The sequence below is a fragment of the Chanos chanos genome, chromosome 6 (genome assembly GCF_902362185.1).
Source record: "Chanos chanos chromosome 6, fChaCha1.1, whole genome shotgun sequence".
Classification (NCBI taxonomy): Eukaryota; Metazoa; Chordata; class Actinopteri; order Gonorynchiformes; family Chanidae; genus Chanos; species Chanos chanos.
Genome location: NC_044500.1, coordinates 43972997 through 44117175, shown reverse-complemented (window position 1 = coordinate 44117175; position 144179 = coordinate 43972997). Strand labels below are relative to the sequence as shown.

General features: G+C 43.3%; 5 protein-coding genes across 7 annotated transcripts in view; 3 read left to right on the top strand and 2 right to left on the bottom strand.

Annotated features, from left to right (window-relative positions):
* Positions 1-19604, top strand: part of pdzrn3b (PDZ domain containing RING finger 3b) — an 84850-nt gene extending 65246 nt beyond the window's left edge. The window contains exons 2-9 of one of the 2 annotated variants that reach the window (XM_030777440.1): positions 13074-13318; positions 13517-13537; positions 14327-14414; positions 16197-16295; positions 16902-16964; positions 17108-17209; positions 17465-17581; positions 18102-19604. In XM_030777440.1, the coding sequence (XP_030633300.1) occupies positions 13074-13318; positions 13517-13537; positions 14327-14414; positions 16197-16295; positions 16902-16964; positions 17108-17209; positions 17465-17581; positions 18102-19604 (2238 nt within the window). Of the gene's footprint in view, positions 1-13073; positions 13328-13516; positions 13538-14326; positions 14415-16196; positions 16296-16901; positions 16965-17107; positions 17210-17464; positions 17582-18101 lie in introns of both variants that reach the window. The other variant, XM_030777439.1, reaches the window with a different exon arrangement.
* Positions 19605-37519: 17915 nt separating this feature from the next.
* Positions 37520-45068, bottom strand: ppp4r2b (protein phosphatase 4, regulatory subunit 2b). The gene is made up of 9 exons (XM_030777249.1): positions 44954-45068; positions 43977-44058; positions 43455-43625; positions 42220-42313; positions 41279-41316; positions 40778-40852; positions 40429-40569; positions 39789-40114; positions 37520-39513 (listed from the first exon to the last, which is right to left on the bottom strand). The coding sequence occupies exons 1-9, from the start codon at positions 44985-44987 to the stop codon at positions 39182-39184; spliced, it is 1293 nt and encodes a 430-aa protein (XP_030633109.1). The 5' UTR covers positions 44988-45068; the 3' UTR covers positions 37520-39181.
* A 2475-nt stretch (positions 45069-47543) lies between these two features.
* On the bottom strand, positions 47544-57215 carry gxylt2 (glucoside xylosyltransferase 2). The gene is made up of 7 exons (XM_030777752.1): positions 56847-57215; positions 51987-52182; positions 50389-50520; positions 50003-50254; positions 49266-49389; positions 48309-48481; positions 47544-47723 (listed from the first exon to the last, which is right to left on the bottom strand). The coding sequence occupies exons 1-7, from the start codon at positions 57119-57121 to the stop codon at positions 47544-47546; spliced, it is 1332 nt and encodes a 443-aa protein (XP_030633612.1). The 5' UTR covers positions 57122-57215.
* A 1518-nt stretch (positions 57216-58733) lies between these two features.
* shq1 (SHQ1, H/ACA ribonucleoprotein assembly factor) lies at positions 58734-84313 on the top strand. Its single transcript, XM_030777353.1, has 11 exons — positions 58734-58876; positions 60091-60155; positions 62235-62357; positions 62521-62690; positions 63107-63219; positions 63739-63842; positions 69051-69208; positions 70263-70316; positions 72120-72243; positions 75571-75691; positions 83193-84313. Exons 1-11 carry the CDS (start codon positions 58734-58736, stop codon positions 83926-83928), a joined length of 1911 nt encoding a protein of 636 aa, XP_030633213.1. The 3' UTR covers positions 83929-84313.
* Positions 84314-100161: 15848 nt separating this feature from the next.
* rybpb (RING1 and YY1 binding protein b) lies at positions 100162-113637 on the top strand. Of its 2 annotated transcripts, XM_030777325.1 has the most exons (6): positions 100162-100189; positions 100871-100996; positions 111425-111525; positions 111601-111691; positions 111790-111885; positions 113153-113637. In XM_030777325.1, the coding sequence occupies exons 1-6, from the start codon at positions 100164-100166 to the stop codon at positions 113400-113402; spliced, it is 690 nt and encodes a 229-aa protein (XP_030633185.1). In that variant the 5' UTR covers positions 100162-100163; the 3' UTR covers positions 113403-113637. The 2 variants fall into 2 exon arrangements, with proteins under 2 accessions (XP_030633185.1, XP_030633184.1); XM_030777324.1 differs by having other exon boundaries at positions 111425-111691.
* Positions 113638-144179: the final 30542 nt, after the last annotated feature.

The window sequence follows — 144179 nt, the reverse complement described above, 5'->3', positions numbered from 1 at the left end:
TGGGTGCGTGTGAACTCTTGAGTAAAGGGGTCGTGGCAGAATCGTCATGGTGACGGCTGACTGACAGGTCACCGATTGTCTGCGTTGATGTGGGCAGATCTCTGTCTGTCAGGTCATTGTTCCCTTAATGCTGACTCAGGTCTCTGTGGTTTTAACCCCAGCTTGACTCTGTCTTAAGTTTATGTTTAACATCCTTAACTCCTTAAAAAAAAAAAAAAAATGACACGTTTGTGTTTAATGTTAGACTTATCACACATTTATTACACATTTTCTCACATATCATAAACCCCCCCCCCCCCCCCCACCAAAAAAAACAACGAACCACATTTCCCCTCAAAGCGATATCAGCGTCGGTTATCCTTATCTCACTTGGCATTTTAATTTTATAGTAATAGTCATTGTTTAGAGGCTAAATTGGCTGAGAAGACCTTAATGTGACAGTCCTTCTTTGAGCAAGAGTCACAAAAGACTGTGGGTATGCAAAGTTCCTGAGGCTAAATCATGTTTTCTCGTCTTGTTGCAACTAATTCACTGCACTTTTGTACCATCAAAACGCTGTTGTATTTTACCTTAAAAACAAAGAGAGTTTGTCAAATTTCAGCTTTTTTGGAAACTCTGAATGTAAGTCAGATGTGGCCCACCCCCCGGTTTGGAGACTAATGTATTTAATGTGTCCTCTGACAAACGGGGATGCTTGCGGAGTCATTACGATGTGGGTTTTATGCTTAGCTGCTGTGTGTGTTTGTACTGGCTTTCAGTGGTAGTAAACAGTAGTGTGTGGCATCGCATGCTGTTGTCAAACACTGTTTAGTCTTTAATCGTGTTCATTTCCTCTGGTTTTTTTTTTTGGAATGGTGATGTGGATGGTTGTTTCCTTAATTAAACCCTGTGTATTTAACCGGAATGAGGTCCCTAGGGGCAGACACAATTATTTTATCATTCTTACCATGGTTTTAGACGCACACATGCAAAACCACACGAAGACACAAAAGCATACGCACACACACACATGCGCACGTGCACACGCACGCACGCACACACACACACCGCTGACACACACACACACACACACACACGCACTCTCACAAAACCACAACATGCGCGTGCACATACACACACACACACACACACACACACACACACACACACACGAAACCATACACGTGTACACAAAACACGAAAACACACACCCACACACGTGTGCCTGCATGCACGCACTCACACACACACACACACACACACACACACACACACACACACACACACACTCTTCCTCCCCGTTTGAAACACTTCTAGCGGCACGAGAGCCGATCTGGATGGATTTACAGACTCTCTGACTCCTGTTTGAGCCCTAATGAGCCACAACACTGCTAATCTCATTGTGTCTGACAAAAGCCGCACTTAAAGAGCATGAATTTGGCCGATCGAGTTTTATTACGCAAAAACCTGACAAACAAAAAAAGAAAGAAAGAAAGAAAGAACCTCCAGAGCAGTGTCGTAATGTTTCCGTTCCGTTTTACTCACAAATTAAACCAGCCGAACGGTTCTCTTTTAATTAATTATTTTATTGAATCATTTCTTTTCCTCCCCCGTCCCTGTCCTACCACACAGTTCTGTAATTTCCCCGCTCATTACTGGCCAGAGAGGGAAAGGATTGCGGGAGGTTGATGGTCTCTCATTAATGGCTCGAGAGAGAGACTCGCCACATTAGTCTCTGATGACAGGGATCTTCCCCATTGTGTCTGCGTGACGCTTGTCCATTGATCATACATCCTGTCTTCAAGATCTGCTAAAACATTCGCATGCTTTTGTTGCCACAGAGACATGTGTGTCTGTTTGAATGTTTTCTTCTGGTTTGCTTTGTTTTTTTTTTGGGGGGGGGGGGGGGGGTTGTTTGGGGGTTTTTTTGAGATGAGAAATGGTGTTTGGCTTACACCAGACAGCCATCACTTACTTTCCATCTTTGCCATTTTCGTATTTGATCCCGGTAAACAGACCGAACCAAGTGGGAAGGAACAACTAAAACCTGGGGTGGTGGGGGGGGGGGGGGCAGTTTGGGGTTGGGGGGGTTCTTGGGCCCTGTTGTCATTGTTAGGTCCTGAGCCTTAGCTGGACTGTCACAGCTCCCGTCAATTAATCTGACTGACGTGCCGTTTACTGAAGGCACCGTGCTGCTTGTTTTATGGCACTCTGTCCTCTGCCAATTACTCCAACTGGCAGCACCACCTGAGCGGGCTGGGAGCCAGCAGACGAAGGCGCTCCGCCGTGTTCAACATCAAACTTCATTCATCACTCCGGGCGGAGCTCGGGCGAACCGTCCGGCGAGATGCCGGCGGCGGAGATAAAGAGGGGCCCCTGCGACTGGGGGCCCCCGTACGGTGGTTTTTATATTGTTCCTCTTGTCTGGAGCGACGGAGACAGAGACGTGGTACTCTATTTGGAGACCTGAGAGAGAGAGAGAGAGAGTGCTGGCTGAAGGATTAAATGTGATCTCGGTATGACATTGCCGAAGTGAGAGATGAGGAATGCGATTAACCTTCCCCACAATAAAACAGCTCCTCTGTCATCAGAGCCAGGACTTGAGGCATGTTCGTAGACTCTGCGTGTGTGTGTGTGTGTGTGTGTGTGTGTGTGTGTGTGTGTGTGTGTGTGGGTGTAATGCTATTCTGAGTGTCGGTCAGTCAAGGAGTTTCTCGTTAGGCTAAAATGCCAGTGATGCGCCCCCCCCCCCCCCCCCCCCCATCCATCCCATAGCTTAAAAACTGGAGGTCAGAGTGGATAACAAAGCCATTGTGACGTCTGGACGTTTGCCTTGGCGAAGATGCCCTGTGAACCATGTTATTGGGCTGTTTGGAACAAGGGGGATTTATTTTGGCCGCTGGCTTAGCGGACTTGCCTTTGGTCAGCGCTGAGGTCAGTTCCAATTAAGACCGTGTCCTACGGCAGCGCGGCGCCGGGATTTTAATGAACAGATCACGGGGCTTATTTGAAGTGTGAAAGCGATCTGCCAGCTCATCCCCGCATGGGTGACCCATTCCCATGTGTCCCAACAGCCCTGCGTGCCCTTGGAGTGTGAATGTGGAGCACGCGTGTGTTTAAGTGCATGAACATATGCACAGAGAAGCACGCGTGTGTGTGTGTCTGTCTGTGTGTGTGTGTGTGTGTGTGTTGCCTGGTGGTCATATATGGCTGCTTAGTTTGCCATGCAGAAAGAATCAGAGTTGGTCTATGATTTATTTACTGGCCATTTGCAGATACAATGCGTCCTGCAGATTGAGCTGTGGTTTTTGTTGTTGTTGTTGATTTTTCTTTTTTTCTCTCCTCTTTTTATTTATTTATTTTTACAGTCAGAGATAGGTTACTGTGACATGAAACATGTCACTCTGTGTGTGTGTGTGTGTGTGTGTGTGTGTGCGCGTGCGTGCATGTGTGTGTGTGTGTGTGTGTGTGTAGGTTGCAGATTGACTGATGAGATACTCTGGGGGATCAGGCTCCAGTCCAGCCTCATACACAGATAATACACACAGATCCTCTTCATTAGAGCGTCTGGCACGATGCCCACCCCCCAACCGCCCCCCCATCTCTGCCCCTCCCTCCCACCCAGAGCCCTGTCCCGGCCTCTAGAGACTTACTGATCCAAAATGATGCCTCTGTTAAAACGCACACAAAACCGACACTCAACACACATACACACAACTGCATTTGCTCCGTTTCACAAATGCTTTCTCTCCCCCTTTCTATTTCTCTATTTCTCTCTGTCTGTCTCTCTCTCTCTCAGTCATGCTCACACATACACGCACACACACACACACACGCACCCATGAGGTCTATCTTTCACTCACAAACATAAATCCATAGACACACCAGTGTGAATTCAGTTGCGCATGCGCGTGTGCGTAGGCATGCACCGTCACACAAGCTCGCACATTTTAGCACACTCTTGTCTACGATCGACACAATGAAACGTGGACAGTCTAGCCATCAGTCTGAAACAGAGCAGCTTTTAGTATGACTGGAATTCTATTTTATCACTTAATTACACTTTCCAGTTCAGTTCATGCACCAAAAAAATGCTCAGGGAGGCTGAGGGACGTTTTATGGAGTTCAGAGCTGTAATCCATGCATTCATCATCAGAAAACAGCTTAACCCACACAATTGCCTCTGCAATACGCTTAGGCCGTCCAAAAGAAAGAAAAAGAAAGATCTCTGAAAATGCTCGGAAATAGCGCTCCGGTCAGACCATTGACTTCGGTAATGGGGAGCTGTGTGGTAGCCACTGATCGGGAAAAGCTTATTAGCGCCGCCCGGGGCACCGGAGGAGGCCACTTTTCCTTTTCAAGGGTAGAAAATTCAAAGCTAAGAGAAGTCGCGCAGAGAGATGTACCCAGCATCTTCATGTTAGCTTGACCTCACTGTGCGAGAGTGAACCCAGAGCTCCCTGTTCAAAGCCGGGGTGGAGGGCTTTGTGGTGGGGTGGGGGGGGGGGGGGGGGACTACATAGACGCAGCAGGGTGTGTGGACGCAGGGCAGTGGAAACTCTGTTTGACAGTCTAGAGTTTCCTAATCTTTGCAGAAGTGGCTGTTAATGGTGATGGGGCTTATGTGTAACTGGCTTAAGACCCTGGCCTTAATGAGAGACCAGCCATGAGCAGGACTCTGGGGCTCTTTGGTCCAGACTGTCTGTTATACAGGCGCTGTTCCCTCAGGTTAAAGAGGTTTCTGCTGAGGGACTGTCGGAGCCTGGATGCTGGCGTACTTAAAAGGGATGGAATAAACGTATGGATTGTTTGTGACCAATTGTGCGAATGAGACTTGCAAGAAGTATTCATATCGAAATATAAGGCAACAGTGACATGAGCTGGGGCCAGTCAGCGAGCAGTAATATCTCTTTTTCACTCAACATTTTTTAGAGATGTTCTAACCCAGTGGATACAGTTCCTTAACTGACTGGTACCCTCTCTCTCTCCCTCTCTCTCTCTCTCTCTCTCTCTCTCTCTCTCTCTCGCTCTCTCCCTCTCTTTCTTTCTCTCTCTCTCTCTCTTCCTCTCATTCTTTCTCTCTCTTAGTCCCTCTTTCTTTTTCACTCTCTCTCTCTCTCTCTCTCTCTCTTTCACTCTGTCCCTCTCTCTTTTTCCCCTCATAATGTAGCTTGACAGAGGGATGGTATAAAAACAAAAGCTCCTGGCTGGGGTCTGGGGGCTGTGGGGAGGGGGGTTAATAAGAGGGAGGTCTGCCCTGGTGCGCTCACACATCTGTTTCGTGGTAAAACAGGTGGTAAGCAGCCACGGGGGACTGATCACTGGCCCCTGCTTCCACATCTCACGTCACCGTTACCACGGCAGCCCCCCTGCTGCTCACAGACATAACATAACAAAGCCCCATAGACACAACACAACACACACACATCAAATACACGCACACACATACACACATCAAACACACACAATCAAACACACAGAGCAAGGCAGTGGAGCATCTGGACATAGCAAATATCCAATTAAAGAATTTCTATAGGAGAAGGACAAATGTTTTTATCCTTGTTATTGTCATGAGTTGGATTCCACCAAAGTCCAAATCAATGACTGATACTATTGTCATGTATGAAACTGTTGGCTGACTATAGCCCTAATGATGTGTTTTATGTCATTCTTAAATTACACAGAGATGTGGTGGTGCGTGTTGACAGACAGACAGAGCCGTTTTATGGGGACACATTAAAAATGAACACCATTACAAGACTGGAGTGTCGTCCCCCCCCCCCCATGAAATTCTCAGTCTAAACATAGTAAGATGACTTTTTCTGTGGAGAGGTTTGTTTTCCTTTCTCCATCGAGAAAGGTTGTTAAAATACCAGGTTCAAGATGAGAACAGCATGTTTCAGTCTAGGTCACGCATTAACTCTTACCTCACATCTTTTCTCATTACATACATGCATCTGTTTTGTCCATGGGAGGGAAAAAAAAGAAAAAGAAAAAAAAAAAAAACTAGCTCCATTGTGACGTCTTTTGCATTTACATCTGCAGCGATAAACAAAGACCAAATTACTGCTTTTAACACTTTGATTGAAGGATGTTGCTCCACACCGGGTGGAGAGGCTGCGATTATTCACGGGGAAACAGACAGGACACGATTAACGGCGCCAAACAATGTGCGTTTTACACGTTTTTCGCGAATACGTCGACGTGTCCCTTATGTTTACGCGGTGTTATGAATAAATCATTTGAATGTTGGTTTGGGGCGGGGGGGGGGGGGGGGGCCTTAAGGTCTTATCAAAGCGCTCCTCGCACACACACACACACACAGGTCCAATCTGAATGCTGATGAGGGGAGAACCATTACTCCTCATTATCCCCAGATAGACAGACCCGTCCCCTCTGAGACCAATCATCCGCAGTGCCCCTGCCTGTCAATTAAGCTACTATACGCAGAGTGAGTTGTAGAGACATGACTGGATGTGTCTGTGGAGATTGACGGTCCCCGAGTACATTGTGTGACCAGGGTCAGCGAGTGTCACCCTGTTTGTGTATAGAGAGAGAACATGTGCAATGTAGCCCTCCTTAGAATCCATGCTCCATTGTCGATTCTCTCCTGTTAGCTGCGGTATTGTGAGTGACCGTGTTTGTGAATCTGATGAAACCCCCAAGACAGTTTTTTTTTGTGACAAGACAGCAGATACCGCTTTTTTTTGTCGACTCGCCGTGAGGAAGATTCGTTATCTACGCTTGGTCTGAAAAGATCAGCGGCAGCAGGATTGGTGCTGAGAAGGTAGATTCTTGTCTGCTTTCGCTTGGTCAGTGTGAAGACATTAGGCTGGGTCCCCAGCAGATATTTTGGGATCGACTGGGCAAATTTTGGCACTCTGTACTTGGAGGCAGTAAAGCTCGAGACTGGATTTGGTGGTCTGCTGGTCTTTACTGCCCCATTGGGACCCTGTCATGTTTTAGTGAGATTGAATGGAGAAAGATGAGGTTGGAAAGAGGAGACCAGGATATGTGTGTTGAAGCATGGGCAGACAAACCCTTTGGTTCAGCCATCTGGTTCATTAGAAACATCCCCGTGGGTCGAATCCCCCCTCTACCCCCCCCACCTCGAAAAGAAAAATACCAGGAGTGTTTCAGCGTAAATCTAAAGCAGGAGCCTGGGAGAGATACTGACTGGTGTAATCTTTTCTGCCGCTAAGTATTTAGGCCTAATGATACACATCACTAAGCACTGGCCGGTATCCACAAGAGAGCAAGACACTGACCAATTCATTTCAAAGGTGTAATAAGACACAGGGTGTAATAACAGGTGTAATAATAAGTGAAGAGTGAGTTTTTTTTTTTTTTAATAGAGCATGTAAACACCCTACATCCTATTGTCGTCATCATCATCCTCCTCCTCATCATCATCATCATTACTCAAAACATACAGCTACCCTGATCATCTTTCTCAACCAGTTATATCACATTTGTCAAACAGATAAAACATACCAAAAAAAACCCCTGAAAGTGAGGCATCGTGGAGTTAGGTCTTGCATCAGATCTAGTTAATATGTGAATGAGAGGCAGAGTTTGACTCATTAGACTGTGGGAAAGTTGAAACATTTTCATTGATGAAGCCCTTAAGGAAGGTTCATTAACAGGGTGGGAAAGAGAGAGAGAGGAAAAAGAACACAGTTTAATCCTGAGGGAACTGATGGGGGTGTATATTCTTTTTTTTTCCAGGACAGAGGAGCATCCTAGGCTTAAACATAATCCAGAATAGGTAAACAGTGGTGCCGTTTTCCAGGTTGTCCCCCTCTCTCTCTCTCTCTCTCTCAACCACAGCATTAGTGTCTCTCCGTTTCCTTGGTAATCCTCGGTAAAAAGCGGTATGTACCGTGCTACATAAAGCTCTCTGTGTTTCGGTTCGAGCGAGGAAGTTTTCAGCGTAACGTCTGAAAGGACTGACATGCGCAAGACCGAGAAAGAGCATTAGCAAGCCCTGCCAGATTCCTTAGCTTCTTGTTAAAACTAGTAAAATGTGAGAGAAAAGACGGATTAACCACGGTTTTGGAACTGAGCTGACCCATATTCAGGTTGTCCGCTCTGCCACTCAGACAATCAGGCCCCCCCCCCCCCCAACCCCCCAAGAATAAACCTTAAAGCCACTCAAGTTCTGCCATCAAATAAACCCTTCTTTTTTCTCTTCCTCCTTTTCCTTTCATTCTCTCCGTACAAAAAAAAAAAAAGCGCAAACTTTGAAGAGTTTGCGTAAGAAGCGTATTGAACCATAGAGAGAGAAACGGGGGTTGAAAACGGAACAGAAAAAGAAGAAGGAACAGAAGAGTAGAGCGTGGCATTTGGGAGGCTGTTGAAAGGACATTAATAGACTGAGTTCCTACAGATTTTCCAACCTCTTCACAAATGAGAGGAGGTTTGGCTTTTCCCTGGCAGAAGTTCACCTCAGACCCAAGAGTTCCCTCAGTCTGTAACACAATGCAGCGGAAGCGCTTTTAAATTCTACAAAACGCCCATTAGAGGTTTCAAGCTAGTCCAGAGGAACAGTGTAGATCTAATGTAAGAATTCATTTTGAAACCAAACAGCCCATAATAGCCAACTTGTCTGTTTGTAGTATATTTTGGTCATGCCCCAGAGGTAGCTTCAGTTGTTGTCTTAAGGGAAGGTGTCCTGCGTTCTCAGTCTCGTGACTAAATTTGTTTGGCGACATGTCGACATTCATATAGTCAGGGAGAGACTGAACAGACACACACACACACACACACACACACACACACACACACACACACATACACACACACACACACACACACACACAGAGTGACATGCTTCATGTCACAGTAACCCTGTCTTTGACCGTGACTTAGTACTGCTTTTCTATCAGACCCCGTTTTTTTTTAAGGGAGCATCTGGAGGAGCAGAATTGATGCTGCTCTTAATTGCCTCCAGGACAAGACCACTCTGTTCTCCACAAACACACTTCACAGTATCACACAGGGGAGGCATAGTCGGTGTGTTCGGACGCAGGAAAAGAACAACTTTTAGATGAAAGGAAATAATAGTTACAAAAGAGAGCTTTTCCATTAGTGCCTCAGTAGTGGACGTTTCTAGACCAAAGAGCACATGCGTGAGTTCCCAGTATAATTCACTTGGATGGGAGAGCCGTGAGAGAATTTAATGGAAGCTTTTACCTTTACACCACAAAACTTTCACAGCAGCGCTGTACACCATTATGCACAAAAACTTTTCCTTTCTTCTTTTCTCAGTTTTTTGTTTGGAGCAGTTGACATATTTGGAACTGAATCTATATAAACAGAACATCACACGGTTCTTTTAGTCCGCTGTATTGTGAGGTTAAAGCCCATGTTTGCTGGGTCAGATGACTGTATATTAGGCACAGTGGAACATCAGTGTTAAATAGGGTCAGGCCATTGGTTTAGGTTATCCATTCATCCATGCATCCAGCCCTAGCTCTGTGGGGTTGCTACATTCGGCCTGTTCTTTACCAAGGGGAAACTGTAGAAATGGGAAATCCCAGAAGTGAACTCGTTGAATGGTAAACGCAGAGACCAGCAGAGGTGAGTTTTACAAATGGTAACCACGTGAACCACCTGAGGCGGACGTGTTGAATGGTAACCACGTGAACCACCTGAGGTGGACTTGTTGAATGGTAACCACGTGAACCACCTGAGGTGGACTTGTTGAATGGTAACCACGTGAACCAGCCGAGGTGAGTCTGCCGAGCGGTGACCACATGAACCAGCTGAGGCGGACTTGTTGAATGGTAACCAGGGGAACCGAGTGGGAAGCCTGTATGGAGTGCAGTGAGGCGGAACAGCCCTGCCTCTCTCAGAGGGCCAGCGCTTTGTGTGAGGGTCGCTGGAATCAGGGGGCAGTGGGATTCCTGCGCACTGAAGCCTGACTGAGAGCTGAGCAACACATAGACACGTCTGTTCCTCTCAGATGATCTACAGATTAAGAGAGAGAAAGAAAAAGACAGAGACAGAGAGAGAGAGAGAGAGAGAGAGAAAGAGCACACGCTTGAGAGATTGAAGTAGAGAACGAACCAAAGCAGAACCAGCCCTGGCAATCAGGGAAAGGAAGGTTACGCCTGCGTCTCATTGTTTACAGATAGGAAGAATCTTCACAAAACTTTCAGCCTACGCCTATTTGGTATTTTTTGTTTTGGTTTTTTTTTTGTTTTTTAGATTTCCCATTCCAATTGCTCCATGTTCAATTATTCAATGCAAATTGTGAATTTGGGAAGCTATTACTTCTGTGCAGAGTTTTGATGTTTCATAAGTAGAAGTTGAGCTCTTTCTGGATGATCCAATTATCCTCAAGGCCAAGATTAGTATTAATCCCTTTTTGGTTATTACTAAGCACATAGCCTCTTCAAACCTAAAGTGAACATTTCCCCATCCTTTCCTGTGCATACACACACACACACACACACACACACACATATATCTGTCTGTGTTGATGAGTAAGAATGGAACATTCTACTGAATGAATTGAAAATCCATAAAAGTCTCATTATCAATGCTAATGTTCATTTTAGAAGCTGGAAGCACAAACTCAGCTCAGACAGTCTCCAGTGGGTGTCAGTCATAAATGATTCCCCCGTGGGGTTATTTTGATTTTCTGACCAGAGCTTGGAGAGCTCCGATATCCCCGCAAATGAGATATGACCGGAGAAAATCATTCGAGGCAAGAGCGTTCTTATCAGAAAATTAATCCCCATATTTGGGTGTTTATGTTGTTTGTTTGTTTGCTGAGTGCTCGAGCATATTTATTTGTGCACATGCACATGTGTAGATGTGTGTGTGTGTGTGTGTGTGTGTGTGTGGACATGGACGTGGACGTGCGTACATGTGTGTTTGTGTGCATGCGTGTGTGTGCACTCTGCTAAATGGATGATGAAATGCACATAAACATGTGCCAATCCAACATGATGAAATGCTACACTATGAGCTCTTGACAGTGGCTATTTCTGGGCTGTAGATTCACACACACACACACACACACACACACTCCACTCTCTTGGCCCATGCGCAGCTGGAGATCAGCGAGTTAGCGGTTAGTGTTTGAAATGAAGACAGCCCCAGGCTCAGATCCTATCAAAGGCCTCATTCGTCCAGGAATCACAAATGAACAAATTCGGAAAGCTGTTATGATTGAAAGCACCACTCAGGGTGGAGGTTGTGTTAGCAGACTGATAAGACTAGCAGTGCGATACACAGCTAGCAGCTGTGCTAACAGTCCCCCTGGTCCCTCAGCATCTAAATAAGACTTTCACTGCCTTTAACTTATGCACGTTCCAAACCTTTTATGAGAGAGCTTGTGTCCTCTTTCTGTAAGTGTGGATTCCTGACGAGGCTGGAAATGTGCAGCAACAAAAAGGAAAAAAAAGCCCTACTGAGTATAGAATAGCATGTTCTATTCTTTTTTAGAAATTTTTCAAAGCTCCCTTGTTTGTGCCTTAGTTTTACAGAAGTTATGTGGGTGAGGATATCTCACCCCCCCCCCCCCCCCCCCCCTCAAAAAAGTATAAAATGAAAATATATATGCCATTATTCATATCTGTCCATTATATACAATATCCTCCAGTAGAATATATAACTATAACTATAATGATGTATATATAATATACAGTTATATTTTTTTCCCATATGTATCGCAGATCTTTCCCAGCTGAATTTGGTGGCGTTCCCAATCAATCTGTTTGTTTTCCGCAAGAAAAGCGTGTACAGATCCCCTACATTTTTTTGTATTTCACCATCGCAGATCCAAACGTAATTAGTTTGCCATGTGACGTAGTGTGGCCCTTTCGCACACATATTCATCTTCCCACGTTACCATATGCCCTCACATAATCTCTATGGGCATCTCCATATTTCACTAGCCTTAAATTACTTACAGCAAATCAAGGCTCCTACATTCGGTTTGGCTAACGACCCTGATTAATTAAAGAGGGGTTCGTTCTAATTAACTGTCCTTTCTGCTTAGGCAAGCACAAACCCAGTAAAACACTCTGTGGCCCTGTAGAACAATCATACTAGAGCTTGTGTGTGCGTGCGTGCGTATGTGCATGCATGTGTGTTCACTTGTGCATTCGTGTGTGTGTGTGTGCACGCACGTGTGCGTGTCCACATTCGTATGTATGCATACACTGGGAAACAGTGCGAAACAGCCCAGTTTGAATTGTCACAGTGTTTGGTTTTCTCACTATGGGAATCAATGCTTTCATTCAGAGCTAAATCCACACGGGGTGGAGTTTGTGTTCAGAGTCAGTTGAGCTGTTCTTGGAGAGTCATTGTCTGAAAAGGACTCACTGAGAGGGAAAATGCTCCCCGGAGGGAGAACAAACTTCAGCAGCTTCTCTCCCTGTGAATAGAAGGAAACAGTCGAGAAAGAAAGAGAGAGAATCACACTATTCACAGTTACAAAAGTCTCTAGTGAATTAGAACCTTTTTTTTTTTTTCTTTCCCCCCTCTGTCTGTTAGGGAACAGTATGTATGATTGTTAGGTAGAATGAGGACAAGGATGAATGGAACTTCAGAGATAAAAAAAAAAAAAAGAAAAAAAGAAATGGTGGTTTTACAGGCCTCTCCTGAAAATGTCTATGAGCAATCTCTTCTAACATTAATAACTGAACACAGAGTGTGCAGCTGGATCAGCTGGTCTTCATCGGTAGAGATTATGAAATATACAAATCTCAACGTGCTCGCGTGTTACTATGGAGAGAGATAGAGAGGTGATATCTGGGCTTTTGAGAACGTTAAATGTTTAAATGTCTGCGTTCAGACCTTCAGTAGTCATACGGGTCATGTGTGGATAGGCTCTGAAACATCGGTGAGAGTGATGAGTCACTGGAATACTCATGACTGTCACTGACGTGGTGGCAGCTAGGGTCTAAAGGTTAGGGAACCGGGCTTGTGACTGGAGAGTTGCTGGTTCAATTCCCAGGCCCAACATCCACTTAACCCCAATGCTCCCCGGGCGCCAAGGAAGGCTGCCCGCTGCTCCTTGAAGTGACGGTGAAAAGAAGCTAAAATGACCTTTGTTTCTCTGTTTGTGTTTTTTTTAGGTAAATGGGAAGGATCTGTCCAAAGCCACGCATGAGCAGGCGGTGGAGGCCTTCCGCATGGCCAAGGAACCCATCATGGTGCAGGTTCTGCGTAGGGCTCCGCGACCCAAACCCGCCGGACCCTCCGGCGACGCCCAGGTGGTGGACACCAGCACCCAGACCGACATCACCTTCCAACACATCATGGCCCTCAGCAAACTTCCCGCCCCCGCTACACCGGTGGCTGTGCTAGACCAATACCTGCTGCCAGAGGAGTGAGTGATACCTCCCGCGACCAATCAAATCACCCGTACACACTTTATGCATTGGTCGGAACCATTTTGTACAAGAGTGTGTGAGAAGTACGCTTAGAACTTGAATGTAATACTTGTGTATTCACACAGGTGTAGTTACACGGTATTTGCATAGCAGTTACTTTATAAAAACGAAACAGTTCAGTTGAGCTCAAAAGTATGCAGCAGTTTGTACCACAATATAAAGCATGTTCCTCCTACCTAAATATACGTTCAGATTGAAATTTACACCACAGTGTCCTGTGGAGCCCAAAAATATTAGCTGTTTGTTTGCACTGAGCTCTATAGTTGATCTCAGATAGTCACAGTTGTGTGTGCTTTCGCCCAGGGATTGGTATGTGTCCTACGTAGAGTGAGCGTGTGGTAGTGCACCTGTTAGACTGTGTCTGGATATGCCCTGGGTGTGTAGCATTGTTTAAACACTCTGGTTCATTTGGATTTGCATGTCTACACTGACCTGCTGTCACTCCTCATATCTCTCTGTACGTGGCCTGAAGCGTCAACATATTTCATTCAGAATAGACAGACTTGTTCCCTCCTTAATTGGCCGAGTCTGATCGTTTTAATTAATTTTGCTGTCACGTTAAAACCAGCGTTGACATTTCTGATTGATTGTGCACTTTGATATGTACTTTTACCCAACTTACTGAGTGAATCATTCATCAAGTGGTTCGTTTGTTCATTCGTTCGTTCATTTGTTCATGAATTGATTCATTCATTCCTTTAACTCATAACCAGAATTTTCATTTCATGTCTTTTATATTGCTGATTAGTTTCTTTTAATTAAAATGTTCCAGAATGCACCATGAAATTGATAGTACAACCAAATGAAATTTTCTTATTGTGCTGTCAATGAAATGGACTGATTAGAAGAACGCCTTTTTGAAGAGAATGTTATTGGTTTCTGAAAGACAGTTCTTCAGTGATGTGCACTTTTATAATATGATGTTGGTTTTATAGACACTCTCCTGGACATGGTTATTTCGACCCCAATGAATTCTTAGAGGGCATGCAGCAGGAAATGGAACGGGAAGAGCTGGAGTATGAGGTAAGACACACACACACACACACACACACACATATTCTCACATACACACTCACACACAAATACACTCACATACACACACTATTTCTCCCAAGCTCTAGCTCTCTCTCTCTCTCTCTGTCTCTCTCTCCTCTTTTCTCCCATCATTTTCCATCCCTTTCTCTCTCCCCTCTAAATGAAGATGTACATTCAGACATCTGACGCCGCTTCCCTTTAACCGTCCCATCTCGAGACCTCACTGTCTCCATGCCGATGGCTCTGTGTGTCAGCACTTCGGTAAAAATGCTAATCCATCAGCTGTATCGATGATACCGGTTCGCTCCGACCCAGCGAGGAGACTTAAACCTTCAGAAGAGACAGGAGCAGATTGGCCTTGTCTGTAGTATCCCGCAGAACAGATGCCAGACGATGGCATCATTATTTAACGTGACACGGCCTAATACGTCAGACTCGGAGACATGGCGGAGGAGGGAGAAGGGATAATTAGAGGAGAGGAATGGCTGAGTGGAGTGATGGATCTGATAAAAGGCATTAACGATGGATAGATTAAGCCCTAATGAGAGTGCAGGAAGGAGATAGAGAGCGCGAGGTCAGTGGATGTCTCGGTACATTAATAAAATGACAAAGAGCAGAGAGGTGAAGTTCAGAGAGCTCATCAAGGCCAGATGCCCAGCACAAAGTCTCTCCATCTCTCTCTCTCCGTCTCTCTCCCTCTCCCTCTCTCTCTCTCTCTCTCTCTCTCTGTCTCTCTCTCTCTGACCCCTCACTGGACCTCAGGCACAGCCTAGAGTTGCCACATTGGCCCCCACGGACACAGAAGATCAATGACTAGAAGCATAACAAAGACACCCAAACTCTGGGGCCTCTGCTTTTTTTAGACTGTTAAATGCCCGCTACCAAACTGATGTCGGATCAGCTTCTCGTGCACTGTAAGGACAAAAGGGGCGGATGTCAGTAATGTTTAGTTGTGCAGTTGTGGAGTCCTAATCCTCTAAGTTATCGGGTCTTAACGTATTCACTTCATTGCTCTCGCTCATGTGTTTAATGATGTTACGCAACACGTTAAACAGAAGTGTAGTTCCACCCAACAGGGGCGTGAAATACCGCCAACAGAGGCTCAGGGGGAAAGCTCTTTGTCTTTAAGGTAAATCAAACCTATGAATGAAATCCACTGTGGTCAATTGCAGATTACAGCGACTTACAGATGCGGGCCACATTGGAGCGCAGGGCTATACGGCGCTTAGTCTTTCCATGTTTTGTAACCACCCTTACAATACGTCACTGAAACTCTTTTGAGCGTCTGGTGAGTTTGGAGAGAGATTAGCGGAGATTTCAAAAGTCAGCTGCTGACGGGGAGAACAAAGAGAGAGTGGGGGGGGGGGGGGGGGGGGGGGTCAACCCTCTCGCCTCCTTTCTCCTCCTCTCTTCTCTCCTCATCCACTTTCTCTGGCAGATCCCCGGAGAGCGTCTATCTGTGTCTGTATCTCACTGATTACACATGCTGATGAGTGATGGACGGGGTTGGGCCGGTAAAAACAGACCAGAGGTTCTCTGTCATTGTGTCACGTCCTCCCCTATGAAAAATGCATGGCTTTCACAAGCAGCCAGGGTTAAGGGCAGAGTCAATGATGTTTGCACATGTGTCGTGTAACGTACAGACATCTTTTTTACCCTAATTTTGCTGAGGGATCCCGAAGGATTTATGAAGGATGGCTGTCGGGAGGCGTGGAATCGAGCTGTAGTTCGGTCAGAAAACGTGACGCGTGTTTCTTTCTGTTCCCATAGGAAGTGGATTTGTACAGATCCAATGTCCAAGATAAGCTGGGACTCACCGTGTGCTACCGGACTGACGATGAAGATGAGACAGGAATTTACGTGAGCGAGGTATGTTCAGGACGCTGCGTCATAAGTAAACAAAACCATTTTTTTTTTGGACGCGCTGGCAGGTAGCTGCACCTCCAAGATAGTTGGTGTAATGCGTTCATTTACAGACAGGAAGCCCGCCAGTTCCCGTCTTTGGGAAATTAATCTGATGGCGTGGTTGGAGATGGATATTATGGAAATAGAGGATGTCCATTTTGTAGCGCTTCATTCGTCATTTTATTATCACCAGGCCACCGACATGATTTTGAATTAAGCCCTGATAATCCACAGATAAGAATGTAATTTATCCCATAATAGAAACCGATTTTGATACTCTTGCCATATGTTTCACATTTGTGTCACAGCAAGGGATAATTACGTTTGGAAAATCATATTCCCTACGTTTTGTTAATGGCTTAGCTCTGACATTGAATAGTTACCAAAACTAATTTTTATAACAAAAAAAAATGGTTACACCCTTTAATATTGAAAAATGAATACGTGGTTATTGTACCACACAGAGGACAAAATGACTCAGCAATACGTCTCATCATAAAATCAGGGTCTATTTTATTTGTGGTTTGGAATATTTAGTATTGAAATTGATCCATTCATCCTCTCTACTAGATTGATCCGAACAGCATTGCAGCAAAGGACGGACGAATCAGAGAGGGCGACAGGATCATTCAGGTCAGTTTTGTTTTAAAAAAGTGGCTAAATGTGGAATCGTCTAAAACATAAAAAAAAAAAAAAAAAAACAAGCTGTGTTTTGTTTTGCAGGTGTTCAAGTATTCAAAATGTGTTAAATCTGTCTGTTTTTCTTCCTCTGTTAGATCAATGGTGTTGAGATTCAGAATAGGGAAGATGCAGTGGCTCTGTTGACAAGTGAGGAAAATCAGAACGTGTGTCTGCTAGTGGCACGGCCAGAGATACAGGTAAGAATGCTGACACACACACACACACATGCACGCACACACACACACATACACACTAGCCCAGAACTCAGATCCTTTGCGGTCTCCCTACTGAACAGTTGTTCTCAAATTCCTGAAATTCTGCAACATTCCAGACATGAACATATATTATATTACTGAGAGTTATTATGATGTATCAGTCCAGAGAGAAATGACTTAAATGGTTTGATATTAAGAGTTTGATAGAATGCATCTCTTTTCTGTTACCTTCTGTAGTTGGATGAGGGTTGGATGGACGATGACAGGAATGACTTTTTGGATGACTTACACATGGACATGTTGGAGCAGCAGCATCACCAGGCCATGCAGTTCACTGCCAGCATGCTCCAACAGGTAAAACAGTCAATCACAGAGTTATTCATCAGCCACAATCAATCGCCGTGTCACCTGTCAGTATCAGTCTACATTTACATCAGTCAATCCTGACTGACCTGTCAGAACCCATCAACTGACAGATCAGTCAGTCACATCACTACTGTCAATCATCCAGTCACCAACAACAGATAACATAGCATGATTTGATCCTGTGCTAAGCTTCTGAAACAACACAGGACTATGTCAGCTCATACTGTTAAAATAAAGTCTTTTGAATATGCCTTTCTGAAAATGCCTTTATGATATTTTTATACACTCTAGTCCAAGGATTACCATTGGACAGCTGATCTTTATTCATACCTACCACAGACAAACAAAACTGAATAAGTCAAAGACTGTATTAGGTAAAGTAGAACGAGGTGTGTGCAAGGATGCAAAAAAATGCAGCCCTGTAGGTCAAATGGAGCTGGAAGTCTGAGAAACCTTGTGAGTGTTGTGTGCATTGAGGAGCTTTTCCCCTTTGTTTGCGTTTTGACAGAAGAAACTGGAAGAAGACGGGGGCACGACGGACACGGCCACCCTTCTGTCCAACCAGCTGGAGAAGGACAGCGGGGTGGGCCGCACGGACGAAAGCACCCGGAACGACGAGAGCTCCGAGCAAGAGAACCTAGGGGACGACCAGACCACCGCCTCCAACACGCTGGGCAGCTGCCGCAAACTGACCTACAGCCAGGACACTCTGGGAAGCGGAGACCTTCCCTTCAGCAGCGAGTCCTTCATCTCCGCCGACTACGCCGACGCCGATTTCCTGGGCATCCCGGCGGACGAGTGCGAGCGCTTCCGCGAGCTCCTGGAGCTGAAGTGTCAGGTGCGGAGCGGTCAGCAGCAGGGCCTGTACTGTTCCAGCGCAGGTGTTGGCGCAGGAGAAGAGGGAGTAGACAAGGAGCTGGAGCTCCTCAACGAGGAGCTGCGCACCATCGAGTTGGAATGCCTGAGCATCGTTCGGGCGCATAAGATGCAGCAGTTGCGCGAACAGTGCCGCGAGTCTTGGATGCTGCACAACAGCGGCTTCCGCAACTACAACACCAGCATAGACGCACGCCGGCACGAGCTCTCTGACATCACCGAGCTCCCGGAGAAATCGGACAAGGACAGCTCCAGCGCCTACAACACCGGGGAGAGTTGCCGGAGCACCCCGCTCACTCTGGAACTTTCCCCGGACAACTCCCTGCGCAGAGGGGCTGAAAACCAGGCCGAAGCTGGTCCCAGCACCTCTGCCGGCCCCAGCGGGCGCATCCTGAAACCCCTTCTGTCTCCCGTCCAGGAAGCCTGTGGGGCCAGCCGCGGCCGCCCAACCTCCTCTAAGGAGTCCGAGTCTAGCGTCCAAGCGGAGGGCAAGGAACGTAAACCCAGCCGCCTGACTCAGGGCCACTCCCCTTACAAGCATGCCCATATTCCTGCCCATGCCCAGCACTACCAGAGCTACATGCAGCTGATCCAACAGAAATCTGCGGTGGAGTACGCCCAGAGCCAGATGAGCCTGGCCAGCATGTGTCGCGACCCCGTGACCTCCGGTGACCTCGAGCCCAAGATGGAGTGGAAGGTGAAGATCCGGAGCGACGGGACCCGTTACATCACCAAGCGGCCCGTCCGGGACAAGCTCCTGAAGGAACGGGCCCTGAGGATCCGGGAGGAGCGCAGCGGCATGACCACGGACGACGACGCGGTCAGCGAGCTGAAAATGGGCCGGTACTGGAGCAAGGAGGAACGCAAGCAGCACGTGGTGCGTGCCAAGGAGCAACGCCAGCGCAGGGAGTTTATGAAGCAAAGTCGCATGGACTGTCTGAAGGAACAAGGATGTGGCGTGGAAGACAAAAAGGAGCTCAACATTATCGAACTGAGCCACAAAAAGATGATGAAAAAGAGGAACAAGAAAATCTTTGACAACTGGATGACTATCCAGGAACTGCTAACCCATGGTACAAAGTCTCCCGACGGCACTCGAGTGTACAACTCCCTACTCTCAGTGACCACGGTGTAGACGTGTCTCTTTATTTGTGTGAGTTGTACATAGACACTACCGATTGGGGTAGAGAATCCTGCCTCGTTCAATGTGGCAACATTTGTAAATAGGAGAAGAAGAATCCCCTAGCCTGAAGGAACTTTACAGTGAGCAGTCTGTAGATGGTCTCAGTCAATTTCTTGTTGATGGACTTGGACGATGGATGAATTCTTTAGAAATGGACATAAAAACTTTTTTTTTTTTTTGGTGGTCCCTGTAAGTTTCTACCTTGTGCTTGCTGTTTTAAATAATATGTTTATATGCAATATTAATGAACTGTCTCGTGATATTTGGGTCTTTTTAAAGGTTTTTTTGAAACAGACTATGTGCCATAAGTAAACACTTGCCAACATTTATTACAATTTTTTTAACCAGTAACTTTTATCAGTATTTTACTTTGTTGCATATGTTTTGCCTATTAAAGAAATGCAAAATATTTAGCTTCATGGTCATCACAAAATATCCTTTTTAGGAAGACATATTTGTACAATATACAAGAGTTAAATAGCATCGCAGTTTTCAAAGTTTAGAGGAGGAGCTGTTTTTATAACACAAATAGTAAAAACAGCTACTGTGTGTACCTTCTGTTACATAAGCAGAAGTGAATAGTTTGTGCATCTTTTCCAGATCTTTGAATTGAAAATGCATCAGACACGTCAAAAACTAAATCTGCTTGTTTTTTTTAATCATTGAAGTCCATTGTAGTCAGCAAGCCTTCGTAGGACTCGATGTATCATTGCAAAGTAACACAGCATAACAAATCCTTAGTTAGCCACAATTTGATGTCTGGTGAAATGAGAGAAATAATAAATTATTGTTTTATATTTGATGAGCTTTGAAAATACTTGCCAGCCTTTTTTTTTTTTTTTTTTTTTATGCATGAAAGACATGACTGCATCGCTTGTCCAAAATGACAGGAAGTGTCCGAAACACTGACTGAACAAACATGAGGTCATCATCTTCCTCTGTCTTAATCTATATCAGATCCTTGATATCTCAGCTCTGTGTAACACTCTCCACGGCTTTACATTGCTAGACCGTTCTCTGGGTAATGTAACAAACACTGCCTCAGAGCATGAATATTCTCAGTCATGTTAGAGCAATCATAACACAGCAGTCAGTAATAATAATTTTTCAATTCTTCCCTTGAGAATTCAATACAAACACAAAAAAAAAAATCCTTGCACATTCACAGAACACAAACATTCCAACTTAATAATGAACGATTTGCATTATAGATATAAATAATTACGCTGCTGAGGGTATCAATTTACAATTCCCAGAAGAAACATAAAAATTGTCCACTTGTAACATCACTGTTTAGTTATGCTGAAACACACAGCGACTGGGCTCCATTGGGTTCCATAAGTGAACAGACAGGCAGAGGAGTTGCATGTGAATGTTGTTCACACTTGAATGACCACTCGACCTCAAGGCCGTTGACCCGAGCCATCCACTGTTTCTCCTCATCTGTTTCAAGCAGAGCGAAACCCTGAGACCGGTCAACGGGGTCACAACACTGGAGAACATCTCATTACAGAAACACAGTGTGAGCGCCATGGCACCGCTGGACGCGTACACACGAGCCGCCCCGTCCAAGCTTAGCCGTTCACCATGCCTCAACACTGCCTAATCTAAAGCAGAGCCAGTTCTTCACCATGAAAAACATTCAGTCAAACTAATTCGTTCAATTAGTGATTAGAGATGCTAATGCGACAATGAAACGTTTGTCATTTTGACTTCACGTGAAAAATTGATGAGCACTTCTGTCCAAGAATTAAATTTTAACCTGTTTTTTTTTTTTCCCCCCCTGCAGTATTTACCAGGGACAGTTAGCGGTTTCGGTTAAGACTTGCGTTTGAGTAAGAACTTTAGTACAATCCGAAGACTGAGTAAGGGCCTCTGTCGTATAGCTAGATCATATAGCCTTTATGCTTAGCCTCTCGTCGGTGGTTTTGTCAATCGGTGCATTGCCACAGAGGTTTATGAACAAGTTTCTTTGGATGAAGTGTTTTAATCTGCATGACTTTAAGGGAACAATTATGGAAATGAGAAGGGTGAGGGACGCTGGTTTGGCCTCTTCCTCTCTGTCTGCAGGAATGTAATTGATTGTTCCACCGCAGGCTTGGCGGAGGGAGGCCCGTGTGATTTATGTCCGTGGAGAAAGCTCCGTATACACTCGTTTTAATGCGAGATAACGATACGGGCATGCAAGGCAAACAAAAGCTCCTGCAATCAATTCTGAAACGTCTTTCTCCTGATGTTTGGAGATTAAAGTGATCACACGTTTGGATTTGTTGACCTCTATTTTTTTTTTTTTGTTTTTTTTAATCTTGGGAATGAGTGAAGCTGCTCTTAGCTGATTCTTTTGTTATTCACTGTTTCTATTTTGAGATTCAATAAAATGCCAAAGTAGAGCAGAAAGCTATGGTGTCTAGCCAGAGTAATCAGCCTTTGAGCGATAAGGTTCTTCAGCCGTTGGTATTCTCACTGTGTGTGTGTGTGTGTGTGTGTGTGTGTGTGTGTGTGTGTAGGTCAAGCTTTAGTGAGTTATTTAGACTTCTCAGACTTGAGAGTACTCTTCAGTGGAGAGTGTCTGGCTGTTTAGACAGGCTCTGCTGTCTGCAGTGGCTCTCTCTGTGGAACAATAGACAGGTAGACTGTTAGGTTATCTGACGCTAGAGCTGGTGTCAGGCCTTGTTTTCATACCACAGTCAAGTGCCCAGTATTAGATCAGACACACCATCCGTGAGGAGAAGTTTTTCCCATTTTTCCAACAGAATGACGATACAAACATATGCTGGTACTATATGGCTGGTATTTACATAGTGTGTTTAAATGTTTCTACTCTCAGTAGATCTGTGAAAATGTATTAGCGTTAATCATAAAACAGGAAGAAACTTTTGGTTTTATTGATTATTTTAATATGGTTTTAATTAGTCTTGCAAAGCAGTATTATTGTGTTTGTATTATTAAGGGAAACAGATTATAAAATCAATCCATGTAATTAACTTTCCCCAGGGTGAACGCATTGTGCAGACAAAAATGAAGATGGGGTTGGTCTCCACCCCTGACTCACTCCGTCTCTCTCTCTCTCTCTCTCTCTCAGATGTTTCTGAGGATGACAAATAGAAAATGCCCTGCTCTTTTTATCGGCATTCTGGAACATACATTTTTCTTCCATTTTTTTTTTTTCCTATTTCGAGCTATGTATTTTTGGAGCTGTCGCGTTGCAGAATGTCACACTGCCCTAAAATATTAAGTGGAGGTGAGAGAACAGATTTTGATGCATTCCAGACTTCAGGCTTCGATAGAAAAGACTTTTTCTAAGGTTGCAAGCCAATCTGTCTTCAGAAAGTTCGCATGAGAAAATGATGGATATTTCCATGAAAAAAAATCCTCTACATTTACTGCTAGCTCTGAAAGACATCTGAAGCCTTAATCAGCAAAACGTTTGTTGTTTCTGTTGACAGTGTCAGTACATGTACAAATTTGTCACAGTTTGAGTTTTCACTTCCAAAGTTATGTGTTACATGAGAGTATACATTAGGTAAGTACACCTACTTATCATAAGCTAATATATTTTTCAAAGACTACATCTTGCGTTTCCTGAGCCTAGAACTGACTGAGTCATTGTGGTTTGGATTCATTTAAATGTTTGGGGTTTTTTTTTCGTGTAAATGGAATTATGGTAATCAGGAGCTGCAGGGCTGACTAGTTACTGAATACTTTTGCAGAAACAAAGTGGTTGAAACTAAATTAATTGCTTTGGACATCCTGCCCCAGCCTTCAGGGCAGAAGTATCAGTGCGCTATCATTTGTCTTGTTGAAGGTGAAATTGCTTGGTCTTAGGTGAGCAAAACGCTGCATACACAAGATCATTTTCCTTCAGGAAATTAACATCAAGGTTAGGAACAATTTAGTCAAAGATTATTGGGGTGCTGCATTGTGGTTTACCACAACACACACACACACACACACACACACATATAACATCGAAGAAAGAGAAGTTTTAATATATTAAATATCTGTCCACATACAGTATGTGCACAATGATAATCAAAGAAAGTTTATTTTATGCGTAAGAAAAAGGTTCTGGCTTCCCTGTCTTCGTTTCAGCTCTGATGCTGTCATTTTTACTTACATGATTACTGCAATTTCTTCCTGCAAGATTGCAACTTGATAGAAAGCAGTAATCAAAAACTAAGGCTTTTTTTTTTTCAGACAGCAGCATTCCAGAGAAAAATGTAAGCATCCCCCCCCCCTCCCATTTCTTCATTCATTCAAAGTTATTTTATTTGCAAACTAACATGATCAGCAAAGCACTGATCAGCAATGCACAAAGTAGACTGCTACTCTCTAAGATGCTTTAAAAACTCAAGCTCAGAGCCACTGAATTTATTTTTTTTATTTTATTTTATTTATTTTTTTTCACATATGTTTACTTGAAACCCAGTCAGACTTTTTTCGCTGACTATACTCTAAACATCCTCCTTTCTAGCTAGACTGATGGATGTCAACACATTCTGTCGGTCGTCTCTAATTTCCATTTCCATTACAGGCACTGATAAAGGAAAGAAAGAGAAAAAGAGGAGCCGTCCTTTTCTCTCTCTCTTTATGACGGTCTGTCATTACATGCCATGTCACTTCTAATCAATGCAAACATGTTAACCTGCAAAGCTGAATCTTCTGGATTAGACATCATAAATTTGACATATGGTGTTATATCAAATTAGGTTAGAATGAGTTATTGGCATGTTAAACACTGCCGACAAGCAAAACAGACGGGATTTGCTTGTGTAAATACGTGACTTGATACTGGGGGGGGTTTGTGTTTTTGCCTCCGTTCGTACGTCTGCATTCTCAGTTCAGCCAGCAAAATGTTAAACAGAGACATGATTGCATTTTAATATCATGTCAGTTTTGATTATCCGTGAAAGGAAATCACAGAGTATCGGATCATTATCTACCAAAGACACAAAATATTGAATGAAACGAAATGAAATACTTTGAATTCTCAAAAAAAAGAACAGAAAAATCACAAGGATACACACACATTAGCATATAGACAACAGGAACAAATAAATAGACTCAGTGAATCTGAATCACTCGCTGATATCCAATCAACAGCGCTTCTTCTATTAGTGCACAACATTAAAATGAAAAAAAAAAGAAGCATGTCTCAATCATGTAAAATAGCGTGAATCAAAACACACAATCAGGAAGGAGAACGAGAAAGTGAATCTATTAGGTATTTTGTGACTGAAGTCTTAATTTCCAATTACATCATCATAGTTTACCTCACAGACATCAGAGAGAGATTGACAACAGAAATAACATATTGTAGACCAAGGGCAGAATATTCTTAACCCCAAAAAAGCATCTGTGTTTGATTAGCAGCAATAAGTGTTTGAACCTTGCTACTCTGTAGAAGCAACTGACTCAGTGAGATATGTCTTCCGTACACCTGAAACCTCAACCTCCTAACTGTCCATCAAGCCAAGCCAGTAAATTATGAATGTTGACATTTCAATATACTTAATACAGTTTATGATGCTGACTGCGTGTTCACCTCAATCATGTCAGAGACCAAACAGCAGTATTCCACGACTCATCTCCTGTTATGTCTCCTGTATGTTGAGACAATGCTGATATTTTTAAACGTACGCTTAAATTCAGTAAGCGAAGCCCCTTTCATCATGTAAATTACAGACTCCATTGTCTCTTATCAAACTTGCCTTCAACATCAGTCATTATTTTTGTGTGCAGAGCAAAACTGTAAGTTGTTCACGAAAAAGGCGGTTTATTTAGAAAGCATATCTTTCTTTCATCTACGTGAACTTTTATGCTTGGTATTCCAAACCAAGGCCAGGGATTGTGTGATTCCCTTTATTTCATGTGGCCATTATGTAGGGAGCTGATTGGATTTGCCAATGAAAAGTTATTTTGCACTGTTGAAATTCTTTCCAAAGTAACATTCACTTCTATCTTTGTGTCTTGATTCATATTTGATTATATGCTTCTGTTGTATTAAAGGTTACTTTTCTAGTTAAGTTCCATCCCCAGATTTTGAATTCTTTGAGTTTCAAAAATAAGTGGCATCTAATTAAAACTCCATGCTAATTAGCACTTACACCTGTGGCAAATTGGAATCAAAGTGTCTTAAAAAGCACATCATCACTTGCCTTTGCAACACAGGAAGGTGGGGCTGATGTGTTCTACAGCTCTCGTTTCATCCAAAGTAACAATATATTGTGTGGAAAGCAATTAATTACCCATAAATAATGAGAGATTGCTCTTTTATAGCTCTTTCACAGTGATCTAGTGGAACCAGTTTGAAATAGAATAAGGAGCACAGATAGATTTCTAAATTGTAGTTCCAAACGTGTTTAAAAAACTTAACAGTTTAATCAAAATATATAAGACAGCTCTCAAAGACGATGTCCTCCATTTTGTTGGCCTTTTGTCTCTTGCTCTTCCCTGTGTTGCTTGCCGGGCAAATTCCTAACTTAATTAGCGTTTAATTTTCACTGACCTTTTTTCATGCTTGGTTAGATTCTTCACACCACTTTGTCTGACCTGTTGGATGCATGATGTAGCTGTTTTGGACAGGAACACCTGCAGTTTGGTGTTACAAAAAAAAGAAAAAAAAAAAAGGAAAACAGCCAATATCAAACAGGCACTAGTGCTGCGGTATCCCAACATGATGAAGCTGCTAAATCAAGCTGAGGTGAAGCACAGCTCTGTTACTATGCAACCGTCAGGGATTTGACAGAGCTGCTGGATGGGTGGGTATAAAGGCTCTGGTTTAGGAGGAAAGCCTTCCCACATATTAAATTTATCCATTTCATGTGCTCTTGCAACAGCATGGCAAACAGCAGCAGTCGAGATGAAGAATGGTTCATACACAGGATAAAATGATTGAATTGTGTCTAATGGTATTAGAGTTAGATGTATAGCTTTATGTGTGTGTGTGTGTGTGTGTGTGTGTGTGTGTATATATATATATATATATATATATATATATATATATATATTCAGTTTTTGTGGTCTTGGATGGTCCTAATGGGTGATTGTGAAATTATATCCAGTAACTTTGTATGTAAGGTTATTTGTTGTCGGAAATTTGAAAAATTATGAATTGTCAAGGAGCGAAATGAAAAATTCTCTTATTTTTAACAAAGTTCCATTGGCTCTCAAATGATGTCTGAATGTAAACATTGACAACAGGCACAGATATTTGCTAGGTTTAACCTTGGCCTTCAGAAAGCGCATATTTATTCATCAAAGAAAATCAATATTCACTAATGCATTCATAGCATAAATGAATAGATGCCATCAATTTTGTCTCACCCAATATCTGTTCTAATCTATCAGTTTGTCACTGAGTGCACTTCCCCATATGAATATGGTAGAATGATTTCTTCCTCAACGCTAAAAGCCAAGCCAATAGATTCCCGAATACATAATCCCAACTCAAAGCATCCTGACGTCAGGCACAAATTAGCCTTTAAATCAATAAACAATGAACCAAACTGATAAATGCTCCCGTTGTTTTACAGCCAATCCTTTATCTGTGGGCAAGATTTAATCAATGACATCTGCTGATACACAGTCTCTGAGCTGCGGTGCCGTTTTCAGGGAGCTGAAGAGAGAGAAGAATCTAGAAGAGGATAGGACGCAGTCTCTCTCTCAGCAGTGTGCTCTTTTTATAGAAGCCTGAGAAGCGGCCAGACTGAAACAAGTTTTACCACCGAATTGCAGAAGTAAAGTGATGTAAAGATTACATTCCTTTCACAGAATGATTGTGTCTTTTATGTATCAAGTGCCATCGTTACCTACCTAAAGTCTACCTTTATTACCACAGAGTCACGTACTCGGAGAACAGTAAACAACAGTAATAGTCCTTGTTTTAAAGAGAGGTAAACAAACAAACAACCATGACTAAATGCTAGAGGACACCATTGACTCTGAAGGAGCCCCACTGACATAAATTGACCTCACTAACTATTTGACCCCTGAACTTAGCGTGGTCTCGTTAAGTTCAAAGGTCTGATCAGACAGCGTAGTTTATGGTTGAGCAGGACACTAACTCACACTGGCCTGTCCTGCCCCAGTTCCCACCATTAAACCCCCACATTGCCCCAAAAACTCATGTGAAAGACACAGGTTTAGTCTTTGTGGACCAGACATAGATTTATTTGGACAAAATGGTCCATCACAGTCTGATACTGTGTAACTAATACTTTAGGATACGGAAAGGATGCATTGAGGCATCTGTTCAACAGTGACTCAAATGTTTGTGTGTACGTGTGTGTGTGTGTGGCCTGGGTATGGCACCATTTAATATGTAGAGTCGTATGCATCGGCGTGACGATATGTAAAATAGCCGTGCGCGTCTTGCCTTCTTTCGCAGTTACGGTATATAGGGCTGCCAAGAGATGCTTTTAAAGTCGATAAAATGATTACATTAGGAGTAAAGCTGCAGTTTTAATTTTGTGGTAGCGCAGGAATGAGGGTTCTAGAAACGACTGTACTTCTGCCAGTGCGACAGCCAGAGGCTGTGTGGTGAAAGATTTCTCAAAGAGGCAACAGAGTCTTTTATTTCCTTTGGCAGGGGCAAGCAGGCTTGTCTGTACTGCCCACCTCTGTCTTATTTACCCAGAGTCTTTTCAGGCAACCATCCCAAACACACACACACACACACATCTCTCTCTCTTTCTCTCTCTCTCTCTCTCTCTGTGCATGTGTGTGTGTGTGTGTGTGTGTGTGTGTGTGTTTTTCTCACGTTTGGTGCCCTGAATGTGGAGACTACCCATCTCTCTCTTTCTTGCCTCATTTCTTTTCATTCTGAAAAGAGAGGTCAAACTTCATCATACAAGCAAAAACTTTTTTTTTCTCATAAAAAGCCACAGTAAAGACATTTCAGATTTTAACTTTCTCACGGTCAAGTTCACATACAAACAAACTACAGCTCTTCTCCAATGAGCTTTGCATGACTTCACGAGAGAATCTTCACATACAACATTATGCTGTTGACAAGGCCTTTTGCGAGGTCTGCAAACACATTCTCTATGGCTGAGCCTAGAAACATGTGGATTTGTATTTAGTATAGTGACCTACTGACATTGGCTGGCATTGGTGTCACATAGAAACGGCTAGTGTTCAACATACAAATTCTCAGTCGTAGGCTAGCAAAACTATGGAACAGGCCCTTGTAGCATTCTTACAGTTCATCTTGGATGTCACTTTTCATACCACACATTCGTGGAATTCTGATCATTTAAAAAGGAACAAAAGGTGTTCTGCATTAAAACAAAGTTATGTTTCTTGGTGACAGACACGTGAATGGTCTTTTAAATGCGTAACAATGCTCGACTTGGCGTTAAGCTGAATTTATAGACATGCCTCTGCTTAGCTGATGTCAGACTTGGGGAAGACATACAGCCATCCATTGAATATATTGGCAAAGGCAAGAATTCAAATGTTAATCTGAGAGTTCAACCAAGGGGTGTGATACAATTGCACAGAGCTGGGCTCAGAGTCATTGTGCTTGATCATTTCACGCCTGTGCCAGAGGACACGCTACACAGAGCCGATTTGTCCAGATACAAGAGTTTCAATGCAGCATGTCAATAACAACTGATCTCGGTGGGAAATGGAATCCCCATAAAAATGGATGGACGTGCGCTCCTGAATCCCCTACCTCTGGAAAAAAAAAAAAAAAAAGCAAACAAAATATTGTTACGGAGAATTTTTTCACCGATTAACCTGACGGATTTGTGAGAAGCTCCATGCACGCAATGTGAATCTAGACGGGTGTGTATGTGTGTACGTATGTATACATATATAACATATTAACATCTATCCACATCTCTCTCTCTCTTTCTCTCTCCCCGTGTTTGCCTATATTTATATGTGCGCTTGTGTATGTGCGTGTGTGTGCGCAGTGTATTATAAAACTAAGCCAAAGAGGTCCTAAACATGCACAAAAGCAGCTTGATAGAGTATTTTTCAGTCAGTAACTCCACAGAGTTAACTCTCCTTTTGCTTTGGTCTGGTGCTGTGAAAGCGCTGTGGGCTGAGATTTGTGTGTCTGAGTAGGGACTCGTTTTATTGACCATTAGGACTCCTGATGGCTCCCATGAGAGATGATGCAATAGTTTTGTGAGAAAAACAGCCTGGGGGGGTGGGGGGGTAGGGGGGGGGGGGTGAGGTCAGGAGTCCTGCCGAACGGCCATCCCAGCCCTAAATCCACCAACTTTGTCAGGTTCAATCTCCTCGCCATGTTTAGACGTCATTGATTTGGTTTTCATCTGTTGGTCTCTTAAACGCCTCAGCATGCGTTTGTCGTTTCACACAGTTATAACGGTGACAGTTTGACTGTGTGTTGAACTCCTTCATACGGCGGGGAGATATGGTTAGCATGTAGCCATGAGAAACAGGAGACCCACTGTCAGAGGGGGACTGAGAGAACTGGGCTTTCACCCTATAGCTCAGTGTTGTGGCATATTGCTTCCTCTGGCTGGATACAGTCATCTGAAGAGATCTGCGCTCGCTGAAAATAATCAATGCTCGGACGCTCGCTGTGTTTTCCTCCAGAATGAGAATTGAGTGCAGTCGATAGCTCCGAGTCGCAAGCTTCAGTTCACTTTGATTTCATTCTCAAACAAAGCTCGATCGCTCAACTCGACCAGCTGTTGTTCACTTGCTATGTCTCGGATTGCCTTGAGGAAAAAAGGCTTTGTCTTAAAAAGGTTGGTTGTAAACACCTGTTCTAACTCACTATCTGAGACCTTCAGTTCATTCTGTGCATTGTCAAAAAGGCCTGAGGCAGGAACACAATATCCAATAATGGATTTTACTGAAAACAAAACGTTTATAACTGTGCTCAGATTAACAAATGTACACATCCTAAGCTGTAACCAAATGGTTACGTCTAAAATCCTATTTCAAACTTTATTCTTATAGAGCTTGCACTGGTTCGTCTGGTGTGGAGAGCACAATTTATTCCTATGCAGTTTTGTGCTAGGCTTTTAAACTTCCAACTCTGCTGCACACAGTTGTCAGATGTTTCCAAGTTTGGTTCTTGTTGACGAACTACATTTAACAGAACCTCTCGCCGTTCTTAAAAGGTGAGTTCTAGCCCCCAAAACAACCCCTTGTTTCCAAACACAACACACATTTCCAGAACAAGCTACAAATGAGCAGACATGTTCAGAACCACTCGCACACTCCTCTGCCTGAGTGGAGGACAGAAATAGACAAAAAATTTGCCACTTATTAGTCTTCCACTCACACTTTTTACAGCCCATTGCAAAGAGAGGCAACACCATTCACAAAATGTCTAAAAGTGCCTAAAAGCCTTAGCGGTGTAATAAACCCTCCACAGCTATTAGCCTGAGTGGCAACAGACAGAGAGATGCATTAAGTCCCAGGATGGAGGAACCAACAGAAGGGTCAATTATTGCACTTCATTAGACGGTAATATTTCCTATAGAGGCCACAACCTGTAAGATCTCTGTGAGGAAAGCAATCAATATCTGTGTTATTTTTCATTAGGACTGCAACCTTCCTTTATTGAATAGGTTATTTTGCTTCATCTTAAACGTATAAGGAAATCTATACTGAGGAAGTAAAGATAGAAATCTCTGCAAAATTGGGCAGGAAACGCAATTATTTTTTTGTTCATCCATTGAAATGAGAACAACACATCAAGGTAATAGCACTGAGGAAAACCAGCACTGCGGAGAGGATTTACAACAAAGGAAACTACTTCAACAAACTCTACAACTGCACACACACACACACACACACACACACATTACAGATGATGCAACATTAGCCGAGTAATGTTTATGATGCACCGCTGTACTTGAACACATTTGCAAACAGCTGTTCACTGTACACTGTTCCATTTCTCTGCAAATTACATTAAGTCTCTCATGAAGAGACATCATAGCCTTTTAAACGACAAGGATTATAAAACCATTGAGACACAAATGCTGGCAACCAGTCTACAGGGCCTCTTTGTGGCCCCTCAGTAAAATTAATATTGCAAAGTATTTTGACTCAAGCAATTAAATCACTTTTCTCTCAGCGGACCCAGACGCTCACATCCGTCATTAGCGGCGACAGCGAGAGACTTAAACGGCAATGCTTTCTTTATGAACTCTTCAAGCGGATACAATAGATATTCAGCAGATGAGTCTTTGTCTGGCAACATGCTCTTGTACAGTTGCTGTATTCAAGCTTCTGTGATATCACAGAGCGCTGCTCCCAGTAGTTTCATAACTTACATATTGTGTAGTTACAGCATAAACCAGGCACACACTTGAAATGACAAAGGCATTGTTTGCGTATGAATGTGAACTGGGTAAATATGGATGTAGCTATAGTGGAAATGTTCCTCTATCAGTATGGAGAATCATTCTCAGAGCTGAACTGTGATAGCATAGCATACAATTATTCATTTAGGCCTTCCAATGGCATGCTGACAATGCACTGATAAAAACCACTGCATTCATTAATTTACCATCTCAATACCAGAGAGTTCAATGAAGGGACGTGAGGAGTTTGGGTGAGGGCGCAGACGACTGAAAGGCATTCATTCAGAGCGTACACAAGAGCATGAAGGACCGACTGGAAATCGTTTTTATCACTTTTATTTCTCTGCCATGCAAAACTTTGTTATTCATTTGAGATGCCAATTTAATGTTTTGCTTTTTTTTTTATTATTATTTTATTGGCTGGGACTGTTTTGAGCTTTTAAAGAGGAGCAAAAGGAAACTATAACCACAGACACAGGGGCAAGTATTTACATAAAAAAAAAAAAAAAACCGCTACAATTGCATCCACCTTGAAGATATCGTAAGTGCTCAAAATGCTGGTATAAAGGTCAGAGAGCAGGGCCTCACAACACACACAGAACATATTGACTCACCTGTTCATCTAGACTGTACAAAGCAGGATTCAAGCAGAAACATAACAAAGATGGATTTCACTCAACAGCCTCTCTTCTCTACCCTTTATATGTATATATGTATATAGATATACACATACTGACAACACACAAACACTTGACATGCATGCCACTGATTTACATGACAGTGATTTCCCACTCTGGGTCGGAAGATCATGGGCAATGTGGAGAAACAGCTCTTTTCTATCTTTCTTTCTTTCTTTCTTTCTTTCTTTCTTTCTTTCTTATTTCCCCTCTCAGGCACCTATTATCCTATGCCAGTCTGTCAAGTTAGTGAGAGATCAAACAACAAGTAGTTGTGAATGACACCTGTTTTGAATCACACACTCATACTGTTCTCTCTGTCCAAAATGTGCGTGTGAAAACCCCTCACTCTGCCATGAGCGCTCCCTGTAGCCTCACCATCTCTCAGAATCTTTAGTGATGTCATAAACAGCTGCAGTTTTGATTGGTGTGTATCTGTGGTGTGGCCAGAGATACAGGTAAGAATGCTGGCACACACACACACACACACACACATGCACAGACACACACACACACACACAGAGGCACACACGCACGCATGCTCTTGCACACATACACACACACGCACAGACACTCACACACAGTCTAATGATTCTGTCTGTAGTCTTTGTCAGTGGCTGTTCTAACAAAAATCAGCAGCAGATTGCTGCTTCAAATTAGGGCTTTGCACTCTCAGAGCATCCAGTGTTGTAAAGTAGGTTTTTGTGGGCAGAAGAGGCACTGGGAGGGGCGGGGGGAGGAGAGACAGGGAGAACAGACAATCACTCTACAAGCAAATTTATACCTGTAGGAGGATTGTTGTAAGCTCCAAGCCAAGGGGAAAAAAACTCCCCGTCTTAGTGTGTTCTCTCTGCTGCACATAGCTCCACAACATTCACCCACAAGCAGCAGCTTGCCATTTCACAGGTATGTTCAGAATGTTTGACTCTGCCATTTCTTGGACAATGAAACTTGACATTGAACTACACAAACAACTTCATTCTCTACGACAGAGTTAGTTTGACCCATATCCAAAACTGGGATTCCTAATATAGTCCTGACATGTCATATTTACGCATAGGCTGATTGGACATCTGTTTTGGACATGATAAAAGTCCTCATATTGATCCTCAAATATTTTCATAAATTGACAACAAGCGAGCATTATTGGTATTAAGTTCATTTTCAAGTTCCTTTTCTCAAACTCAGTCATCTTGCTAAAACACATCTACCGAACCTCAAAGCACTTTATGTTAATGCCTGGATTCATGAGAACCGAAGATCAACTTCGTGCTCAGAAGTTGGAACTTCAGCCCGCCGTCGGTCCAGCCAGCTTCTGGCCCCACTTAAACGGAGCTCCTTTAAACCGGCGCCCACACGGGAGTTCACAGAGAGGGTTGCATTGGATACGCAAACCACGGAGAGCGGAAAAGCAGTCCTTACACAGAGAGAGGGATGAGGAGGAGAAAAGCAGGAGAGGAGGAGGGTCTGGGGAAGGCTCATATCAGTAGCCTCAGGCAGTCAGACTGCGTCTCCCTCTGAGGGGAGGGTAATCGCGTTAGCTCCGAGTGGGGAAAATGAAATACCCCCCTCTAATGGATGCCACAGAGATTGCGCGCCAGAACGCGTGACCCTGTCTGCGTAGGAGCCGGCCCATGACTGCTGCACTTCAGATGAACTTACCATCCTATTTGGGAGATCAAATACTGTTTACTGGGGTAGCCGTAAAAACTGCGAGCTTCCTCTCCCCCCTTAAAAAATACGATCATCTAGATGCTTGTTTAGGAGCTGTTCTCTTTGAATTTTGACCTCAAATAACCAAGAATATCAAAAGAAACTGGGTATTTATTTATTTATTTATTTATTTTTACATTGCTTTACGAAATCAAAACTCTCTCAGTGTCGAGTTTATCCTCATGAAACAACCAATGAGAACACATATGCACTTCCCCAAACGAATCACAACCGTTCGTCGTTAATGTATTCGTGCACCTGCAGCACAGAAGTCCATTTTCAATCACTTTCAAAAGAGCAAATCACTGCAGTCAATGTTTGAAGAGGCAGACTTCTGAACTAGTTCCCACTGAAACTCAGTGCATGGCTGACAAGTTTCTCCCTCCCTAAGCCTCACTCACTCTCCTGTATAATACCTAATCAGTAAAAAAGTAATATGAAAATTAGACATGGGCCACGTTCACAAGGCTTGTTATAATTGAAGCGAACGAAAAGTAAAAACTCAATTAGCTTGATTGGTTATGCACTAGCATAGGAAAAAAGTCCTATTTTGGTCTGTGCTGTCTAGGGACTGACAGCCATGAAGCACTAACAGTTTTTAGGAGATGACATTGAGGGATAAAAGGCCTGTTCTAATGTATTTTTAATAGAAACATTTTCATCCTAAATGGTCACAGATTTTTCACCTTTTAGATATGAGTTAAAATATCCGGAATCTTAATTTTATCTTCAGTTTGACTGAGAGTTTTAGTGATCTTGTAATTCTTGTAGTGATATAATTTGTGACCCAAGCAAGTATCTTTAAGATTATATGGACTGCCTTTTCATCATTTAAATAGGTAGTGTCTCAAAAATTTGAGAAGTTCTCATATCCTACCATAAGAGGGTTACATACGGAGCCAACCACACAGAATATTAACAAGGTCAAACTGTCCTTTCACGGTGGTGGAGCAAATTATAGAATTATAATGCTATTATTTTTCAAAAGATTTCCCCATAAAAACGGATTTATTTAAAAAGCAAAGAATTCTCTGCGGTTTAGCTGGATTTTGGTGACAAGAAGCACATTTTGGCATAGGCTACGTTGTCTGGCTTTTGATTTCTAATTAGTGTAGAGGACCTCAGGTTTGGTTTAAGCTGCGTTTGCTTTGTGGCGGAGGTCGGAGGTTTGTTAGAGAGTGGGTCAACAATGATTTTGAATTCATTTATTCTGCATAAAGAGAGAGGCACGAGAGAGTTGATTCGTCAACAAAGTCTGTCCTTCAAACTGAAAATTCTGAAAACTCTCAACCCTTTCAACTTGAGATTTACCGAAATTTACAAGAAAAACGCAACTCTCTCCCCTTCACTATTCTTCACCCCATGTTGAGCAGAAAGGGCAGAGGATAATGAATGTGCTTTACATGCAAATCTGACAGTCGGTTAGATATTTGCCTTCTTTAGCTTTTTATCCTAAAGTAATGAGTCTTGGGTTTACCAGGGCTCATCTAATAAGGGCTCTCTTTCTTAAACGGCACACGGCACTGCCATGGAATATTGAACAATTTCTGCTCACCGACGTGCATAGCAAACTAATCAGCATCACGTTAATCAGAACATTAAACGCTATTGACACAAGAACTGCTAACCTGTAGATTTTGATCTTAAAATAAGTGGGCTTCGACTTTTACTAAAAACGTACCCTTTTGGCAGCCCGCAGAGTTCATTTGATGTAATAACCTCTAGCATTCGCGGCACAGCGATCAAATTACAGCTGGTGTGATTTAAAAGCTTTACTGCGTTCCCATGGTAGCGTCGTTTTTATTTCCCCGCGGGATGGTCGTTCAACGACTACAGTTAAACACTGCCCCCCACTCTAGAGGACTGCAGGATTCAAGCAACGCACCATCTTATTTCCTAAGGGATCCTAGGTAAATTTCACCCTGGATGAGTCAGACTGGGTGGCATACTGTAAACCGATCCTGGAGCGCAGAGGGAAGGATCGTGGCAGATAACGTCAGTTTGGAGGAAAAAAAAAGGCAGAGCAGATTGAAGCAGCAGAGCCCGACTGTATCAGTTTGTTAAGCTCATTTTGTTTGAGAGTTGAATGTTAGAAGAGCACAAGGGCTGTCACGTTGGCTCATGTTTAATCAAGGACGTGCCTGAAACCTTCACCACCCTGACAAATGAAGCGCGAGTGGTATAAAATAGGTCAGAATTTATCTGCTTCTTTGTCAGATGATGTTCGCAGCAAGAAAATAGTAATGATGTACCCCCCCCCACCTCTCTCTCTCTCTCTACATATATACATATACATATATATATATATATATATATATATATATATATATATATACAGAGGCAAAGCAACAAATGTCAGTACAATAGCTGTCTGCCTGAAGAGCGGTTCAAGTGTGAGAGAACTATTACACAATCTTCCTTCTTTGCCTTCTTGAACACACAAGAGAAGCCTAACTTCAATCAAACCACTACCAGTTCAAACATTACTGTCCATCACACTTTTGTTTTTTATAAACTCTATTACAATAACTGTACTTTGCGGGGGGGGGGGGGGGGGGGGGGGTCTTTCCCTCTGCTTTGATAAGAGCAACATGGGAACTGCTGAATCATGTTTTTTCTCTTTCAAAACATAACACATCAAAACATATGGATCTAAAGCTCCAGCAAACAGCCTGTGCAGGTACAAGTGATTTTCCTGCGTTGAGTTTCTAGAAACTTCTGGTAAAGGTCCACGACTCAGCCCAGATGCGAAGAGCCAATGATATCCAAGCATTACACCAAAGATGAGGATTTGAGTCCCAGCACCCAATGAATTAAAAGGTTTTGCACGGGGTTGTGTGAACAACAGAACATTTGTGACAATCATAATCTCCTCTGCATTACATAACCAAAATGAGGACAAGGGGGGAAAAAAACCCTGAAAATGTGAGCAAACACTTGGAAAACATTTCAAATGTTTCAGGACACCTGTGTAATAACATACAATTATTATGATTACATACACTCACACTTAAAACCAGAACATTTATTGCTTCATCTGGATACAGTATTGAAAGCACAAGCATTCAGTACATATACACAGATATTTTGTACAATTAGATATGGATTCACAAAAAGGTAGTGAACACATTATGACCTACAAAAAAAAAAAGAAGAAAAAACAAAAACAAAAGAAAACAAACAAACAAAAAACCTCTACAGAAATTTAAAAATTCTAAATATCAAAAAAGTACAGCTGCAGAAACAGTTTGCAGAGTTAGCAGCCAGAAATCAACCCAGACGTCAGTGAAATAACTTGGTATTTGTCTCCGCTGTCAGGCTTCCGTCTGCACCGGGTCAGCTGTGATGTCCAAGTTATCAATAATCAATCACTGGCTGCCAACCAAAAAAAAAAGTTTTCAAAAATAGGTTACGTTGAAATGCTCATATAAATTATTGGTGAATCAGTGAACTCGAAATGATCTTTTTCATATTTGACTCTTCCATCAAGTAAAAGGTACCTTATATTTTAAAACCAAAAAAAAAAAAAGAAAAAAAACCTCCTTCAAAGCAGTCAACAGTGTTTAATAGTAGTGATGTCTGACACATACGAAGAAAAGAACGAGAGACCAGAAGAGAGGAGGAATAAAGGTGGGTGGGTGGATGGGTTGGGGGGGGGGGGTGTTTATAACGTTGCTCAAGATGGTCCAAAAGAAAAGAAAGGAAAAAAAAAAAAGATTCACACATCATGACCGAAAAAGGACATTTCCAAACCCCCCACCCCCCACCCCCCCCCCTCTCTTTGTCCTGACCAGTCAAACTGCCACTTCAGAGGGAGACTGATACTGAGCTGGTACCTATGGCTTTTCTGTGCCTGTGGGAACTTTTTCCGATCGACGATACGGTCTTTGGACTGACAGCATTAGCAGAGTGAACGCTGGCTTCGCTGCTCTAAGCTCTAAGCTATGTGTTTGAGAAACCCCGAAAAAAAAAGAAGAGGAAGAAGAAGAAGAAGAAGAAAGAAAGAAAGAAAGAAAAACCTCACAAAACTGCAGACAGAGGTCAAATCCAAAAGCCCTTTGAACTAAAACTGAAGTGAACCTCAGTGTTTCCACCATGCCAGTTTTAGAATGAACTAGGGGGGATGCTTCCAGTCTGGACTACAAGACGAGATGTGGTTCATGGGAACTTCTGAAGGCCACCCAGTGACTGATGGAACACACTCAGCTTCACAGACTTAGACGCAGATGAAGAGTCATTCTGAGGAAGACCTCTATGACATCACAATGTCAATATTTTCCATTAAATGGATGTGCACCAAGTTGGTGTGCTCTGTCAACCACTGGGTGGCTCTTCTGCCAATCCCAGCATCTCTGTGCACTCTTTAGACTAGCTTTTGAAAACTGAAAACATCTCAAAGGAACAAGACGTAGAAACACCATCCGTTCCCTCCGAGAACACCATCGAAACGGCCAAAGAAACGTGAGAAAGGCCAAAAGAACGAAGAATTTGAGACCAACACCAATGGGAACTCAGAAAAACCAAGAGTAAAAAAAAAAAACAAAAACAAAAAAAACTAACCTTCCAGTTTAAAAACCTCCAATTCGAAATAGGAAAACACACCACTGCCAGCTGGCCATTAAAGGGGTCGGGTGGGGTGGAGAGTGACTCGACCAAGGCGCAAAGGTGGTGGATGGTGTTATTTGGAGAGCCTGTTCTAAGGCCCTGTGTGTGTGTGTGTGTGTGTGTGTGTGCGCGTGTGTGAGTGTGTGTGTGTGTGCGTGTTCCTCTCTGGCAGGACATGAGGACACAGATGTCTGGATAGGAGTCTGCTGTTGGGCTGTGCTGTGTTCACTGTTCAGTCTTGTTCCATGGGCTCTTCTGTGTTTTCAGAGTCCTGAGAGCTCTGCTCTACAGCACCCTCTGTGGGAGCCTCCGCGCTACTGCCGGAAGGGGCTGGGGCTGCTTCATCGCTAGCTGTACTTTCTTCACTGCTACTGCTGACCTGGTCACTGTTCTCCTCACCATCCCTTAGCTCTGGACTGGTGGGCACTCCAGATGGCGCCCTCTGCTCTGACTGGTCCATGTCACTGGCGTCCTCAGAGGGGTCAGAAGCACAGGGGACCTCCCTTTCTGCCCTCTCTTCTCGACCGTCCGCCGATGGGGATTCTGACTGAGTGCTGGAGGGTTCTGAGGGAAGGTATATAGAAAAAAAACTAGTAAACAGCTAGTGTAAAGGCTCCATGCATTTAACAAATACAAGTACAAAACCCTGGTTTTATAGATATTGTATGGCAACTTAAAACAGTTGAGTGCTGAGAAATTACAAGTAAGATTTACTGACATATCTGTAGTTCACAGATCATTGTGTTGCTACAACAGAAATGTTCAATAGCAGACATATAAAATGCACTCCGACATTGTTCTAGCTTCAGCATGTAAAAGGAAAAACCAAGAGGCAGTACCTTGATCTTCACAGACAGCGCCTGTGCTGGCCGGTTCACCATCTTCCTCTTCCTCATGGCCTTCCTCCTTATTCTGACCCATGGATGACGGTGACTCCACTTCCTTGGGCGCGTCCGACGAACTCTCGGCCTGTGCCGGTCTGTGTGCCTCCGCTCCCTGGTCATCGTCCTCCTCTTCATCGTCCTCCTCTTCCTCATCTCCCTCTTTATTAAATTTGAGTCTCTTCACTTCATGCTCCTCCGACTCCATACTCTCCTCTTCATCTTGATGTTTGTTTTTCACCGAACCGCTCGACGGACTCGCCGCACCCGATAGCGACACACCACTACAAACAAAAACACACACACACACACACAATCGTAAGAGCGCACGTGCACACGCACGCGCGCACACACACACACACATATTTTCAGTAGACTTTCTCATTTTCTGTCTTGTACTTCATGCTCTCTGAGATTAACCAATGTGAAGACAAGACTAAAAAATGACAGCTCTTTCAGCCAATCCAGCGCGTGTTCACTGCACTACTCATGACAGAAAAGGAGGTGAGAACAAAAAACCCTAACTGAGTAAGCTCACGGTTCATATAAAACACAAATGGGAGTGTTGGTTAAGTTCTGAGTGGTGAGAGGAGATTACCTGAGAGGTTTGCTGTGTCCCGCTGCTGTGTTTGGGTCTTTGTTCTCTGTGCTGTCAGGGAGACCGTTTGTGGCTAGCGAGCTGGACATTGAGGTCTTTGGTCTGTTCAGAGGTCTAGGAGTTCCAGGACCATTCACTTTCCTTGTGAGAAGAAACAGGAGTGCGTCTCATCATGTATGTCTGACAGAGGGCAGTATCAGCGCGTATATTATGAATTCAAAACATGAACAAAGCCCTGCCTTTCATCCCCCCCGCAGTGAGGAACCCCTGGCTTTAAACACAGACTTATCCATGTTAAGATACGGTGATTAAAGATAGGGTCAAAGTGAAACATCTGAAACATCTTCACCTCTCTGTGAAGACTGATGTATTTCCAGGCAACATTACACCATTCATCCTGTTCACACCACTGCAACCGTTTTTCCTGTGGAGAGAGAGAGAGAGCGAGACAGACGAATGGACTTTGTGAGAAGAATCTGCAGGGAAATTGATAAAACCCTTACAGTGTCCCTCCTGGAACAAAACCCTTTTGGAACAATAACCAGCAGTGTGAGCTCTGTAATATTCCCTAGGTCCTCTGAGTATAAAAATATGATGTGCTTTTCTTCTGAACATCGAACGGCACGGCAGAAACAATAGCTTTTCAAACAGACCTAAAGCTCACGGCATTGTGTTGGACGAGAGCAGCTATTTCATCAGTTTGGCCCTGGTACAGGATAATGATGATGGACAGAGATTAATATAGACAGTAATGCCCGTTCAACAGTGTCGTTCGATAAATGAGAGATTAATACAGACAGTCATGCACATTTAACAGTGGTGTTCGTTCAATGTGGGATAAGATACTTACTCAGAGGTAGGGTACACACAGCTGACCACCATCACATTCTGCAGAGAAAGAAAAAAAAAAGAAAACAAACAAACAAATAAACAAACATCATTTTATACACAGCACAGATATGACTAGAGCCTAGATCTCCTTGTTTCATTTTAAACCGTTTAAGCCACCTGACCTTGGCAAACACAGGTAAATGCCAAAAGAAAGGAAACACTTCAGTATTTGAAGGATGGAATGGAATGTATACTGAAAGCAGATGCTTCCAAAGCTGTGAGGATTACAGTGAAGTATAAAAACGTTGTAAGGCCTGGTCTACCGCTATATCAGCCACAACGGCTAAAGGAGAAGATCTCAGTGACTGCAAAAGAAAGGTGATTTTTTTTTTTTTTTAGGGGGGTACATTTGGCATGTGACAAAGACAACAAAACTAACTTATGTTTCAGTGAGTAAAGTGGGAAAGTCTTAGGGGGGGGAAAACAACAGACATCCAGGGTCAGATGTTGTCAAAAGCACAAACTCCTCCTCTGTCATGTCTATGCTTTGGTTTTTAGATTCAAAAGAAAAGGAGATAAGTAGCTGTGAACCAGCTGACTGCGAATATTCATCTGGGCTGTGCGCGCAGGCGGGCTGAACGGAGACCGTTGAGAACTGTGGAGAGGAACATTATCGTTGGGTTGCAGAGCTCCAGTTTGTTATCACACCTTAAAACGCAGGCATGTACAACAGTGCCAAGTACACAGGCAGGGGTCCAAGGAAAACTCTTCGCCCAACACCCTACTGAGATGCTTTATGTTGGTGTTTCCTTTATTTTGAACGTTACCTGGATATCAGACCGTCAGATCTTGCACAATCAGAAGGGAACATTTATGCTCATTAACATGACATGTTTGTTACAGAGCGTCCATGTTTTTTTACTCTTCCAACAGGTTTAGCTGTATGAGGCTGAGAGTCACCTTCTCCACCCCTCTGAGAAATTTCTCCGTTCCGGTGTAATTTCTCTTTGGCTCTGTGAGAAGCTCGCACAAGCGCTGGATGGTGAAAGGGATTCTGGGAGAGAGCGAAAGAAAACAAACAAACAAAAAAAAAAGCATTTTTTTTTCTTTATATGGAAAAAAAAAAAGTGAAATAGTTTAATTTAACAAACTTTATTATCCACTCAAAGATGACGTCACAAAATGTTTCTGCCTATTAGAACGTCAGACAAAAATCTTCCATCTCTGTAAATCCAGGTATACACCATATGACCTTCAATAGATGGCGCTATTGTCCTGGGGCAAAACCCACTAGCTCCACAAGACACTTAACTCTTACAGCTCCAATGAGTATCGCTCTGACTGTCAACAGCACGGTGGCCTTGGTCAGGGAAGGGCATTCCTGCAGTTATATATTTATACAAACGCTCGCAAGAGCAGGCTCAATCAATAAGTCATTCGAGGACAGCCGAACTCGGTCGTCATACAGGACACTGCAAATATGTCAAATGTTTCACATGCCTCACATACTGATAAATATATAGTTTAATGGTAGATGAGAGTTAGGTCTCCCTCGTTCAGGCAGGCACTGCTGTTTTGCAAGCTTCTGTTCCAACCTTACTTATAACAAAGATTATTTAGCCAATTATGAACCTGACAAGCCTCTGAGTGGCACTCACGTGAGGTGAATCAAGGCCACACCGGATCCATGCTCCACAGTGTGCGCCACCATAGGAGAGGAGGTGGAACACTCCAGATGGCTAGATCTATAATGACAACTAATTCTAAGTGTACTGTCACTCTACAGCTGACCAAGATGTGTTCACTGTCTTGGGTTCCACATCCCAGAGTCCATCTTCAACGTGTTCTCACACTAAACGGAGCCAAGCATTTATCAATTGCTAGGCTACGCTGGGAATACACTTTACAGCTCTCACTCAGTTGTGGTGTTTGATGTCTCATTTGAGTCATGGAACAACAGCACAACTGAGCTTTCAGGGACAGCTGCAGCAGACCCATGGCAGTGGGAACGGACACCGTTCCTCCTCAGACAATGTTTATGCCGCTGGCATGGACACGTAAGTCATGGTTTTACGACCTTGTCACGGATAAGTCATTCCGTTCTGTATATATATATATAAAAAAAAAAATACTGAGAGAACTCCTATGACACTGCCAAACTGCATGTGAGAAGGGTCTTTTAGAGTGATTCTTACCCATTATATCCATTCACAATCTTCAATATCCTCTCCTTCATTTCTTTGAATGGGATGGATTCCACGTTGGGATTGGCCGGGCCGCGCTGTTCTGGTGCAGAAGCCCGAAAGTCATCCATGACTTTCTCCAGTTTAAACAGAAAGTAGCTCCTAAACTGGGACCATGGGACCCTTTGAGGGAGAGGGAGAGGGAAATGGAGACAGAGAGAGAGAGAGCTCAGTTCTCTGGTTGTAACTGAGAACAAAAGATCGTTCTGAACTCAAGGAAGATTCTATTAAGCACACTCACATGACTACAGAAGAATGTCTTGATTTGTTGAAGGCTGTTGCACATTTTTTTTAAAACGAACTAACCGTGACAGTTAGCACAACACGGAAAAGGTAAGCACATGCCAGAGAAAGGTTAGCGCAAGCTAAATTCAGACCTCCACGAATAGTCCCTAATCACTTTTGGCGTCACATAAGCGCGCTAGTAGTTGGGCAGTTATGAAGAAACACGGCTCACTGGACCGTTATACTTACATAGTTTCGCCAGTCTTCGCAACATGACAAAGAAATTGGTCCAACACTGGACAGACTTCTTTCTTCTGCTTCTTTTCAAAATCTGTAGTGACAACGACAAACCAACTTTTAAAATTTTCCAAACAGCTAAAATCTATGTACTCCACTGAACATACTACTGATTTATACTTGCCCTTGTGGTACGTAAGCAATGAACAAGAAACTACTAGTGGTTTATTTAGCCGTTTTCAGTACAAGGAGAGCTGTAGTCACTTCCTTTACGTATATCAACCAGACAGCAACTACTGAAAAGAATAACTTAACTGCTCATCAGTGCTTTTCGCCTGCTATCTTAAATCTATTAACTGCAGCGGCATAGCATATTTTGACACTGCGACCACTTTGGAAACTTGCTGTCCGTACTGTAACTTCTTGTCAGGAAAGCACAGTAAACTGTTATGAGGTCGGCAATTTGCATGGCTGGTTACTTTGCTTACAATATACTGACAAGCAACCGGCTAAGGCTAGCTAACCACCCGTTAGCTTGATATATCTTTACAGAATAAAAGTAAAAAACGTAGAGACAGAGCGGCGTTAGCTACAAGTGTACAGGTTAGTTAGCTACCCGGCTGTAAATTGGCAAAACATATTTTATACAAGCATAAATTTGCCGTGCTAACTTGCTATAGCTATTAAGTTGTTTGGAATAGTTTACATTACAGAAGGATTCTGGCTTCAAATACCGAAAGAGTGTCAAACACAGCCAAAACGCCAACGAAAACGCCAACGAACCGGCTATACTGTAAATTGCAGGATTACAATGTTATCGGTAAACTAGTTGTTAACGATGGTATGCTAAACAGGCAAACGAAATGGCTATGCTAAGCAATATTAGCTTCCTTGCTAGTTAGCCACATCCAGCAACCAGCTCTCTGTCCAAAGACCACACATGAGAGAGATTTTGCTTTAAAATTCAATGGCAAGATTAAGTAAACAACCTTTCAAGGCTTCGAGAAGAGTGTCGATCTCCATGGTGGCGGTGTTTTATCTTCTGAATCCGACAAGAAACGGGATAGTGATGTCTGCTCTTCAGATAAGAGAGAGACAGGGGAAAAAAGAGGAAAAGGAAAAATATTTCAATATGGCGTGCGTGATGTCACTGCCTGTTCATCTGCGTTCGGAACACAGTTAGGGTTACGCAACATTAATTACTTGTGTTTCCCAGAGGTTGAATCGACTGCCTTTACAGAATGGTGAACTGCTAGTATAGTAGCTGATCTTTAACCCTTTGAAGTAAAATGACTTCTTGGTGAAACCACATTTTTCTTTCATTGTTGTTATTATCATGGTTGTGGTGATTAATTAAAAATTGTATCAGTCTTGTTCTCCCCACGAAATATCTTCTAATTAACTACATATTTCTCATTATATTTCGCTTGTACGAGCGTTCAAGGGTTAACACTTTTCAGAACCGTCACAACAGTTATGTAATATGATATGATCTGCGCATGAACTCAGTGACCGAGGATGGGAAAAAAACAAATCAAATGCTTTTTTTTCCCTTTTTCAGATAGTTGTGCACGTATTTTTAATGCAATGATAAATGACTTTTTTCCGTAGAGATGAATTACCTGGTAGTGGAGCTATATACAGTCTAGGTATTTAAAAAAAATACATATTGCTACAAGATCAGAACACCTACATTATTTGTCATACCTGTCCACTGCTGTGAAACATTTTTCATCACACATTTTAACTGAATGTTAGTGAAGGGAAAAAGAATGACACAGATAGTTCACATTTTATGCTCATTTATTAAAAATGTACACATGCAACAACACTTTTCTATAAAAAAAAAAAAAAACACAATGAGATGAAACACATTCATCACGCAGAAATACACAATCTCTCCCCAACGAGGGCAAGCGCAACTGGTTCATTTCTTCACAGATGGAACATTCTAAGTGTCCAGTTTATACAAAAAAAAAAAAAAAAAAGTCTGTTAATGGCATAGGCAAACGCCACGATCATGATGATCCGAGTGTTCTTATTTACAACAAATTATACTTCGAAATAGCTTCCCTCAAGCTTCATGTTTCCAAAGAAAGAAAGGCCACTTTATAACATATGTTTGATGAATTCAATATTTTTTTAATGTATATAAAAAATTCCAACAGATTATATGACAACAGGAAGATATTTAGCGGGATTTATTTGGTGATCATTTCGGGCCTCCATCGTTATTTTGGTTACCAAGATCACTGTATATATAGAAATGATAATACTCTGGAAAAACCCTCAGCGGCCCCTTTCAACTTTAAGAGATCACAGAGTGGTAGTCCTCAAGTAAAACAAAGTGGTGTTTGACAATCTCCAGTATGTAATCATTCCCATTGTAGTAACAAGGAGAATAAAAAGTATGACCTTACGGTTTCTGTCAGTTCTGGATGCATAACATTCAAATGAAAATTTGTGTACTGTTAACACTGTAAGGATGTCTGGTATTTTGGCAAATGTTTAAAAAGATCTGGACCTCCTCTCTTACACACACACACACACACACACACCCACACACCCACACACCCACACACCCACAGTGACACATATACACGTACACAAACAAACAAATTATAAAACTTAAAAAGGTTCACATTACCTCATAAAAAAACACGACCATGTTCTACTGTCGTAGTTTATGCAAACATTAGACTCAATGAATTCATATGTGTAACAGGTCATTATAAACATTATATGACATATAAAAACATCAGACACATCGCTTAAGGCTTACATATGGAGCCTATGGTTAACTTCTTGCAGAAGCTTCTAGAAATACTGAAGGACTGGTATGATGAACTGAAATGTTAAACGTATAAAGTACATTAAAAAAAACCCTCAGGATTAACATTCTGTTCAGTTGCATTTGCCACTATAACTCATCTTGTCCAGAGGGTATGTGCTGTGATTTAAATACTACTTCTAGTAGTCTTTGTGTGAGTGTATGCTAACGGAAGCTTCTGTAACTACTTTAACTGTAACATTGACCAAGTATGGTTCTTAATTCCTCATAAAATCTTATACTTTATTCATAAATCTTGTATAATAGTGGAGATATAACTAAATGACACAGATGTCTCACCATGTATCTGGCCATCCATCATATAACTTGGAGCGGCATTCCTCCCGTGTCTAAAGTCACCTCAGGCTCCCACTGCGGAATGTCTTATTGTTATAAATCCATTGTGCAATCCAAGAGCATTGTGGAGTTCTTTCGGGTTTTTTTTTTTGTTTTTTTTTTTGGAGACCAAACAATTGGCCATTCACACTTAAGCTGGCATTCCTTAGCGAGCACTATGTGTGCCAAACGCATTCCCATCAGTTTTTGGATCATCAAGTTTTAACACAAGGAAGCTCTGGAGGCTTTCTCGACGCTAGCTCCTAACATTGCACATCTTCCATTAAGAAAAAAAAGAAAAAAAAAAACAAAAGAAAAAAGAAAACTGTAAGTTTTGCCTTACGAAGAGAATCGACTCTTTTTTTTTTTTTTTTTTGGAGCAAACACTCCGAGAAGATTTAGCGTTGCGCAGGTTACTTAGGTGGGGGTCGAATGTGGCGTACAATTTTGCTTTCATATATAGACTTCATGGTCTTTTCCACCTGTTTGAGAAACACCTGTGGTATTCTGCCACACAGAGTGTTCACCGTGTCAAGGAATTTGGTCTGAAGAGGATAAAACAGTTGCTGGAACATGTTTTCTTCCAAAGGGTACTAGAAGAACAAAACAAGGGGGAAAAAAAAAGAAGTGCGTTTATGTAAGACATCTTTTTTTTTTTTTTTTTTTGCATTGGTAATATTAACCACTTTAATGAAATTCTCGTACAGTGATCATTATGAACGGGATACTGTGTCATTTGGCAAATGTGTTTTGTGTCTTATCAGTATGTGAGCAGCAGAATGGGGCTCTAATAATACAAGACAAAAGACTTCCTGTTGAAAGATGCTTTCCTGCTATAAGCCTTGAAGGAGAAGGAGTGTGTGTGCGTGCGTGCCTGCGTGTGCATGCTTTTGTGTGTGTGTGTGTGTGTGTGGTGGGGGATATCTAATAAAAACACACAATACGGCTACTCGTTTCACAAACACACTCCCTCCATCAACCTTATTTCCTTTGTACGGAAGACCAATAAAGAAAGTCTAGCGACATAAAAACCAGGAGAGCACATTTGCTGAGTTTCTCTCTGTTCCTCTGGGAGAGCTGAAATGCTTCATTGGATTTCACTAAGATCAATTAAGAAGAGCTTATAGATGGATGTCATTATTCGCATTAACTACAGATCCTTCTGTCTGTTAACTTACCTCTCGTATGGCATCATACACGACTTTGAAAGCTGGCTGCTTGTCGTCATGGTAAACTCCACGGTTTCCATGGAGAATGGACACACCCTCCTCTTCTGCCCCCTTGCAGTTGCTACCATACATACAGTGATCCGGTCTGTAGTTCCACTGGCATGGAAAAATGTAGAGACATTCTGGAGACATGGACAACAACATACCATGAGCTGGGTAGCCAACGGCAAGAAACAGAAATACAGACAAAGAGCGATCCCTGGACCAGAACAGCTCATTTGCTATGGTTTTTTTTATTATTACTAATTTATGAATGTGTCCATGTATACATGTGTTTAGTGGGTCTCTGTTGGCACTTGAGGATATTCTTGTTTCCACACTATATCCTATAATGGCTTTCAGATAAACACTAGTATGTGCATAGTTCCCTTGTTGCTTAAAGCTTTATACCTGCAGCTGAGTCTGTCACTAGTACTGCAGGTGAAAAAAATGTTTACCAACACAGACAGGAGAATGCATTACTACTGCACTCAGACCCACAGAGAAATCTACTTCTGGGACATCTAATCAAAGAGAGAAAATAGAAGAAGAATGTGCCCCCCTTGTTTATACGCTAGCAACCTCATTGATTTCTCTGACAAGAACTGAAATGGAAAGAGACACTTTTATTTTGGTTGCTCCACGAAGCTTCCTTTAAAAAAAAACAAAAAAAAAAAAGTATGCCCTTAACAGTTTGAGGAACATTTTATTTTGGAGAAAGATCAATCATCTCCAGTGCATGACGAAAAAAAACCCCATCTCATTTAAAAAGAGATTTGTCCATTATTGTTGTCCAGTAGTAATGCAGGTCCACTATGAACTAAATCAAAGGTGACTCTTGCTAATGGCTTCTTCAGTCTTTATGCTAGAGAAATGGTACTTTATTACTTTTTTTGAGAGCTTTCATGAACAATCAGATCTTTCTACCTGGGTTGTAGTGAAAGATGATGTTGAGAAGGTCCTGGTCTCCCCATGTGATGTGGTTTTTATACTTCTGATAAAGAGGGTGAAGTAGGTCTTCCCAGGATAGGCCAGCTGCTATCATACTGTTCTGTTAGGTCAACAAAAAGCATGTGAAAATGTAAAATTGGACGGCTTCGGTTCAGAGTCGTGTGCAGATGTAGAAATGACTGTCTTTTCCAACTGGCTGTCTTTTTTTTTTTCATTTTCGAGCTCGTTGGAAAGCATGGCCCCTATTAAAATAGCTGCTCTCACTGGATTTCAGAAATATGTTCATTTAAAACTTCAGACCGCTTGCCACTTTTTCCACCCTCAGAGCCCAGTGATCTGTACTGCTCTGCGTGCAACAAGCTTGAAAGAGTTTAGACATAAAGAGAAAGCCCAAAGACAAGCCAGGGCTAACGTGTCCGTCTACTCGTTGGTCCAGGCAAGATAGGAAAGAACAGACTCTACACAGATTGATATCTAAAGAAAACAAAGACAAGCAGAATGTGATTGTCTGGGGGTGGAGAAACTTTTAAAAAGACCTCTGTCTAAAAACCTCTATCTAAAAGACCTCTCTAGTAATTTAACAATCAAATTCTCACAGTTTGTTCATTATTGGCTGCACGAGGTGAATATCTACTGTACAACTACTCTACATACTCAGATTCGCCCATCCCTGGAGAGAGAGGAACAGGGAAAGGCTGGGATGCATTCTTCACCTTAAACAGAGTTTTACGGATCCGAGTCAGGTTCATCAACATGACCCCAGAGTTGACCCCTGTGACACCGTAGAAGGGGTGACGCGCAAAACGGCTGTACCAGCCAATTTTCGGAATCTCGTGTTCGGGCGCCATGGCGGCCAACTGGGTGCTGTTGAAGGCTTTGAGAAACTTCCAGATGTCGTCCATCGGACGAAGAAAAATCACATCTGTATCTACGTACAGCAGGGAGTCCACGTCCTTCAGAATCACCTACCGTCACAAACAGAATTCATATCGGTTAAGGCCAGCCAACTGATGAGGTCAACACAGACAATGCGCCGTGAAAAACAACAAGCTGTTGCCACAGATACCAAATGGGGGGGAAAAAAAGTGTAAAGTCTTACTGGGAGAAAGAGTCTCTGGGCAGCACATGGCTTAAAGAGTTTCTTCCACTCCTCTGCATTCCCCACAGAGAACGTGATTGGGTAAATTGTGTATTCGAACTTGGAGGAAAAGGGATGGGGCCAATTGCTCAACTGTAAGATAAAGTGAAAAAACGAAAGAAAGAAAGAAAGAAAGAGAAAGAACTTTAGGTCATTACTGATCATAAATTTCATCATACGCTAGTGTTGGAGACTCGGCCTGTTCAGGAAAGAAATGGTGATTCAAAGTCACAAACAGGAAATGTGACTACACACACTCACTATTCAAATGAATAATCTCGATTCTACGAAGCAGGCAAATGCTATCAGCTCACTCCTAAGGCATTTCTCCACAGCTAGATAGAGACAGTATGTGGTCTGTGACACCTCCCGAAAAACCCTGTTACTAGCATTCTGTCACTCTGTAGGTGGCTGTTTAAAGGCCAAAGGGCAAGAAGATGTGGCTGTTTTCGAGGTTTAGACCAGAAAATTATCCACTGAAGAGAAGCCAGATACTTTTTTCCTCTTCTTTGGTGAGCTCATCTGTTACTAGAACCATTGTTAAAAGAGCTTAGCTCTGAGGGAAAGATCGCAAAATGAGAAACTATGTTCTTCCTGAAAAGGTAGAGAGATCGAAGCCGCAGGATTAAGGCTAACTTTTTCTCCTCTTGTGTTAATTCTGACACCTCTGTGGCAGAGATGCAAGCCTGACACGAAGAACAAAGGGTAACCAATACAGCCTGAGTGTTACCACACTGAAAGCCACAGTGACCGTTAACAAAAAAGCGAAACCAATTTTCACCACTTTTACCCACTGTTTGTGGCCCTGACAAACAGGTACTTGCAGGTACTTGCTAACTACAGACATCAAACAACCCACAGTTCTTCCAGAGAGACATGCTGATTGGTGGTAAACAACAACATTTGTAGAAAAAAAAAAAAATGGTGAAAAGCCCCTGAGGAAAAGAAAGCTCCAAAATTTTCTGCCAAGAGTCTTTGGCTAACTTGAAAGTGTCACTTAGTAATTGCAATGAAGCAGAGTCTAGGGAAATCTATGGCCCTGATCTGAAGATATATAAAAAACAAACAAACAAAAAAAAAAACCATTGGTCTGGGGGATGCTGGGAGGACGCAGGCAGAGAAGTGAGCAGCTCATGCTGACTCATAATGAAGCTTTTTTTTTCTTTTTTTGTGCCATCCTGTTTCTGCTCAGCTCTGAACTGTAACGTCCCCTGAGCCCACCACAGATACTGAATGTTTCTCTTCCAACTGTGAAATGATCCAATTTAATCTTAAAAGAGAGTGTGTGTGTGTGTGTGTGTGTGTGTGTGTGTGTGTGTGTGTGTGTGGAGGGGGGGTGGGGGGGGGGGGGGGGGTGGGGGGGCTGGGTGGGTGGACACCTACACTCTGATTTTGACAACATCATTTCTGGAAATATGATGACAGAATGCTTACAATATGTTCTGTTCAGGTTGGATGGAAAGATGGAAGGTGAGTGGAGAGAGAGAGAGAGAGAGAGAGGGAGAGAGAGAGAGAGAGGGAGCGAGCGAGCGAACAATGTGAATCTTCAAAGCGCTCACCCCTTTCTTGAACTGTGAAGACAGGTCATGCTCAGCAAAGATGTGAAATTTTATCTTCTTCACGCTGAAGAGGAGGGCCGACTTCACCATGTTAAGCGTCTCCTCCAGGCGATTCCCACAGGCCACCACCGCAAGATGCATGACGTCCTCCGCTTTCGTGACCTTTGACCGGGTTCGCCCCACCTCATTCCTCTGTCTGCAAAATCGAGAGAGAAAGCAAAAAGAAAAAAAAAAAAAAAAAAGGTTCACATGCAGTCGCCGTCCCATCAACCTGCAGCACCAGACGTGCCGTTTCACGCCGACGAGCAGACACACACACGTGCGCCAAGACAATGGCGAACGCGCCTGGCGAGCAGAGTCGGGGAGACAGAGCTAATGCACCCCACACACGTTCCATACATGCGCTAAGGATCGCACTGTCCCTCCTAGCCAAAGACTAATGTCAACGCTCAGGGCTAAAGGAGGGCAGAGAACATCGTACGACCTGCAGCGCTTCCCGTCCCCCATCATGCCTTGCACATCTATACCTGCCGGGTTTAGCGCACAGATGCCCGGAGCCGTATCAGATGTAGATATGCAAGGAGAAGAACCAGCAGGGGCTGAGGCTGGAGAAACTACGTCTGAATTCTAATCAATCCACGCAGGGAAATAAAGTACGCGGCGCACAGCATGCCGCAGAAACAACTCTTAAGATATTTGCTCTTGAGCGTGCGCATAAAACGTTGCTTTGGTCTCCGGCGTGCTTCTGCGGATCACAAAAAATGCAAACATTCACTTGCCCAAAGCAAGGATTGTGCAGTCACTGCTGCTGAAGACACCTATCCGCGGATTAATGTTTTTCATAAAAGGAAACAAATCACGTTGCAAGAGGAATATGAAGCCTTTCAGAGAGAGAGAGAGAGAGAGAGAGAGAGAAAGAGAGAGAGAGAGACAGAGAGAGAGAGAAAGAGAGAGAGAGAAAACATCAAAAGCTTCTCTCACAGAGACCGACATGCTCACTTTCATTCAAAGTCGAACGTGGAGCCTGTTTATAAGATGGAGCAGCGGCAAGATGAAAAAAAAAAAGAAAAAGAAAAAGAAACAAGTAGCCTCTGATTGGATGGAACGAACGTAGACCTCATGCATGACACTGTGTTTTCTGCTCGGCCGAAAGGCAATCACACAACACTCCACCAGGACTGCTGAGAGCGAGGCCTGAAGAACACTGCGAGACCTGAGAGTCTCTCTACTCTAGCTGTCTCTACTGTTTACACTACTGTAAAGCACAGGAAACGACCAAACAGCCTGGAGGAAGCTAAAGCAACGGAGAAACATCTCACTTTCATCTCAAGCAGTAAGCAAACAGATTTCAGTGAGGTCTCCGGTCAACGCAAGATGCCACGCTTCATAGGCATATAGCGTATCACGTTCCTCCAGTGGTACCTGCATTATATTTCTTATCCTTGTAAAACACTTCAGCGAACTCCTAAAATATACTGTCCTTTCCCATTAAGTCTAAGGGGCACAGAATGTTCAGAGGCAGGAGGTGATCTCACAGTCAAGCATTTGCAGGCCGCGTTCCCTTCACACATCTGGAAACGGTTTGCTAAAAAGCTCAGGCAGCACAGGAAGGCTTGGATTAATTACGGGCCAAACGGGCAGGCTGAACAGGTAACATGCTGACTCAGTCTTTCGACTACGGCTTTTAATACCGTAAAAGCGAGGTTTACAATTTATTAATTTGTCAGTACATTCATAACCGGAGAGTAAAGACGATTTTAATTTTAAATGGACGCTCACCTAATGCAAGAACATCCGATGGCAAATTAACTAAGCTACGTGAGTCTTGCCCTGGGCTTGATTTCATTACAAACTGCAGGAATCAAATCAAAGATGCAAATCCTCCCATGCGGGTACAGGCAACATGCCTCGCAGGTTTAAATAATACCATTGCAATATGCATAACACTGCATGTCATCTCTTACTGCAGAACATTTCACAGATTTCCCTGCTAAAGATCAACCTCCTGTCTGCTACAGGATACTTTTTCATGCCTGCCTTGGCTCTCTCCCTCTCTCTCTCTCTCTCTCTCTCTAACTCTCTCTCGCTCTCGGAATGAATAGCTGAAAAAAAAGGAAAGACACGTGTTTTTCTTCTTTTTTTTTTTTGCTTTACTCCTGATGCATCCCACAGAAGTAGGCTTAGTTCTCCCCAAAGCTCATTGGGATGCTCTGGTGAGTGAGGAGATTTCAAAAGCACTGTGAAGACGGACCCAAAAAAAAAAAAGAAGAAGAAGAAGCAGAAGAAGAAGAAGAGGAAGAAGAAAAAAGGAAAAACTCTAAGTCTTCCCAGATGAAATGTTTATAGCTTTACATAATGTCCCCGAAATGCTGCGCTACATTAGCCTTTGGGCACACTGCTTAGCTCCATTCCAGATGACAGAACAAAGAACGACTTTCAAATGTTCCATCAAAGAGAATGACACTGTTTTGCCGGATACATGTTTCGAGGTGTTGCACATTTACTGCAGTCCTTATTCCGTTACCACGTGGGGTTTTTTTCCTTTACTGACAAAGTGAAAGTCATCACTGTTCCAAGTTCTGCTGTGTGTGTGTGTGTGTGTGTGTGTGTGTTTATATGAGTAGCTGCCTCAAAGCAGCTTTGTTATTCTAATGACATTTTGGTACACACAATTCTGAAAACTGACCCACAATGGAAAAAAACACTAACTCCTCAGACCTACATCAGAATTATTCTCTAAACTGGATTAAACCAGTCTTCACATTTTATCTGACAGTTTAAGATGTGCGAAAGGCGCTTCCCTTTTTTAAATATCAAACATATTCCAGTTACACAGATTGCAAAAAGTGAGAATGCTGTGGAATGCAAGCATGAATGACTATAAGCTACTTCTTCTAGGCATTTACTCAGAAGAATTTTAACACTCAGCCACTTGCAAGATTGCAGCAAAGAACTGTGATGAAGGTGTGAGCATAACGTCCAGTCGCTGACTAAAACGTACCACGGGCTGACAGGAGTTATCCACGTCAGACTGAGAATCCTCCCTGCTTCAGTCCCCACACTGAATACCACTCTCTGTAAATGTTTGACTCGTAATACAACCAAGATTCTGCACAGACAGATCAAACTAGTTATTTCCTCATCGATTATCTGCTTTCTGGATGTATGCATATTTATCATATTTGAAAAAAGAAACACGTTGTAGTGATCTGCATGCACAAAGTCTTGGTGTCCAGTCCTCCTGCAACAGGAACAAGAACTGCTGGGGTATTCTTGCTCACAGGATGTGAGGTGATTCTTCATGTGGGACTTTGTTTGTCTGTTTTGGAAGCTTGTGGAAGGAAACCTGTCGGACGCTGTCGCGATCAGGACAGAGGATGAGTCTAAACCCGGCTGGATAGGAAACAGTTTTTTTTTTTTTTTTTTAAATAATGGCCAAAATAAAAAACAAACAAGCCAAAGTGGTCACCCGACCCCCACCTTGCCTTTCCCTCTACACTCACGAATCCTATGGAGCGTTTTCCCCAATCACTGTACTTTATCCTGTATGTCAGCAAGGGTCTGTTTTAGTCATCATTTTCCTGTAGCAGCATTGGTCTCTTCCAATCTATAGCTATCAGCAAAGAGCACACACTAGGGTGTGGCCACCCCACAGGACATGAAACCCTTAATAACTTGTGGCAAGAGACAACAGGGAAGTCCCACGTCAGACTGAAAGTCAAAAACAACAGCGTGCCATAAATGCCTCTCTTTGTTATGCGTTATTTTTGTTACGCTGTTTGGATTCAGCTTCTGAACCAGATAACGGAAACCGTTCACCGGGTAAATAAATTACTTGGCAAAATATATTAGAAAAATTCACTTTAATTAATGTTGCGAACTGAAGGTAATTTTCCTTTTTTTTCATGAACCCAAGACAAATTAACCTTACAGAGGCATCAAGAGTTGTCACGAGGGAATATGTTCACTCAATTAACCAATCATTGATTTTGCCCTCTTTAATTTCAGCTCACAAGACCTTTAGACAGCAACTAATAGCTTTCAAGGTGACCTTACATCAACCTGTAATGAAAACGCAACTTTTATCACATTTAATTTTCTAAGCACGTAGAAATACGCGGCGCTCAGACCTTAAGAAGCTGTAAGGGTCATAGCCACACCAGTTCATTTTTTTCAGTCCTACTGAATATTAATGTCACGCGTGGAGGATACTGTCTATTTATTACCAAAGTCATTTAATTACACAATTATGACAAATATTTGAACAGAAGCACTCATGATATACTGTCTAATGATGCTTCTTGGATAGGATTACACGATCGTAGCATCCATTAAAACTCACTGTATTGACAGAAAAATTACATGCCTCAAAGGAGAAAGGTAATCATTACTGGACATGACATATTGATGCAATACCGAGGCATTTAAGATACAATAGGGAAACGCAAGTGTGAGCATCAAACGGAGTAAAAAAAAAGCATTGATTGCTTGTATAATTTAAAGGCATGGAGGTCGTTTCTCAATTACACATGATACAACAGTTCGATCCTAAACGCCCTTGAGAATAAATATGGGTGCTCTGGTACTATTTCACGGATACTGTCCTGCACTGATTGCATAGGAATGGCTGACCACGTTCAACTTCTCGGAGAAATGGGGGAAAAGCAACAAGGACAATCAGTCCATCGAAACCTTAACCTCAAAGTAAGAGCTATAGAAATATCGCCGGCCAAATAGTTTAACTACGTGCTTGGAGAAGATATGGAAAGTTGCTTAAGGTCTGACATGCTTGAAACTCTCTGAAAATGGAACCACGCATCAAAATTCATTAACAGTGATGTGTATTCTTTTTTCTCTCACCTCAGTTTTGCATTGACATTGCTTCCTCTGTTGGAAATTTTCAATTCTTTACGGTTCGGACGGAACTGTTTCTGGGATTTCTGAGGCTCCTGTTGAGAATGTTTAGCTATTTTCACCGAGACAACGTTTCCAAGTCCAGATGACGAAGAGAAATCGTTGTCTTTGGCAACTTCTCTCAAAGGCGGCTCGTCTGCAGCATTCCCCCCCAAAAAGTACAAAAGTAGAAAAACTCCGAAACATATTGCGATCACAACAATTCTGCAATGAATTCTCATTGTGGAAAAGTGTTCCGTTCACTCGGAAAGACATTAGATTGTCCCGTCATGGCTGTGAATTGGAATTAAAACGGTATTTTGACGGTCTGAACATACTTCTCCACTTGTATTGTGATGAAGACGATGCTCAGCTAAGCGCCGAGATCATCCACGTAAATCACTCTCAGGAGGCGGGACTTTACTTCTTTACCGTAATGACTAAAGAAGCAGTGCAAATTACTCATCAGTTCTGTCAATGCTGCGTTTCAGTTGTCTGTACAACGCTCAATAAGATTTAAACAAATTATTTTGGATTCTTCCGTCAAAATGTATTGTGTTATTAGTAGCTGATGAGTCAATACATTCGGGGTAGCTTGCGTATGACAAGTAACATTTAAAGATTGCATCTCCAACTGTGCCTTCACCAAAATATTAAAGATACAATGCAACTGCTTTTTCGCCTCAAGGGAAGATTATTGAGCATAAAAAGCCCATGACTCTGAAGTAGAGGCGTCTCAATTTGTCTTCTGTGAGTGGACGCACGGCTACAGTACCGTTCGCCACCTGACTACATGATTTACGGTATCATCATGGACGTCCTCTGATGTGGAAACAGTCCATGTGTGTTGTTATTTTAACTGCGAGGAAGCCAACTCACTCAAACACTGTAAAGGTAATATGACGTCCTTTGATCATTAATCTCTTAATATGTGATTAGATTGTTTGACACGGCTCGAAATCCAATTAAAGTGAATTATTGTTCTTCCATGAGGTACCGTTACAACAGGGCTGATTAGCATGCTAACTGTCGAACTTTATCCGAAATACCCCAAAGTCTCAAGATAATGTAGACGCAAAACTCGGACAAGCCACCACGGGTGAAATGTATTGTTTTAAATACTGTTATAGACATAAATTCGTGTTCTTATACGTGTAATTTGATCATTTATTTGCATTAAACATTGTATGATGATGCTGAAATAATGTGTCCCTAAATGTGGTTAGTACATAACTTCTTGGTTGTCTAACGTTAGTGTCAAAAGAAACGTGAGCTCTGTGTTTACATGGACTTTGAAACACAACAGCGGTGTACATTAAAACCAGTCTTATTTTTGGTGATTAGTGCTTCTGCTTGCTCATATATGATAGATAGTGCCTCATTGAGCAAACCTGACATATTTTAAAAATGGAGTACAACCACAAGGTGGAGTCGCTGCTGAAAAACGCGAACGCGCCGTGTGGCTCGATTCTAGGCAGAGTATTCTCATTCTAGTCAAGCATCAACAAGCTAAAGTCTGTTTCGAAGCGACGGAGCCCTTAACTTCAGTCACGTTTTGATTCCAGCCCAGTGCTAAACCACTTCTTTTCAGCCAAGACACGCTGACTCAACCTCCATGCTCTGTTCTTTGTTTGACAGAGAGAAAGCGAATACGTGTCATCATTGGTTCAAGATTTACTGACAGTCAAAACTTTGTGCGTAGTATCTGTAATTCATAGAATTAACAGTCTGTTGTGGTAAAACAAATTGTGTGTAAAATCTAATCATGATTCACTAAAGAATAGTTTCATTTTATCCCATCAATCGGTCAATATATCTTTCTGTCTTTCTCTAGAGTGGAATGCGCCCTACATTATGATAACACCAGCGTTTGAATTGAGTCAGGACGCTGACTTTCTGACCTTGGTAATCCGTGTCCCCTACACTAGAACATCAGAGTTTGACCTCTACATCGATGGAGAAGACTTTAAGTTTTATGCCAAGCCATACTTCCTTCGGTAAGTAGACAGCTGAGACGTAACCATGGTGAAAGACCGAAGCACATCATTATTTTCCGTCTGGGTTGTACAAACACAATTAAGTTAAGATTGATATTGATTTTGATGTCTTCACATTTCCTGATGCTCAACGCAGGCAAGACTGAAATGCTGTTCACTGGCATCTTTTTAGTGATCTTACCATAATTTTGACAACTGCATCATCTCTCAAAACCCTACAGCTAAAAACCTTGGTGTGATTTTTGACTCTAGTCTCTCACTAGTCACTCATATCAAAAACACAGCCAAAACTGCCTTTTATCACCTCCGTAATATAGCTAAAATTAGGCCCTTTCTAAGTATAGCTGATGCAGAAACCACTGTTCACGCATTCGTCACGTCTCGCCTCGATTACTGCAATGTTCTGTACTCTGGCCTGCCTGCCTCTATTACCAAAAGTCTTCAGCTGGTCCAGAATGCTGCTGCCATAATCCTGAGCAGAACAAGGACGTTTGACCACATTACACCTGTCCTGGCTTCCTGTCATTGGCTTCCCATTCATGCAAGGGTAGATTTTAAGGTCCTCTTATTAACATATAAAATTCTACATGGGCTTGTGCCGGCCTACCTTTCTGTCTTAATTACACCCTATAATCCCCCTCACATTCTGCAGTCTCAAAATTCTCATTCCAAAAGTTAAAGAGTTGAGATTAGTCGTTCCAAGAGTTAAAAAGAAGTCCGCTGGCTACCGAGCCTTTTCCGACCGCTCTCCCTTTCTCTGGGATGGTTTACCTACAGAAATTAGGGAGGCAAACTGTCTTCAGTGTTTTAAAACCAGACTAACGACTTACCTATTTTCTCTAACTTATGGATAATATAATTTTGATTTGACTTTGTTATAGAAATGTAAAGCCCTTTGAGACTATAAATAGTGATACTTGGCTCTAAATAAACTTGTATTACTATTATTATTATTATTATTATTATTATTATTATTGCTATTATTATTATCATGTATTGTTTAATGTTTCATCTTGGAAAATTCTTTCAGTGGGTGATATAAGACTCGGTGCCTTAGTTGCAACTCCATTTGAACCAATTAAATTATGTGTTTTTTGACAAAATCATTTATTAACTTGATGATTTCCAGAAAAATCTTCACTTTTATTCAATGTAAGTACACTATGTATCTCCCACCTATGCACTGAATGGTGTCAAATTTTTGTTTCTGTAAGGTTGACCCTCCCTGGGAGAATAGTGGAAGATGGGAGAGAAAGGGCATCATTTGACATTGATAAAGGTAAGCCCTTTTTACTGTTTATTTTTAACGTTAAACATGTAAAATGCATGCAAAAAGCTTATTTAATTGAATACAGATGACACAATACCTACATTTTCCATTAGCTCTGTTGCCAATGTGTGTAGCATTGTGTGTATATATATATATATATATATATATACACACACACACACACAAGGCATGGCACAAAACAGATCTATATGTCTTTTCTTGTCCTGAACTGGTTAGCTGGCCTCAGGTAAGAGTAGCTTTGAAAAACTCCCAAGACAAGAGGAAAGAAGCTTTGAGTGTGACTTTAATTAAACAGGCGATCCTATTTGCACTGTCCAGCTCTTCCTGATCCCAAACTTTCAGATTAGTAGCGGAGCAAGAGTTGCTTTGATTTGTCTAATCTGCTGTAGGTGGGGTTTAATGCAGCAGCCAGGAAATCTGATCAGTAAAAAAGGACAAAGCAGTGGGCTAAGCTTTAATTGGATGGTTGGACAAGGAGATCTTGATGATGGCGGTAATGACACAGTAGTAAGGGCCTAGTGACCAGAGGGCGGGGTTTCGTTTCCCCGAGCTCGATGGTGAACTGCTGATGTGACCCAGACCGAGGCGTTTAACCCCACGGGTGCTCCAGAGTCATGTGACCCCTGACACAGACAGCAATAACTGCGATTCACCCGGAATAAGGGTGTTACTTAAATGAATAAATGTACCGTAAGCATCGGGGGGGGAAAAAAAACACACGTAGGTTAATCTGGCCGTTATTAACCTCAGAACGGACATAATTTCGGGAGCCCCGTCTCGAGATGCGAAAGACGTCGCTGTGTAGATCCGTGGAGCCTGTGTTGGTTTGAAGCTGAAGAGGAATGGAATTGATCGATCCCTGGTGTGTCTTTCAGCCCCGCGGTGGAACTCAGCCCGACGGGGCTCAGCCCTAATTAGTCACAGCACTTTGAGATTTAATAGGCCATCTGGGCTAGCATTGCCACGGCGACTATCAACCCGCACTCCATCGCTAATCCCTCTCTGTGTGCCTTCTCTCCTCTCTCTCTCTCTCTCTCTCTCTCTCTCTCTCTCTCTCTCTGTCTCTCTATCTCTCTCTGTCTCTCTCTCTCTGTCTCTCTCTCACTCTCACTCTCTCTCCCTCTCCTCTCTCTCTATCTCTCTCTCTCTGTCTCTCTCACTCTCACTCTCACTCTCTCTCCCTCTCTCACTCTCTCTCTCTCTCTCACTCTCACTCTCACTCTCTCTCCCTCTCTCTCTCTCACTCTCTCTCTCTCTCTCTCTCTGTTTCGGACACTCCTGACCTTTTTATTCCGCTCGTCTCTAATCTCTGACGCGCTCGTAAACGTTAGTTTAAGACGAGCATTGCTGTGACGTAGGGCCTAGATGCGTTCGCTCGATTGTTCTGAAGGCTAATGTACGGTTAATGAGGGCGACTCTTAGGGTTTTTTAATTACCCATTCTGTCTATAAAAGCACAGGCCACATATGCCAGTCATCTCATTGGCCTGTTTTTTTTTTTTCTTTTTTTGCACCAGGTCTTCTCTGACGTACTGTCGGTTAATAATTAAACACCTGCTAGTAATGAGACAGCTCTGATTGCTCTACATGTTTACAGAAGTCATTCTAAATCATTTAGATGGCTCCACAGTACAGCTGGCAAAGGCTCTTAGGGAAACCATGTATTTTTAATGAGTGGCGTTTCGAAAAAACATTGAAATTTTCACAAGGTCTTTAAAAAAAATGAACTTTTTTTTTTTTTTAATCTCATTTGGCAGACATTGAGAAATGTATAATTATTTGAGCCAACTTTGATTCTACTTCAGGCTTATGAAGAATTTAAAGCAAAAAGACGTTACAAACATATGGGGAGAGTGTTAATCATATTCACAGAAGGACTTGTCGTAAGGTTTTGCCAAAAATCACTGTAACGATAGACCGTGTTATGATTTCTGATAGCTCATATCTAGACACTTTTACCCGTGATAATTTCTTGCCTTGCCTCATTAGAAAACATTCTTTTTCCTCTGTGGCAGGTCTGAAAGAGGGGAAATATGAGATATTTATAAGAGTGTTTTGTGTGTTTTAGGTCTGTTTATGCTGAGTGTCCCAAAGGAAATGCCAGGGCAACACTTTGAGGGCCTTCAGATGTTGACAAGTCTACTGGCCCCTAAAGGGTCCAGGTCTGCCAAACCACTGGTTGAGGACATGGGTGAGATACGGCCCATGAATTTGATTTAAGCTTTTTAGTCACCGTTTGAAAGTTTTCTTTTCTTTTTTTTTTTTTTTCTCTCGTTCATTTTTTTTTTTTTTTTTTGCACTGGTTGTTACTTGTTACTCTTGTTCATTTTCTGCTCTCTGACCGATCGATACAGAGCCCTGCAGCGGAAGCGCGGGAGGTGAGGAAGACGTGGAGGAAGAGGAAGAGGATTTTGATTGGCAGGTGGAACAGGAGGCGTACAGAGAAACCCCTGAGGAAGAGCTGAAGGGAATGCAGAAGTATGGCTTCGGAAATCTGAGGTCTGGAGTCTTCACCAGATTACAGGTGAGAATCACAGCCAACCAGTAAAACTGCCGCTTCTCTCAGCTTACCAGACAAGAATGTTCCTCCAGAACTGAACGTTCTAGAACCAAAATGTGGCTGCTGGGGGCTGGAACTTTCCATCAATAGGAACTCTGTTAAGATACCAGATAATGACTCTATTCTGAGTCAGTTGTTTTGCTGGATCACGACTAAAAGAATGCACATCACTGAAGTTTTGTTTTCAATTCTAACATTTTATAGAAAACGATTGAACTTTGGAAGGCTCCCAGTGTTTCTAAATTACCAGAATTTATTGGCCTCTGAGTGTAATTTATTTATTCTGTGTGTGTTAGAGCAGTCTGTGCCAGGGTTGTAAATCTGTCTTGGGCAGGAGGGGTTTTTTTTAGCAGCAGATGTGCCTTGTGTTGTTCTCTCAGGAGGAGCTTAGCGATGTGATTGATGTGAAAAACCCTGACGCCACTCCACCAGCAGTGAGGAGACGCTCTCGCCTGGATGCCGAAACTGCCATTTTTGATGCAGACCATTACTTGTAAGTCCTTAAGGTGAAGTAGGTGTAAGTCATTTTAAAAACTTTAGCTCCATCACATTTATGTATGTGTGTGTATATATGTATGTCTATGTCTATGTCTATCTATCTATCTATCTATCTATCTATCTATCTATCTAGAGAGAGAGAGAGCAAGAGAGAGAGAGAAAGAGAGACTGAGGGAGAGAGTGAGAGAGAGAAAGAGAGAGAGAGAGAGAATCATACATATGATCTTATATCAGATCCAGAAGTTCTCTAATCAGTTCATACATGCGTTGTTGATTTAATGATTAGTCACAATTAAAGGTGCTTTTCTTCCCCCAAGAGCATGTTTGATTTGGTGATGTATGTATGTTTGTTTGTTTGTTTTGCTTTGCTTTGACAGGGCTGATTTGGTGATGGATGTATGTATGTTTGTTTGTTTGTTTTGCTTTGCTTTGACAGGGCTGATTTGGTGATGTTTGTTTTGCTTTGCTTTGACAGGGCTGATTTGGTGATGTTTGTTTTGCTTTGCTTTGACAGGGCTGATTTGTATGAAGATGAAGATGTGATGAAGAACTTGCTGAAGTTCAGGCCATGGTGGACTAGCCTGGGCTCAGAATCTACTCAGCGCTCTGAAGAAGCATGTGAGCTTCCCTCTCTCCCTTTCTCTCTCTCTGTCTCTCCCTCTCCCTCCCTCCCTCCCTCTCTTTCTTTCTCTGTCTTTCTCCCTCCCCCCTCTTCTTCTCTTTCTCCCTCCCTCTCTCTCTCTCTCTCTCTATCTATCTATCTATCTATCTATCTATCTATCTATCTATCTATCTATCTCTCTCTCTCTCTCTCTCTCTCTCTCTCTCTCTCTCTCTCTCTCTCTCTCTCTCCCCCTTTCTCTCTCTCTACTACCCCACTCCATACCTTAGCTTGTCTGTTTAAACCAACTTTTTTATTAGGTAACATGCTTATTTTGGGCAGCATTTTATCTTTCTGAGGTAGTGGTTGACACCACTCTGAAAGACGTACGTTTCTTTCAGTGAGGCAACAGATGTTCTATCTGACTTTCTTCTCAGAATCTGGGCTCAAAAATAACCACAATCATGCCTACGATTACACAAACGGAGTTTGATAAAAGCATATAGCCAACAGTCCTCACTTGGAGAAAAAAAGAGAGAGAAAGAGAGAAGAAAAGTTTTCGGGGACATTTTGTACGTGGTGTGTTTGTCTGTGTCTATGTCTATGATATCTTCTGAGTTAAGATGAGCCTCCACCATGACTTGCTGAAGTCAAGCAAAGGGACTGCTGGCCATCACAGCACACAGCAGGGTTGGGCAGAGTTGAGGTCTTTGAGTTGGATCAGGTGGAATGGGGTGGGGGAAGGAGAGAGAGAGATCCTGCAGTAACTGATTTTGGCCACCAGGTGGTGTAAATCTTCTGGCACAACTCTTAAAAAGAAACAACCCCACTTTTGGACTTTTGGAACATAACTATTAGAAGAACTGTTCGCGCTCAGGACATCGAGTAAAGGAAGAGTGTGTGTGTGTGTGTGTGTGTGTGTGTGTGTGTGTGTGTAAGACAGTAAGATGTGCATGCAAATATTTCCATGAATTTATGAGTTGCATGATCGTGAAGATAGCATTACTGAGTACGGTGATCAGTCTGTTTGATGACATTTGCGGTCTATCGAGTCGTTTTGCTGGTTCTGCTCCCTGCTGACTGTCACAGCTGAAGAGCAGCGATGGAACGACAGACCTGAAATCATGTTTTTTTTTTTGTTTTTTTTCCCCCGTGTGTGTGTTGATGCTGAGTCACTTTCAAGAGAAATTCTCTGTGACTCAGTGATGTCAGTCAGGAGAGTTACGACACACCACGGCACACAAACCAAACCCTCAGTCACTCTCTCTCTCTCTCTCTGTCTCTCTCTCTCTCTCTCTCTCCCTCAGTCTCTCTCTCACTCTCTCTCTCTTTCTCTCTCTCACTCTCTCCCTCAGTCTCTCTCTCACTCTCTCTCTCTCTCTCTCTCACTCTCTCTCTCTCTCTCTCTCTCTCTCACTCTCTCTCTCTCTCACTCTCTCTCTCTCTCAGTTTGGGCTGTTCTCTCCCTGCTTGCGTTGAAATCCACGCGGTTATCTGACACATTTAAAGATGAGCTGTACGCCTCATTGACCGCAGCGTCTCAGGTTTTTTGTTGTTTTTTTTTTTTTTTTTTCCTTTTGCTCTGACAGAGCGATGAGAGAGGCGATAAAGGCCCGCGCGGCTCCGCGGACGAGACGCTGTTCAGTCGAGCTCTCCCGTTCTCTTAACAGCCTGTTAATTCTCCCGCAGACACGGGCCCGGAGGAGAGAGACGGCCCCGAGCCCGAGCCTCCGCTCACGCTTCCAGCAGGAGGAGGAGGAGGAGGAGGAGAGGCTGGGGGAGGGCTTGGATTAAAAAAAAAGAGAGACAGAGAAAGAGAGGGAGGGGGGCGAGGCACTCCGTAAGCAGGTCTTCACTCACCACCAACAGCTCATTTGTCAGCCTCTAACAGGCAGCTGTCAATCAATGCCAGACCGTCTTTGAGCCACATGCGAGTACACATGCACGCGCTTTTCCTTAACTACAGCCGCCGCACGCGCTTAAAGAAAGCTTATTGGGTTTAATTACGCTGATTGACAGCTGCACACCCCCTTTTGGCCCCGATTAAAATGGTCAAACTCCCCCGAGCTGAAATATTTTCTCCAGGACTCACAGCTGACTGGAGGCGAGGAGGGGGAAAAAAAAAACTGTGCAAATAAGTCTTGTTAAGTCGCGAAGTCGTCATTAATTAAGTTAAATTGCTTTCGAAGCTAATCAATTTTGTAACGCCTCCGTGGGCGATTGAGTTATTGGGTGGTACAAAGTCCTGAAATCAGGCTTTTTTCACAGCTCCAGTCAGAAGGCAGTGGAAAATTAAAAACATGATACTGATTTGCCATAGTTTGTGTTAGACCTTTGGTACTTCGCAGTGACTGGTCCAGACAGGTTCCTTAATGATGTAGAAACTGTGTCTTTTCTGTTCTCTCTCTGTCTCTCTCTATCTCTCTTTCTCTCTCTGTCTTTCTGTCTCTCTGTTTCTCTTTCTCTCTCTCTCTCTCTCTCTCTCTCTCTCTCTCTCTCTCTGTCTTTTTGTCTCTCTGTTTCTCTTTCTCTCTCTCTCACTCTCTCTCTCTCTTTCTCATGGTCAGAACAGACAGACTACAGCTGTCCAGTGACTTTGGTTGAATGTAAAATGTAAACTCCACCATGTAGAACTCAAAGGTCGTGATGGCCCGTGATATGTTTGTTAGGTCGTTTGTCAATGTAACATTGGCAGCTGTGAACACTTGTACCCCATTCAACCCCCTTTCTGCAGGGCTCCTCCAGAGATACACCAACAAGATAACCTTTCGTTTTCCAACAGTCAAAAAAAAAAACAGAGGTCAGAGGCAACATTCTAAATTCTGGTCCTATCGTAAGTTGCTAATTAACTCCATATTGCTCCTTCCCTCGTGAAGGCCCTTGGCATGTAAACATACGTAACCAAGCCATCACCAGCCACCGATTCTCCATTCTTTGACTCAGTAACTCTCTCACTGTCAGTACTAACCCGCCTGTCATCATCACCGGTTATTCGAGATAAACTGCTAACTTCCTTCGTTATCTTTTTTGTTTGTTGTTGTTTTTTTTTTGTTTAGTTTTGTTTGTGAGCAGACTTCAGCACGTCGGTTAAGGATTTTCTCCTTCTTGGCCTCTTTTTTAAAGGATGTTTTAATGGAGAGGTCTGGTACAGAGGATTGGGGTGGAATTGGTTATTATCTGCAGAACTGTGGCGGGGGAGCAGGCAGATTACGATTCCGTGCGTGCGTGTGTGTGTGTGGATTCTTATTGAATATTGAATGCCTTATGCTCTCCTCTGCTACGTCTGTTTTCTTTGGCAGAAATAGAACCACACAGTTTACTTTTGTTATTCTCCACCGCTGAATAAATAAGGACGGTTTGTTCACTGGCATGGAGACGCATTGGAAAAGCCACAAGCGTTAGTAACAAAAGGACCTCATTGTGTGACGCTTTGCTCTGAAGACACATATGCTGATGTGATATCGTTTCTCCCTGCCAGCCTTGGCGCTGTTCTGATTTTCCCCCAAGTCTATCAGAGGTGGAAGAACTGGTTGATTATCTTTGTATATGTTTAAACAATCCACTGAAATCTATTATGGACAGGAGATGAACTGACTTACAGGTTCTTTCTGTTAAACAAAGTCCAGATTCCTCACTCCTCAAGTTTTCAGTCTGGTCCCATCTGGCGTCTTCTGGTCAAATAAACCTGAACTGTAAAAGTGTGCGTTGTTAAAGTAACGTGAAAGGTTGCAGAAACGCAGAGCCCTTTGTGGTTCTCTCAATCCCAGTTAAAAGGAAGTGGCACGTTCTGTGTTTGTCCCCCTGGGGTGAGAGTCTGGATGTGGGCCAGTGGGCACTGGATTCCTCCCCAGGCTCCTGGCCTCGGTCCCAGGATGAAGGGGGCAGGGGGAGGGGGGGGGGGGGGGGGCAGGGGTCATGCACGGGGGCGGGGGGGGGGGGGGGGGGGTCTTCAGTCGCGGAAAGAGATCAAGCCACAGCTGCTGCTGCTGCTGAGTCCCAGGTAGACTGTGCAGAGGAGAAAAAAGAGAGAGTGTGAGAGAGAGAGAGAAATAAGAGAGTGAATGTGAACCTGAATGAGAGGTTCTGTCGTCATGCTGTAGGAATCTGTACTCCCAGCAGAGCCAAGACCCCAGTGCAGCCATCATCTGAAATCCAACATCATTTGAAACTGCTGTTTCTCTCTCTCTCTCTCTCTCTCTCTCTCCCTCCCTCTCTCTCTGTGTGTGTGTGTGTGTGTGTGTGTCTCCCCTGCCAGCACCCGGTGCACTTTAGGGGGCTCCGTATCGGGGTTGCTCTCCTCTCAGCAGCCAAAGAGGGGGATCACTTTCAGCTGCTCTGAGCATGGCGGTGAAACTGCTGACTGGCTCTTTTCCCTCTCTGTTCCTTTCCCAGCCCCACACACACACACACACACACACACACACAGAAAAAGACAGGGCTTCACTCTGGAGCATCAGCAAGTCATTGTGAGGCATCAGTCAAAATCTCTCTCTCTCTCTCTCTAAATTGAATCATTTCACACAGTATTTCAGACCTGCAGTAAATCATTTGTAGTTCTCTTTCACAGATGATTGCATTCATCTTCTTCTTCTAATTTTCAGCCACACATAACTGTCCTACGCCCTAGACTGGGAATGTATATTTGAGTTTTGCTCAGTGGAGGAAGGGTCTGTTTGAAGATAGGTCTTAGGTACTGTGTTATTGCATATCATAAAGGTGTTTAAAAAATCCAAAAACTTTTTCTCTCCAAATATCACTTTTAGCGCTACTTGGGAAAAGTCTTTTAGAGGGCAGAATCATGAAAATAGACAAATGTGCTCCTAAAACTCACAAATTTCACTGGCATATTCTCAACCCAGAAAGACTTATAGAGGTGCAACTGAACAACCACTCCTTTCAGTATTGTAATGAAACATAAATTATTAAGGTAGGCAAAAGCACAAGCAAAGTTTTATCAGTGTCTGATTAGACAGAAATCGCTCTTACACATATGTTTAAGCACAACACTGACCATATAGCTAAGACGCCATGTATATGGCCAGGGTATTGACTTTTAAAGGCTTTATTTAGCTGCAGTGAATGGATTTTTTTTTTCCCCAGCTCTGTCAGATCAGCTGGAGTGGGCAGGTTAAGTGGGTATTGATAAACTTGACACACACACAGGGAGTTTTTGTCAAAGGAAGAGATGTGAGGTTTATGTTTGACTGGACTGTGTTCTCTCGTAGCTGTGACATTTTCCGAAGAAGAGAAGGAACAGATGAGAAAGTTCACCAACCGCTCCTACCCACTGGACAGAAAAGCCCGTATCCACGTGTGGCTAAGCCTGTTAGACATCGTTCTGGCCTATGTCTATGAAATCCGCACCACTGAGGGAGACCACAATGTGAGTTCATCCTAGTTCACTCCTACCCTAAACCGAATCTGCCCCTCATAGTTTGACATCGCTTTTCGATAAGTTTCCCTCAATGCCAGACTGTTTTCATTGGTAGAAAAAAAAAATTCCGATACATTCTCATAGGACAGGTTTCCTGGATAAAAATTAAAACTCATCAGGGACTGAAATGCGTTTTGAAAGAAGAACCTCCATTTCAAAATTGCAATCGAGTCCAAATTTGTTGAAGGGTATTTTCCTTGAACTTTGCTGAATAGCTTCTATAAATGCCAGAAATAAAAATAGCCAACGGGATCAGTATGTGAAAATAGTTTTCTTTGGACGTTTTTTTTTTTTCCTTTTCTTTTTTTAAAACTTAAACAGACTTTATATCTAGAAACAGAGCTTTAATTCTTCAGGGCTCTTGTAAACAAGTGTCTTGGAAAGCTTTGCTACTCTTGACGTTTTGTAAACACTGTGGAAACCTCGACGGTGCAGTTTCTCCACAAGACGCAGGAAAAGCTGGAACACTGGGGCTCTTTTGTTCTCAAATATGCATCTTATATATATATATATATATATATATATATATATATATATATATATATATATATATATATATATATATAAACTGAGCAGTTTATACTGGGTCAGAATCAAACCCATACGTTGACAAATGTCTAATTCCCAGTGCGGAGAGAAGCACTACACTGAATAAAAGAAGGTCTGACAAAAGCATTAGCTCTCAGTCTGTTAAAATGACAAATCTGGTCCTGCAGCCTCTGTGACGACTGGCAAAATCACCATGGTTACGTCTGTCAAATGGGACCCAAGGCTGGGGTTTTGGGGGGGGGGGGGTTGGGGGTTGTATTAGCATTCAGTTCAGGATCTCAAGTTTAAGTGTGTCTGTATGGGCATGTGTGTCCGTGTGGGCGTGCGTGCGTGTGTGTGTGTGTGGTGTCAAATGTTCCTTAGTCCTAGTTTTTTTTGGGGTGGGGGGTTTGACACTTGCACCTGTGTGCAGTCAGTAATGATGCATTGTAAATATCGTTTTTGATTTTCACAGGTGGAATCGCCGTGGACTATCCGAAAACTCAGCGGGACTCTCTCCTGGCTAGAGGTTTGTGTTCCTCCCTGTCTCTTTCCTCCTCATTAAAATGATTTCTCCTGCTTTTAAATACACATTCCTTCAGTGTATCGCTGCTCTTTTCTGCTCAGACGTCTCTGCACCTATAACTCTCTGTTGTTTTCCTCCTTTAAAACCTACGCCGCTCTCCATATATAGACGTTGAAGAAAGTATCGATCCCGACTTGTTTGCGTTCAGTGGTTGATTTTAGACAGGGCTAAAGTAATCCTATTCTTAGAGCTGGTATGGATTTTATTGGGTGAGGGCCTCAGTCTTAGGTAAGCCCTGCCGGTTGGAGCGTCTCTCAGCGTGTGTTACTCGGGGAGGGGGGGGGGGATGTGAACTGAAACAGGTGTTATTCCACCCACCCCCACCCCAAACGTGCTCACTTCTCACCCAACACAGAGAAACACATGGGAACCAGGGCTGTGCGCTCCTCAATCGATCCTGTGTGTTAAAGCACCAGACCCCAGACTGTGTTTGTGTCTTGTGTTAGTGCAGTAAAGAGAAGTTACCAGAGGAGTGTGTGTGTGTGCGTGTGTGAGAGAGAGTGTGTGTCTATGTGAGATAGAGAAGCCTCAGCAGGGTGTCTGTGTGTGTGTGTGTGTGTGTGTGTGTGTGTGTGTGTGTGTGTGTGTGTGTGTGTGTGTGTGTGTGTGTGTGTCTTGCCTTGCTGGCAGGTTGTTAGAAGCCCTTAATCCCTCCCATTTTCCTGGTGAGTGTGACAATGAGGAGCTGTAATGGGACACCACAGCTCTGGCCTGAGAGGAAGAGAGGGAGAGAGAGAGAGAGAGGAAGAGAGGTAGCACTCTGTCCATAATACTGATAATGAGAGAGGTGGTAATGACATCCTGCAGCTGCCCGTCTGCCTTCCCCGACTCACTCTCAGTCTACACACACACACACACACACACACACACACACACACACACACACACACACACTGCAAACTAGCTGCCCTCTGGCTCTCTGTTTCTGTGTTCTTCTTTCTCTCTTTCTTCCCTTTCTGTTTGCCTGCGCTTGGTTTAGTACGTTCTCTCTGTTCTTTTTTTTTTTCCCCTCCATCATTTTCTCTCACTCAGTTCCTCGCTCCCTCGGTCTCTCTCTCTCGCTCTCTCTCTCTCTCTCTCTCTCTCTCTCTCTCTCTCTCTCTCTCCCTCTCTCTCTCACTCTCTCTCTCTCTCTCTCACTCTCACTCTCACTCTCGCTCGCTCGCTCTCTCTCTCCCTCACTCTCTCTCTCTGTCCCACTCTCCTCCATCAGTCCATTTGCTGTACAGCCCGAAGCAGTTGTGACGCTGCTCTCTTAGCTAGGTTTATTTACTCCCTTGTTTAATTGCCCAGAGGGAGCTTATGAGCCATGCTAGCATGCTAGGATGACTTGGAGTACATTCTTAACAAGCTACTGAGGAAAAAGAAAAGACGGGAGAGAGGGGGGAGGAGGAGAAGGGAGGGGGAAGGGAGGGCAGGGGGGAGTGAGTTTTCCCAGAGCTCCTCTATAGAGGAGCGTGGACTTAGCAAAGTGATTAAGGACTGCCAGCAATTAAAACTGCAGGCGCTTGGGTGTTTAAAAGTTCCTCTCCCATTTAGCTGTCCATAAAACAGGAAGTTGTTAGGAGTAATTAGCGCACAAATTACTGCAATTAGGGTCTGGCTGCTCTCCTGGTGAAGGGAGGAGAAGCAGAGGGAAGCTTCCTTAAACTCCAAGGGTCAAAGTTTGGTTGACAGGGGTGTTTTTTTTAATATGGTAAATGTACATGTTCATGGGTGTGTGTGTGTATGCGTTTTATTTTACAGACATACTCCTCTGTGCAAGATGTACTGGTGTCTTTTGGGAGGAGGGTTTTGTGCTACCCTCTCTACCGCCATTTCTCACTGGTAACCACAGCAATGCGGGACACGGTGAAGATTTTCCAGTCTGGTGGGTACACTCGCTCACTCACTTTCACTCTCTCCCCTTCTCTCTCTCTCTCTCTCTCTCTCTCTCTCTCTCTCTCTCTCTCTCTCTCTCTCTCTCTCTCTCTCTCTCTCTCTCTCTCTCTGCCCCTAACCCATCCTTCTTTTTATTGATAAGTCTCAGTCACAACATGACCTTTTTGAGACCTTTCAAAGGTCAAAGGTTAAAGCCCAAAGCAGTATAGCCCCTTCCTCGTAAACACAGTTACAGAGACCACAAAGACTAACGGCAAAAGCCTGTAACTTTCCCCCTCTTGGAATTGATGTTATTCCACTTTTGCAGCCTAAGCTTCCTGGTATTTTGCTCAGTGCAGACGGTTTTCCCAGGAATTTCCACGCAGTCATCTCACAACAGCACAGAACAAACAGTGCTGTTGTCTCACAGGAGGAGAGTCAGTGTTATAAAGCTATATCCACCAGTCTCACGTGGGCTGTTTTCAGATAGAAACAGATAGAAACATCCCCAGACCTGCTTTGTCTGTTTGTTTGGTTTTTTTTTTTTTTTTGGTGGGTGTGTATTACACTCCCTCTGTCGTATGAGAAGACCCACATTGCAGGACAGGCGGGATTAACAGCACACGCTCTGTTGACTTTGATATCTGCGAGTGAAGCGTAATCTTTAAATCAAAGCTCAGGCACTGAGAGATGAACTCTGAGGATGTGTAAACACGTCAAGAGGGTGTGTGTGTGTGCGGGTGTGTGTGTGTGTGTGTACGAGCACGCCCGCGCGTGGTTAGATTACCTAAGCGCATGTTGATTTTAATGCCTGTAAACGACTGCAATTAAAGGGCCTTTAACTCGTGGATTAGCATCTTTGCGCCTCATTAACGCGTAGTTGCCTGAGCTGACTCCCATCCAAGCGGGATGTGAGGCATTGCCACCGCACACTCCGGTCTGGATCTTGTCACTCTAATTAGCAAAAATCGCCTAACACGCCTCACCTAGCCCCCCCCGCCTAATTAAACCCCCTCAGCGTATTGACTTTGAGAAACGCGCAATGTATCCGGGCTCGTATTTTTCCGCTAAACGCGCAAAGACCACACACATTCGGGGAGCCACTCCGGCCCTGCCGAAGGAGCGCCGTTGCCAACGACGTCGTTTGGTTTCGCTCGTTTTGCTGAGGCGACGTGACATTTCGCTCAGGTTGGCGGTTTGTGGATTTACGGTCATCGACAAGGCAAAAGCACTAGCGGCTCCTCTTAATGAAGTGCAGTACAGCTGTAAGGGAACGGGCGTTTCTTCGCAAGGCGCTATAATTAATTTGTCAGACAGAGAAGGCGAATAGAAATTTGAAGCCCTCTCTAATTTGAGGTCACTTCATTGAAACGAGTGTGAAAGCAAACAATCTGAAGGCATTGGGAAAACAAACCCATCGACACTCTCCAATGGGTTGAGGACTTTTGAGGGAACGTTATCCGGAGGTAAATATTTAAAGAGCCTTCTGGCGGTCTATCCGATCTTCTCCACAAGGCGCTTCAGTCAGGTTCTGAGTGGCTTTAACCAAACGGCCGTTGGGCAGGAGGAGCGGAGGAGCAGGGGGGTGGAGGAAGTAATCATGTGGCTACAGCGCTTTTTACACACGCTCAGTTCACTCAGCGTACGTAAGTCGCGGAAAGGTACGGCGATTCACCGCGTGCAGCAGAGCAGCGTAGCTTCAGGTTGGTCTCAGGTGAGTCCCAACTGTAGGCCTGTTTTCGTCAGTTAGAACGTTTCGTTCTTCGGTTTTCTGGAACCGTCCCGCTGTAGTCACAAAGGCTCGTCTAGCGCCTTGGTTACCACTTTTTTTTTTTTTTTTTTTAAACTGTGAGAAAGTACATGACACATTTTGACTAATTCAGCTGCCCTCCCCGTTTTACAGGCGGAAGGGGATTCGTGCGCCGTCCCTTAGCGTGTGCCTTAGCGGTAATGCGTGGCTGTGCAGTTGCTTTATTAGTCAGCGTGCCATTGTAAGCGTAGTGATTAATGAGGGCACAAACAGAGTCCCAATGGCTAAGTTAGGTTTGTCCTTAAGCGGACGAGGCTAAACTGTACTCTGCTGTCTCCTGTTCCTCTGAAGGCTTCTTTCCCCAAGGGGTATCGCCGTGTGTGATTAAGTGACTCGACTTGTCACCAAAGCCCCGCGTTCAGGCTACTGCTGATAGCCCTGCTGAGCTGGCCTGACTCTGGACCGGTAGATAAAACAAAGTCTCTCTTTTTCATTTATTCATTTATTTATTTATTAATCATTCCCAGGGAGCAGGGGAGGAGAAGTCAGCCCTGCAGGATTGGAACGATAAAGACAGGGAGGGTAGAGGAGGGAGGCTTGGACTGGTTTGTGCGAATCTCTCTGCCAGCTCTCTCAGGTTATAAAGCAGCAGAAACTGTGCTCCTCCTCTCTCTCTCTCTCTCTCTCTCTCTCTGTCTCTCTCTCTCTCTCTCTCTCTGTAAGAGCCCCAACCCCCCCCCCCCCCGGTTTAAACGAGAACCAAATGTTTGTATAAGGCTTTCCTCAGAGCGAGTGCGCTGTTTGTTTTCTGCTGGACTGGAATGTCTCCGCCAGCAGCCGCTCGAATTTGCGGGCAGGGGATGATTCTCTGAAGTCCCTCTGCACTGGGCTCGGGGCTCAAAGCTTCGCACCGTGGGGATATTTTTAACACCTTATTTGGGAGAAGTGTGTAATGTCAACAAAATATAGTGGCCTGATCTTGACACCTTCTGGGTGTGTGTGTGTTATGGGTGCTCTCAGCTCTCTTGCTGGAATCCAGAATTTCTCAAAGGTGGACTCCCTGTAGTCACAGCTGAATTTGCCCAGGTTTTCCTGATAATTGCAATGTCAAACTGAACCTTTGGAGAGTAGTGCTGTGTTAATATAATAGCCCAAGAATCACAAAGACTTCCCTGGCAAATGACTTCACTGTCAGCACCATTACCAGCGGGACTTTTGGTTTTGTACAAAGAGCCTAGAACATACAGGTAGTCAGAGTTAAAAGATCTGTTTGGATTTAAACAGGAGATGCCCACAAGACGGTGATTAAAGGAGCTTTTCCGACCAGACCTGCAAAGCTGCAGTGTTTTAGTTTTTAGTTCGGACAAAGCCCATTCCTCTATGTCAAGTAGCCATTTTAGACCTATTTCAAAATCTGCACCATTATCGCCCTTAATGAAGAAAAAGGTCACGCTGTGCGATGTTTCCTCTTGACTGGCCAACTAATGAACTGAGTCTTTGTTCTGTATTGATTCAGGTTACTGACTGATGAATTTCTGTGTGTGTGTGTGTGTGTTTGTTTGTGTTTTTGAATTTCCTCTGCGCTAGGCAAAGCCTGTATTCTGAAATGCCTGCTAGATATCCACAAAATCTTTAGAGAAAATGACCCTGCCTACATCCTCAACGACCTCTACATCAGCGACTACTGCATCTGGATCCAGAAAGCCAAGTAAGATCCTGATCTCACCCTTTCCTCTTTCAGCCCTATACGTTTCCCCTGTGTGAGAACTCTAGTCGGGATCAGCCCTGCAACCCCGACAAGCCACTCATGCCTTCCGTCAGTCACAGCACGAGCTTTTGCAGAAAAAGCGACAGCCCAGTGATTAAGAGTTATTTTTGCATGTATGCTTGGTGTATAAATAAGGCCAGAGGTGATTGTCTTGGCCAGGCAGGACTTGTCCTCTTCTTAACAGCTGACAGTTTTTTTTTTTTTTATTTCCAAGGTCCTCTCAGGACATTTGAGTCCTCGTCCTTATGCTGTGACCTCAAGTGAGTTTTGAGGCGTTTGTTTAATATCTGAGCAGGAAAAAACTGTTATTGTAAACTTCAGCAGTCTAACAACTGTATGCAAGTGATCCAGAACAACCCAAAAAAAAGGCTTTTTTTTTTTTTTTTATAAACTGTTAACTGTGTCAAATGATGATAAAAAGCCTTTTCTTGTGACGAGGCAGGAATATTTTGTGCTACACATCTACTGTCTCAGAGGGTTTTTTTTGGGGAGGGGGAGTAGATCCATATCAGAAGTGGAAGTAACATGACATCAAAAGTGCTCTATCTAATCTCAGCATTAATGATAATACAGCTATGGCTTTCTCTTTCCTCTTGACTCCATTTCATAATTACTTACATGTTTAAGATGTGCGCCAGTAAGCGCATAATTCAGTAATGGGCTGCGTCCCGACTCTTGGCCAGGGTTCAGGTTAGCTCTGTGTGAGAAAAAAAAAAAAAGAAGGAAGAGAGAGAAAGAAAAAGAAAAAAAAGACTTGAAAAATGTAACCCTGATGTTGTAGGCCGTGCGCCCAGATGCAGATGTGATAAAAGCTTTACTGGGATTTCGGGGGAGATTTTCTCTCTCTCTGTCTTTTTCTTTCTTTCCTTTTCATTTTTCTTTTTTTCTTTTTTTTTTTGTTGTTATTCCAGTGCCTCGTTTCAGCAACACAATCAGAACTTCTGGAGAGAGAGAGAGGGAGAGAGAGAAAATGCCCCAACAGCCAATTAATAATAAATGTGTAAAAATCAATGGCGGAGCTGAGAGTTGAGGCCCAGACAAAAAGGCAGAGAGAGGAGCATACAGAGGAGGCCTTTGTGCCGACTCTCCCCTGTCTGCCCAGTTTCTGCCGTCAACCTGTTGGAAAGTTCAGGCGGTTTTCACCCCAAGGGCCTCGAGTCGAGGAGATAAAACAAGGTTGTGCGTGGTTGAGTACCATCCCTACCCCGCTTTCCTTTCGGACTCGTTTGAGTGAAATGTCAGCTTGACCCCCCCCCAGTTAAATAACTTCCCATTCAAACCCATATCGATCATTAAAGCACTTGGCAACGTTGACCCACGTCCATCTTTTTTTCCCCTCGTTGGTGTTTTTTTTTGTTTTGGTTTTTTTTTTTTCTCATTTTTCAGGAACAAACGAGAAGGTGTCAGGGAGGCTGATATCTTCAGCAGAATCTGCTACTGAAACAAACAACCCCCCCACCCCCCCGGAAGCCGTTAGAGATGAATGCTTGAAGGCGTTTGAGGAAGAATATCTTTTTTTTTTCTTTTCTTTTCTTTTCACCTCTCTCTGTCAGCATCAAGCTGCGAATTGATTTTCGGTTTGCGTCCTGGAGTCTTTTTACCATCTTTTGAAACAGTGGAGAAGATTGTTCCGCTGTGAAATGAGTTTAAGCGGAGACTGACTTATCATGCGCAGTGACAGAGGAGAGATGGCGCTCCTTTCATGTGGGGCGTCTTTTGATCAAATCCCTTCCACTCTGGTCCATAAAGACAGTGTTCTGTTATCGTACACCTTCCGTCGCGACAGCCTTTTCAACTCCTGACAGATCAGATGACAGGCTGCGTAAAACGTGAGTCTCTGCCCGACTGGGAGGACCTTAATGAATGATTTCTCAATCCATCTAAGTTAGTCGCGTTGTAAGGGACCGTACGCCGCTTGCGATTGTATTCTTGGGCTACGGAATCCGTGCCAACCATTCCTTCTTCTCGCTCAGTCAGCAGGGAGACGCAAATAGTAGCTTTTTGACGGACACAGCGATTTAATGTAAGATAGCGTCGGCGAGTGATTTATAATGTCTTTCTGCAATCTGACCAGCATTTGCGCTCTTAAAGTCCTCCTGAGTGCTGAGACTTCGGACTCAAATTTACAGCATCGTAAAAACTTCAGCGTGATTTAAGGGACCGCGCGGTCCCCTCTCGGCACGGAGACAGGAGCAAACGGAACGGACGCCCGGAGATGGGGCGCGTGACGGACGGAGCTCGAGAAACAACGCGTCCATGTCGTCGCGGCCACTTGCCCAAAGACAAACTACAACGCTGCCCCCCCCCCCCCCCCCCCCAAAAGAGCAGAGGCAAGAAATTCTGTCTGTTTTCTGACTCTTCCATAAGGGCATTGCTTAATTTAAAACTCATCGATTCAGCTTGCCTTGCAAAGCCCAAATGAAGCAATGCATACTCACAGGTGTTTTAATCGCAGAAGGAAACAGTAAAATGGGAAAGAGAGGGCAGGAGAGTGAGTGAGGTTGTTCTTGTTGTGCAGTTGTCCTGCCTTTTATTGCCTTAAGGTAATTCAGACTGCAGTGGAATGCGTGAGAGACCCATGCACCTGTCAGAGTGAACTGGGTTTTTCTTTTTTTGGAAAACCACCAAACAAACAAACTGCACAAATAACAATGGAATGCAGTCATTCTGGTGCAAACCAGCACATGTGCGCTTTAGATTTGTCCTTCTCTTTAAATTAAACTGGAAGGATCAGCTTTTTGCCAGAGACAAGTTGCTCGACCATGTTTTGGAAGAGCCCGCGCAGCAGAGAAACCTTGGCCGCCGGCTCCGGCCAAGCTGGAACATAGAGAGACCAGAGAAAAAAAGCTACTCACCGCTGTTCATTTCAGAGTGAGACTTTGTGGACACTGTGGATGCCAGGTCCCAGTGATGGTGCCAGACTGCAAAAACAACACACACACACACACACACACACACACACACACACTCTTTATCTCTCTTACCCACTCTCTCTCTCTCGCTCTCTCTCTCTCTCTCTCTCTGTCAATCACACGCCTTTGCTTTCTTTTTTTTTTTTTCCATATTCATTTTCTTTTTTCCACTCCCATCCGAAAAAACTTGGAGTTACTCCAAAGCACACTCTCCTCGGCCAGGCCGACAGAGCAGATAAGATCGCTTTAATTTTACAGTAGGCCAGTGAATCAGCAGCCTTCCTCTTCCAGCTCTTTGCCCAAGATTCTCTGTCAGCCACGCACACTCTCATTAATTGGCTCAATTAGATTCCAAAGAGGAACCATGGCAACCTGAAAGTTCCGGGCTTCTAGAGCGTTGCAAGAGTTCTGCTCTTTTGTAGTACTCAGACAGTACAGTGTGTCCTCATCTAAGAACTCAGCGGAGCCATTGCATGAAGAACTCTGTTGTCCTCCAAGACCTGTCGCAGGGCTCTGACTAGACCGCAGCCTCAGGGTCGTAGAGGTCAGAAGTTTCAGCGTGGCTTGAATCAGCCGCTGCGAGAGTGGATTTGAGCGGCATGGTACTTTGTTAAATAGGGCAACGGTTGAGGTTCTGGGAAAACGTGGCTCGTGCTTTGATGCTTTGCAGACATTCGGAGAACTTGAGCTGAAAAGGTCTTTGAATTGAACATGGGCAACTTTTAGTCAATTATTGAGGATGTCTGGAGACTTGCCCTTGGACGTCTCTCAGACTTGAGGAACCACTGGGGTTTGATGTTTAGTTTTTTTGGGGGTTTTTTTGTTGATGTGGGTTTTTTTTCTCTCTTTCTTTTCTGGCTTTATTTTTGGGGGAACAAACAGCTCTTCTGCAGTCAGAGAGCTGAGCATCCACTTGAGTCCTGTGGCTTCACTCAGTTCATCCTTTGTTAGTGGAAGACATTTCCAGCCACGTCCTCTTAGCCTCTTATCATTTTCGCATTAGCGAGACCGCGCCAGTGACGCTTGTTGCATGCAACTGTTTTCGCTAGAAATCTTTGTCAGGCTACACTGTAGATTTATTCGTTTTATACATTTTTAAAACGAGTGCCCCCCCCCCCAGGCGAGGTAAGTAACGATCGCCGTTCCAACGAAGCCTCAGACAGCTCGAAGAGAAATAGATGGAGGGAGAGCTCGGTCCAGTTTTTTTTATGCTGAGTGTAGGTTGTCCCTGTCTTTGTCTCAGCTCTATCCTTAGAGACGACAGATTTAACTGTCTGGCTGGTGTGAAGAAAGTGATACCGCTCTCCCTCCTCGGGGGGGATAAGTGGCTGCCATTAACTCCCAGCATGAGGCTGTTGGCATTAAGTCACTCATGTAGTCACTCACTCCTCAAGCAACCAAGGGCCAGAACCACACCACACGCACGCGCGCACACACACACACGCATGCACACACGCACGCACACGTTTTCTCACACTTATTTAAGCTGGATGTCCTGCATTGCAGTGTAATCCAGTACACATGCTATGGAACTGGTCCAGAATCTTTATGTTGTGCTCTAAGTTATGCTGTTATATTGACAAGAACATTTAAAATTATGAAGAGAGTATTGCTGCCCATTCCAATGCGAACAAACAGAAACTGGAGTTTTTGGGGGGGGGGGGTTTTCCTTTGTTTCTTTTTTCTAGAAGACTCTCCTTTTTGTTTCTTAGAGGTGGGGAAGGATTTATACATCTGAATGTATAGGTGCTGAAGAATCTGAGCAGAGAGTTTTTTTGTGCTTTTATGTATTTATTTTATTTATTTATTTATTTTTTTGAATGAGAAGTGACCCCAGTCACAGACTGTTCTCTCAGACGTCAAGGTCCCTCCGATGAATCCAGTCTACCTCGTGTGGGTCTTTGTAATGCCAGCCTTTTTTTTTTTTTTTTTTCTTTTTTCGGTTCCAGCCTTGAAAGCTGCCCCTCCTCAGTTAATTAAGGCAAACCACAACAGTGCTGTTGTAATGACTGAATTGTGTACAACATTATCCTTCACCCCAAAAGGAGCCTTTGTTTTCACCGCAAGCACAGTCTCTTCCCGCCGCAGAGAGGGAGGGAGAAAAGGAGAAAACAAGCACGCCTCAGCTCTGCTAACTCAATAATGACTTCCCACGGGGAGGGAGGGAGAGAGAGAGAGAGAGAGAGGGAGACAGACAGACAGAGAGAGAGAGAGACAGAGAACATTCAGACCTTTTGAAGTTCCTTTGCCATAGGAGCCTCTCCACTCAGACTCTGCCAGAAAGTTCCGAACACTTTTAGAGAGCCACACTGTCTGTGCTGTTAGATAAATGACTTTCACTGTTATTTCGGCTCCAAAGTTTGATCCTTTTCCCCTTTCTGTAGAGCAATATGCCTAAGTGCAAAGATTTTTTTTATAGCACATTGATTATACATGCTTTCTCCATGTATCTCATTTCTCCTTGAGGTATTGAAAACAGTATTGGAGAAATTCAGTTCATTTGTGTAAGTGTCTGCGACCGCACAGTTCATTTCTGTTGATTAAATAGCACGGCAAACCCCTGAATGAATCTCTCGGTAACACATTTCGTATTCCTTTCTGGAAATCCCTGTTTTTATCCTTACATTGCCAGAATAACATTTCCAAGCACAGACATCAATCATGGGCGGGCAATTCGATCATTCGATCACATCGATCATGTGTGCAATCACAGAAACTTAAATTCCGACGTGTTTCTTCTGAAGCGGTACGTTCGGGGGCCAGGCTGTTTGCATAGCCTGTCCAGAGATGCGCTGAGAGAGTTCTCGTCGCCCTGTAGCTGGAGTGAATGGATCAGTGGGTGCTCATTAAGGCCGTGTTGTAATAAAGAGGCATCTTGGCTCTCAGCGGTGGGTTAATTGATCCAGTGAGTGCGGCGGCTGCCGTTGACTAGCTCGCTTTATCCCTCCCCTGAATGACCGGGGCCCCGGACTGCCAGGGGTCGCGACCCGCCCGGTCCGGCCGCTAATCACCATGGCGATGGAGGGGCCGCGTTCCCGCTCCGGTCGCCTGGAGAGCTGAATGGATGCCACTTGAGTTTTGGCAGCACCCAAATGTATTATCTGCATGAATAACGCGGGGGGGGGGGGGGTGAACGCTGGGGCCCCTCTCTCTTCAGAGGCATTTTTACACTCACACAACATTGGAAAAAGGATTAGTTTAGTCTTGTAGCCACTTCTCTCTCTCTCTCCCTCTCTCTACTGGCGACACCTTATCTTGCTTCTCTACGGGTGTTGGTAGTTCCAAATAAAAAGAACCAAAACCATATCTTGGAAACCCAGCTGATTTATCTCTTGTTTGAACTGTGTAACTTAGTTTTGTTTAGTTACAGGAGTGACCTAAATATCTGGAACATGTATGTGGTCGGGTATATTGCATCAGAGGTGCTGTTGTGTCTGTAAGTTAATTGATAGCTTATTCCACAGATTTTCTCAAAGACTTTCTGTGTGTGTGGTTGACTATCAGTGGGCTTAGAGCGAGGCGTGTGTGTGTGTTTGTTTGTGTGCAGAGTGTAAAATAATTACCTCACCGGAGAGCTAGACTCATAACCATGTACGAAAGTGCCGTCACGTAGCTCTCACCACAGTCGCCATGGAGACGGCTCTGTTTTGTGAGCTGAATGCCAAGCTCACCTCTGGAACAATTTTTCCCATCGCCTCTCTAAGTCAGTCAGGCTAAAATCTACAACCTTCCGCAGGGATTTTTTGTTTTGCTTTGTTTAGTTTTGTTTGATTTTTTTTTTTTTCCTGCAGTTTTTCCCCACACGGAATGCAATGCAAAATTCCCACTAGAGAATTTTTGGTTCTCTTTTGTGTCAGTGTTATTCATCTGATGATGCACAGGTCTTTCAAAAGCATACTTGACCCCCCCTGACCCTTCAAGTAAAGAGGAGATGAGGTGCTGAAGGCAGATATGTCTGTCATAGTTATGTATGTATGAAAGAGAGAGAGAGAGAGAGAGAGAGAGATGACGGTCCTCCAGCCGTGTTTATTGCACTGTTATCTGTCTCACTGCTCCACTCTGAACAGTGCTTTAAGGGCAGCTGAGTGACTCTTCGGGGAAACCGTTCGCTGGCTCGCAGTCAGACGAGAATGTCGTCGGTCCATTTTGACAGATGCATCGTGGGAAACGTAGTTCCCTCGTACCTGGCGTTTTCACGCGACATTTCCTTCTGGTATGACCAAGCTAGAGTGGTACCAGCAACAAACTTCATAATCATTCTTTTTCTCTCTCCCCGTTGAAATGTCAGAGGCTTCCTTTTTCCTGTCCTGGTCCGCTCCTCCTGACGCGTCTTTGGTTTGAACAGATACAGTCTCCGCAGCTTGTGTCAATTTATTTCATGTTGGGGGGGGGGGGGGGGAGCGATTAACATTCTCTGACAGGTTTTTTTTTTTTTCCCCTCCTCCTTCACTAAAGTCCCGTGTCTAATACTGTAAAGTCCACGGCCGTATCACTTGCCTGACTGTCTCTCTCTGTCTCTGTGCCACCAGGTCAAGGCATGCGACGGCACTGGCGCAGTCCGTCATCAAAGCCCAGCTCCAGAAGTCCGACCTGGACCTAGACCTGGAGCTGCTGGAACGGGCGGCAGCTCTCGCGGTCAAGGAAGAAGAAGAAGAGGAGGAGGAGGAGAGCGAAGGGACGAAGAGTCCTAGTAAAGAGAGAGGATCTCGGTCATCCAGCGACGAATCGGAGACAGAATCCAGCAGCAGCAGTAGCAGCAGCAGCAGCAGCAGCAGCAGCAGCAGCAGTGACACTGAAGAGGAGGAGAGCGAGGAAGAGGAGGAGAGCGCTGCCGACGGAGCGCAGAGCACAACGGAATCGACAACAGGAGGAGGAGGAGGAGGAGGGGAGAGGAGAGGGACCAACCCATTTCTCCCTAAGCCTGCCTGCCCTGTTCCAGAGGCTGCCTCCGTTCTCACCCTCCCCCACAGGCAGGAGCGCTCGTGTAGGGAAAGCAGCCAACGAAACCCTGTCCTCATCCAAGAGCTGGGAGAGAGGCTGGAGGAGGGGCTGAGGATCACGGAGGGCGCGCCTCGGGGAGAGAATTCCAGCTCTGCCGAGGAGGGAGGAGGACGAGAGAAAAAGGGAGAGGAGCTCCCCACGACAGGCAGGGCAGCTCCGGACAGCGGCAAGATGCTCCTGGAGGTTCACCCTTACCGACACCCCCTGCTTTTCGTGAACCCCGCTGGACTGGACAGCGATGACGAGCAGGTGGATGATCTCTGAGTGGAGGACCCGGGACAGTCCACTAAAAGACAATCATTCCTAGTTTTTCACCAGTCTCTGTATTCTAAGCCTGAAGGTTATAATCTGTATATTGGTTCAAACACTTTTTATGTGGTGTTAACATTTTTTTTTTTTTTTGCATTCGAGTTGTCAGAAAGATCAAAATGCCAATTGTTAATATGCTAATTTTTTGTTGTTGTTGTTGGTTTTTTTTTGGTAGCGTGTGCTTTCATATCACTCACACCGAAGCTGTTTAAAAAACTTGTGAACTTAACAAGAAGGCAAATCAACTCCATCAAAGATTGACATGAGAAAACTCTGAAACAACTTGTGTTTGTTTTATGTGTGTCTCTGCTGAGAAACTTTTAGCTGTTTCATCTGAAACGGTGGCTGCGTGTTTGTGTGTGTGTGTGTTTGTGCGTGTTTCTTTTACAGCTGTCTGTGACAAAGCGGTTGTTAACTTCCATCCTGTTTGTGGTGAAATTCTGTCCCTCCCTGTCCACCCCTTTCACAGCAAGGAGCACTAGATTAGCATGTTTCAGTTGTTGTCAGCCGTTTCCCTTGAAGAAAGGAGCAGAAGGTGGTCGTTGCGTGATAAAAAAGGGATGCATATATCAACAGGAAATGTCAGGCAGTTGGCTTATGCTTTCTCTCAAGAGAGAGACATTTCTTTGACGGCTTCAGGTTTGCTTTTCCGAGCATAGAACATGAAGTACAAAATCCTCTATTGTATAAAAGACGTCAGTTTTTCTTTTTCTTTTTTCTTTTTTTCTTTCTTTTCAAAGTCACAATTCCATGATGTCCAAGTCATTTTACAACTTCTCATCCTATTTTCAAAACTCATCTCCTGTTGTTTCCAGACCTTTTGTGTCTGTGTGTCTGTGTGTGTGTGTGTGTGTGTGTGTGTCTCAATATCATTGTGATTTGCTCGGTAGAGCGTCAGCAGTTGCCTAGACGCACAGAATTGAGACAGTTTTTCCCTCTGTCTCTCTCCGGAGCGCTTGGATGTGGATGGAGAAGATGCATGTAGGTTTAAGTGGTGCAGGCCCACTGCGCTTCACGGCTCATGCTGTGTGTGAGTGATTGATTCATCTGGCGTGAATAAAAGGGAGCGCACGTCTCGACACAGCTCAGTATTGTCAGAGGCATCTCGGAGGCAAAGAAAGAAAACAAACATGGAAGCACATGTCAGTTAGATGAATGGAGGCTCTCTGTAGAGCAGAGTAAGAGAGAGAGAGAGATATGGGGAGAGAGGGGGGGGGGAAGAGAGAGAGGGAGTGTGGAGCACTGGAGAGATGTTTGTTAGACAGATAAGGAAGCTCAGAGGCAGCCGCGACCTTAAGGAACCCCCAGAGCTGGAGACGACTTGGCGGAAACAATCCACTTCTCCACTCAGCATGGCTACACATCAGTGTTTTAATGAGCAGGCACTGAGGCTGGCAGGTTAGGAGGTAAAAAGGTTACGGTGTAGGATTAGACTCAAGATCTGGGTTTGGATCATGTCAGGAGAATAGAACTGGGATTAGATTCAGATCTGGGCTAGACTTTGGTTTGACATTTTTCTTGGTATTTTTTTTTTTTTTTTTTGCTTGCTTGTTTGTTTCTGCCTGTGGAACAACTTTCGTGTATGAAACACCTACAGATATATGGCTGCCTGACTGCACAGGACAGTTAATTAAAGAGCCATGCCACACAATCCGTCTATGAGCTTTTTACAAATGATTTCCAGCTCAGAACCTGTTTAGTCCTGTGGACCGCATTTAGGTTTATGAGAAAAGGGGAAACTCCTCAGTGAATGCAAATGAAATGCACAGCTACCCCAAGGTTCGCAGGTTTTTTTTTTTTTTTTATCAGACCATGCGTGAGAACATGCAAAAACGCAGCGGCTGCCTGACTCATAGCACTAGCAGGCGGTTGCCCGACGAAAGGACAGCGAGGAGGGTGGCTGGCAAAGGCAGAGTTTTTTTTTTTTCCTCACAAGTCATATTCCACTCACACCAATTCAATCTGAGACCCCGAGGCCAGTTCAACTCCTGAGAGAATAAACTGCTCAAATTGCACTCTCTCTTCCTCTCCCTCCCTCTCTCTCTCTCTCTCTCTCTCTCTCTTTCTCTCTCTGTCTTTGCATGTTCTGTGCTTTAATGTCTCTGTGCAGTTCTCCTTTTTCTGTATTTCACACTTTCTCGCTCACCGTGTGTGACGGTTCCTCTGTCCCCTCGCTGGTCCCGTTGGGAACGCTGGCTGCGGACTCAGAGGACTCAGACAGAGATGCACGTAATGATGGCCTGGGCTCTCTGTAGCATTGCGTTAAGGAGATGGATGGTGTCGTTAAGCTCCTCTCCTCTCGAAAAAGCTCATGAGAAGCGCTCACCGACACACCCCCGCCCCTCCCCCCAGCATCACCACCACCACCCCCCACCCTCATGGATTTCAGTCCTCAGCGTGACCAGTTGCCTGAGCCGTACCTGCCCGAAAACGCGGCGATGCTCTCCTCATTTAAAAAGGCCTTTTGTGCGACACATCCAAGGGGAGCAGTTTCAATTCCAGATGCACCAGGGAGCGTTTTACAGCAGGGAATCATGATGTACTCACTCAGAAACCCGTTTTTTTTCCCCCTCTGAATGCCATTTCCTGTCGCCTTTTTTTCTTTTTGATCATATTTAGCATGGCTCGTGCTAGCTCCAGCAGACAACTGAATCTCTTTGTTAGAGACCAGAATGGCCATTTTCTTACCTTTCTCCCTGCTTAACTAACAAGTAAAAGCAGGTTGAGGGGGGTTGATAGCTAAGTAATATACCTCCATTTCCTCATTATGGGAAATGTCATTCATATTTTCAGAACATTCACTCTTCAAATTCAATTCACCTCTGATTTGGTATGTGAAACACAACAAATTGGGAAAATAAAAAGAAACGCCCTAATTCAAGGCAAAGACATTCCGAACTCCTGGGACGAATACAAACGAGATAAGCCCTGGACTAAGGAAACTCACCTGTTTTCTTGGATGATTTGGACAACTTAATTTAACCTACAGGTGTTGGTGGGAGATATATTTGGAAAAACAAATGAGAAGAACATAATGTTCTTTTCATTGTACAGGTCTGGTGCTTTTTTCTTCTACAACTAATTTGACTAATTAACTTCTCAATGAGTTCCACTACTAGCTGCACTTACATTTATGTCATCAAAGTCCTGCTTACCATATATGAAATATCTTCCTCTACACTCACTGGTCCACTGTACAGTAATGTCCAGAGAACAAGGACAGTTCAGCCACGACACACGCGCGCGCACACACGCACACACACACTGCGGGCGGTGGCTCTTGCTTGTGATACTAATAGAAAACTCAATCTCTTCTCTTCTCCCTTAGAGGGAAAGTGATTCCGGTGCTTGAAAAGATTAATAGCCCTCTAGCTGAAATGAATCAGTGAGTCTCCAGGGCTTGACTCTTCCAATGGCTGTGCAAATAGAATCTCTTTTGTGATCCCTCTCTCTCTCACAGACATCGTTCTATGTCCTCGCATCACCGTCTTTCTCACTCTCTCTCTTCTTTTTTACTCCTCTCTCTCTCTCTCTCTCTCTATGTGGTCTTGTATCTTGAGCTGTTCGGAAGCACGAGTAGTTCCACTGAGACGGCCTCTCAGCACTCTCATAAATCCCTGATAATTCCAATCCTATCGATGTAGGAGAAATGTATATTAAAAAAATGAACTAGCGTTGCCAGAGGCTTATTGTATGTTTTGTGTGTGTGTGTGTGTGTGTGTGCGCGCGCGCGTGCGTGCATGCATGTTCCTTGCCTCCAGTTGTTTTGTCACGGTCTTTTAGACGGGTTGAAGTCGCTTTCTTTGGCCTGTTGATTAATCAAATGTGACAAAGCCTGTGTTGAGGTTGTCTGAATGACATCATGTCAAAGATGTTTTTGCTCTGTAAGGAAGGTTGCATTCCTCACATGACTGTTTGTGCCCCCCCCCCCCCCCCCCCACCCTCCACCCTGTCTCTCTCTCTCTCTCTCTCTCTCTCTCTAACTAACAAACAATCAGCTTGTCTCTCTAGCTGACAAACACTTGGCTTGTGACTAAAGTGAAACGCGTGTGATACAGATGAGAAGTGAAGGGTAAGCATGAGAGGAGTGTGGAAGATGTGCTGAGAGAACGTGCTTGAACATCTCCACCCATAGCACAACACAGCTGATTCATCCTGGTTGGAATGAGCGGTATACAGTAGGCATGTGCTTTCAGACACCCTAAAGGAGATTAGTCATCAGACACTCTCTTTTAATGTACAAGAGATGTTGCCTACACCTTCGCCATTGTCTCGGCATTGGTGTTAAGTTTACAGTTTCACCGTGGTCTTCACTGATTAAAAATAAATAAATAAATTACTCGAACCCAGCTCTCTAACACTGTGTCTATTGGCTGTAAGTGTTGTTATGTTTAAGTTGCCCAACACCGTGTCTATTGGCTGTAAATGTTGTTATGTTTAAGTTGCCTGTCAGAGGGATCCACGTGGAGTTTATTCCTTTTGTTTGAGCCAGTGACCATATTCCCAGCTGCTCTTAAGGAACGTTTACTGTGTGGAATTCTTTAAAAAGTCCCCTTAGGGTGGTTTGCTTATTTATTTTTGTGCATTTTTTGCAACCAGTTCCTCAAAAAAAATGAGTGAAGTTCTGCTGCACCGCAGAGAAACTGAACCCCAAACCGTCCCCCCCCCCCCCCGTGCCATTTTAAAGTGTTTATTGTCTTGTCTCTTGCCATACCATCGCGTCGTCAAGGCTCAGTTTGAAACTGTAGCAAGATTCAGAGGAGCTGCTGCAATCCTTTATTTGTTTTGTGTTTCAAACAACTGTCAAAGACAATTAATATTTCACCACGCGTTTCTGTTAGAGCGGGCCCACTTTATCTACAGTGGGTGTTAGAGGAAATAAATGAACCTGTGCCCCATCCCCATCCCCCACTCTCTCTCTCTCTCTCTTTCTCTCTCTCTCTCTTTCTCTCTTTGCAATCCTCTTCTTTATCTAACTGAAGGGCTCTGTTATGAATTCGAAATTGAACTTGCATGAAAAGCCAGATCAAGGATGGGTCTCAACAGTGAATGTTTGAAGTACCACCGTTTTTCTGTTGTTGTTCTTGTTGTTTGTTTGTTCGGGTTTTTTCTTTTCTTTTTTTTTTTCCCTGAGCTGAGTTTGTGGTTTCAGTCATCCAAATGAGCTTACACATCTAACCTCATATTTCTTCTTCAAAGTCTTGTCAGCCTGGGGACACGAGAGAGTCTGAAAACAAGTGCGGTGTTTGTTCTGCCGCATGTCCACAGGACGTGACCTTTGCCCCCGGCTCTGAGGTGCTTAGCGGCTCCCTTCTCCCTCAGCTCCTCTGTGACGATGCCTTAGGAGTGTGTTAGTGTGATGTTAAGCGCTCAGGAACGAGGACTGCCCTAACACTATATAGTCCCTGCTGTATTGTCTGTGCGCCATTTCCATAAACCTCAGAAAATACACACTTTTTTTTTTTTATGTCGAATAAAAGAGAGCTTTCAGCTCTGAGTTCATAAACCGGTAAACGCTACAGGTTTTCCTCTTGATTATAGAGTATTTGTTTGTCATTACATTACTGACTGAAATGTTTGCCTATACTCTCTCTTTGTCTGTCTGTCTCTCTCACTCTCTCTTTCCCCCTCTCCCTCTCCTTCTCCTTCCCTCTCTCTCTCTCTCTCTCTCTCTCTGCCAGCTGTATGTTGTGCTCCGGGTTTGACACACACAGGAAGCCACTCTCTTGGTCGCAGTCAGTCCCTCCTGCCCCCCAGCACACACTCACACACAGTGTCATGGTGTCAGAGAGAGGCCTCCTGGGATGTCATGTATGAAAGCAGATCTACTTACATGTGTATGGCTGAGTGTGACACTCTGTCACCCAGGCCGCCCTCTGAGAGCATAGCTCTGCTCTCGTATCCCAGAGGTGTGGATTACATCTGCACAGCTCACAACAGGGAGGCCCAGCGGACTACCTCTCACACTCACACACACACACACACACACACACACACACACACACACACACACACACACAGAATTACAGCAGCCTGCTGAACCATTACTACCATCACTCCTACACACATGCTGTGGAGCTGTGTATTTAACACTCCCAACTTCCCTCTGTCACACACACACACAAAAACACACACAGTGTTCTGTTAGAGAATTAACGCTCTCTATTTTCCAGCTATTGCACAGACAGCCCGGTTAACACACCCCCTTGCCTTTGCAAACACACACGCAGGTAGTAGAGCAGGTCTGTTAACACCCCTCTCCTCCCCCCAACATACACACACACACACACATACATACACATACTCACACTCTTTTTTTTTTCCACACACACAAAGGAGTGCCCCAGTCAGCTCTCTTTCTCTCTCTCTCACACACACACACACACACACACAGTGGGGGTGGGGGAGAGTCTAAGGGGCCTCCACAGTAGTTGATTTTCATCAGCACATCATTAGAATCTGTCATGGTACTCTCTCTTTCTCTCTCTCTCTCTCTCTCTCTCTTTTGCTCATTTTTAACCTCTTGTTTTCTCAGGAGGAATGTCAAGAAGTCCACTCGAACCTGCCAAAGACACGAGAGCACAGGCAAGGGGGATGAACAGTGTGAAAGTGAGATTTCAAACCATGTGAAAACTGACTCAATTAATCCCTGTCAGTAATGAATAATTCCGCAGGAAACAGGTGGAGTGGTTTGTTTTTGAGAGTGTGTCTGTGGGCACTCATTCTGACTGACAGCCCATGAAAGATTACTAACATCAGGGGCTATGTAATACTCTTGTACTAAACTAATGGCATCTGTAACACTGTACTTTTGTTGTCAGGCCTCTTGAAAGTGTGTCAAGTCTGATAAGATGTTAACGGGCGGTAAAACAGTCTCTCTCGCACACTCTCTTTCTCTCTCTGTCTCTCTCTCTCTGTCGCTCTCTCTCTCTCTCTCTCTCTGTCTTCTGTGAATTTTTCACAGCAGGTGAAGTTCAGTAAAAATAACTTATTCTTACATAAATGCACGATAAGGTTATAAAGTTCGCTCTTTCTCCAAGGACACCGTAGACCAATTGAACTTTCAGTAAATGACAGTTGCCACTTCTGACCTTCACATGGAGTTGAGCAACGTTTAGTTAGTATCAGATGGGCCGTGAACTTGCTACTCCACCCAATGGCGTGCAGCTCTGTGAATTAATACAGCAACCACGAATGGTGGTTCACTAGAGCAACAGTTACGTAAGAATGGAGAGAGGTATGTCACTCTTCACCTATAAAAGTGTAGCGTTCGCTTAAACTATGTACGCTTAATACTATTGTTTCGTTTTTATTTGTCTTTTGGGGGTTTTTTTGGTTTTGGTTTCTTTTTTATCCAAAGCTAAGTGTGTCATTAAGGGAGCCTTTACTTATTCTGAATGAATGAACACACTTTTAAACTGAGTGGTATAACCCATAGATAAAGAGACATATGCAAATATATAGCAGACATGTGTGCACTCTATCTTTTCTAGTTTTTTTTTTTTTGTTTTTTAAATAAATACCTTATGGTTTCCAAGACAACACTTTAAAATCCTACTCTGTTGAATAAATATGGTGAAAGTACAATAGGTTCAATATTGACTTGGCTGCAAAATGTCTACAGCAGCCCAGAAAAGAAAAAGTCTGCTGCCGAAGTCAGTGTGTGTGTGTGTGTGTGTGTGTGTTGGTGTGTGGTACCACACAGCACATAAAATTCAACCCAGCCCAAAGTGCCAGGATGAGCCCAGTTGGGAAGCAGAGACTTTATTCAGTTCAGAAAGGAGTATCATCCTGTGATTTTTTTTTTTTTTTTACCTCTGGCAGATTCCTACCTCACTGAGTTTGACCCGAAACCCCCGGCTTTAACGCTTAGCTGGCAAGAATTAGCTACGGAGTCAAAAGGAGTATGTTCCATTCTAATGTATCCAATCCCTGAGTGTGTAACCTTAACACGCGCTAATCTCTGTCTGACACAAAATCAATGAGGGGCCCACCCACGTGTTCTTCTTTTCCTCCTGTAGACTGGAGGCTTGCAGTTCAACTCAGAGGGAAAAAAAAAAAAAAGCCCACCTCAACACATCTGGGCAGTGTTAGCATTGCTTAGAGATTTATTTACGTCCAAAAGAGTACCAAGAACTCTTGTACCTCTGCCCTAGTACCAGCCAGGCAAAAAAAAAGAAAAAAAAAAGACCATCGCAAAGCTTATGAGAGCATCTTAGATGGAAGAACCCAGGTTAGGTAATGTCAGAAAGTCGCTTCACGCGATGCTGTTAAATTGTTTTCCGCTGACTGGTTGTTTTTGCAGGCCCTCAAGCTGTGTGGTGGCTTCAGTCTCGCATTGTTTTGTGGTAGATGAACAGATGATGGCCGCCTCTGAAAATTTGCCATTGTATTGAATCCATGTGTTCCACGCTTAGATCGCTTGGATGATCCACGGCTTGAGTTCTATTTAAGAGCCCGTTGGATGCCAACATTCCAACGCTTGGGTGGTAGAATAGGACACATGGAAGTAAGGACATGTGTCTTTTGCTGACTAGTATTTCTCTGGGTGAATTGTGAAGTCTTGTTGCGTGTACAACAGCCCTTGGTTCTGGGACTGTTCCAATTCCTGGAGATGGGCTTCTTGGCAGTATACACTATGGCTTTCCAGACAGGGCATGAGACGTGTTTACAGCATAACACAAGCCTAAATAGACCAATCAGCATTCAGATAAAAGTCACCACGGGGGAAAAAAAAGAGAAAGAAAAGAAAGCACATTTTTGAACAGTTTAGGATCATCATCATTGACCCCCCCCCCCCCCTCCCCACCCTACCACCACCCTAACAACAACAAAAAAAACAGCCCATGTCATGTAATTTGAAGTAATTTGCTTGGTTTGACTGCATATTTCAAAGGGCCTTTTGAAATTCTAGAATGAGAAGAATGCAAAGCCCTGTTACATTAATGATGACAATGTCCACATATTACAATGAAGTCTGTTTCCCTGTTACTTCCTGGAAATCATATTTCAGTGATGACACTGGTGTAGGACTGTATGTTTTATGCCTAGACATTTTTCTCGTTTTTGACTGAGTGCAGTTGGCAGAAACATGAAATCGCCGCATGGGATTTTCCTGCCACGGTTACACGGATCAATGCATAACACATGACCTGCCCTGAGTGCATGTTTTATTGAGAGAAGACGCGCTCCACTGGGCATGCCACAACTCTGGATCTCCTCTTACTCCTCAAGCCACTGTCATGCTCCTCAAACACACAGCTACAGAGGCTCCACACGCTAAACTAATAAAGTGACGATTCAAATGGCCTAAAGAAGACAAATTTTGGAGTTAATCTCCCAACGTCCACAGCACATTTTTGTTTTCCGTTGTTATTTTCCGCCGTGCACCACTGAATGTTCTGGGAGTGCACAGAAAGTCGTGAGAAATTTTGCTTTACAGACTTATTTTAGATTCTTGTAAAAAATGACATGGTCGTTTATTACACCATGCATTCCAGTCAGTCTGCAGTTTAACTGTCACTGCTTGTCTGGATTATAAAACTCTCTCCTTTTAACGGCACACTGCAAATGGTCAGTTCCTTCTCAGGACTACACTCTCATATCCACAAAATGAATCATCTTTACGTAAAGGTCAATTCTATGGAAGAGTTGTAGTAATGATAATCTCAATAGAAAACTCGAGAATTGAGATAGCAGAAGTTTTTCTGACATTGCAGTTCACTGCGCTGAGGAATTCATTACAACGCAGAACCGTTGAACTGCCGTTATAGATCCGATCACGTAATGTAATGCCGAACATAGAAACTGGACTGTATAATATATGAACCTCACAAAAGTGAATTCCCTCACCAGACAGCAAAGGGCAAACACTAACCCCAGGCGAATGAATGCAGGTGTATTAGCAAGTCAATGTTAACATCATGTGTGGATAATCTCGCCGTGAACACATCTGACCTTTGTTAATGATGTCGCTCAAACCTGCAGGTGGTGTTTCAATTACTGCCAAATTGCGCCACGTGGGAGCCCGAACGTGGTTTAGTTGTAAGCAGGGCACCGTGCTTCATTTCTCTGACGAGGTGAAAACAAGACACATAGAAACAACATCAGCTCCGTCTTTCCCCTTTATCTGTGTCATCAAGCAACACATTACATGACATCGCTGTAATTCCCTCTTTGTTGCGTGAACGAAGCGACTTATACATTAATAATCACTCCCTGTTATTACTTTCGTATTTAACCACAAAACAAAAAGAAAAAGTTGTCTCGGCATTATCATCGCAATCTGTACTGAGAGGGGGAAGAGAACAGGAGGCGGGGAGCGTGGTGACACGTTTAGGTACTGTAATGCCTGTTTTGTGACTGTTATGTTTATTATGAATGAGCAAGTCATATTAAAGTGAGTTGGGACACCACGATAAAGATCATCCAAATGTGCGTCACCTTTTCTCCGCCCCTCCCTCAAAAGCCATGAATTATCATGAGGTTTTTGAAACTGGTGTGCGGGACTTCTGTACGACGTCTCCCGAAGACTATTTCAAATATATCGCCATCTTTCCTGTGTCTTTCTAGCAGTTTCTAGAAGCACTGATTCCTAGAAGTTTCCTGTTTAAACATTTTCACTCTGAGAGGAATCATTCTGCAAAGAAAACAATAAATTATTGCAAGCCAACTAGGAAAAAACTCACCTGCACCCCTTTCAGCTAACTGCGCGTCCATTGTCTCCATTTCAAGTGGAACAAAAAACCTGATAGAAAATATTGATACACAAGATGACAAAAAAAAAAAAAAAACTCAGTGGAGCCCTGCTGTGACTCATATGTGATTCTGTCTCTCACCTTCATAACTTCCTCTTCTGTGACTCAGCCTGCCCAACAACCTTTCTCCATTTTCTGCTCTCTTTCTTCTGTCTGCTCTACTTATCCTAATATTTCCTCTTTTTTTCTTCTCGTCTCTCTTTCTGTCTCCCTCTCTCTCTGTCTCTCTAATGTCTTACTACTCTCTCTGCCTCTCCACTTACAAGGGAGCATTCTGTCTATCACACACCTATCAAGCTCCAGTATTAGAGGGAGCTAATGTGAATTTAGCTGGCTTCAGACTCGCCATAATGGAGCCCAAGGGGGGGACTGAAATTGAGTGTGAAGACTGCATCAAGGTCATTTCCTCCATCCTGTCCAATGGTGATGGATGTCTCGACTGATAGCTGGAAAATGGTTCCCGGGTATGGGTAAGGGGCAGAACTCTTTAGTTCTGTCTCAGTCAGACGTGTGTTTCTATTCTGTAGGAAAACAAACTCACAGGACACTTGGTAAAACTGCTGAGTCACCAGACACGTTGGCATCACTGTGATTCAGCTTTGGGACAAACCGTCACTCTGACATTTGGCAAAATCCATGTGGCTAAGGACTCCCCTGTCCATTCAGTTCAGTTGAGGCGAGCTAGTCGAGAGAGATAGGTATCGATCACTGAAGTGATTGTATTCAGTTTGTCAATAGACTAATCAACAAAATTGACTGGAACTCCTCCGCATGGTGTGTGTCCCTGAGGTTGGGCTCAGTCTAAATAGAATTCCATACTTGACAGAAGCTTTTCACACTTGCGATTGTGTGCACGTGGTGGAATTACTATGTGAGAACATTCTGGAAAAACGAGACCTCCTCCAAATCGTCTTACTGCCTGCGAACGCGCCATTGTGTTCATTTTAGTCATTTTCTTTGCTTTGGAGGGTTTTGAATTCATCTGAGTGTGTTAATGTTTGTCTTAAAATGAGGACAGTTTTTGTGGAACCTCCAGGAAGTTATTTAACTGTCACTTCTCAGATTTGAAAAGGAGAGAAGATCTTTTAGAATGTGAATAAAACAAAAAGCCATTTCTTGGTAACGGTGAAGCAGCTGGCAGATGAAGCATGGTAGAGTTTTTTTTTTTTCTTCTTCTTCTTCTTCTCTTGTTTAGTTTAGAGCATGCCTGTAAGGTAACGTAGCATGGGATTGGGTCTTCTCTCTCTGCGCTGCACACTTTCTGCTCTCCAGCTTTTGTTCTGCAACCTTTTGTGAAGTCAGCCTCAAATACACCCAAAGTCCCCCCCCCCACCTCTTCTCATATTCTCTGTCGCACACTCTTTCTTTCTCCTTCTCTCTCTCCCTCTCTCTCTCTCTCTCTCACACACATACATACACACGCACATAAACTCATACTGAAGCAGAAACTCTGAAAGACTGCCAGCATTTGTTGGGATAATCTACCTTCCTGAAGATTGGCCTGAGTCTCCCCCTGCTCCTCCTTATCGGCTCTCACTCATCGGTGCATAAGCAGCACTTGGTTTCCTGCCAATGCTTGGGACCTCCACTCCCCTCTCTAAACAGGAACAAGCATGGAGACATTCCTCTACTGGGAGAGGAAACTGTGTTCTGTATCCCCTCCCACATTCTTGTCCTCTCAGACACTCACACACTGCTCTCCCACAGCCCACAACTCCTCAGAGAGTACCCCCCCCCCCCCCCCGACACACACACACACACACACACACACACACACACACACGGACCCCTGTCATTCACGAAGCAAGAGCAGCCATAGTGATGTAAATGGGAGAAACTGGGCGTCTGAGTGTTGGTGAAAGCAAAGGGATCCAGAAAAAGAATGCTTGTAAAGAAATCCCAATCAATGGGCCACTTATCTGGCATTGTGTCTGCTCAATGTTCTCTTGGCAAAATCTTGATAGGTTTGGAATTAATCAACACAGCTTGGAAAACTAGAGAAATGCCACCATCAGCCACCCACAATGACCATCACCCACATCTGTTTCATTGTCGAAGGCCTGTAGTCTGATTTGTGTGTGACTGTGTGTGTGTGTGACAGAGAGAGAGAGAGAGAGAGAGAAAGAAAGAAAGAAAGACAGACAGAGAGAGAGAGAGAGCGAGAGAGAGAGAAAGAAAGAGAGAGAGAGAGAGAGAGAGAGAGAAAGAAAGTGAGAGAGAGAGAGAGAGAGAAAGAAAGTGAGAGAAAGAAAGAGAGAGAGAGAGAAAGTGAGAGAGAGAGAGAGAGAGAGAGAGAAAAAGAAAGAGAGAGAGAGAAAGAAAGAAAGAAAGAGAGAGACAGAGAGAGAGAAAGAAAGAGAGAGACAGAGAGAGAAAAAGAAAGAAAGAGAGAGAGCTTGCCAACTGGCTATTGCACATCATCACTCCTTTTTTCTGATCAGTGAACACATCTTTGCTGTCAAACACAAACACATGGTGAGATCAGCCAACTATCAACAAACCTCGAGGGCAAGCAGCCAGATGAGTTTTATCTGCAAGGTGAAAGGTCAAGTAGAACTAATCTCATAAAGTCATTACCAGTAGCAGGACTGTGGAAACAGCCTTCTCCAGCCGTTCAAATTCCTGAAAGCATCTATGTGATTCAAATCATCTGAAACTTTATGACAATAATAAATAGAAACTCTGTTTCAAATATTGTAAAGCTGTTTTTTTTTTCTTTTAAATGTGAATGAGAAAAGTCGTAGACATATCAAAAGGAGAAATAAACTGAGACGACACAAAATACCGATAAGGTGAATGAACAGTAAAACAAGGTTTTTACTGTGATTCAAAAGATTACTTATGTCACAGTCTCGAATTGGAGACCTCTTTTCTAAATGAACAGGAATTGCATGTGTCTCTGGTGAAACTGTTTAGACCAGGGCAGGTTTCCACTGTGGGAACATCTGTCTGGAGGGTACCTCTGGTCCTTTATTACTTTATTGATCTTGGGCACTGTCGTAGAGTGCAGTCCTATGGAGACTTCAATTAATCAAGACATTCCTGATTCCCGCCCAAGTCATGCAGCTATGATTTACAACCCCTGTGGATCTAGGGTCCTGTACTCACTTCCATTTTCTGCCTCAATGCACCTCATTCACTCAAAGATCTCCAGCTCCTGAAATATTTTACAAACAGTTCATTCTGAACATCTTCCTCCGTGCCTGCATTGTTGACACATATTACTAGTTTCCTGTTTGTTTTTTGTTTTTTTCCCAATGCATAGCTCATTATAATTGTATGGTAGTCACTACTATCAGAGAGTTCTCGTTAGAGGAACTTATTCTATGATGATAACCAGAGGTGGGTACAGGCTCTGTTTCTTTTTTTTTTTTTTTTTTTTTGGTTCTTCTTTCACTTTTCAGTTTCGACTGCCCGTACCATGTCGACGTGGCACTCAGTCCTAATTATCTCACGATATGTCGATATCACAGTTCTGTTATCCGTCTGCAAGCTGCAAAAAATAAATAAATAAAGAAATAAAAGGCTGTCTCATTGACTTGTTTTTTTTTTTACAAGAACTAACATAATTGTATCCTGCTGTTACTGTAGTGACATTTATATCAACATAACTTCAGTATTGTAAGAATTTTTCGCATGATATTATAAATATGTTTTTAGAAGTGAACATCTCTCATTCACATTGACACACTACTATGAATGACTTTTTTTTAAAAGATCAGTATTTCAAGGGCAGCTCTTACTCATGAAGAACATGTTAGGGAGTGCTTAACAATATTAAAATGATTTAAAAAAAGAAATAAATAAAAAAAACGGAACAACAAAATGAAAAGTGCCAGCAGTGGCTACATTCAGTGTCATAAATCCAAACACATTTTTTTGAGAGGCAAATACCAGCTTTCAGTTAAGACGAATGGATTTTATCAAAGCTATGTCAAAGCAAAAATCCCCGTCTTTTCAATAAACATGTAATAAACTTACGGGAGGTATTCATAAAACACCACCAGTGACAATGAGACGTGTTGCAGACAATGGGCTGGCAGCCCATCTTCAGTGTGAAGAGAAAAGACTCATACAATGGGACAGCAGTCCTGGAGGGTCTCTAATGAGGTTCTTTGATTCACGCTCCATCTCCCTCGCAGAGTTGGCCCTGTCTCAGACCAAGGGGGGCCAAGGCAAGAGTTCAACACTATACCCCACACCGGCCCACGGCAGAAAACGACGGAGGAGAGGAGCTGATGCAAATGCCGAGTTTACTGTCAGACTTGTTGGTTTGAACCTTGGGCAAGGCATGTGGAGAAGCTGGTTTAGCACTGGAGGGCTGCTATTTCTAATTTCTCTGCCTGTTCTGCTGTCGTTGTGCCCTTGAGTAAGGCACTCAACCTTACTTTGCTGCAGGGGTGGTACAACATACTACATGTTTCCCCTACCCCTCGGCCAATCACTGCGCTCTGGAGAAAGACTATGTGTGCTCCATGACCCTACTGCAGTTAAGTAAAGGGGTTTTTAAGAGTTGAATTAGAAGATAAGACGGAAATGTATATGTATTTTTTTAAACCTGTTGAACAAACTTCAGTGGTGATGGAACAGTACGCATCTGGAATCAAACGGACCCAAACACCTACCGTTTGTTAGAGTAAATCTTGCTGTTGTCGGTTTTATACGAGAACTTGGTTAGTTTTCGCACGCGCTTTAAAACACACATGCAGTAATGAGATATTTGCCATGCCTGCCTTAGTATTTCAGACACAATAGGAAACAAACGATGCGACTGAGAGGTGAACATGGGTCTGGGACTCTAGAACGTTTTTAATACTGAGCGCGATCTGAAGACTTAATATTTGTCATTTATGTATTAACAAATACAGATGCAACAGAGTACACTAAGTATGCCTGCCGACACGCCCCAGCAGCACTGACGTTTAGCAGATGGAACGAAGATGTCAAGTTTATTAGAAAAAAATACGGCGAGACTAATATCTTTCATTACTCAGCCAGGGTTGTTGTGTCCCAAATTGAACCTGTCTACTCCGCATGGTCTGTGCAGCAACGTTATCTCACTGCCCAACTGATATCTTTGGCGCAGAGCTGACTATTGACTTGACGATGAATAAACTGCCACCAGATCTGTCCGTTTGATCCTAGTTCAACCAACATAAATATTCTGATTGTATTCCATAAACGAAGGATAGTGCTGTTCATTTGTACCTATTTCAATTATTTCTAGGGGGAGACTTTTAAACCGAGGTAGGCTGTGATTGGTAGGTTTAGCGTCACGTGGTGTGCAGTCTTTTTTGCCCTGCCTGGAGTCAGTCAGTGAATGTGAGCTTGCAGCGGTTCAGTCTGGATCCTCCGCACACATACTGAGCCTTTTGGCACAATTATTCTTCTTTCTCAACCCTTTTCTTCTTTTTCTAAGACAGTTTTTTCAGCATGGGAGACAAGAAGAGTCCGACCAGGTAGTACACTTTAATCTTGTCACATTTTCGGACCATATTTATGTCTGTTTGGATATTTGTTCTGAACCGTTTTGGGGTTGATATTCGGATGCTTTCTCTCAAGGAGTGCTTTCTCCCCTTTTCAGTTTGTGTGGCAGAGCTAGAATAGTGCAGCTATGGCGGCTTCTCTCTCTCTCCCTCTCTCTCTCTCTGCCTCTCTCGCTCTTTCTCTCTCCCTACCTCGCTGACTCTCCTAGCTAGTCACTTCTTTGAAACAAAGGGAGGTCTGGCTTCGACGAGAAAAAATATGTTCATGTTAGCCATACTTGGGTCGAAGTTGCTTTTTGAAAGGACGTTTTTAACGACCAATTTTATAAGGCTAACATTAGCACCCAGCTAATATGTTTAGCTTTAGCTTAGCGTCTGAGCCAGCGCTATAAATCGGACGTTTTGAGTAATATGTCGTTGATAAACCTTTTACACTTAGAAGGCTAGCTTCGATAACCAGTTTTCGACGAAGTTGTTAAGTTAACTAACCATGTTGTTTTCGTTAGATCTTATTCCCTATAAGATTTTAACTAAATATGCCCCACACATATACAGAGCTTTATATCCAGCTTTACAGCGAGGTAGTTAAAGTCGACTGTCCAATATTATTTGACAAGCGTGAAGTTGACCTTAATTTTTTGTTTTGTTTCCAAGGCCGAAAAGACAAGCAAAACCAACGTCAGATGACGGTTTTTGGGACTGTAGTGTCTGCACGTTCAGGAACAGTGCTGAAGCGTTCAAATGCAGCATCTGCGATGTACGGAAGGGCACATCCACAAGGTACGGTTCCTTTCTCCGTCTTTTCCACCGTTTCCTAACAATGTAGTCAATTGGTCCCTCTGTTTCAGCAATCTTAGTCAAATCCCAGAAAACAAGTGAGCATTTAACTTGTTGAGTTCAAGTTCTTGTGTCACACAAACCCCCTAACAACTAGTTTGACGCGGCATGGTGAATGCAATTATACACGCTAAGCTTCTTAATGCTCTCATTGAAGTCGCAGCTGAAATATCGTTGGCTTTTTGACAGCTCTTTGAATTGCATTGTCATCCAAAGTTGGGTGTAAACCTTGTGTGCTGTTTTGATTAAAAAAGAGAAAAGGTTGCCTGTCATTTTGCCATTCATGTAAAAGAATATATTTGATGAGCAGAGAGAGAGAGTATCATCTCAGTATTGTGTTAAGGCCTGTTTGATTGCGTTAGTCTTGAGTGCCCAGATGACTTGTTTGAACATCCCTTTTTTTGACCCTGTTGAGCACACCCACAGTCAACATGTAAACACATGTTGGCTGTGTTCCAGATATAATTCATGCGTAAACATTTTGTCAGCGAAGCCACAAGAAAAAAAACCGATATTCTCATGTTAAAATCTTTGGATGATTGTATCGGCTCTCTCTCCCTCGCGGAAGTTTTGTTTGGCTGTGCATATATTTTGTAAAACGGTCAACATTCACAATTGTATGTCAGGCAGTATACACTACTGATCAGAATGCTTATAGGGGATCAGATACGTGTGACGGTTTCTGAAATTCTTAATTTTCAGTGTATTTAAAATACAAAGATTGACTGCAAATGGTAGTGATTGTCATTTGTGACAACGTTTAGTTTTAGCCAATTATGTGTTGTCTCATTAGAGTCCATTTACCAGGTAGCCGTACATGAATGGGGTCACTTTTCGGGAAAGGATCTAGTCATAGAGGTGATCAGAATCTAAGAAATCTTCAGTCATTCCTCAGAACCTTGTGGTTGCGATGTTGTCATAAGACACAGTCATTACAACACGGATTCCCATAATCTGTTGAAGATGGCGTGTTTTGGATCAGTTGATATTTACTGTCTCTGTCTGCGCTAGCTTTGTTTTGATGTGTGAATCCGCCAACACTTATCATCGACTCATTGATGTGGTGGCTACAGCTATGAGTAATGTGTGACTCCACACAGGAATCCCCAATACTCTAACCTTTACAGCCGAGGTTTTAAAACCCCAGTCGTTTACTGACATTAGGGGAAAGTGTGGGAAAAACACAAGGGGTTTACGTCTTTGAAGAAACACCATCGGTAATATCAGACTTCGTTTTTTTTTCCCCTTAATGAGACATGGAGGTTGAGGTGTGCGCACGCTGGAAATGAATGAGATTTATGGTAGCGATGAGTCGCATGTCAGAGCCCTTTACCATCGCTGATTGGCAGCTTGCCAAACTCCCGTCTGCCTGGTGAATGGAACCGCATAATATTGCTGAAGTGGGTTGCCTTGTCCCCTTTATTTTATTTTATCATTTTTTTTTAATCCGAGTTGTTAACCTTTGATTGATGCGATTGTTTGCTGATGTAAGAAGACCTGGCTCTTATTGTAATGAGCACTAATTAGCCATCTTGTCTGTGTTTGATGTATACCAGTGGTGCTTGGGTGAGGCGGCATGCTCACAGCTAAATGAGTCTCACTCAGAAGTGTGTGCTGCTCCGTCGCCCGTCTTTTATCTGCTCCTCTTCCTGTGAATGGCTCCTTTGTGCTGAGATAACACATTCCATTTACCAATTATTTTATCTTTGTTGGCGTTTGGAGTTCAAAGAATGCGTCCTACCCTTTCTTTGGGTTTCCTCTCTCACTTAGGTTAATGTAGCCCGGTATGGCATGTCGCAGTATTTGCTAGTCAAAAGGTTTAATCCAAGTTCAACGTTTAACGACAGTAGGGCATTAGTCTGTGGGGGTTTTTTTTGTTTGTTTGTTTGTTGTGTGTGTGTGAGTGCGTGCGCGGGCGCGCGTGTGTGTGTTTTCTTTTGATAACCCTAAAGTGTTAGTCAATCATAAGTTGTGTAATGTAGTGAGAAACAGCTACTTAATCTTACATCAGCATTGCTTAAAAAACATTTGAAGGCAGTCATGTGAATTGAATGCAGTGAGCCTTTCCCAAAAGAAGCATCAAAACACCTCACAATCTAAATTAAGAGGTATGACCTAAAAAAAAAAAAAAAAAATCAGTTGATGGAAATATGTCAGAGGACAGTACTTTCCCATGACATCTCCCCAGCTGAACGATCAGCCTCACTGAAGACAAAGCTGTCAAAAACATAAGAATCATACTGTCTGACTCATGATAGCACTGTATTTTAGAAACCACACTGAATCTGGCGATGGGCACAAGTAATACTAAACAAATTAGTATTTGTTATTCATTTGCTTGTTGGAAGGATACAAATTCAATGTCTCAGCTTAGCTCTGAAATTAGTGTGTCTTGTAATAGTTTCTAGAATCTTATAAACTTCAGTACGACTCTGAAAAAGACAAAGAAGGGGTTGGCTTGGGATCTTTATTCGAGATTTCTGTGATGGTAGTATTCTCTGAGAATACTTTGCCCGTAAGGATATGTGTGCAGCTTCGCTTGGGGTTGTGTCCTTAACGTGCTGCCCTTCAGTGTCTCTCTCATGTTCTCTGTTTCTACACACAAACACACACACACACAAACGCACTCGACAGAGGCTCTGTCACCTTGTGTTAGTCGAGCTAGAAATTAGATAACTCTTTGTTGCACAGCCCATGTGTGCTAACAAATGAAAGACACTCAGGTACTAACACTCCCATTAAGCCAATACAGGGACTATAATGCAAACCACTGAAACAGATGATAGCGGTTGGTTCACTTTATTAGGTAGTGTTACATTTTCATTTCTTTTGAAAGTACCTTGGGGTCTTATGTTTGCCACAGTAAACGAGAAATTTTGTGCAGGACTAGTAAGACGGATTTGTTTGGATATCGCCTTTGGTGTTAATTGCAGCATACGCATCAGCTTCTAAAACCTGGAGTCAGCCCATTCTGGTATTGCATTTGAACCTGAGTACTGTTTAAGAAAGTGACACCTAGTTGCTATATCGGTTTTCATGCTGGTTGGGGCGCCTATGCCTATCAGTCAGCAACAGGTTACAGGAAGAATCCATTAAACCTTTCTTAAGTTGATTGATGTTCACGGACCGGGGGGAAGTGCAACTTGGTCTTTGTGTCGCCTTGATCTTTAGGCTGTGGTATACATTACTTCCCCTGCAGATAGCCACTGGCCATTCTGCGCCAGGCTGAGTATTCTATAAGTTTTACTGGAAGCATGTGGAATGTTTTTAAACGTGTATTCTAAAGTTCCATTTCAGTATGTCAAACCCACACCCCTTTTTGTTTACTGGTCAAACACAAAAACAACCAAGCCAAATCTGTCACAGCTTTGCTGAGTAAGCTGATTGAAATGAGTGATTGAAATAGCGAGGTTAATGACTTATACCTTAGCTTTTTTTTTAACACCTATATTACTCACTTAAGACAGAAACAGAATCTGATGACGCCTATGATCTGATCTCTGTCCACACAAGTCCCCACAGCTGTCACGATCAAAGCAGATGATTTAAGAACTGTCAGTTTGGCAAAGGCTTGATGTGTTTATCTGTAATGCACAGTTGACCGCACTGACTGAAATGACATTTCTGAGAACTATTGCTGTGAAAAGACCAACTGAACTGGGAGTATGAAGTATATGTCAGTGTGTCTGCAGGATTAATTTATGCAGTTTGCTAGGAAATGGGGGCCTGTTAATGATGTGATCCTGGCAGGATAGAATGATGTTCTGTTGCAAGATCACCAGTTATCTAACTGAATTCTCCTGTCAGACCTCATGGCTACTTGAACACCACCAGACCACCTATTCAGTCAAGCCGTGAAGTGATCTAGATAGCGCTTCACTTGCACTGAGCCCCTGTTTGTGTGTGTGTGTGTGTGTATAAAAACGGTAGGATAGAATTCATAATCCTAGGATTTTCACCACTGTCACTCTAGAGCACACTGTCGGATAATGGAATTACAAAGGCTGGGGGTGTAGAATTCTCCTATACAGCCCCGACTGTCTCTCTGCTTAGACGAATACTTGTGCTTATCCAGCTTTATCAGCATCTACACACAACCATAAGCAAGAGCTTGTAATCTGACTGAATGTGTTAATTGGGGGATTAAGGCTTCGTAGAGTCTTCATGAGATTGGAAATGTAACAAATGAATTAGTGTAATTGCCAGCTGTGATTGCACAGCAGGAGAGAGGAATTCATATTTACAGAGAAAGGAATAGAGAGAGAGAGGGGGGGGGGGGGGGTGATGTATATGCTGTGTCCCAGCCTGTCATGGGGAGAAGAGGACTGATAAAACAGGGGGCAGGAAGAGAGATGGGGGAAAGAGGAGAGGGACGGCTGATTGAGTAGCTAGGACACCCTTGTGTGATAAGGAGATGTGGCAGAGCTTGCTGCGGTTGATGGACAGCGGCGCTGGGACGTGTTCTCTCAGACGCAGGTCTCCCAGGGAGAGCCGGAATGGAGCACATCATTACCCTGCATGGGCAGACATCAGGCTTCTTCCTCCTCCCTCACTTCACCTCCTACCACCGAACACCAGACAGCAGGCTGCTCACCACAGAGCAAAGGAAACGGGGCGTCTGTGTAGGCCGTGTGTCGATTAGTCTGTCAGAGTCAGTGGTGAAGGGGAATTACACTTAATCATTTAAGAGTCACATGTATAGTTATCTGATTTATGAGGTCTTGGATCATATTAATGCTTTCTCAGGTTCCGTGATGAATGCTGTTTTTGTGGGCGTGTATGAGTGTGTGTGTGTGTGTGTGTGTGTGTCACTAGGCTGCCACAGTGTTGGAATTTGCTGTTTTGAAATTTTGTTGTCTTGTATGAGCTGGGAGGAGTGGGAAATGTTGGCTTCTTTAGACCACTGCTTCTCTTGCCCATATGGCAAAAGGCTATTAAGAATGGTGGGTTGATAGGATATATGCACTATTGATACCTGTGCGGGCATTGCAACTAGTAATCTTTAGTGTATGTTGGATGAGGAGAGACTCTCATGGTTATATGAAAGATTGTCTTGTTCTCCTCTTCTTTTAACTCATTGGTCAGGCATCTGTGGGAACACACTTGATTATCTATGGGATGACGCTGCATATTTCCTGAATTTCATGTTTTCAGACGTGAAACATAAGAGTTCTTTTGTGGCGGTTCACTTTTCTCCTCAAAAAGAGATGCTTTGTTGCATTTGTGTTCATTATTTTCACAGACCAGTACGGTCTAGACACAAAACACTCCATGAAATGTTGTCTCTACTATGCTATGCGTTGCGTTAGCCAAAGCTTCGTTGAGCTAATTTGACACAGATCTTGCTATCATAAGACCAAAAAAAAAAAAAAAAACCCCACACAAAGCCAGCACAGAGGAGAGAGTGAGCAGGGAAAGAGGCAAATAGCAAGTAAGCCATAAACAAACAGACATGAGAAACTGCTATTAATGGACACAGCTCATATCAGCTTAACAGTGTCAGAGCAACCAGCTGTCAGCCTGCATGATCAGAGGCAGTTTGTACCTTAACGTTCAGTCAGCGGGTGGTAACCTATTTCGGTGGCAAAAAAGAAACAGATGACACAGTCTCCTTACTACCTCAATGAGAACTGAAGGATTTCTGTGCTTACGGCACAGTCCTGAAGGATTTACACTCTTTGTTGTGTCTCCTGTTCACTAGGCACTAGATGTGTCGACATCTCCCCACTGGGAGCAAATGTCACGGGTCCCTCCGTGACCCAATTCTTCCCTTTTGACAAGGAAACATGTCACCAGGATTCTCCAGGAGCGTCGTCGTTAACGGCGCTCATCCGAAGCTCTGTCCGGAATTCCCTCGGGGTAGGATCAGATTCCCTCAGGAAAGAGGGGAGGATGTGAATATTTAATGTCGTCGGCTCTGATGAGAATCGCGGCGCTTGCAGCCCAAGGCTGCTCTCCAGGTTTCTCTCTGTGGGGGTTTCTCGCGCTGTCTCTCTCCCTCTATCTCTCTCTCCCCCTCTCCCCCTCTATCTCTCTGTGCTGTGCAACAGGCGTTACACCACTAATCGTTTGGAAGAATGGCTTATGAGCGACGGAGTCCCTGAGCTTGTTTAACATGCTCCAAAACCACCAGCTCTGCCACCACTCGCTTCTCTCACAGGGCTTTCGCATCTCCCCTCTCTGAAGGATCAGGGCACTCTGAAATTTGTCACATCAGCCTGCAGATTAAATATTTGCCATGGAGTGATATCAGTGGTTCTGAGGAGAGAGAGAGAGAGAGTGCCGTTGCATTGAGCTCTCTGAAGATTAATCGTGTTGATTCTTTGAAAGCGGAAAATAAGAAATATGGGAGGAGGAGTTGGGGGGGGGGGAATATAAGTGGAAGAGAATCGGTTTTGTGAAAGAGAAGGAATCCGTCGTCAAGGCGAGGCTCCTTTATTTATATCCCAGTGAGTTCTCCCTCTGGGGTTCTGTAATGGGATCCTCATGCTCCAGACATGAATTCCTTTATTCACTAACAAGACAGCAGGCTTAATATGGTGTTTAAATTTAGAAGTGGGACCCAGTGCAAAACAATTATTTACATTTTTCCAGTTCAGTGCTTTACATTAGTGGGGATCAACAGTTGTCATTAAGAGAAATTTATTCCCTGCCATCGCCCCTGCATGCCTGGAGCCCGTGTCCCAGAGAGTAATTGACCACCCCCCACAATGCACTTGAAATAGAAGAGCAGTGTTAATTGAGGGCTGTTCTGTGGCCTCTCTTCACTCAAGCGCTTGCTCTCTGTGTGTGTGTGTGTGTGTGTCTCTCTCTCTCTCCCCTCCCTGTCTCCTCTCTCTCTCTCTCCCCTCTCTCTCTCTCTCTCTCTCTCTCCCCCCCTCCCCCCCTCATCCATCCACCCCACTACAAACGTGGAGCATCAGTGGCATTACTCTGCATTTCGCCAGCTGGAGCCTATTAACTGTATAACCCGCACAAGGCTTATTTATAGTGTTAACAGAATTAATCTCGGAACAGAGACATATTTAGAAGTGCATGGCAAAAGACAGTGTCCCTATACTGAATCTTCACTCGCAGGAGTGGAAAAAGTTTTCAGATTGTCACAGAGCGCAGAGTAGACACAGTGTTTCGAAAGTGTTGAATCTACTTCAGGTCTGCTGCAGAACACAAGCACCCATCACTTAAACTCCCTGCACTCACCACCCCCCACCCCCACCCCTACCCCAGAAGTCTAGAGTACTTCACAGTGAAGATGGTGACATTGACTGGGCTCTCTCTGTGCTGTCATTGTGTTTGGATAACAGTTGAGCGCTGAGAGCTGATAGCAGTCATTCCACTGCATGCCACACTGTGGCACAGGCTTTCATCTGTCCTCATGTAAGAGAAGACTGAAGGGGAGGTTGGGGGTGGAGCTGTCAATCATTGTCTAACATAGCAGAGTTGGAGCAGGACTCGTTCTGATCGTTCGGAGGAGGTCTCTGTGAACTGGGCCCGCGTGACGTCGATCGTGCCCTCGAACTATGAACCCTCAGTTTCACTGGGAAACGTGCAGATGCTGTTTTAATGGATCACCGAGTGAACGCAGAGGAGTCGGAAATTTGCGTCCGTTGTGCGCCCGTTTAGTAAATAATGCATTGTGTGTTGGAGCAGTGGATGTCGTAACATGCCAGCGAGTGCTTGTGGCTGAGTTACAGCTGGCTCTGAATCACAGCTTAACTGCCTGGCCTATTTCTGCCTCCCTTATCTGCTCCTGATACAAATCTTCAGGGCTTGGCAAGGCACTAGTTGGAGGGGGGAGGGAGGTTGATCAAATCAATCACTCTTCTGTCCACCTCCACTGGCCTTGCTGCCAGCCTGACCTGAGGTCGGAAGTGCTTTTGGATCCCTGTGGAAGTGCCCTCAACAGGGGCTGTTTACCAGTGGCTTTGCACACACCACCAACAAATCCCTCAGCTGGATCAGAGTAAATACCCCAAGGCTAATACAGAGCACGGATTGAAGCACAGGCCTAACCCAGCTCTCTCGCTTGTTCTCTCTCTCTCTCTCTGTCTCGCTCTACCACACACACATACACTCACACTCTCTCTCTCTCTCTATCTCTCTCTCTCTCTCTCTCTCTCTCTCGCTCACTCTCTCTCTCTCTCTCTCTCTTTCTCTCTCTGACAGCAAGGGTAGTAATGTTACAGGTTGTAAGTGACATCTATTCATGCATTCCACAGTGCCCAGAGGATAATGCAAAGCAGTGCCCAGTTTATGAATGTAATGTGTGTTTCTCTGTCTGTCTGTCCCAACTGACACTGCTTCACATCAGCGTAAATTCACTGTGCGTTAGAGCTACATAAATCCAGCATCTATCTATAAATATTCAAAATGTTTTTGGACAGGAAAGGCATTCCCTTGGCCGTGCTGCACCGTGGTGGTTCTGGCTGTGAACCCAAAGCAGTTTTAGGTTTTAACCAGTTTTGTGACTTACTCATAGACTACAGGTGTGGCTCTATGTCTCAGTGCCTTTGCCAAAGGGGCCTGTCATCAGCATTCCACACACACATGCATGGTATTGATTGTGGCGGGGCTCTGGCTCATCGACATGATTCCCTATTATGAGAGGATTGATTGCCTTCTGATTGGCTGGCCCCTGAGGGAAAGCCTTCTGTCGCCCATCATTCACTGATAGAGTGCGAGAGACACTTTCTGTGGGGCTCTCAGCCACCGAGGCATTCGCAGTCCGTAGCTTCAAATCGCATCGCGAGCGCACAGCTGCGGATTAGATCCCGCTTCATCCGTTTGGAGCTGGTCGTACTGTCCTCTGATTCGAGTCTCCAGGTGTAGGCGTCGTGGAAGGTCTCCTGTGTGCGAAACTCAAACAGAACAAGAGGACATGAGCTCAGCTCTCCAGAGTCCTCTCTGTTCTCGGGTTTTTACTTTCATCACATTCTTCTCTTGTTCTGCCTCACTTAAAAGCCATAAACATTTCAGCTCCTGAGAAGAGTCTTGGCATGAACAAATCTACATTCAAGAGAAGAGTACCCCTCTCAAGGACCGAACCCGTTAAAGTGCTCACCGAGCTTCTCGTCTGGCCCCCGAGAAATCCCTCTTCGACTCTCAATCTCGAGATGAAATTTGTTGACACAGCAGTCCAGAAATACAAAAAAAAAAAAAAAAAAAAAGAGAACCCCCTGACAGGTCGGTAGATGGGGGAAATCTGAGCAGCCCTACAGCGCTTCGCCGACTCAAGCGTCCTGCTGTAAAGAGCTTGTGCTGAGTCCTGGAGCTTCTCTCCTGGCTTATTTGTGTGCGCGGAGGCTTTGAAGGCTGAATGCTGGTGTTTACCGTGCTGTTTCACACAGCTTCGCCAGACTCCTGTGGTGTCATTATCTGCTTGCAGTGGAGCCCAGTTCTTGGCTGAGACGTACTCGTTCCGCTGCTCTTTTTTTTCTTTCGCTCCCTCCAAAGTGGTCCGTCACCCCCAGCTGCTGCCAGGTGTTCCCCATTATGCTTGAGGAACGCGAGTTGGCTCAGGACGCCTGGCGATCTCCCTCAGTCCTCAGTCATAGCCCCTTGGCTTTTAATTAACTGAACACTCAACAGAGGAGAGCACATAACTGTGCCCCCAGCACAAGTCTCTGCAGTCTACTGCCCTGAATTTGTGTGTGTGTGTGTGTGTGTCTGTGTGCACGTGTGTTATTGTATCTCTGTGTATGTGTGTCAGGAAAGACAGAAAAAAGAAAGAGAGAGGAAAAAGAAAGAGAGGCTCCCTCTACAAATGTTTGACCGACGACAGCACAATAAATTTGTACGTAGGCAAGCTGGTTTAATTGTGACAATATCATATGCTGCGTTTTGGTGAATCAAGGCAGTTTTCATTTACTCATGCCGCCTTCTCAGTTTCACCCACACTGTTACTCAGCTTTGAGCGTGTCCTCAGAGTGCTCCTCCGCAATTTAAGACAGTCAGGCAAGGGACTGCTGCTCTCAGTTCTACTGCTGACAAATGGGGCCAATCTAGCTCTAATCAGATTAGTGGCTGTGAATGACATGCTCCAAATGTCCCACCCTCTGATCCTCACAGTCATTTATTAAAGGAGTCAAGTAATGAGATTAGCCTTCCAACGAGACCAAACCACTTGGGTTGGTCTGCTAGGACCCTCCGGCAAGGAGGGGTCGTCGGTGCTCGGGTTAGAACTTAAGATGTCAGCAAGATGTGACTGTCACAGAGGCACGTTTGCGTTGTCATTGTCGATGGCTACAAGAAGTCCCTCTGATGTCACAACTCGAAAAATTTCTGTCGTAGGATTTGTTGGGTTTAGTAATGACAGTGACGTGAACCATTTTTTTTTTTTTTTTTTGTATGTTGACTTTCCACCCTGTGCAGGAAACCCAGGATAAACTCTCAGCTGGTGGCCCAGCAGGTGGCTCAGCAGTATGCCACCCCCCCACCCCCAAAGAAAGAAAAGAAGGAGAAGCCCGAGAGGCCGGAGAAGGACCACAACGACGGCGACCGCTCCGAGAGAATCAGACCCGACAGCGAGCCTCAGGACAAGGACAAGAAAGAGAAAGAGCAGCCCGAGAAAGACAAGAAGGACAGAGAGAAGGACATCACCCCAGCCATCACCAAGAAGCCCAACAGCAAAAAGACCAGGTGAGTGGCCAGTGTGGCCGGCATCAGTGCCTGAGACGCTGGGTCAAGTCTCACTTAAAGTGACGTTAACGATGTATTTCTCTCTGCCCGCTTAACAGACCCAAGTCAGACAACCATCAGAGCCCCCCCAGTGAAAGGAACAGCATACAGTCTGGAAAATCAGCAATCAAGACCAATAACTCCCACATCTCAAGGTGCTCAGTTCTGTTTCCGTTTTATTGCCTATTGTCTGTATAGATGTTCTCAGCGCTAGAGGGTCTAACCCCTGGAGTGGGCAAATCTCCTGTCCTGCAGTCGGTCACACAGTAACCCAGCACACACACACACACACACAGAGTAGGCTAGCACATGCACTCCTCGAGGCCTTGAGAGCAGATAAAGCCATGTTACATCACAGATAAAGGAGTGTCTGTGAAGGAGGTTTGCCTGTGTCTGGTCCAGTCATATCCACTTACACTCGCTGAATGTCATCTTATTGTTAATAATAACACAAGGGGGGAAAAAAAAAAATCAGTGCTAGGCTTTTACATCTGTGTATCATTTCATCAGTTTTATCTGTATTTTCTCTGATGATTCAATAAGAAGCTGTAGGGCTCTCTGAAATACAATGAATATGCCTATGAATGTGATGAATGCACTAAACTCACTTTAATACACTGGGCCTGTGTAATCCTTTCAGAACAGTAGGTCTGATTTTAGCAGAATAAAAGAACCTTTTTTTCTTTTTTGGCCTCTGATGTAGTGTAGTACACTGAACCAGTGGTGTTCTTGTTGGTATTTGGAGCATTATTCTCCCCTCAGTTCAATTCAACTTTTATGAAGGTGATTAATGTCGTTCTAAAAGCCAGTGCTTGACAGTCTATTAATAACTGCATTGAGGACAGCTCTGTCGGTCTGAAACAGTCACTGTTAAGGTATTATGACAGGGAACAAAGCTGACATGAGTGCTGCATTGAACTTGTGTGAAAAGACTCTCTGGTTCTAACAGACGCTCTTCTCCCACTCTCACCGTGTCCCACATGCTCTGAATGAGAGGTGGGCTGAGCCCAGACCAGCAGCTCACTGGTTAACGCCCACACACTGCTGGCTGTCTTTCCTCTTTCTCTAGACCTCAGCCACAGAGAAGCTAGTCAGAAAGGTTGCATGCGTGACCCAATTCCGATCCTCTGAAGAAGCTTTGTGTTCCTGCCTTGCCTCCTTTCTTTCCTTTGTCTGTATTGGATGTGTTTGTGTGTGTGTGTGTGTGTGTGTGTGTGTGTGTGTGTGAGTGAGCAGTCTGGGGAAGAGAGGCTGCCATTGTGTTTCCATTCCATCCAGTCAGTACATATTTAGAGGAATCACTGGAAGGAATGGAGACGAAGCCAGGAACGCCGACGCAGACTTGTAGAGTGTCTTTGTGTCATGTGACATGTTCCTTTTCAAGCCTTTTTTTTTTTTAATTTATCTTTGATTTAAACGCAGACCTAAGCTGAAGAACATCGACCGCAGCACCGCTCAGCAGCTGGCCATCACGGTGGGCAATGTCACGGTCATCATAACAGACTTTAAGGAGAAGACTCGCTCCTCCTCCACCTCCTCATCCACCGTCACCTCCAGCGCAGGCTCAGAGCAGCAACACCAGAGCTCCGGATCAGAGAGCATGGACAAGGGCTCGTCCCGTGCCTCCACCCCGAAAGGAGATCTCTCGGTGGGGCACGACGAGTCATTTTGAGCACCCCATTTTCACCCCCGGACACTTCCGTGGAGACGCTCGGGGAGAGCAGTTAACATCTTCGCCCCGCTCCTTGCCCTGTAATTTCACCCCCCCTCGTTCCTGAATGCTGAGAGCACTACCTCCTCATGGAGCTTATTCACATTGGAAGATGGAGCTTATCTTGTGTGAGTAGTGGCGAAGTGTCACAGAGGACCTGACAAACGGATACACGACCACACAGCAGCGGGGCTAAGGCAGGGCATTCTGGGAGTGGCACCTCTTGGCGGCTTCTCCACACTTGTACGTATTGTTTTATATTTTTAAGTGGATGTACGGCTGAAAAAATGACTTTGTTCTTTTTTTTTTTTTTTTTTTTTTGTAAAGAAAAAAACAAAACAAAACAAAAAACAAAAATTGTCTGCTGTGCACAATAACCACGTACATTTTAACAAATTCTGAACTTGTTATTATCCTTATTTATTACCGGTTCCATCTTTATACTTAGAGATGTGAATTTTGTCGTTTTTTGTTTTTGTTTTTTTGTTTGTTGAAGCTTTGCTAAGCAGCTTGGCTAATTGCTCAATTTGATGCTTCTTTGTATACTTAAGTGGTAGGTTTGCCCAAGGCTCCAGGGACCCCATTCTTACTGGTGCTATAGATACACTGTGAAACAGTTCCCCGATATATCATATTATAAGACAGAAGTGCTGATGAGGTCCCCAGTATAGTCATCATACTCCCTCATGCTTTCCCTTTCACTCCTCCCCAGTTCCTTAAAACTGTACTGTAAAACGCATGTGGTCTGATAGGGACCTGGTCTCTTTAGACAGTTTGCATTTAAACGCTACTCGTTAACAAAAAGAAAGACTGGTGCTCTGGAGACGCGGTGTGATATTTGGATTCAAAGGTTTCCTTCATCTTCACGTGGCTTTTCATGCTTGCTCAATTTTTACAAACAGCTTTGGCTGAACTTGTTAAACAAAGGGTTTTGTGGTTCTTGGTTGCCTGTAATGTTTTGTGAAAACACTAATGTCTCTTTTGTTTTTTTTCTTTTTTTTCTTTTTTCATTCCATCAGTCCTTGCTTTGCTTGGTAGTTGAGGATGTGGTCTAGACTGTGTTTCAAACTGGCTCTGTGTTGTTTGTTTCCTGAGATAACTAATAACTAAAATCTGTTTGTTTGTTTTTGTTTTTAAATCATTTCTTCACACACCCTTGTGTTGTGAAGCTGCTGGAGAATAATCTTTTTGTTTAGTGCTGTCATTTCTATATGGCATTGGATGGAGCACAGATAGCAGTTTCTTTTCACGCTGTACAAGTCCTGCAAAGACGAGGGCGATCGGATGAAGAATCTTGTAATATTCTTAAGACTCCAAGATGTCAGTGAAGGCAACTGAGTAATATTGTCTTTTTTTGTTTTGTTTTGTTTTGTTTGTTTTTTGGAGGACAGGTTTTTGTTTTTGTTTTTGCTGTCGTTTTGGTTTATCTTCATAGCATTAAACTCACTTTCCGAACAGTCCGTTGAATACCATGGACTGTCACTCATCTGATTGGCTCACATCTCCACGACAGACACGGCCGCAGAGACGTCTCGCGCCTCTGTCGTCGTGACAACCGTCCCACGAAACTAGAGCTCAGCACCCGTTTCCTTTAGAATTGTATTAAACTTGTAAAAAGTATAAATGTGTATATGATATCTGAATTTTATTTATTGAAGGACCAAAGGAATTTGATATTGATGACCTGCAAGACTAAATGAATAACAATTCGAAGTGTAATTATCAAATGTGTGAATTAAAATAGGCCTACGTGTTGAATAAAGACTAATATAATCCGTTTAAGTGGTGTAATTCTTGTCCACTTTATACAAGGGATATCTTTGTAAACATGACGGAAAAAAAAAAAAAATCTACAGATCACCTAAGAATGACAACTGTATAGAACACCATGGCATTGCCTCTCAATACTGCATTACATTTTTACATGGCCATCAGTTTGTTGTAGGATATGACTGGACAAGCTCCAGTCAACCTGAGATTTTCAGAGTGTTAGGCTGTGTTAGGCCTCATCAACCCGATGGATCTTCTCCTCTTCAAAAAGTATAGAAACCAGTATCCATGACTGACATTACTGAGTGAATCTGCATTACAGACGGTACTTAACAGTCCAACATTGGCATTATCAGTCCAGTACATCAATCTTCTTTAACTTTCTTCTTAACCTTCTGTACGAAGCGTGACTCTCTTCGGTTTGACAGAGCGGTCGCGTAGTACATGTTGTCACTTTCATGCGTTTTCTGCTAGTCAGTGAAGTTGAGATTGGCATTTTGATGGGTTTTGTTTGTTTGTTTTTTTTTTGTTTCGGTCAGTTGGTTGGTGGTTAGAATAATAAAAAAAAAAAAATAACCATGTTCTTTGACTTGTTTGTGTATTTGTGATTCCTAATCAAACTGATTAGTTGTGTTCAAACAGCATTTATTACTTATTACTCTAATTGCAGAAAGAAGTGCACCAACGCGGTCTGTGTTTTACCGTCTAATTCTACTGTTTGTGTAGAGCCTGAACCTACATCTCTCTTTTTCTCTGCCTTTTTTTGAAGATATGCAATGTGAAAAGAATATCAATGTGATGACTAAGATAAGAAAATGATTCTGTTTTCAGACACATCATTAACTAGAGCTGATATGGAACACATGGAAGATGATCTGAGTTTTAAGAATTTTTACCCCCCACCCCCCTGTGCAGAGTCCTTGAAACTTGCTAAGCAATGTATTACACAAACTTTCTTAAGAATTTATATATAAAATATCCTACAAATATATAAAATATATATATAGATATATATATATAGCCATCTTTTTCACTTGCCTTACCCGCTATCATAAACACTTCGCTGACTTTTTTTTTTTTTTTTTTTGTAAAATTGTAAAGAATAATTGAAAAACAAGTAATTGTATCTTAATTTATTGAAAATGGACAATTTGCTGAATATAGCCTAAACCTTGCTTGTGTATTATGTGTAACTCAAAAATGGTGCAAAATGCCAGCCCGATAAGAGTGGCAAAGGAGATGAACAGGTTTGTTTGGGGTTTTTTTTCTTGTCTTTTTTTCTCTTTTCTTTTTTTTTTTTTTTTTTCTTAAAACGCGCAAGCAGTTCTGTTCTTGTGTACAACCAGTAACCTTAATTTACTGTGTAAAGATGGTTACATTAATTAGCTTTGTTTGTCAGAGACCCAGATAATAGAATGCTTGTTTACTTATAGCAGAACATTTAATCTTGTGAATTTCACTGTAAATGTAACACACGCCCTTTTCATTTTCTTTTTAATGCAATGTCTTGTAAATGCTTTTGAAGGGTTTTATGTTAAGTAAATATGTAGGTTTTTAATCTGTACTTTTTTGTTTGTTTGTTTGTTTGTTTGTTTGTTTGTTTCTCTGTTCTGTTTTGATCTGTTTTTGTTTGTTTGTTTGTTTTTTAACCTGTAATGCATTTTTTTTGTTTGTTACCACCCCCACCCCCCCATCCCCACCCCCTCTCGAGTCGTATTGGTAACTTTCTGTGTGATGGCCTCTTTGATTTTCTTGTGTAAACGTAATTTTGAGGGGGGAGGGGTCGTTTTTGGAAAATCGATCACTGCTCTGCGTCTAGCTTATACAATGTTCAGATTATATCCGTCTCCTCGCATGTGCACGACTTTGCTCTTAGAGGTTACCTTATGATTTTCCTCTGCTTCAGATAGAAATGTCTATTTATGCATTTTGCTTGTAGTTTTTCACAAATAAAATGTAAAATTTATCTAAATCATGAGCAACAACTGTAATTTTTTTTTCCTTATCATCAGATAATTTGTATGGTTATGAGGACTGTTGCAAGAAATCCCTCACACACACACACACACACACACACACACAGACACACACACACACACACACACAGAGAGAGAGAGAGAGAGAGAGAGAAGCAAAACCAATACTCGGACCCGTGTGGCTGAATCAGAAAAGTGTTGTATGGGAACTGTCATTGTTAAAGCTAGGGAAACATTCCTAGTGGTGTGTATCTTTATCAGACAATATGTCATTGAAAAAGAGTCGCAGCGTCACTTTGAGAAATCAAATTGTCTTTTTAAGTGTTTTAGTTGAAGTTCCCTTTAACTGGATTAAATTAGCCCGCAAATCTTGCTCAATCAGTCCCAATTTAGTGACATTAAAAAAAATCTCAATGATTCTTAATGCTCCACCCATTTGAATAGACTGTCCTACCATTCCATGCTTTCTATGAAGCCCAGGTAACTGAACCTTGATAAAAGAACTAACTCTTTTGCATGGGCGTACCTGTTGGCCTTGGACATACAACGGTCCTGACTGTTTTATTGGTTAGCCTTTAACTGCGTCCCTGACTCCCCGCTGACTCCCTGTGCTTGCTGAGGTGTACACTGGCTGTTAGATTGAGATGTCAGAGCAAAGCCAATGCCCTCCCCACCACGTGTAGAAGAGTGACACCAAGCCCTGGGGAGGAAACCACTGATCTGCAGTCTTGACTACTGCCTGCTTAGACGTCCCCCCTCCCCCACACGCACTTCTGTTCTGTCATCTCTGTCTCGACAACCAGAGCAGTACAGTGGGATTAAGAGGTGAGCTCACGCTAGACTCTGGTCTCTGCCGGCCATTAAAGTAAATTGGAGACATTTTTACTGCACACCAGGCAAGAACCTTTCTATGAACCTAATTTGTGGGAAGTGCAACAAAGATGTTAAATTACTTGGTGCTTCCCCCGTTTGTCCTCTCATTCCTCATTCTGTTGGAACCCCCCCCCCCCTTACCATTTTGCGTATGTTACTATTATGTAATGTTAAAATTTTTTTTGAGAACTTCTTTAATTCTTGAAATTTATGTTTCATCTAGTTCATGCATATCACTAATATAATCTCTCTAAAAGTGTAGTATTAATAAACTAAAGTATTCATATAGTATTAACTAACAATCAGAATTTTACAGCCAGGAAAGATTTAAAAAAAAAAAAAATTGAAAGATGTTTTTAATAAAGTCAGCTCATATTCCAAGTTTTTTATTTTTTTATTTTAGCCAAGATAACTACAGTGGCGTAATAGAATACATCAGCATCGCTCACCATTCTCTCTGGGCTTTTCAGTGACAGGATCCGTCCTTCCCTGCTGTTCTAGCTTGTCTGATTTCATTCCAAAGGGCTCCGGGCCCCTCAAAAGAAAGAAAGAAAAAGAGAGAGAGAGAGAGAGAGAGAGAGAGAGAGACACTCGGTCTCCCTACTGGTCCCCTCCAGATGGATTTCTTCCGCAGCAGACCACAGTGTGAATAAGTCCATATGTTAAGCGGGGAGGGAACATCTGCAGATAAGAGAACAGATTTTATACGAGGAAGGGATGAAGAGGCCCTGGCGCACTCTACAGATCCGACGATGTGTTTAACAGAGGCAAAAAAAACGATCCCGTCATGTGGTGCTGTTCCAGCTGGGGAACGCAGGACGGAAACAGTGTTGTTCTTACTCCCAGGCTGAGAATAACAAACAAAAGGTAAATCAACCAAAGCAAAACAAAACAAAACAGCATTTTCCCCCATTAACTCTAGAGGAAAGGACGGCGTAACATCTACTTTACAGAGATTAGCTGGGTTGGACCGTCACTGTAGTTGGTCCAGAATGTTCTTAAGGGGATACAAGGTCACCCCTGCAATTTGAGATCATGTTATCAGTCAAGTTGATTAATCACCTGACTTTGTTTTAACTTGTAACATTGTACACTGACAATATTTCGGTGAAAATGTACCATGTTCATTGAACATGTTACATGGACAGTATGGAACAGAGAAGACACTCTCCCCTAGAATGTACAGAAACAGGAAGTTTTGAGAGAAGTTTGTGTGTGGGTGTGTGTGTGTACTCTCTCTCTTTCATACACACACACATACACACACACACAGAGCGGGGCCATCTGTGTGGCTGGCGGTTGTCTGCATCGTCAGACTGAACACAGAACTGTTTCACAACTCGTGACGACACCATGAGTCTCGCTCATTTTTTTTTTTTTTTTTTTATAACTTTTAACTTTCTCACTTACACGCACATGTGACAAATGATAGCACTCTACATCACACATCATACTCCAGATCATCTACTACCTCTACTTTAGAGTGTTACAGATTGCCTTCAAAATCGCAAATGTCTTGCCTTACTGCATACACACAGATACTTCACAGTGAACTCAAAGACACCGTGACCTCCAGTTGCTCCAGCACAACAGTACTGACAACAGTAAATCAAAACGATTATATTACAACACAGCACAGACAATCACTGGTATAAGAGACAGGTAACGTCGTTCATGGAGCCAGGGTCATATAAAGAGAACACTGACTGTAAGTAATCAAATGTTGTTTGTTTTTCTTTTGTTTTTGTTTTCTCTCTGTTGTAACTCGGGGAAAGAGAGCCGGTTTATTTGTATGTAGGGTTAGGGTCAGCTGTGCAGTTGTCATTATGAACACAGACCTCTCCCAGCCCCTCTCGTGTCGGTGTTGCCGTATCATCGATCCGCTAAAGCATTTGGTTTGATGTGTGTGAGTCAATACCAAATTGATCTTCATTTTGTGGGAAGGAATTCCTCTCCAACAATAACTCGGTCTACTCACTGTTTCTTCATGGTGTTGCGAAAAATTGATTTGTTTGCTTTAAGGTCATTTGTTTTATTGAAGGCGTGTAGATTAAAAAAAAAAAAAGTCATTTGAATAAAAGGATTTGAATGATATTTTAGAATGTTTGTGAAGAAAAAAGTAAATTATTTTTTAACCAAAACTCTTGTATCTAACAAGGTACTAACACTTGACCCAATACCTATAAGCAAAATGCACACTGAATCCATCATAAACAACAGCATTACGTTGTTTCTGTATGCCTTTATGATTTAGAATGACTTGGTGTTAGATTCTTATGAACTCTGTGTCACTGGCAGACATTCTGCTTTAGCTTCTACATAAACTCACAGTGGAATCAAAACACATCACGTACTGCATACAAAACAATGCGTTCTCATTAAGAGAATTCATGCGTTATATTTATTTGACATTGAGCGGGACATTAGCCAAACGTATCAAGATATTAAAATATTAAATCATTCTGACTCCAGGTTGAAAAAAGTCCTTTTTTTTCAGAAGGCTGTTTTTAACCTTGACTTGACATTTTCTCTTTCTAACTATCCTTGACTGTTACAGAGCACAGATTCACTTTAACAAAATACTCAAAAAGGTGTGCCTCTTAAGCCTAATCTCTGCTAGACTAATAATGAAACAACATCAAATGAACATTGCCTTGTCTATAGTAGTGATCTACACTGTATATTGAGTTTCAGTAAGTCTCTTTAAGTCAGGCACCAGTCTGGCACAGCTGGTCTATGGAGATACACACACACACACACACACACACACACACTTCTTCGCACACCAAACACACAGATAAAAGATGTAAAGAGCTGTGTAAACACACTGCTCATAAAACAGAACTACACAAGTCCACTCCAGATCTCCGCTGCCCCTCCTCCACCCCAATCATGGCTGTCTGGAGAAAATTCTGCTTGTTTATTTATTTATTTGTTTGTTTGTTTGTTTATTTATTTGCTAGCAGAGCTGGAGCAGAAAAATTGAACACTTGTTCTAAGACTCTTCAAGCCGTTATCACGGCAAGCATTCGAGACTCAACTGTGCATGCTTAATCAAAATGAGAAAAGATGATGGCAGTGTGTGTGTGTGCGTGTGTGTGCATGTGTGTCAGAGAGAGAGAGAGAGAGAGAGAGACAGATCTTGCACAGCATATGTTTGGGGTGTGAAGACATGTGGGGGTATAATTTAACGCTCCTTTACAATGGTGGGGGAGGGGAGGTGGGGGGCACCGCTCCGCAGCTCTGGCTACCCGTGAATTATTAATGAACCCGGAAGCCCCTGCGAGATATGTTAAAAAAAAGATGTACCTGGAGGTCAGGAGCGTATTCCTTGATACCTGTCATATCTTCATCTGTCAGTGTTTCACCTTAAGGCATGTACGTGAGTCTGCTCTCAGAGTGACTCCTAAGCTCTGCAGTCTGGGTTCTACTCCTAACCTCCAGCACCTGAAACATCTACCGCACGCAGAATGGTCACCGTAATTAGGTTTCAATTCAAATCATATCTGTGGGTACCCACACACACGTGTGTGTGTATGTGTTCATGTGCAACACAGAGAGAGGAGAGAGAAAGAGCAAGAGCGAGAGAGAGAGAGAGAGAGAGAGAGAACACTGTGGATTAAAGCCTCTCATCTACTTTTTGATTAAAAATCATCACGCGCGTTGATAATCAAATTAATTTGTCATGAATCAGGATAGAGATTATGCTAAGACTCACCTGAAAACAGCTGTCATAGGTAAGAAGATAACCATGGTAACATCCAGGTAATTGTTAGATCTCTATGACAACAGTATATCAGTGTCTGATCTACTCTTGGTAATGTGGACACATTTCATGATTGGCAAGCCAAATTGTCTCTAATCTTCTTAATTTTACAATGAGTAACCCAGCTTGGAAAGGCTCTCTGCTCAGCCTTAATGTAAGTGCTCTATCATTTTGAGTAATTACCTGAGAACAAATGCGTGCTGCTAGCCAGCCAGCGCAGTGAATAATCTCTCTTAACCTCTCTCAGCAAGCTGCCCTTATTAAGTATGTGAACTGCATAATGCCCAGCCTTCCACACTTAATAATTAATAAGAATAAATTGCTCTGGATGCTGCATACATTTATTCCAGTTCTAATCACTTCAATTTTACCATACTCACTCTCGTGTGAGCGATCGTCTCCACAGCTACCAAAATGGAATTAATATAGAGACAGATCGATTAGACATTTGTATTACTTCATACCAGCTGGTTGGTTTTATATCTCACGTTTTCTTCATCTAACGAGCAAAGTAAAGTGTTGTTGCGCCAATGGATTATAATGGACCGCATAATTTAGACCTAGATGCACAGATTCTGAGCGCATAGCTAACTCCATTCTCAGTGGATTTTGCTTATGCCAGGATCAGATTACACGATATTTTTGGCTTTCACGATGGTCACTATGTCAGGCAATCATAGTGCCATAAATTATTGCCGTGTCTTGGCCAAGAGACTGGCAACACTACAAGTACGACCCCGATCAATCATCGTGGGCTACGCTGCTTTTCACGACCTTGCGCGAGTTCATAGGTCGTCGGGGAGCAGGGTCAAGAAATTGTCGTAAAGGGACGTGTCGTAGGTGATGTCAAACTAGGCAGGAAAGTGCAAAGAATCTAGAGTTTTCGTTGGGGTGTCGTGGGGCGTCCCAGACGTCACATCGCTGTTCTTGTATAATGTCACACTACAAGGGATAAAGACGCCCGTTCGTCGTTCCCGACGCTGGAAGTTCTGTCGACTTGTGCTACCTATTGATATGTGCTACCCTTGGGTTATGGTCAGGGTTAGGGTTGGGGGCACGGTTAGACTGGTATGGTAGCATTTCTCCACAAAGTAGGACAACTCGTCAGAACACCGGGCTTATCGTCAAAGCACGCTGTCCGCGTTAAAATAACCAGTTACTCGCATGGAAAACTGTTACAACTCTTACAAAATTACATTGCCCACTCTCGGTTTGGACTAGTAACTGTTTGTTTTAGGCTGTTACTGACGATCGTGTATTGTCACTGGAATATGATCATTCACTGGCTAACTTTTCGCTGTAATATAGATAGCAAGGGCATGCCCTGCCAAACACTCATCTTCCAGTGAATAAGCGATTCACTGATAAAACAACAAGGGCAGACATATTCGGACAAACACATTTTTGTACATTTTTATTATCTTGAGTCACAGAGGGAACAGCCAGTGCCTTACCCGGGAGAAGAGAATCAGTCGAACTTCAGCAAGAAGCGAACCGAGACCAAGAAGTCAGACTTTAGTGCGGGAGTCAACACAATTTTGCACGCAAGCTGTGGATATTGGGGTATGATTCTTACACTGTTTTGAGTGTGTGCAGGTGGGATACGTGCAGGCAAACTCATATTCTAGGCTTCTTGTTCAACTCGTTTTCGTCGGGGGTGTTGGTGCCACGGCAGTCCATAGCGGCAATACAGACAAGATGTTCATTGATTTTATAATTTAGCAAAGCAGTCAATTTTCTAGACTGTTCACAACGAATTAAATATGGTAATAATAACGTGCCTGGCAACCACACATCAAATTAAAAAAAAAAAAGTTACAGTCTGGCTAGTCTGCACCTAAGGCACCCTTCGCCTTTGAAACCACAGCTGTCATAAGAAGATAACCAGTGGTCTCCTACAACCACTTGTATAAGCAGTCTCATTGGTTAGATATCTAACACTAACACTGAGGTGAGAAATGTTGGGGAGTGAGATTGTTGTAAGCCCACAATCTGCACGTGGAAATCTAAACAGTGGTCTCAGGTTTGTTTTCATGTGTGCATGACGATCTTGGCCGTTCACTCAGTATACACGATGCCTGCCTTTTATATAGGTGTGAGCGCAATTTTTGACATTGAATGAACGGTCTATATTGGTGTGTGTGAGAGAGAGAGATACAGAGACAGAGATCTATAACGTAAGAGCTATAGGTTTCCTAAGCAAGAGCTATAGTATCATAAACAAAGAAAAAAAAAAAGTGAACCAAAGTACAGGCTAAATCTGTGCCTGTTTGTAGACTTCAGAAAAACTTTTTGACACAACATGGCATGAAGGATTATTTCTTGAACTTCTTGGCAACTCTGTAGGGAGAAAATGTTAAGATGTAAATAAATCAGTGAATGTGCAGGTAATAGTGGAGTGAAATAACCTCATTTCTTCAGTCATGGATGTCAAGTGAGACAAGTTCAAGTCCAATCCTCTTCAACACTGATGTTAATGAATTGGCAAGACACGTAGAACAATCCTCTACAGCTGGTCTCACTCGACAAGACACAAATTAAAAGTCCTCTCTGCACAGGTGACCTGGTTCTGCTGTCTCCCGCAAAACCTGGACCTACAGCAGAACCTGGACCTACAGCAGAACCTGGACTTGCTGGGGCTGTTCTTGTCAGACTGTGGCCCTGTCAGTCGTCCAACAAAAAAACAAAAACATTAATATGTAAACAACAACAACAACAAAGTCCAACTGGACACAAACATACAGCAAAGTGCAGATTAGATGCATTTAGGCCTTAAAATAAGCTCAGCAGGAATTTTTTTTACTTGGCTTTCTGTGCCATCAAAACATTAAAAAAAAAAAAAAAAATTCCAGTTAGAACTGCTCAAACCAGTCATTGAACCTGTCACACTGTACGACGGTATGGTATGGCGTCCAAAAACACAAAACAACTGGGAAAAATGGGACAAACATCTGAATGAAACCCTGCCTGCAGCATTTTGCAATAGCATTCTGAGAGTAAGAAAGAAAAGGAAAGAAAATAAAGGCAAAAGAAAAACACCAAACAAGGCATGCAGCGCTGAATTAGGCCAATAGGCCCTCCTGCTAAACATCCACAAAAAAATGAGCTATCAATTTCTGGAAACATAAAAATGAGTCACCCCCCTCTCACACAACCATAAAGCCTTAAACTGCCTAGAGCTGAACACAGCAAGGAGTCCCCTTAGTCAGCTGATTCTCAGCCATCCAACACCCACTGATATTACTGACATCTAACTGATGTTACTACCACCTACTGATATCACTGACACCTACTGATATTACTGAAATCCTACTGATATCACTGACACCTACTGATATTACTGAAATACTACTGATAACACTAACACCTGCTGATATCACTGACACCCACTGATATTACTGAAACCCTACAGATATTACTGAAATCGTACAGATATTACGAACCAACAGCCTGAGGACAGTCACATTAGACCTAGACAGATTATAAGCAATACATCGTATATTGGACAGGAACAACAAAATATCAACACAAGCAAGAAACTTTTCTGGCCCCAAAACCACTGAACATCACGACAAAGCGTTTTCCTGCAGTGACAGTGAGAAGAAGATCAACAGTGTGCAGATTTTGCAAACTGGCCATAGAGGGCAGTGGACACAGACAGACCTGGATCTGTGCTCCCTATAAACAGAGAACACTGAAGAGACAGCTGCATTTGATAACAGTGTGAAATAAATATGAACAAATCAAGAATGAAACTTTCACAAAAGTTTGGAAAGTACCCTCCCTGAGTTCCCCACGTTGACAAAAAAAGAACAGCTTCCCTATTTCTTACTGGAGAGGAGTGAGTGTTTCCGAATAGCTGCTAAATATGCATCTGCCTACCATGACCTAAGAGACAGCCAATGAGACCTTAATGTTCTCTACTGCACCAAACACAGCAGACTGCACTTTGACACATGCCCACGCACTCACACCCACACACCCGTACACACACACACATACACACACACACACACACACACACACACACACACACACACACACACACTGTGTAGGTTTTTGACTGTATATATCGCAAGTGGCTTTGGCAATATTTTTTTTAAGTCATGTCAGTAAAGCCTTGAATCAAAAGAATTGAATTGAATTGAATTGAATTGAATTGAATTGAACTGAACTGAACTGAATTGAACTGAGAGAGCAGGGAGACAGGGAGAGAGAGAAAGAGAGAGCGATGGTTTGATTCTCTCGACTGTCTGACCTTTGTTTAAACAAATTCACCACTGTGAGCAACTGAAGTCTCTTTGTTTCCAGAAAAGACGAAAATATTTACATTTATTGATGTGACTTGTTGCAGCAATTTACATATACATAATACATTGCCTGCAGTCACTGCTGAGCATTAAAAAGCATTTCATTATTCATAAATTTGGAATGTTTACACTTCACAGTTTCTCACAATTTTGCATTTATTTGTTTCCTCTCAGACTTGCAAACTTGTAAATGACATCCTTTTATGTGTTACAAGAGCTCAAATGAATGTTTCCTACATTTTGTTTTTTTCAGCAGGAGGAGGGTTAGTTTAGTCTACCTCTGTAGCACTCCTGGACCAGGGCAATTAGGCAAGCTTAAAAAATTGCACCTGTCCAAGGGTCAACAAAAAACAGGTCCAACTGTAAACAGTTCCCCCAGTTCTGTGGGAGAGCAAGAGTTTTCCTCTCTCTACTTCAACCGTTACCCCTCTGTCTGAAACGACCCAAATTCCTCCTCATTTGAGTAAAGGTCTCTTTCCGCGTCGTTAACTTTTTTTTCCGCCGGGTTGGACGTGCGGATCCGTCCGGAGTGACAGAGCTCTTTCTAAACGTAGCCGGGAAGGAGCAGCCATCTTGTGTACTGCTGTGAGCCCCCGCTGTTCCTTGTGTAAATCGCAGAGGAAGCCGAGCGACTGGACCGGCTCCAAAAGCGTGTTTTCATTTGGGTCCCGTCCAAAACGCAGCCCTCAGACCTCAGCCAGGCAAACGTAATGAGCGTTCCAGCAACACAAGCCTTTCCTCCACTTCATCAAACACAGGGCTTTAGGAGTCTCTCCACTGCACTCAGAGCAACACACAGAGCAGGAGTGAGCTCTGCCTATGGGTCAGTGCCGATTGCTTTTATTCCCCTTTTCAGTTTAAAATTGGTTTGACAAGATGCTAAGACACCTTGTCGTCAGTCATTTCTTCAAATTTATGACAAGGTTTTCCCAGATCCTAGACCCTTTCTATAAACAACTACCAGTTTTTCCTCTGTAAAAAAAAGAAGAAGAGGAAGAAGGAGAAGAAGTAGAAGAAGAGGAAACGAAGCAAAAAATTCAACGACTGAAATTTGAATGGCTTCTATATTTTAACACGACTCTTACATCAAAGAATGAAAGAAACTTTTTCAACAAAATCACATAACAATTCATTCGATGTTGGCCATAGCACAGTTTGAGTTCCCTCTTAAAATAAAAGCAAATCATATGTATTCTGTGAGGCCAATAGCAACAGTAGTAATTCATTGTTTTTCTTTCTTTCTTTCTTTTTCTTTCTTTCTTATTCTCTCTCTCTCTCTCTCTCTCTCTCTCTCTCTCTCCCTCCCTCCTCTCTCTCTCTGTCTCTCTGTCTTTCTAACTGCTGACAAACGCCTGCCGATGTGCCAGTAATTTGATTTAGACCTCAGACTGGCTGATTTATTCATTGAACAGTACAGACTTTGGAAAGAAATGGAAGACATCATCTCTGGGCTAATGTCTCTCTGGAGAGCCCTTGCTTTATTTATTTATGTATTTATGTATTTATTTATTTATTTTCCTGGCATGCCAATCAGTATGGACCCTGACTGAAGAGCTACAAAAATAAACCTTTTATTCTCATTGTATGACAGACAAAAGCACTGTACATCCACAGTCTCTGGGCTATGGAAAAAAAAACGAGAGCTTTTATTTCCATACTTATTTTTCTTTCCTTGTCGAGTAGAAATCCCTTTCCTGGCTTTGAAATCTGTTGGATAATGACTGTGAGTTTGAGCCTTTTGGCTGTGGGGGTGATTTTAAAAGCCCTCTTTGATGAAGCTTAATGATGATGATTGTGTTGTATTGTGAATGATGTGGGCTAGAGGCGTCTTCAAACTGACACTAATGACATGCTAGTGTCTTACTTTGTTCAAATATTTTGGGCATGGACGGACCATCTCAACGTCACTTTGATGAAAGGGTGGTCGAAATCAAATAAATGCCTCTATGCCAGCATAAATACACTTTGCATGTGAACAGGCTTTGTGTAACAGTTGAGTTTTGTCCTTGGGCTATGTGAGGATGATGTCTGTTCCAGGCCAGCAGAATAAATATCACCTCTGCTCTGTAGTTTTCAGCTTTTGTGTGGGTCATGGTGAGAGAGAGAGAGAAAGAGAGAGAGAAAGAGAGAGAGAGAGAGAGAGAGAGAGAAAGGGATTGCAAGATGTTTTAGTCCAGGGTTGAGATTGTAATGAGATGTGGAGCTCAGAGCGAGAAACAGCAGTCTCATTTCAGGCTCTGCTGAGACTCATCCACTCATCCTCTCTCTCTCTCTCTCTCTCTTTCTCTCTTCCTCCCCTTGCTCTGAATGGGGTTTGTGTCAGAAGCCGCTAACAGTTGGCATGTTATGATCCTGTCTGAAATGTCAGTGCCTACAAGGCCTGTGTCTGGTGCCAACCTGCAGAGAGTCGGTGCCAGCTGGCTGTGCCCAGCCTTCGTGCACAGAGGGACTGGCAAACTGCAGCCCCAGAGAAGCACTACTGTCCTCCCTGCTGAGGTTTCACACACACACAAACAGACTTTGTGGCTTCAAATTGCAGGAGAGCTATAGTTAGTCCCAGGTGGTTTCATGGAAGTGGTTATTTCCTTTTGCTTTAATTCTCCAGCTGAGCAGTGGGGCCTTTTTTGTGTGTTTATTTGTTTGTTTTTCTTTTAATTTTTCATGATTAGTTGAGTAGTGGCGTATGGTAAATTCATTTTAATTCAGCATTGTTGGTGCAGCGACTGAATTGATGATTATAATGGGACTGTGTGTTCAGAGGGGGTTTAGACAGTGCTTACAATCGGACTTGTTTAATTTGGTGAATGAAGCTCTTGGATCTAGAAGAGTCATTGATCTTTCAGAGAGAACTCTTTGATGTTTGGTTTTGTTTGCTAGAGTCATTTCAAAACTGACAGTTATATTTCCATTGGGGGGGGGGGGTGACCATATGCAGAGTTCTCTCTCTCTCTCTTTCTCTCTCTCTCTCTCTGTCACTGTCTTTTAAGCTGATTGAGATGCATGAATCCATGGCAGGGGAAAAATCCTCCTCAGAGGAGGAGAATGAAGAGAAAGAGAAAAAGAGAAGTCTGTTGGCTTTAAGATAGAAATTGCCTCTGCTCTTTGCACATATTTCATCAGCGCTGAGCCTGGACCTCCATTCTTGGAAATGAATGGACAGGATTTCTATGAATGTGAAAGCAGGTTGGCGTGGCAACGGGATGCAGAGAATGTGGACACATCAACATTCTGTGTCATTATGTAGATGCTGCCTTGTAGTGGACTGTGGAAAGGAATGTGTGAAGAGTGCGTGTGTGTGTGTGTGTGTGTGTGTGTGTGTGCACGTGTGTAAGTACGTGTGTCTGTCTGTCTGTCTGTCCGTCTCTCTGTATGTGAGAGAAGTCAATACGTGCCACATGTTTTTCAAACTTTGGGGATTTGAGAATTAGTCTTTGGTCTGCTGTTTGCTCTTTTTTTTTAAGAACTGGAGCTCCTGCTACTAGCTACTACCAGTTCTACACCCATTCATTGTTCTTTTTCCTTTCTTTTTTTTTTTCTTTTTAGACTTTGCTTAGTAACTCTGCATGCATCAGAAATGCCCTAGTTCACTGGGGGTTTACATTGTTTTGTTCGATGTCTGTGTCTGACACAATACGTTACAGTATGCAACGTAATATCTTAAAGCATTCTTTTGTCAGTAAACAGTAGCCTACATGCCGTAGCTTCAGGCGCAATGGGGATGCGACTTTACAACACATGCATTATATTCCAATCATTGTGAGGAGAGGGGAATTGTCTACTCTCTCGGGACGGGACTGGAAATCCGGCGTAGGTTGAAAAAACACACAGCCCGCAATGTGCGCCCTGCCTTTTTGTTAAGGTCACTCAGTCATTTAACCTCTACTAAACCTTACCCCCGTCAGGTCACGGAGCCATGTACGGCATTCCTCTGTCTGCTAAATATGGGTTATATTTACATTGTCTGCCGAGTTAAAAAGTACTCATGAGGCTGTCAAAACATTTCGGATTACACATCCTTCTCTGATGATGACTTCACAAATGGTCTGTAGAGAGCCGGCGTTTCGATTTCATACATCCCCTCCCCCACCAAGTTGTCCGTTATTTTGGCGTAATGATAACATTCAGAACACTATTGATTTCGTGCATGATTGATTTGATTTTTTGGACGGTCTGATTCTGCCATCTTGTGGTAAAATCAAAGTTAATTCTCTCCATCGGGCTCTCTCTCCCTCACTCTCTCGCTCCCTCTCTCTTTTCATCAGCTCATTGATTGTCATATCAGTTGGAAGGACGGTTGACGAAACGTTATCGTCGTGCTTTGCCCTTTTACAGTTCAGTGCCATCCACCGGACTGTAGAGCTCATTCCACCATATCAAAAGTGACAGCCTGTCCGCGCCCGATGAAGCAAAACAATCATTCACCAGCGTATCCACTTTACACAAACGACTCGCGCATCTCCGACTATCAACGATAATGTGCGTCTTTATTCGCTGAAGTGCCTGGTCTAATTACAAACTCTTCGCTCTACTTACGTACCGTTTGCGACAGAGCAGATGTCTAATTGACACATTAATTAATAACCAGTGACGCTTAAGTCAATGAAATGACAGTGAGACGGGACAGGTGGACAGACATTCATGCTATTTTAACGCCGCTTTAAAACGGCGCGTTTTAAATTTTTACCTCCAACTCATACAGAGACCAAAATATTAATAGCGGTTTTGACCATAATTGCTCACTGAAACCGCGGAAGCCCAACATGTGGTCGTATATTTTGCTATGCAGGAAGAGCTGTCATTTGGCATATATCCAAACCACACATAGCATACTGAATACAGTTAATTGATCTCCGCTCGGCACGCATCCTTCCCCACATCAGTCAGACCCGCAGTTAGTCTGTGCCATAATTGTGTCTATAGGGGGCGTCGTTGTGCCCGGCAGGGTCTCCTGATACAGTTGTTTTCTCTCATAACCAGTGAGAGGAGTGCTTATCACATTAAATGTTTAATACGCTCTTTATTGTCGGAACAGCTGAGTCGGACGTCTCCTCTCTCAGAGGAACAGATGACAAGGCTGTCGTGTTCAGTCTCACTGTACTTGTTTCGTTGACTACAGTTAACAATATTATATTTAATGTCTTATCATGTCTTCTGTATTGATACGGGTGTATGCTTGTGTAATGATGATGATTTGTGGACTAAAAAAGTTGTAATGAGAGCAGACGGACTGTAACCTTAAGTCTAACCTCTTCCCATTATATACAATACTAAACTGGATCTTTCTTTAGAGAGTAAAGCGGTCTAATTACAGCATTCAACCACAAGTCTGACAGGCACCCCCCTCCCCCAGCCGCACGTCACCCCCCCCCCCCCCAAAATGAAATTTAAAATAAAAGACGTTTTACATGAATGTGTGTGACATTTTCATACGAGTACTCAGCTTCTTTTAACGTTTCTTGGTCTGATGGGAGGAAAGGTTTTTTCATGCGTGTGTGTGTGTGTGTGTGTGTGTGTAAATGAGGTCTTTAATACGAATAGACATATAGGTCCACATTTCCTGTATGAAACTTCGCTCTGTACTGTGAGATGTACAGATTGATGATCATCCGTGTAAGCAGGGCTAAGATTAGAGCCTGCGTCACACTGTGCTGAGGTATCTCCTTAAAACAGCCTGGTATTTTGAGAAGATCTGTCTGAATAATTTATCGGCGAGTTGAAGCGTCCCGGGAACGGCGTTAGGACAGCACAAAGCCACGAAATGGTATAGATGGAGTCACTGGTGCGGAAATTCTTGACAAAGAGAAATGCACGTTCCTTCGTGCCTCAATATTCACTCAAAAGTTAAGTGCCAGTACCATGGCTTGTTATTCGTTTCACCCTCCATTTACCTTTCTAAATGGCAAATTGAGATTATATCCAGTTTGCTCGAGCTAACGTGCACACTGTCACATTTGAACACACCGTTTAATCCTCGGAGAATCGTCCAACGGTTGGACAGGTTTTACACGTTTGGAGTGTTAAAAAAGCAGAGACTTTCTCAGGTGGATAAACTTCTAATACAGAACAGAAGTTTCTGGGATGATGATGTACTCCTCTTTCATGGTGGATGAGACACGCGTTTTTTTTTTGTTTGTTTGTTTTTTTGCTTTGCGTCTCTTTGCGTCTCTTGGGTTGATCTCTGAGATGGAAACTCACAGTGTCCACAAACCGACTTTGCAACATCTGTACTGAGAACTGAATAATTCACAACGAGAAGAGCAAACGAGGGGGGGGGGGGGGGGGGGGGGAAATGAAACTTTAAGTCCAATATTGTTTGAAGTCGAGGAGCTAAGCTATACCAGGTCACTCTTGCAGTGGCAGAGAGACACATTTAGCACAGTGAGGATGGAGACACTGCCACTAAATGATTTTCCAGAACAGAAAATCTTTCAAAACTTGCATGGGGAGAGGGATGACAGTGGAGTAGATGAGAACCAGGTCCATTTAAACATACCCTGAAATCACTACACTTAACCCCCCCCCCCCCCCCCCCCCCCCCCCCACACACACACACACATACACACACACACATTATACATCTCCCACCTGTTTGCCAGTACATCACAATTTCATTTTCTTCATCCTAAAGCATGATATAGAGGAATTACCCAATACAAATTTCTATTCATCATACGTGAATTTCTACACATGTTGATTGTATTATGGTTTGTGTTCTCCTTCATAAAATCTATGTAAATATGATCACAACTGGCATTATACATAATCTGCTTGGTGGCTGAAAACATCATCTTACCAAATTTGCATGCGATTTGTATCCAGTCATTTAATTCTAATTGCATCAGTTAAGAGATATACTGGCATTCCCCCCTCCCCCTCATCAACATGCTGACAAACAACATTTTTCTCATCAGGCTGTAATGAGGATAACAATCGGAGTGCTAGAACAGAGTTTAACCTGCGTTTGACTGCGATGAGCACAACGCGTTTGAAAAGTCACTAAATGTCACATGAATATTCAAACCATGCCAGCGCTCAACGGTTCTTCAGACGGACAACAACAGCTGTGTCCTTACATCTTCATCTCAATCCTACCTCATTGAAATAATTACATAAATATGGTAATTGTGCATCTGTTGCCTCAAGTCTGGGTCTCTCTCTCTCTCTCTCTCTCTCTCTGTCTCTCTCTCTCTCTCTCTCTCTCTCTCTCTCTCTCTCTCTCTCTCTCTGTCTCTGCCGGCTTCTTGCCATTCCCCAGTTCCTCCTTTCCTCCTGTCCTGTCTCTGGGGGTTAAAATGGCTGCTTAATGAAGTCAGAACATGAGCCTCAGAGATGAAAGTGGGCAGAGATGGTCATGCTTCATAAATTAACATGATTCCCATAATTCATAGGAGGAAAAAAAAAAAATTATGCCAGAGAGCAGAGATGGAATGTTGTGAAATGTCGTCTATTATGACGAAATGCGAAGAATTTCCAAACCATTAAATCAGTTCACTGCACCTCAGTTTTAATAGATGTATTTTGGAGGTTTCAGTGTCATTAGTTAATTTTTTTTTTAATTTATTCATTTATTTATTTATTTTGAAGGTACAGCTGTAACATTTATTATATCCCGCACAGAATTATGAAACGGTCACAATTTGTCAGAAACCTTATGACAAGAAAGATGTCTCATTACATATTTTAGCTGATTCTAAAACATTATAATAATCATGTACTCTAATGAGAGACTGTGTGTAGATGGATGCATTTGATGCTGCTTGGGGTCAAACCAGTGAGTGTAGCAGTAACAGTAAAGGTTGATATTAGGTGAGCTTTCAGGGGGAATATCCTCCTTTGCCACTTCGTGATAAATCTTTAAACCCCTCTTAAGTCAGATGCCCTCCCATTTCTTCCTATGAGAAGCATCTCATCAAGAGCCTTAAGGGGAGGGTCACAGGCCTAGAGGCAAACTAGCCTTTGATCTCTGTATCAGAACCATGGACAGAGAGAGAGAGAGAGACGTGTGTGGAGGCTCCCTTTTGAAGACTACTCTCCATCTAATAAATACATTTTTAATGTCTTAATTTAGCCTGAGTGGCCCAGCGGTTATGTCCAGTTTTTACGGAGAGGTCAGCGAAGAAAGGATTTAAATGTCTGTAGACTTACAGATGAACTTTTTTTGTAACTTTCTTTTCCTTGCTTCGCGTTCGTGCGTTCGCGCTCGTCGTACCGGACCGGTTTCCGCGTGCGTGATGTCGAGGTCTCTCATTAACACCGCGCGAGGACGAACTCTCTAGTCAATTAACATTGACGGCTAACGTCCAGTCAGTACGCGCTACGCACCAAAGCAGATTGCACTCTTTCTCTCTCTCTCTCTCTCTCTCTCTCTCTCTCTCTCTCTCGCCCCAGCTGCCCACGCACAGGTGTTGATGGGACGGGATGGGAGAGTGAGGCTCATTCATGCGCAGAGCACAGGTCAGGGAGAGTCCTTGAGATGCGCTACTCTATTGTGATGCGCTAAAGCCCCGTGTGATTTCTGTGGGAATGTGAAAAATGGAATCCTGTAAGGCTTTCAATCACTGTCCGAAACAGCGTACAGACAATTCCAGCTCCCTCTCCCTCTTACTTTCTTTGTTGCTTTGACTTTAAAGTAAACACTGGACAATAAACAATTGACTTCTGATAAAGTATACACTGGTAAGCCATTTTATTTGTGGTTTATAAGCTGTGGCACTTTTATTTTAATAATTTTTGAAAACAGTTGAGTTACATTTCAAATACCTCAAGTAATTTAAATGACTTAAACCACTTCAGAGTCATAAGTGTATTATAGATGGTGATATGTGGTAATAATAATGTGTTACAAACAGAAATAACATAGCACTTCACCCATGCCTATAGTACTATACAGTAAACTTAACACTATTTTAAACAGTTGTAAAACACTATACAGAGGGAGACGCCAGCTCAGAGGATGTGAAATTCCATCAGCAATTTTCAACTGCAAACACAGATGGTGCTTATTCAACATATACCTACACAATGAATAAACCTAATGACTGAGTCATTCTACTGTTTTCACAGTTACACACCACGTACTGTTATCAAAGCGTGCCCGGTCCCTTCTGCCTGTCGCGAAATAGCAACGATACTCTGCTTTACTTTAGCCAGCTGCTCCGAAGCTCCCCCCCCCCCCCCCCGCCCCGCCACTTGCGTGAAATGAGGCCGATGTTTACGTTAATGAAGACAGACATCAAGCATCTGTGTGCTGGATGCCTAGTTTACCCTGCGGTCTTTTCTTTGAACTGTAGCTAACGCTTGGCCAGAACGTGTCACTAAACTCTGTCCCTTCGTTTCCGCAAAACCAGCCAATGGCGCTTTTGTAGGGCAGTAAGAAATGGAACAGTGGGGGGGGGGGGGGGGGGGGGTATGATATGACTCAGGAAAACTGGCAAGAGAATCGAATCAGTATCGATTGATTCGATGTCTTTTTGGCCTCTAACCCTCTTATTGTTTCCTTTATGGCTTTTGGTAAATCTCCACTGTGAGAGGACCTGGTATCGATTTCAGGCAGTGAGGCTGTCGCGTTTCTGTGACGGGGCGTTATGCTCCCGCCCAGCCAGGAGACTGGGGATGTGTGCAAAGTTGGTTCGGTACTGGTATGATGTGCTTGATTCTCATTCAAGCAAGAGAACAAAAGGCTTCCGTCTCGTACTGATAACGGACGGGTCAGTGGACAAATAAGAGAAACTTCTGGTGACTTCTGACAATGCCAGTGTTAACTTTTTTTTTTTTTTTTTTTTTTTTTACTGAGGCGTGAGATATTTCTGCTCGGTCATGAGTTTTGTGTAACCGTAGTACTTACGACAATGTAATTATTGATGGGAGACAAGCTTGAGGAAGATTGTGCCTTTAGGTTTCATTAAACTTGGAAGAGTTTGTTGCGTATGTATTACATGTAAAGTGTAAGCAATGTTATGATTCAATTTTCCATCCCATTAACTTTTTCACTTATACATGGGAATCTGTATGTATACAGATGTGTAAGACAGCATTGGAGAGCTCTGGCAGTGATTTGTAATGTAAAAGCAGTCTTTTTTTTGTGTGTGTGGTCATGTGATGTGTTTTCCCTTAGGCACTCAGCTGTGTTGGACTATTTTTAGACAGTCGCCTCAGCAATTTAGCAGAACAATGTGGCAGAGTAGAACACACGTTTGCTCTGTGCTCTGGTGGTATGCTGCTGGAAGCTGACTTCAGGCTTCACATCTCTGTTTGTGTGTGTGTGTGTGTGTGTGTGTGTGTGTGTATGTGTGGCAGAGAGGGTAAGGGTTATGCAGCCGGTTTGGTTATGCCTTTATGAAGCATACCCATTAAAAACAGAATTAGCTATGAAGTACTTTTGTCTCTCTCTCTCTCTCTTCGTGTGTGTGTGTCTTTGTGTGTGGTAAATGGATATCCAGTTTGGCTGCGCAATTATGATGCCTGTCCATTAAAACCACAGCTAGCTATGAACCACTTCCATGCGTGGGTTTGTGTATGTGCGTGCATGTGTATTAACTTCAAAAGGTTGATTGAACCGCGGAAAGAATGAGAATCGGCGTGAACATCAAAACAGAATAAAGCAATATGCAACTTAACATCTTTGCCTCTAAAGCGCTTCCATTCAAAAGCAAAACCATTAAACATGTTTTTTAAAGATTTCGTCCCAGACATATAAAGCTTAAACAACACAGTGTTTGTGTCCTATTGTTGTCATGCTGTTCACAGAGAACCAAACAGAGAGGGCACCTGTGCCACTGAAAATCCAGCCCGCCCCCCTCCCCCAACCCCTCCCCCCGTCCCTCCAACACCCACCCTTACCCCTACCCCTGTCTCTGGACAGCCTCTCCATTATTGAACACCATTAACAAATTAACGTCCTTTGGAGGTTAATTAAAAGGAAGCTCCATTGTCACCCATATTTCAGTTGATGCAGCGTAATTAACTTTTTAATTAGAGGCAGATTACAAATCACCAGCATTCACCTTGTGTTTAAAGACTTCATATTGGCCGGTGTTATGTGGTAATTAAATGCCACATAAAAGTGAGATGAGTGGATCATAAAGGAGATGAATATGTTGATCTCGTTTTGCATTATGGGAAAGGGGGACACAGTGTCTCTTACGCCGACACTGACAGTGAGTGTCTCATAAGCAAACATTCATTGTCACCGTTAATAACCAATAAGACCATTTACTGACAAGTGTGCTGCTGTTTAAAGTGGGACGGATGATAAGTGTGCATTAAGTCTGTGAACCACTCTCAGTTCAGTCTAAACATATGATGGAGTGTACGGTAATCTAACATGAAATAAATATTTTCAAAGTGTGTGTATACACACCACACACGCACACACACGCACGCACGTACGCATGCAGGTACACGTTAAGACGCCCTCACTCTTCTGCAGGATGAACCCATTGACCTCCTCAGGTCAGGCACACACACACACCGTGCATTCTTTGACAGAATCAGCCTGTCAAAAACACACACACACACACACACACAACCAGCGGTGACTCTGCTTACATCTCCCTCTGTACATGAACACGGACACTAAGATGAATAAGAGCTCTGAGGTAACCAGTGACTGAGAGCAATGCTATTTAGCCTGAGCTTGTGTTTAATGGGAGACTGGTAGAGAAAAGTAGCAATGATGAATGGGACAAATCCCATTCCAGTGGCATTGATTAAGAGGCAGGAAGTAAGGTTATCAGCTGGGGAGAGAAGAAAGGCACTGGAGCTAATCAGACAGCCCTGGGGCAGGTGAAATACGGGAGGCTGAGAGGAGGAAAGATGATGAGCGAGCCGCAACTCTTATATCACACACCGCATGCGCACGCACACACACATACACACACACACACACACACACACACACAGTGCACTAGTGATATTTATCACCTGCTACCCACAGCTCACTGCTCAACACAGATCAGTCAGTGCCTTCCCACATTAGGACACACACACACACACACCCATACAAACACACACACACACACTTCCCATAGACATATGCAGCAGGACAGCGAGCCAAAACAATAAAATTGCAAATTGCCAGAGGGAATCTGTCTGTGTATCGCTAACTAAAACAGACTCCTATAAATGAAAAAAAAAAACCCCAAAAACAACAACATGTAAATATATGACTGTCCTCTATTTGTCCTGCTTTGTCTTCATATTACAAATAATTTTCACTGCTGTTGCTGTATTACATTTGTAAAGAATCTGGACAGTATGTATTACATGTGGGAACATAATTACAGCTTCATTTGAACACATTATGAGTAGTTCCGTCCTTTAGGCCATCAAATTTCTCTTAAACTGTCGTTTTTTCTCAACGGTTCATCACCGAGAGGTGGCAGATATCTTGAGGGAGCCACTTACATAGAAACTCCCCCATTTCCTCTCCACTCCTTTACCTTAAAGCATCCCTCTCTCCCAGAGTGACATCTTAAAGTGTCAGACGTGAGAATGACTGTAAGGAAAGCAAGAGAGAGAGAGAGAGAGAGAGAGAGAGAGAGAGAGAGACGCAGTTCTGACTCATACTGCATTGAAACAAATGGAAGAGTCTGGAGTACAGTTTTACCTTCCAGCTCTGATTAAAAAGAAGAAAGAAAGAAAGAAAGAAAGAAAGAAAGAAAGAAAGAAAGAGTGTAGAGTAAAGTGTAGGTTTTCTTTTTCCCAGTTTTCTTCTCTGTCTCTATCCTGATGGTACTGTTTAACTCCTGGTCTGTTTCCTTTGAGATGAGGGACTGTAAATAAGCCTGCACTGCAGACTTAGAAATAGAGAATTTATTCCACGTATTTTTCATCACAGTTCTCAAACAGTTTTTAACATTTTCCCAGGCTTTAATAAATGACTGAAACCATTTCTGAGACAAACAAACAAAAAACAAGCAAGAAAAAAAAAAATGTTATTTTTCTTGCTATATTCCATTTCCATCACACATTCAATCTTTTAACATATGTAATTTGAGTTGACTAATGACTGAACCACGACTGTTTCATGAATTAAATGTCTTATTTCATTTGCTTTACTCCGGACTCACACCCTTCACATTATGCAATCTCAAGTCAAGATCTAATCAGAAGACAGGACTACGTTTTTTAAAACGGGACACTAAAACGTCAACAAAAGTAGACAACACGAAAGGCACTGAGTGGAAGGCTTTGTCCTTGACAACGACTGAGTCACAAATGATTGAAAAGAAAAGAAAAGGAAAAAAAAAGTTTTAACTGTCTGTCAGTCTTTTGTGTGTGTATCTAATGTGTATTTATTTCATATAAAAATGAATATATGTCCACAGCCCTCGTTTTGTAGTGCGCTACTCCTTCCTCATGCGCGGGTCAGTGAATGTAAAAGTGAGTGCGTTTAAAGGAGAGTGGGTGCTACGATTCTCATGGAAATTCCCCACGGTTCTTGGAGAAAAAGTTTTGATTTGATTCTGATTGAAACAGAGCGTTCTCTCAGTTTCCAGCGGTAACTCTGTTACATCACAGCCTTCTTGTTTTGTTTTGTTTTGTTTTTTTCAGTAAAAGAAAGAAAAAAAAATGTTTGAATACGGTGTGGTCTTTAACCTCAGATGGTGCTATTTTGGGTTTTCTATGTCAGGGGGGGAGGAGGAGATTCCTGTCCTTGCTTGAGAAAACCCGTTTTCCCATTAACAAGGTCCTCTGCTTCTGCACTGCTCTCAGTGTACTAAATCATGTCGAGGTGTTGTAAGTGCAAATCCGATGTCTCCAAGGATGTAGAATATTTGCTTATTTAGATCTGAGCCTTGTTAGATACACTGCTTCCATGAATCACATCTCCTCCTCGATGTTGTGTGTGTGTGTGTGTGTGTGTGTGTGTGTGTGTATGAGGGAGAGAGAGATAGAGAGAAAAAGGAAAGAGAGAGTGAGAGAGAGAGAGAGAGAGAGAGAGAGAGAGAGAGAGAGCACAGGTTTGGTTCCAAAGAAAAGGGGGAAAATAAAGAAAATATTAAAAAATGAAAGGAAACCTTAAAGGCCTTAGAAGATGTCTGTCGGGTTGGAATGCAGAACAAATGCAGCTGTTTGCAGCTGCAGACATTTCATATGGTCACATCCTCCATGACAAACGCTCCAGAGATGGAAGCTGTGTCTGTGTGTACGTATGTGTGTGAGTGTATGTGCGCGTGTATGTATGCGTGTGTGTTTGTGTATTGTGTGTGTGTGCGTGTGTATGTGTGTGTGTGTGGGTGTGTGTGTGCGCGCGTGCATGTGTGTTTGTGCATGTGTGTGTGTGTGTGTGTATGTTTGTATGTGTGTGTGGTTGTGTTTGTGCATGTGCGTGCGTGCGTGTGTGTTTGTGTATTGTGTGTGTATGTATGTGTCTGCACGTGTGTTGGGTGCTGTGATGTCAGTCCACTCTTAGCTGAGGTTTTAATGAGTGGAGCAGTGTGTCGTGGAGCCCGTATGCTATGTGTCTGCCCTCAGGGCCCTGTGGCCTGGGCAAACATCCCACTGATGAGAGATTAACGGGGGAGAAGGAGGGCAGAAGAGAAAGAGAAGGGAGAGAGAGAGAGAGAGAGAAAGAGAGAGAGAGAGAGAGAGAGAGAGAGAGAGTCACTCTCCTGCAGAAGAGTATCTAGAAAATTCCCCTTTTGTACCCAAGGAGGCATTTTGACACCTTCAATCACTTCAAAGTAAGTGATCCAGGCTTGACCTTACCATTTCACTGTTTCTCTCTCTCTCTCACACACACACACACACACACACACACACACACACACTCATATACATACTCATATCCTTAAAGCACTCTCCCTGTGTTGTTTTGCGTTGTGAGTGAGGCTCAGACGATGTCCTGGGGAGGGAAATGTTTACAGCTGCATAAATGTTTGATCATTTGTACAAACATTTATTCTGCTTTTGAAACATTTAAGGCTGGAGCCCCTCCTCGGTCTAATCAGAAGAACTCGCTCTTAAACAAACTTCTTCCACTTCACATTTCTGAACGTCACCGCTTTAGTCAGCGACATCTCAGGCTCTACTCTTTTAAGGGTATTCTATGCAAGAGTCGTCGGAATAGATGAAAATTCTCCACGAATCTTCACTTCAAAAAACATATCATGTGATTCTTTGTTTTTGGGAAAATTCTCCATGAATCTTGACTTAAAAAAAAACATATTATGTAATTCTTTGCTTTTGGGAAAATTAGTATTCATTTTAAGTGATGACCACAATCTTTCAGTTATGCTCATTAATTAGAGCCTAAGAAAGATTGTCAGTGACTTGTCATCGGCTGGTGGGAAGTGAGTTGCCCTTGTGTGCAGAATTAAGCATCCTCAGAGTCTGAATGAAGATGTGTAATGAGTTTTTCTCAGGACAAATGACGATATGGCCTGGTTTACCTCAGCTTAATCAGCATCTATGAGGCTGTTTTGTGAATCTTGAGATGTGGGTGGGATTAATTGACGATGACAGCTCACTTACTCACCCCCCCCCCCCCCACACACACACACACGTTTGTCCCATGTGATGTGGTGTCATTGGCCGCCGGTGGCATCAGCCTCCTGTGTCACACTACGTTATCGTCACGGTGACACATTGCGCTTTGCCGCCCGCGCACCACCAGGGCTGTGCTGCTTCGTCGCCTTCACCTTTCCATCCCTCAAGGTCAAAGGCTCTTCCATACACGTTTGACCCTTCCTTACAGAGCTCTGACATCTTATGTTAATTCTCCGTATGTCCTCTCGAGTCGATTCATCAGGTCAATTTAATTCAGCGACGAGAGGACACTGATGCGAATACAATAGTATATGCTTGATGAGCTTATTGGCCCAGGGGAGAAAGAGTGTAGCTCTTTTCCAACGCCATCCTCGGTCAGACAGCCCAGATAGACACTTAGTTCCTTAAGGAATCCTGATGGTTCAATTAGAGCGCTCCACTGACCAGGTTTACTGAGGGTGTTAAGTCTGCCGCTGCTTTTTTGATTTACTTGCCGTCAGCTGTCTCTCACTGAGAAGTCGGCGACTCGCTGGTGCCGTGTAAGTGATGTCGTCTGGTTCATCAGATGGGACACCTACCCAGTTTGTTCCAAAGCAGGTCTGCAATGCCCAAGAGCTAGCTGAACCGAGCAATCCTGTTTGTGCTTTCCCATTCTCTCTGATCTCTCTTTTTTTAATCTCTCTCTCTCTCTCTCTCAGACACACACACACACACACACACACACACTCTGTCTCTTTTAGTGTTTGTGTTGTACCAAGGGACTACTACTAGTGCTTTATATGTTTAAGCATACCTGAAATCTTCATGTTCTCTCGCTCCCACATGGTAAACTCTTATCTTCAGCGTCTCAGCAGTGGCCTTGTGGTCATGAGATGAATTTCAGGGCCATGTCTGAGTAGGATGTGCGGCTTCATGTTGACAGGGGCCTCTCTTCCAAGGATGCACAGGGTGTGACCTGTTCTGTGGTAAACGAAGATTGTCTTTGGCATACTGCTCAATAAAAAAAAGTGTTGAAGGCTTTCTGTCACAGTCATAAGAGTCATTCAGTTATTTTCAACAACACCCATGGCAGACTGACTTCTGACTTGTGAGGTCAGTTCTATGATAAGTCTGATGCCGGGAGAGAAATAGACAGATAAATGGGGGGGGGCTGACAGAGAGGCAGAGAGAGAGAAAGAGGGAGGAGAGAGAGAGGGACGGAGACAGAGACAGATAGAGAGATTTAGAGCTTTCTAAATCTCAGCACAAGCACTCTGAATATTTCAACAAATATCATTCAGAAACATATATGAATCCAGGACTCTTGACAGCAGTGAAGTTGTTCTGTATGTAGTTTGTTGATGTGATATGACTGATGATGGAGAGCCCGGTTTTGACTGAGAGGAGAATGCATTTCCATCAGTGATGTGTGTGTGTTTGTTAGTGTGTGTATGTGTGCGTGTGTGTGTGTTGTGTGTGTGTGCGTGTGCGTGCATGTGTGTGTGTGCGTGTGTGCGTGCATGTGAGTGTGTGTGTGCGTGCATGTGTGTGTGTGGAAGATGAAGTAAGAGGCTGCCAGGAGCAGATGTCTTTGTTGGGGAACCAAGGTCATGTATTTTTTTTTCACTGAATGGTTGAATTGTACCTCCTGACCTTGTGGAGGTGCTGGAGAATTTGCATAGCTATTCAGTGTGCTAGCTGGCAGTGATAGGACATAAATGTTCAGAGTCAAGGCTGCCCGTGCTCACCATGAAAGCTTTGTAAAGAAAAAAAAATAGAAGCTCTACTCAAACAAAGACGAAGATATGAGGAATCTACTCCATTTTGTTTTTTCTTTTTACTAGATACGTCACAGCACGTGAAACAATTCATTTTTCATTCAGGTTCGTTGTTGTGTGTGATGCCTGGGAGATCTTTGTCATTGAAAACTGAAGTAGTTTTAAACCTTGAACCCAAGAGACTAGAAGCATTGCAGTTCCATTTGTGACAGATGACATATGCAGACAACAAACTTCAGATCTCTTTTACATCTGTGAAGAGTGGTCATACAAAGCTCCAATAGGAAACGCTATCATACTGAATTTAATGATCCTCATTCAAATTCTTTCTTGAGAAAGGTCCTGAGAAAAAATCTATGTCAGATTTGTGATATGTTCTTAAACTGCAGAATTGTTCGCATCTTTGCTCTTGCAATGACGAATCCCTTTGTCATTGTACATTCAAAGTCTCAAGTTTCAAGTTTCAAGTTTATTTAGAGCCCAATATCACTGTTTACAGTCTCAGAGGGCTTTACATGCCACGACAGTCAAAATCAAAACAGGACGGCACCCCCTGACTTAATCCTCATGGCGGGCAAGAAAAAACTCCCCAAAAACCCAGAAGGGAAATGGGAAAATGGGAGAAATCTTGAGAAGGACCACAGAGAGAGGAGACCCCTTCTTGGCCAGACAGGTGCGCAATAGGTGGCGACCCAGTGGGCAGTTACAGTGCAGTTAAAGTGTGTGCCAGTTGTTCCTCATTAGCGTAGGTAAACGCCCTGCCAATCTCCATAGAAGGGCATGAGACTGCAGGG

Coding starts and splice junctions, on each gene's coding strand:
- ppp4r2b (XM_030777249.1), bottom strand. CDS start 44,987: ATGGAGATCGACACTCTTCTCGAAGCCTTGAAAG. Junction 40,853..41,278: donor TGTGTGTACCCTACCTCTGA/GTAAGTATCTTA, acceptor CTCTCTCCACAG/GAAAAACGGTTGCAGTGGTG. Junction 40,115..40,428: donor GGACACAGCAAACCTCTCAG/GTAATCTCCTCT, acceptor TTTTGTTTGTAG/TGGTGTGTCGCTATCGGGTG.
- gxylt2 (XM_030777752.1), bottom strand. CDS start 57,121: ATGAGAATTCATTGCAGAATTGTTGTGATCGCAATATGTTTCGGAGTT. Junction 52,183..56,846: donor AATGTCAATGCAAAACTGAG/GTGAGAGAAAAA, acceptor TCGATTTTGCAG/ACAGAGGAATGAGGTGGGGC. Junction 50,255..50,388: donor CCCAGAGACTCTTTCTCCCA/GTAAGACTTTAC, acceptor TTGTGACGGTAG/GTGATTCTGAAGGACGTGGA.
- shq1 (XM_030777353.1), top strand. CDS start 58,734: ATGATAACACCAGCGTTTGAATTGAGTCAGGACGCTGACTTTCTGACC. Junction 63,843..69,050: donor TCAGCGCTCTGAAGAAGCAT/GTGAGCTTCCCT, acceptor GTTCTCTCGTAG/CTGTGACATTTTCCGAAGAA. Junction 70,317..72,119: donor GGACTCTCTCCTGGCTAGAG/GTTTGTGTTCCT, acceptor TTTATTTTACAG/ACATACTCCTCTGTGCAAGA.
- rybpb (XM_030777324.1), top strand. CDS start 100,164: ATGGGAGACAAGAAGAGTCCGACCAG. Junction 100,190..100,870: donor GACAAGAAGAGTCCGACCAG/GTAGTACACTTT, acceptor TTTGTTTCCAAG/GCCGAAAAGACAAGCAAAAC. Junction 111,692..111,789: donor CCCAACAGCAAAAAGACCAG/GTGAGTGGCCAG, acceptor CCCGCTTAACAG/ACCCAAGTCAGACAACCATC.